General features: G+C 39.9%; 1 protein-coding gene and 1 long non-coding RNA gene across 3 annotated transcripts; one reads left to right on the top strand and one right to left on the bottom strand.

Annotated features, from left to right (window-relative positions):
* The first annotated feature begins 733 nt into the window (after positions 1 to 733).
* On the top strand, positions 734 to 111,903 carry SEC24D (SEC24 homolog D, COPII coat complex component). 2 transcript variants are annotated; one of them, XM_082389617.1, is made up of 24 exons: positions 736 to 946; positions 3,144 to 3,302; positions 11,300 to 11,429; positions 15,970 to 16,118; positions 17,695 to 17,964; positions 18,247 to 18,374; positions 33,750 to 33,861; positions 43,423 to 43,550; positions 66,753 to 66,891; positions 70,611 to 70,726; positions 78,777 to 78,901; positions 83,816 to 84,007; positions 84,964 to 85,057; positions 92,717 to 92,833; positions 93,626 to 93,796; positions 94,827 to 94,923; positions 95,056 to 95,201; positions 96,200 to 96,338; positions 97,131 to 97,249; positions 102,209 to 102,388; positions 105,077 to 105,268; positions 106,250 to 106,339; positions 106,801 to 106,917; positions 111,073 to 111,189. In XM_082389617.1, exons 2-23 carry the CDS (start codon positions 3,185 to 3,187, stop codon positions 106,891 to 106,893), a joined length of 3,045 nt encoding a protein of 1,014 aa, XP_082245743.1. In that variant the 5' UTR covers positions 736 to 946; positions 3,144 to 3,184; the 3' UTR covers positions 106,894 to 106,917; positions 111,073 to 111,189. The 2 variants fall into 2 exon arrangements, with proteins under 2 accessions (XP_082245742.1, XP_082245743.1); XM_082389616.1 differs by lacking the exon at positions 106,801 to 106,917 and having other exon boundaries at positions 734 to 946; positions 111,073 to 111,903.
* Positions 102,396 to 111,066, bottom strand: LOC309627611. Its single transcript, XR_014243849.1, has 3 exons — positions 107,754 to 111,066; positions 106,890 to 106,939; positions 102,396 to 102,675 (listed from the first exon to the last, which is right to left on the bottom strand). It is a non-coding gene; the product is annotated as an uncharacterized lncRNA (long non-coding RNA).
* Positions 111,904 to 121,896: the final 9,993 nt, after the last annotated feature.

Raw genomic sequence — 121,896 nt, 5'->3', positions numbered from 1 at the left:
CCACATAGGTCGCCTTTCTTTCTCAGCTGTTTCTCACAGTACAGTGAGCTAAACGTTGGGTGCTTATACATGTAGCGATCCCTGTTTTGGGGTGGGATCAGTCATCCTACTTTACAGACAACGAATATGTAGACATTCGTTGAAGAAATACACAGAAATCTAGCAATTCTAGCTTCAGTGAAGACACGTCTTCCCATACTTTTCAGGTGGGACATCCTTTCCTCCCTTTTTGCGCCGCGCTGACAGCTGCCTTGGGAGTTCCTTCCTCTCTAGTGCATCGCACGAGTACGTCATCAAGTTGCCCGTGTACACGTGCCAGATTCGCCTTTAGACTGTAATCTCTTCGAGATCCAGGAAGCGTGTACCTTACGGTATCGGCAGTGCAGTACCTGAAATATCCTAGTTACTCAAGTAATATGTAATGAATGAACAGCCGAATCTGCAACCTGTTGAATGAAAGAATGAATGAACCCTCAATACAAACTCCCTCCTTCCTACGGGGCTCCACGGTGAAAATGTTGCTCTGATTCAGCAACAGCATTAAAATCTTTGACCTGTTGGAGGGAAAGGAACAGGCAAACAAGACGGACAGGAAGGGGCGACAGGACAAAAAAAAGGGAGGACGCGCGGCCAATACGCGTGCCGCGCTGGGTGGCGGGCGCCGCCTCAGGCCCCGCCCTGCCGGCGTTTTTGCGCGTGCGCCGGCTGGAGCGCAGCCGCTGGTCAGAGCCCGGGCGCCGGGGGCGCGCAGCCGGGAGAGTGTTTGACGTGGCAGTTCCCAGCCCAGCTGCAACTCCGCGAGCGAGACCAGCCTGTGGGGACACCGGCCCTAGGCGAGGCACGGCGGGAGCAGCGGCCGCCGCGGGAGCTGGGTCACCGGGGAAAACCGGCACTGGAAGCAGAGCGCAGGCTCTCGGAAGCCCGGCGTCGTGCGGGAGCCGACCAGGTAATGCCTCGCCCAGCCTAGCTGCGCTCCAGCGGGACTCCTCCCCAGGCACAGCTGGAGTGGGGTGCGGTGCCCGGACTGGGGTCGGGGGTGGGCAGAGGCTGGATGCTCACCTGTGGCAGGGCAGCGGAGGAGACCTCCTACTTTGCTCCTTTAGCCCCTTCGTGCAGTTTAATAATGGGGGTGGGGTGGGTGGGCGTGGGCATTTTTTACCCGCCCCATCTTTGTGTCTGGGGATATGCTGGAACTAACTCCCTGATTACGGCCCTCAGTAGCCACGGTGTTCCAGTGTCGCTGCCAGCGGTTTTCTTATCTCCGTATCAACTTAATTTCCCCTTCTTTGGAGGAAGGGAATGTTGGAAATTCTCATAGTAATATTAGCAGCTGTATCTTCAAGCTTCGGGACAGCCTGATAGTGAAATTGATTTGTCCAGATCCGAACTTGGCCCAGGGTGAGATTGCATCTTGGCTGGAATGGTCGAGTGACAGCGGACTGGGGGTTGTCCTGGGCTTGAAGCTCCCCAGATTTTGAACCTCGGTCTGCTCGTGCCAAGTGGCTTTCTGCCATGTTGCCTCTTGAAGCTGAGTCAGGTTTCTGTAACTTGGGGCTCCGTGTGAGGAAGTTTGACGTGGCAAACTGGATTGCGTGGGGAAGCAAATTCCTGCCAGGACCAGTTAAGAGGGACCCGACTGCTTCCTGCCCTTTGGAGTGAACATCCCTGCCTTTCTTTTCTGTCACTCAGCAACAGGCTGCTACGTAGGTGTGTTCCTGCTGACTTCCTAAATGCGCTTGGTTGGATGAGCTTGACCAAAGCTCAGGCTGCCACGTCTCTCTCTGCTAAGTGGGAGGAGGGAAAATACATTGTCAGTAACACAGTGGACCAGCAGGCCTATCTCTCCTTTCTTTAGATCTCCCTTTCCAAGGAGAAGAAAGTGATCTTATAATATTTTTACTTCGTTGCTTTAATTTTGGAGTCTTAGAGTTTAATATGAAAACGAAACCAAATGAAGAGTGCAGTTTCCTGAATATAGATTTCGGACCTTAGAAGGTTGCACTGAACTTTTAGCTTAAAAGGTAGCATCATAAAATAACAAAAGGAAGAATATTCCTATGCTGGGTGAAGAAACTGGAGAGAAATCGTAGAATCATTGTTTTATATCTGGAAAGGCTTTTGGAAGCTTTATTTTGTAAGAGGGTACTGATGCCCAGAGAGGTTCTTCAGCTTATTCCATGTCACACAGCTAAGTATTGGCAGCTTTGTAGTGTAAACCCACTTCTCTTGCCAGGATTCAGAGCTTTTTCTATTATAAATTCTTTTTTAAGAATAGTTCTATGAAATGTCTCTTATTTATGAAACTTGGAGAAAATGACAAATTTAAAACAAATTGATGTTTGGGTTCTGAGTAGAATCAAGATGGATCTGTTGTATTTGTGAGTTGTGTGTGTGTGTGTGTGTGTGTGTGTGTGCCTAAACACATATGCAATTGGACTTTTTTCCTTAGTTTCTTAAATATATGTGCATATGTTCTTAGAGGTATGATATTTAAATCAGAAAGAAAGTCTGTCATCTTTGACTGAGAAACCACTGACAACTCTCAAATAGTTGTAGGCTGCCACCTGGCTTCATCGATATATGACTCATAAAGTCAGTCCATTATCAACTTATCTTCTGCTGTATTTGTTGAACTTTTGATTTCTCTTTATCCTAACTGCCTGATTAAAATGACTAATTAGGATAGCACTAAACTGACACAAGTCAAAACATCTGATTGCAGACTACTGGCAGTTCTGCTGGTCAGTCAGTTGAATGACAAGGTGATTATTGCCAGTGACATGCTCTGTGCTGTAACGGGGCTGTGGAAACCAAAGGCACCAAAATAGTAGATAGGTTATGAGAGACTCTGTGAAACAGTTTAGTCTTACAATGAAAAAGTGGTTGGCAGCTGTTATTCAGGATTTCATGCCTGAGAATTTAACTAGGGCTATAGAAGTGAGTTGCTAAGTTCCACAGAGCTATGGTTAGAGCCTTTTTAGGGGGTAATGATATGATATATTGTGTGATATGAAGCTGTCTCATGCACCTGATAATTGTACCTTTCCTCAAACCATCGTAAACATTTATTAACAGTGTTTATATTTTTAATAACATGAAGCGACTCAAACCCTCTTGTTAACAATTTCTTTTATCTGTTGCAGGGTTCTTTTATAGAACTGTTCCTTGGAATGATATTTTTATAATGAGTCAACAAGGCTACGTGGCTACACCTCCTTATTCTCAGTCCCAGCCTGGAATAGGCCTTTCTCCACCGCATTATGGGCACTATGGGGACCCATCTCACACAGGTTCTCCACCAGGTAAAGTGCATTATTTTGACCCATATGTGATTATTGAATCTCAGCCGCAGAGACATAAGATGTTCTGAAAGAGCTTTGAAAGAGTTGAATGGTCATTATAGATGATGCAATGGCTTGAGATTATAGGATTATTTGGAAAAGCCTACCTCATTAGTTTGGTTATTGCATGGACCAGAACGAGTTGGTTTTTTAAATATAGATGAAAACAAAGACACTTGCTGAGTGTTTTGTTTTTACTGTTAGACTTGCTCTTGCTATTAATCAGTGGTGTGAGGTTATAGTAAACACTAAAAAACCCCACAAATTGTAATTTTGTGTGTGTGTGTATATATATATATATATATATATATATATATACACACACACACACACACTATATACTAAATATATGTATATTAAATATATACATATGTTGATATTGGAAAAATATCATTAGATTTGTATGCAAAAGATTACTCAGTGATGATAATAACAAGAAAAACATGGCCTTGCTTTGAAATCATCATTGAATAACATTGGTTGCCTTAAAATATGGTACCCAGCAGGGAATCTTGGCTTTGGAGCAGAGGTGGGAGAAAAAGGAGTAATGGAGTGGGATTGCCGTTGCTCTGATGGCAGGTGACACGATGAAGTCACCTCCTATTATCAAGGGGCTGCTCTGAGGGACCAAGTTTCAGCGTCAGAAGTGAGGCTAGTAACAGCTTGTTTCAGTTCTGATGATCCCAGATTCCCTAAAAATATCTGTGTAAGACAGTTCTTGGGACTTCTTCTGAGGAATTCAGTTCAAATCCCTGGTGGAAATGGGCTGTGTATAACTCAGTGAGTGCCTCTTGGGGCTCACTAGGACTGACTCAGGTATGTAGGATCCCGGCGTGTTGAGTAGCATGTATGGAGTGCAGAGTCAGCCGGGGGTGAGGAAAGCCTCTAGGGAGGCTTGGTGGTAGCAGCCACGCACAGTTTGCTGTAGAAGACGCTGTGAGACTGTGAATTTCCTGCGGGAAGTCACCCTGATGACTTAGTCTGCCCATAATTTTTAAAAACCTCCAGATGAGGCATCCTCCTCTTGTCCAGGACCAGTCCTCCCCATAACATTTCTAGGTCTGGATCCTGTAGGAACCGTTTAACCCATCTTTCTCTGGTTTCTTTCTGTCCGGTGGTTCATTCCCGCTCAGCATTTATATATAATGATAATTATAAGTTTCTCTTTTTTGCATGCTTTCCATGTATCAAAAAACTGGTCCTAAAAGATTTACGTGTATTATCTTCTTTAATCCTCATGCAGTGCTACTCAGGACATTATTAGCCCTATTTTGCAGCTAAGAAAACTGAATGTCTGGTATACAATGATTTATCCAAGGTCCCAGAGCTGGTGGTGTAGCCAAGATTCATGCCCCGGTCCCTCAAGAAAACAAACAACAGACTCCAATACACACCTAAGTATAACATTCAGTATTACTCACTTTTCCTACCTGTCTTCACAGCCGTCTTCTTAAACAAGTACTCACTTCACTCACTCACTCTCCATCCTTGCCTTGCAGCCCCTCCATGGCTCAGCGTGGTCTCCAGTCCACAGCTTGGGCCCCATCCACCCTTCCCCTTCTCCCACCGGGGTCATTGGTGGCCTCCTAGTACCAAATGCAGTAGACGCTCTCCTGTCCTCTTTTGAATTTGACACCGTTTACTGCTCTTGTTTGTACAAAACTCTTTTCTCCTTTGGTTTCAGTGACACTATCCTTTTGTTATTTTTCTTGGTGGGTTTCTGGACATCTTCTAAGGAGTTCCCACCCCTCTACATGACCCTTAAGCAGTGCTGTTTCTCCTTCTTTCTTCTATCTCCACCCCTCTTTTCCTCTCACTCTGTAGATTTTTTTCCCTTAACTGTATCGTTCCATATAAAGTACTAGTCTCTCAGATCTATTTCTCCAGTTCAGATGTCTCTCCTAAACTCCAAATCTGTATTTTCAATTGCCCACCTGTTTACATAGGTATATCAAACTCATCATGTCCAAAATAATTCAGTATTTTTTTTATAAAACCTATTTTTCTTCTGATATTCTGTATCTCACCCGGCAGCTATCATTCATTCAGCTACCCAAATTAGAAAGTTTCACTGTTTAAAAAAAATCTCTTCCTTTTACCTTCTCTAATCCAAATTCTTCTGGGGTAATCATAAATGTCTTTTCTACCTACTTCCTCCTTTCTATCCTGTTGTCACTATTCTTGTTCCAGCCATCCACCTCTCGCCTGGATTACTAACATGGTCTCTTAACCATTATCCCTCTCTCCAGTACTGCCTTTCTCCAAACATTCAGCCCTGTGCTGGAGGGACTCTTATAGCCTGCAGATCTAATTCTGACTTTCTTTTGCTTCAGACCTTTCCAGGACCACCAGAAAGCCAATCCATGCCTCTGTGTTCTTCCTCCCAGCAGGGCGTACCTCACACTCCCCCTTCAGACTCGGTTCACCTGTGGTGCTTGCAGGCATTTCTGACCACTATTTGTCCTCAAGCTTATTTGTAAATCCTCTTCTCCTGTGTTCTGTAACACCTGTGCAGCCTCACTACAATTTACCACACTGTGTATAATAGATGTGCCTGAGCAGAGAAGGTCTTCATTCAATGTATGTTCAATGAATGAGTGAATGACCAGCTGCTGCATTCATCAGCAAAACACTCAGGTGTTTACCAATAATAAAAAAAACTGTCTTTGTTGGATTAAATCCTTCGTGCTTTAATTTAAACCTCTTTCTCCTTATTCAATTCTCAGATGGATACCAGGCCATCAGACTCTGTATACATACCTTTCTGTAAATTATGGTGTCTTTGTTTAATGATTTAAGGCGGTCACTAAATTACCCTAGCCTCTATTTCTCTGTGCCGAATGACCTTAGATCTCTTAGTCTTTGGTCATCACGTGCCTTCTTTTCTAGCCTTTTGGTGATCCTTTTGTTTTGTTTTGTTTTTTTGTGACAGACACAGGCAACTTAGCTGTGGTTCCTTGAAATATCTATTTTACTGTAGATCTGGCCAGTGCTAAGTCTTGGTTTGAATTTCTTACATACCATATTGCCATTTGTGCCTATTGTGTAATGCTAGTGCTATATAATAACAAATATAACAGATTTATTGAGTGAGCAAAATACTTGTGGAGATACAACAGTGAATAAAATGGACCTAATCTCTGTCCTTACAGTACTTACTTGTCTGGCAGGACATGCATTAAGGAAATTGACAATGACAATGCGGGGGAAGCACCACCTTAAGGAGGTAGAGGTGGGCTGGAAGCACACAGTGGGTGCACCTAACCGAGGCTTACAGGTGAAGGGAATCTTCCTGGAAGGAAAGACCTGAAAGATGAGTGAGAGTTGGCCAGGTAGGGAGGCAGCTTGCTGGGGTTGGGGAGGTGCCACTTTGGAGGACCTGCAAGAGGTTTACCATGGCTGAGGGGTAGAGTGTGAGCAGTGAGAGGTGCCTGAAGTGGAAAGTGGGGCCACTAAGACTTTGTTTAGGCTTTATTCTAAGGGCCGTGGGGTGCCGCTGAAGCATTGTAAGCTGGGAAGGGCCACGATCCCGTGTATATTGTTGAGTTACACTCCACATTAGGAGGAGTGTGGAGAAGGAATCGGAGTGGGCACACTGCTTTCTGGAGCAAGGTTCCTTGCCCTCAGCGCTGTTGACATTTGGGGCCCGCTAGTTCTTTGCTGTGGGAGGCTGTGCTGTGCGTTGTAGGGCCCTTCGCAGCGTCTGTGGCTTCTGCCCATTATTAGTAGAGACCAATGCTCCCTCTCCTCCCCCACCCCCCGGCCCCAAGCCCTGCCAACCAGAAGTCCTAGACACTGCCTGTTGTCCCTTCAGGAGCAACGTCGCCCTTGGCTGAGGACCACTGGTCTGGAGGCTGAGGGGCAAGAACTGCTGATGTCCTGGAACTGGGGCTGGCGGCTCTGGGGGTGGTGAGGCTTCTGATAAATAGTGAGCTTATGTAGGTAGGTACAGCACCAGGCACAGTGCCTCAGGAACAATAGTCATTACAGTTCTGCCCATATCATAGGGAGTTTATCTTTGTTTATCTTAGATAAACTTTTTTTTTTTTTTTTTAACAAATGGTTTTTAAATTTGGTTTTAGTTTGTCAGATCCAGGGCCAAATCCAAGATATGCTTTTCTGTGATGTTGTTTTGGTCGGGGTTCTTTTGCCAATAACAGAAGCCAGTCTAGCAGAAAGAGATTTGTAAAAGGGTATCAGGAAGCTAAGAGAATATTAGAGAGTCAGAGAACCAGGCTTGGGACTCTGCGGTCCATAGAGTGCACACCCTGCATGGGGCTGTTCCGTCAGCAGCCACTGCCTGTCTAACCTGGAGCCACCATCTCTGGCCCCTGGCCAGGGTCTCCCGAAGGTGTGTGGCTTTGCTGAATTTAGAGCACATGGCAGCCCAGTTTATAAGGGAGTCTAGGAAATGGAGAGTCCATCTTTCCAGCTCAGGACCATACAGAAAGGCAAGCCAGAAAGGAATTGGAATTGGTATTGAGTAAGCTAGTCTATAAAATCTGTCACTGTATTAAAGACCAGTTTATGATTTTAGATATTTTTCTTTGAGCATAAGCATAGTTAGATCTTTCTCTTGGTATGGTTTTACTTTCCTATTAAAATTCTCATACTGCTCTATAAAGAACCTGATTTCTCTTTTATCTCTGATCACTTATGAAAATGCCAGTGATGTGGCCAGGCAAAGACTGTGACTTTGCAGATAACAGTGATACTGACTTCCCTTTGCCCTGAGTATAGAGTCCAAATGGCACCCAGGACTTTGCAGTCTGACCCCAACCAACCTGGACAACCTCTGCTCCAGCCACTTTCCCCACCATCTGTTCACACCGCACCTTTTGCCAGTCCCTGATCGCACCGTGCTCTCTCAGGTCTTCACTTGAGCTTTGTCTTCTGCCTGGAATCCCCTATCCTGTCTCTGTACTAAGACAACTCCTGCCTGTCCTTCAAGACTCAGCTCAAGTAGTCCTTCCTCTTTGAACTTTTCTTGATTCCCCTAGGAAGAGTTAGGTAGTCCCTCTGCATATTACAACACTCGTCACAGGGCACTGTAATTGTTTACATGGTTATCTCTTCCCTAAGAGCTCTTACTGTCTCAGAGGCACATTGAATGTATGTTGAACAAGAGTGAGTTTGAATCATTGCTATAGAGTTAATTTCCAAAAATAAAAGGGATTGACATGTACACACTACTATATTTAAAATAGATAACCAACAAGGACCTACTGTATAGCACAGGGAACTCTGCTCAGTATTACATAACAACCTAAATGGGAAAAGAATTTGAAAAAGAATAGATTCATGTATACATATAATTGAATCACTTTGCTGTACACCTGAAGCTAACACAACATTGTTAATCAACTGTACTCCAATATAAAATAAAAAGTTAAAAAAATAAAAATAAAAGGGAAAGAACATTTTAGTAAGGTTGGTGTATGACATTTCTGCTTGAGTAAGAACTGTTTTTTGTTTTGTTTTGTTTCGGTTTTGTTTTTAGAAACAATATGTGCATCTCATGTACACATGACATGAGTAACTCCGAGAACAGGTTTTTGATTTTCTAGACGTATATATGAGGGTTGTTGATGAAACTGCTGTTTACCTACTTATTTAAGAAACGAGAATATCTTTAGTTTCTTGTAGTGCATGTGATTATTTACTGCTTTAGTGCTAGTATTGTAGATTTTCTACTTTTGTCCAAAATAATGTTTTAAAAATGAAAATACAAGTGTGCATATAATTATGGTATATATGTCTTGTTAGAATATAAATACTTGAAAAAAAGAAAGCAAGGGATATGGCCAGGGAGAGAAACTAAGCTTTCTTGAGAGATTACCTTTATTTATCGGACATTGTTCTGAATGCTTTTATACCCATTGTCTGATTTAATTCTCAGAACAATCCACAGAGACAGGGGACATTTTTGCCATGGTACAGTGTTAAAAGCTTAGGTTTCGAAAGAACAACATATCTTGTCAGGGTCACAGGTGCTTAATGGTAGGGGAGGAATACAAACTCCAGTCTGTGTGACTGCAAGTCTCATGTTTTTCTAACTTTGCTGGATTTGGGGTTTAAACTTTATGTAAAAATAAGAATAATATTTGTTGTTTTTGTTCTTGGTACATGGACAATGGCTAAATATACTGTGACTGTAAAGTTAATATAAAATTTTTCTTAAGTTTGAGGAATCCTGTTTTAAGAAAAGAAACCTTTGTAATAGTTTCAACAATATTATTCATGAATACTGCCACCTCACTGGTTATATTTCATTCTGCATTACCCAAGCATCTGAGAGCATGCGCTCCAAAGTGTTGGCCAAAAAGTTCGTTCGGTTTTAATAAAAGACACATTTTTCGTTTCACCAAGAACTTTATTGAACAATGTATTCATTAACGTATTCATTAACCGAACGAACTTTTTGGCAAACCCAGTGTGACAATGTAAGAAATTCTTTCTGGGCTACTGCAAGGTCATCCAGTCACTTCCCTTACTATCTGAGTGAATAAACTTTCTAGAAGAAGATAAAAGAAGAAAGGAGATGTTGAGTATGAAATACCATCATGAGGTCAAATGGAGGAGTGCACAGAAGCCAGCCAGGAGGTCATTGGTGATGGTGCCAGACAGGAAAATCGGGTCAAAAGTAAATTGAATGGGAAAAAAAAAAAAAAAAGTAAATTGAATGGTAGAAAACAAACTTATGGTTACCAGGGGTTAAGGGAGGGAGGGATAAATTGGGAGATTGGGATTGACATATATTTGCTACTACATATAAAATAGATAACTAATAAGGACCTACTGTATAGCACAGGGAGCTCTACTCAATACTCTATAATGGCCTATATGGGAAAAGAATGTAAAAAAGAGTGGATATATGTATATATGTAACAGATGCAGTCTGCTGTACAGCAGAAACTAAGACAACATTGTAAACCAACTATACTCCAATAAAAATTAAAAAAAAAAAAAGTAAATCGAATGGCCTGGAGCAAAAACAAGCAGGATGGAAGTAGAGAGAGCAAATAGAAGAAATATACTTTTTCTCTTTTTTTTTTCCTTTTGAAAGACTGAAAGAGGCGTTGCAAGTAATCTAGTCTAAGCCTTTCCTTTTGCAGTGAGGGAAAACTGAGGTCCACAAAGATACACTTCTTGCCCAGAGCCATCCATCTGCTAGTAAGTGGCCGGATGGGGCGTCGAACTGCTCTAACCCAAGCTCAGTGATTTTTCTCCTGTGCCATGATTTCTCTAGAAGAAGGAGAGAAAAATGTCTGAGAACGGTTTTAAAGAGAAACCTTTAAAGATCTCTATTGGAGAAGAGCTGCTTATAAATTAAAACGCCGGCACCGCCAGGGGCATCTCTTCATCACGTGTGATTCTGTATTTTGTATGAGTGACCTGATGACTTGAGAAGTCCCTCAACTCGTTAGAATCCTGGAAAAATTATTAACTCTGAAGGCTGTGCTCTGGATTCGTTGGAGAAACAGATGCTATTCTCCATTCACGTTCCTCATGCTGTAACTCAAATAAAGGTGTTTTCAGAGGTCTTTTTCCCCCCATAATTAGAGTTAGGATGTTTTGTGATGCCTCGTACTGTTTTTTTTTTCCAGATTTGTATTCTGATATCCAATGGACATTTTTCACTGTTTATTCTAGCATTCTTTGTGCGATAGTGTGTTCCATCAAGGTGCCTCTCTACCAAATGCAAAGATTTATTTCTTCTCTTTTAGCTTCTGTTTAGTGTTAAAAGGATTTCTGCTCTCCTATCATTGTGATGGTCAAATAATGATGCCACAGCCTGGCATTGGTAAGTCTGTGATGGTTAAAGCAAGTGTGAAGGAGAACTTGTTCTAACCTGTTTTTCCTTCTCCCCCTCCTATTTTGCATTTTTAACCTAATATCTTTGTGTCCTCTCTCTTTGCACTTTCATACTCTTCTAAACTCATGTCCTTCCCTTGCAGGTATGATGAAGCCAGCAGGGCCTTTGGGGGCTGCTGCCCCCGGGGGGATGTTGCCTCAGGGCCATCTGCCTCCTGGACCCCATCAGTTTGGCCAGAATGGAGCTCATGCCCAAGGTCCTCCTCTTCAAAGGTGAGCGAGATTCCAGCCCTCATTTGTATAATCTACTAAAATTATCTTACAAGTCCCTTCTACTCTTGCATGTTGGTTGATTGAAACTTTGACCTCCTGATACTGCCCACATCCTCGAAAGGATCTACTGGAAAACTGCCAAGAAACAAAGCATTTAAAGAAGTTAGGCCAGTGGTAAAGCCTGTGGATTTGATGTGGAAGGCGCACGGATGCCAGTGAGGGACTCTTGAAAGGCAGGGTGATAGTGACAACACGGGGAATGAATCATCTGTGTTTATAAATTAAGGAAGGGAGAAGTTGGAGGCAGCCCTGGAGAAGCCGAGGTATGAGATGTGGGAGATGCTGGGGCCATGCAACCCCTCAGGACTGTGCCCGCATCACACCTTCCCTGCTGGAATCCCATTGCTGTTTGTCCTGTGAGGTGTTGCTGGTGAGAATCCCAGTGCCAAGCTGTACACAGTGTTTACGTTGGAATTTCTCCAAGGATCACCCAGAGGCTTCATTTCCCAGGTTCCTTTCTCAGGTTGTCAGGCTGCAAGGTTGGGGTTGGTGGAGGAGTAACCCCTCTGGAGGACTCTGGACCTTGCTGATGGTGAGGCCATTTCGTTACCCTTTGAAGGAGCCTGTAGTCCCTGCCAGTGGGAAAACTCCCTCTGGAATGTTTTAAATCATCAAGTTCATTCACTGACAGGGCATCTGTGAGGTTGACATTCCCTGGCTCTTGTCTGTTGTGATAACATTTGCCATTGACGTGGTAGCTCTGAGATGCAGAGTGAAGGTTGATGTAGGAGTCACTGGATGAGTGAGTCTGAGTAATTGGGTTTACATGGGATCGTGGTTTGAACAAGGAGCACGAAGTCAAAGGGCCTGACTCAGGACCTGCCCCTCCTGCCCCTAGCCTCAGTAGCGTGGTGGTGGGGCACGAGGGGAGGGCAGAAAGCCTGAACCAAGACGCTGCCTCTGGTTCAAGCAATTCACTAGCCTTGTGACGCTGGTGACGTTCCTGGGCCTCTAGACCGCATTTTCCTCACTTGTAAAATGAGGAAGTAGAATTCTCAGTGCAGAGTATAGAGGAGAAGATCTGGAGAAGTACATTGTTGTGAACTGCCAAGCAGGTCAGATTTTTTTTTTTTTAAAGAAATGCAAAAATTGAACAGCCACTTTGAAGTTAAGAAAAGATTTGAGTCACTGGTATTAGCCTAGATTGGATTGATCTTTTTGGTTATTTCTACTTGTTTCACTTGAATTAGGTTGCTTAGGAGTAGGTAAATCACAGATGTTGCCATCAGACCGATCTAAGCTGTGTGATTGTGAGCTCAGCACAGCGTCTGGCACAGTGACGAATAGAGGCTCTAGGCTCGGGCACGTTTGATACCCTTGGCTCAGGGAGTTCTGGCTGGATGAGTTACGCTGCCTGTATGTGCCTTGGTTTCCTCATCACAGTTGTAACAATAATGGTGTGGTGGTGAGGATTTTGATCACTAATCCATGCAGAAAACCTTGCACAGTGCACAGCGCCCATGAAAGACAATGCGTGTTAGCAGTTATCAGCACCATTTCCACTGGATATGGAAAGTCTGCGGTCTCTTGCTTGCCCTTCCTACTAGCTCAGTGTTGCTACCCACCACAGCTCAGTTTAGGGATCTGCCTTTATTGTGATTCCCAGGGAAGCACTGACAGATTTTGCCCCATCTCTTCCTCCTCCACTGTTCACTTGCCTCAACTTGAACTTGAATTACAAGCTGGAAATGGGATTTAAAGATGGAAAAGTCTAGTATTCAGGCTAAGCCTCCATAGTGAGGCTACCTAGCCTCATGGGACGTATTTCTGTGTGTACAGTTCAGTGCAAGCACAAAGGGCTCAGTGACTGTGCAGGTGAGTCACACCCGTCTGATAACAGGGGTTGTCAGAGAGCATAGATCCCATATGACCTGGCTATGGTTGTAGTACTTCAGGGAGTCATTTGTACTTAGAGGACCCATCATGGACCCATCATAGAAATCTTTTCATTTTTACCATGTCTAAACTGTCAAATAAAAACGTGATTAATTCAGAGTCATTATGTTGATTTAAATTTAAAAATTATAAGTTTTATTTTTAAATGTTGTTACTTCAAAGGTAATGTTTCCTAAAACTTAAAAATCATACCTAATCACTTGTCTTTTGATGTTGGCTAAGGCAGAATAAATGTCTTAAACTTGTAAGTGGTACTAAAGTTATCTACAAAGTGTTACTGCTGGGTGGGATTAATCTCCTAAATAAATTCTTTAACCTAAAGTTCCATTTTTTAATTATAGGGGGAAAAGTCAATTGTAAGTGTTCTATTTTGACCAAGAAATGGCAAATTGGGTGGGAAGGAAGGTTGGAAGGAGACTCGTCTTCCCAAATCGAAGCTATTATTAGGGTGAATCTAATAAGAAATTGGTTGCAATGGAAAAGGAGAAAACAAGAAAAATAAGAGAAATACATACTTGTTTTCTCTTCCATTTGTGTGTGTATGTGTAAAGCAATGACATGATTGGGCAGAGCTTTTGTTTTTCTCTAGTCTATGGGCTGAGTATTTAAAAATCTAGATTTTGTATCAGTCAAATCTTGAAAAATTTGGTACCTTATCTCCAGATTCTAACAAACTTCAGCATACAGCTCACTTCTTAAGCAATTTGTTGTAAACTTGAAAATGAAAAGTATTTGAGGTTGAGCAGGCCACAGACAACGGAGTCAACTCTCCAGAGGTTTAGGGTTAAACTGAGGCTAACTTTTCATGTTTTATTAATCCTCTGGTTATGATCCTTTATGGTTCTTTTTGGTTCTTTTTGATGGTGAATCTGCCCTCTTCTGACAGTCAATGAAACAGTTAATTAAAATATGTAATTGAATGTTTCTCAGCCCAGAAATATGTTAAATGAAGTAATCAATGAGAAATATTTAAATCTATATGATTTTTAATTCTAACCACATTATATTTACAGCAGGGAAAGGGATTGTTCCATTTTTATGGATTGAAAGCTGAAAGCTACAGGGAATTAAGTGGCTTGTCCATGCTCACACACCAGCTCTCCAGGGTAGGGTCAGGGGCCTGGATTCTCACCTAAGCTCTGACACCCACATGCTGTGTGGTCTTGGATAAACTAATTTAGTAAAGTAATGAAATTGAAAAATATTAAACCACTCTGTATGTTTAATATGTTTTGTTGATCTCTTTTTTCATATGTATGTCAGTTTTTTAAAATACTTTTTATTAAAAAATTATTTAATAAAAGTTACCCTTTAATACTATTTTATTTTTACTTTTAAGTTGATAATATTGCTTTAAAATCCAGATCTGTTTAAGACTTAGTTGATCAGAAAAAAAAATTTGTGAATTTCTGACGCCTAACTCCTAGGATATGTATCATGCAATGAGTGATGAATCGGTTTTTTCGAGTCAAAAAGTAATAGCTAATGGTGTACATTCTTTCATTCTGTATTTTAAATCTTTAACCTTTTGTTAAGTTAAAAAAAAATACTTGAGGGTGCTTGTCATAACTTCCATTTGAAACATTTCATCCTACCTGTACTATCTCTATAAAAAATGATTCACAGAATGTTATATTTTAAAAATATTGTTAACATCTGTGAAATATCTCTGAACATGTTTTGGGGAATTTTTTTCTCAAATGATTAAATAACACTACCTACCCCCTCCTCCCATTAACTGCTGGTTAGCCCAGGCCCTGTAACCATACTGCACACTACAGCCACTAATACATTCTTGTAGAGAATGTACATTCTGCCTGTGTGCAATTGTTTCATATATCTATGAAACCCCATGCATGAGTTTTAAGGAAAAGACAAAAAGCATCATTTCTTGAGAAAAGGAAATGACTTCTTTTTATGAAGCAGTGGATTTACAAAACATATCTTTAAGACAATTCTCAAAATCATTTCTAAGTGATCATAAAGATACAGTCACAAAGCATTTTAGTTTTCTTGACTTCTGGTCTATTGACCAATAGCCCTAGCATAGATTAGGCTGTGATGGACTCAGCTTCCCAAATTGATTTCCAAAACTTGTTCTTTGTTTATGTTCGAATTTTTTTTTTTTTTGGCTAGGTGTCTTGATAGGTGTAGCATGTGAGCATAGATATGGGATGATGCTACATGATTCGTTTTGAGCTCACATTGAGGTTAATTAAAGATTTAGTGTGTAACTGCTATATTTAAAATGGATAACCAGCAAGGACCTACTGTTTAGCACAGAGACCTCTGCTCAATGTTATGTGGCAACCTGGATGGGAGGTGAGTTTGGGGGAGAATAGATACATCTATATGTATGGCTGCGTCCCTTTGCTGTGCACCTGAAACTATCACAACATTATTAATCGGCTATACTCCAATATAAAATAAAGAGTTAAAAAATAAATAAAAGATTTAGTGTATAATATCAGTCATTTTCCTAGTGCCACTAGATGGGCTGATTTAATTTTACAAGTTACTGACATTTGTTGTATGTCATTTGCATATGAGACTGTATGACATTATCACCCCTTTTCTCTCTCAGATTTCCTGGCCCTCCACCTGGCAACAGTGCGGCCCCCTCCTATGCACCATACTCACCCTCTACACAATCGTCTTACCCAAGTCCGGTGTCCACTTCATCCGTCACCCAGCTGGGCACTCAGCTCAGTGCTATGCACGTCAACAGCTATGGTAACAATTTCATTATTCACGCTCATTGACTGTCTTGTCTCATGAGTATTTTTACTAAGAAAGGTTTTCTTCAAATTCAAAATAGACATGCCTCTGGCATACCGTATTGAAGCAGTATTTGGACATTTTCATGTAAATCATCTGTATTATGTATGGCAATAATTACTTTTTTCCAAATCATGCTGCCATTTATTTCAAGATAATTGAAGGACCCTCAGAATACCTTATGTTCAACACCAGATCAATAAAGAACAAAAAATGCTGACTTCACAAATAAACATTAGACCAGTGAAATTATTTTAAGAAATGTGAGGGTAGTTTAACCCTGTGTTTATTATGAGGCCCCCAAATCAAAAATGTAGTACTCTTTGTTTCACAGTGCTTTTTTTTGTTGTTGTTGTTTTTAATATAAATTTATTTATTTATTTATTTTGGCTGCGTTGGGTCTTTGTTGCTGCGCGCGGGCTTTCTCTGGTTGTGGCGAGCGGGGGCTACTCTTCGTTGCAGTGCGTGGGCTTCTCGTTGCAGTGGCTTTTCTTGTTGCAGAGCACGGGCTCTAGGTGCACGGGCTTCAGTAGTTGCAGCACGTGGGCTCAGTAGTTGTGGCTCGCGGGCTCTAGAGCGCAGGCTCAGTAGTTGTGGCACACGGGCTTAGTTGCTCCGTGGCACGTGGGATCTTCCCGGACCAGGGCTCGAACCCATGTCCCCTGCATTGGCAGGCGGATTCTTAACCACTGTGCCACCAGGGAAACGCCACAGTGCATTTTAATTCTGCATTTAGATCATGGGAAGAATGGAAGCTCAGATGCTGTGGGACAGAAAAGAGAACAATAGGAGAGAAAACAGTTACAGTACTGAGATTAACATCAATAGCAATGCTGTATAAGAGCCATAGAAATTTTCACTGGAACAACAGCATAGTCAGCCATTTATCTTGATGACAAATGTTTTCATTACTTAAAGTTAGTTTCTTAAAAGTATCAGTAAAAAACCCCCTCAGAGTATTTCTTTTTACTGGTTTCAAAATGGCTAAGTCTCCAAAGCAGCAGCAGTGCAGTTTCACATAATCAAAGAAAGGAAAAAATAATCTGGTTTTACGATTTCCAGTATGATTGGATAGAATTTTAGTGGCCCATCCCTTCTCCTTGGTTATTTCTACCTACTTCCAAAATCCATTTGATCAAGTCAAGCACAGGATGCAAATAATTTATTGACTTGAGTGAATAATGCTTGTCACGCAAAAAAAGTTTTTTTTCTGTATGATTTTCCTATATTCTGTACCAGATAAAATTCCTTAATTAATGCCATGTGTCATGAAAAGTGAATGCAACTGAGTTAAAATTTATCCTACTAATTTTCTATCATTATAAATGTTGCTCCACTTGTATACAATACTCCAAATAGCATTTGTGTCACTTTCTGAATGATGATTTCATCTTGTGGGGGAAAAAAATGTGACTTGAACGGGTGCCTTCTTGCTTTATTCTGAAAAAGAAGTGTCCCTGTTGTATACGTGGTAGAAGTTAAAGTGTTGAGAAGTGTGGCATTTAGGTGGGCTGGTCTTTTTCTGGCCTAGGTTCGGGCATGGCTCCCCCCAGCCAGGGCCCCCCTGGCCCTCCAGCAGCAGCAGCAGCATTCCAGGGTCCTCCACGGTCTTCGCAGCCATCCATCTTGCAGCCTGGATCTCAGGTTCTCCCACCACCACCCACTGCACTAAACGGCCCCGGTGCCTCACCCTTGCCTCCATCAACACACAGACAAGACGGGCCTGCTCCTCCGAACGCCCAGTACCAGCCCCCGCCTCCTCCAGGACAGACCCTGGGCCCTGGATATCCTCTGCAGCAGGGTAAGGTGGGCAGGGCTCAGAGGGAGGCCTTGGGTCCCCTGGGGGTGCCCTTAATTGGGAATCAGATTTGTTCCTATGTTACTAGGCATCTATCACTTACTGTTTTTGATTGGTGTGGCAAGTGCAAAGTAAAGGGGAACTGTAAATATTCACGTTTAACTCCCTGCCTTATTTAATATGAAAAATGCAAGGTGCTTGACTGAACAGTATAATATTGTCAGTGAGCCCTACGTCTGGGTTTGGGGATTATAATCATTTCTTTTTAAAATTTTTTCCAAGCAGCCAACTATGGCCCCCAGATGGCAGGTGCACAGCTCTCCTACCCAGGAGGCTTCCCCGGAGGTCCTGCACAGATGGCGGGTCCACCGCAGCCCCAGAAGAAGCTGGATCCTGACTCTATCCCCAGCCCAGTAAGTGCTCTTCTCACTCTCACAGTCCACCTAACAAAGAACCATTCTTCACTCATTGTTCTCAGAAACTCTGCAGTTTGTTAGCATTTATCCTGTCCTTTATTGTCAAAGCACAATACCCATCACATGGATAAGGCTTGCTTCCTTCTGTGTATGTATGGGGGTGGTGAGGGTGGGTTATGGCATACCAGAGGTCTCCATGAGAGAAACAGCCTGTGCAGATTTTTTTTTTGGTATCACGTAAACTTGGCAGTATCTATTGATGTTTATATTCACATATATTGGCAGTATGTATTGATATTTAATGAGTAATTAGTAGTAAGAGTATATTCTATATAAAAATGCTATTTTAAGAAACTAAAGGACACTTTTCAGGATACTCATAGGAGTACAAAGTATTTGGCATATTTTAAAAAACTGTTTTAAATAAAATTAGAGCTGTAACTTAATTCTCCTCCACCCAAGTGATTTTCTTTGGAGAATTACTTTTTAGTAACTGTATCAGTCGGCTTTTATTAGGTTAATCTGCATAACAAACACTCCCCAACTTGGCTTACATCCACAAAGATTTATTTATCACTTAGGTTACATGTACGCTGCAGTAGCTGCAGTTTGGTTTTAGATTCTGCTCCATATGCCCTTATCACTCCAGAATCTAAGGTGAAAGGGCACCCCTTATCCGGGACATGTATTCTCATGGCAAAGAGAGAAAAGGAGGAAAACTGGTCAAAAGGTGCAATAGCTGTTAAAGCTTCCAGTCAGATGTGGTACATGTCACAACCACACACATGCCCTTGGCTGAGACAAGTCATATAACAAAGTCTGATGTCAATGGGGGAGGGACGTAAACACTTCCCTCAGAAGAAACTGCAAGTCTTATGGCTTTGAGCAGGGATATAAAGTCCTTTGGAATAAGAATGAAATTGTCTGCAGTTAACTTGCACCTTTGAAGTGGTTCTATAAACATGAGTAGAAAAAGTTAGAAAGAGACTAAGGAGCACTAAGAGGTATTATATTTCATGTATATATATATATATATATATATATATATATGTATATATGTATGGCCTAACTTTTGCATGTAACAAACCATCAGCAAACTTAGTAGCTTACAACCACTATTTATTAATGCTCGTGAGTCAGTAGGTCCTCTGGGCTGGGCTGGACTGATTTTGGCTGGGCTTGCTTTGTGCATCTGGGGTCAGCTAGAGGCTTGGCTGGAGCCCAAATGGTCTAGGATGGTCTATGAGTTTTCTGCGGTTGTATAATCAAGTACCATAACCTGGGTGGCTTAAAGCAACAGAAATTTATTCTCTTACAGTTCTGGAGGTCATAAGTCTGAAATCAATGTGTTGGCATGGCTGTCTTCCCTCCAAAGGCTCTGTGTGAGAATCCATTCCTTGTTTTTTCCAGCGTCTGGTGGCTCCAGGCATTCCTTGGCTTGTGGCCGCATCATTCCAATCTTTGCCTCTGTTGTCACATCACCTCCCCCTCTTCTCTGTGTCTTTTCCTCCGTGTGTTGATCTCAGAACTCCCTGTGCCCCTCTCATAAGTTTCATGTGATTCCAGTTGGGGCCCACCCAGATAATCTAGGATAAGCACTATCTCTCAAGATCCTTAATTTAATCAATTCTTTTGCTATATGCAGTGTTAGTCACAGGTTTCAGGGATTAGGACATGGATGTATCTTTTTGGGGGGCTATATATTCAGCCGACTATAAATGGTATCATTCATGCATTTGGTATTTGTTACCCATCTGTTAGCTGGGGATGATTGAGTCCTGTCACCAAGCAGGATAGCCTAGCTTTGGCGGTGCCAGAGATCCAAGAGGGAAAGTAGGAATATGCAAGGCCTCCTGAGGATGGTCTGCAGTGTTCTCTCATCCAAAGCAAGTCCCAAGACCACCCCAGAGTCAAGGCGCAGAAAAATAGACCCTGCCTCTGGATGGGAGGAGCAGCAAAGTCCTTAAAAACGGCATAGGTGTAGGGAGGGGTGGAGGATTTTGGCTATTTTTTAAAATACACACTTGAAGATTTGTGATAAAGTATCTGATGCTATTTTAGAAATTAAATTTTAATAACTCTTAGTGCCCTTATTGATGATCATATTACCAGCCATTACTTTTCTAGTTTAATATTATTTGATTATTCCAGTTGAAGAAGTATCATGTATTTACATGATTTACATTTTGACTTCCTGTTTCTCTGCTTGTATATAACATCTACAGACCCTCTGGGTCGTTCCACTTCATTCTCTGATGTTTCTAGCTCCTGGTTCATTGTTAGTTAATCTCTCCAGTACTGTTTCTGTTACAGTTATTGGCAATTTTACTATCCATCTGTAGAAACTTCCATTTCTCTGGCCTCTCAATTCTTGATCTTATTTTCTTCCAATGTTCTTTGTATCTACCCCACTTACTCCTATCATTACCAGTGACTGTACACCTTCAAAGTCTCAGTTGAAAGCATCCCATCCTCCAACCACTGCCTTCTATCTTTTCAGCTCATTTCCTCTAGGACTCAAACGTCAATAATAATTCACCCACCAGGATTTACAACCTACCACTTTTTCTTGACTCACGCCACCTTCATCTTCGCACTTCTCCTATGCAGCTTATATTATGTGATCCATGACTATAAATCTGTCCCTTGCATCTTCTACCCTGAACTCCTTTGCCCCCTCCCTCCACTGCATTCACCTAGAAAATTCCCAGTTGTTGTTAAACCAACTCTCCACCTACTCCATGCCTGCACCCCAGATGCTAAGGCAACTTGAGAAAGATGCCCACCACGCTTACTGGTCTCACTTTGAATTCATAACCACTAAACGAAAGTGAACCTTTAGTTGTGTGTTTCTAAAACCTGACTGCACAGAATAATAACTGGCGGAGCATTTAAAATTATTGATGCCTTGCTCCCAGCCCCCCAAATTATGATTTAATTGTACTGGGCATTGGAATTTTTCAAAGTTCCTCTGTTAATTCTAACGTGTAGCAAGTTTGGAGACCATCACCCAACTCCGCTGACCCTCCCATTTTCCTGGATGACTATCATTCCTTCTCTCTTGAAACTCCTAACACTACTTTTTCCTTTTCTGACTCTTTAATGATAACCTGCTCCTTATTACACTGAGAAAATAGAAGAAATCCAAAGAGAACCTCTGCATGTTTCATTTCCACATCTCGCTGCATCTGTGCTCATTTATCCCTCTTCCTCCTGTTAGTGTGGATAAGCTTGTCCATACTCCTGACCAAGGCCATCACCTCCACTTGTGCCCGAGAATCCATCTCTATGGGCTTTCAAGAACCGCCCTCCAGAAAATGTCCTCTGTATTAGAGCTCTCCAAAAAACAGAACCAATAGGATATATGTCTATATATGGAAATAAATTTATTTTAAAGAATTGGTTTACTCAATTGTCGGAGACTGGCAAGGCCAAAATCTGCTGGGCTGGCCGGTGCGCTGGAGACACAGGAAGAGCTGATGTTGCAGCTTGACTCTGAAGGCATCTGAAGCAGAATTCCCTCTTCCTCAGGGAGACCTCGGTATTTTTCTCTTAATCCTTCAACAGGTCAGAAGAGGCCTACCCACACTGTGGAGGGTACTCTGCTTCACTCAAGGTCTACTGATGAAATGTTAATCGCATTTAAAAAAATACCTTCACAGCAAGATCTAGACTGGTATTTGAAACTGGCTACCATGGCCTAGCCAAGTTGACACATAAAATTAACTATCACATCCCCTCTCTGCTGCATTATCTTTACTTATTTGAAGATAAACTTCAGTTTTTCTCTGTCTAGATCATTCTCATCAGAATATAAACCTCCCGAAATACCTCTTATTGTTAATGAAAGAAGCCTCCTTTGTCCCTTCCCCATGTCTATCCAGTTTCCTCCCCATTTTGTGGCTCTCTTTTACAGCAAGAAGTCTCTAGAAGGGTTGCCTTTACCCACTGTCTTGGTTCATCTCCTCCTATTCCCTCCTGAACCTGTTCCAGTTTAGATCTTATCACTACAACCCCACTAATACTATGCTTGTTCAGGTCTCCAGTGACCTCCCATTTCCAAATCTTGTGGCCAATTCTCAGATCTCCTCTGTCTTGACCTGTCAGCAACAGATTTGACACATCTGTTCATTCCATCCTCCTTGAAACACCTTTTCAGTGGGGTTACCGTGTCCCCAGCACATAGTGCCCAGTACATAGTATGCACTCATATTTGTTGAACGAATGAATGTTAACAATAAAAGCAATGAGCAGTATATTGTATCATTCATCCAAGACCCTTAAAATACACACATACAAATCAGTCCAATATTATTTTATCTTAAGAGTAATGGCAACACCACCCACTCGTTTACATCTCTGCTTGTTTCACTGGTGGCTCTTTCCTGTCTCCTTTGTTGGTCTCACCTCGTCTTTGCAACCTCCTCGTGTTAAAAGTGTCCCAAAGTCTTTGGACCCGTCCCTTTCTCCATCGACATTAACTCTAGTCAGCTCTACTCGAAGTGTGCTTCTAGGACGGCACATGAATATTGGCTGGAGCAACCAAAATGTCCATCAGCAGATGACTAGATAAGGAAGATGTGGTACATATATACAGTGGAATACTACTCAGCCATAGAAAGCATAAGATAATGCCATTTGCAGCAATATGGATGGACCTAGAGATTATCATACTAAGTGAAGTAAGTCAGACAAAGACAAATATCATATGATATTACTTATATGTGGAATCTAAAATATGATACAAATGAACTTATTTATGAAACAGAAATAGACTCACGGACATAGAAAACAGGTTTATGGTTACCAAAGGGGAAGGGGGATGGGGGAGATAAATTAGGAGTTTGGGATTAGCAGATACAAACTAATATATATAAAATAGATAAACAACAAGGGCCTACTGTATAGCACAGGGAACTATAGTCAATATCCTGTAATAAACCATAATGGAGAAGAATATAAAAAAGAATATATATATATATGTATAACTGAATCACTTCACTGTACACCAGAAACTAATACAACATTGTAAATCTACTATACGTCAATAAAAAATTAAAAACAAAGCAAAACAAAAAAAACATTGGCTTGGAGCTTAATAGAAATGCATGTTCTCAGGCTCCACCCCAGACCTGAATCAGAATCTCTAGGAATGGGGCCCTGGAATCTGTTTTAACAAGCTCTTCAGATGGTTCTTAGGCACACTAAGGTTTGAGAAGTACCACTTTAGGGAATTCCCTGATGGTCCAGTAGTTAGGACTCCACACTGTCACTGCTGAGGGCCCAGGTTCAATCCCTGGTCAGGGAACTATCATCCCACAAGCCACACAGCACAGCCAAAAAATAAATTAAAAAAAAACAAAAAACAATAACAGAAAAGCCCAAAAACGTGGCCCGAGAAGTACCGCTTTCGATGACTCATTCTCATGGCTTTAAATGAGAACGTAGATACTCCTAGTCAAGACCTTTTCCTTGAAATCCAGATTGCAACCCCATTCTTCCAGGTCCTCTGGCCAAAAAACTTGGAGTCATCCTTGATTCTCTCTTTCTCACATATCTCACGTTTAGTCCTTTAGCTAATTCCATTGCTTCTGCCTTTTGTGCTCATCCTGGTCCAAGCCTCTACCATCTGTACCCACCTGGATTATCATAAGAGCATCCTAACTGGTCTCCCTGCTATTCTAGTCTGCACAGCAGCTGGAGTGATCCTTTCACGTTCTAAGTCAGATGATGTCACGGCTCATAACAAACCCTCCAATACTCCTCTAGTTAGAAACCAAAGTTCTTACAAAGGCCTGCAAGACCCTACCGTATTTGCCACCCCTGACACCGCCCACCCCCTGCCCTGCACCCCCCCTCCCCCACACACAGACACACACACACACACGCACGCCACTCTGACCTGGTCTCTTACCACTCTTCTCCATCACTTTGCTTTGCGTCACACCAGCCTCCTTGTTATTCCTCAGCCACGCCAAGCGTACTCCTGCCTCAAGGCCTTTGCACTTGCAGTTTCCTCTGCCTAGATTCTCCTCCCCTACATACATACGGGGCATGGCTCAATCCTGCATTTCCTTCACGTCCTCATTGCTCATCCCCCATCTCACTGGCACCCCATCCATATCACTTCATATCCACAGCACTTATTACCTGACATAGGATGTATCTTATTTATGCATTTATATATCGCCTATCTTCCATACTAGAATGTCAGCTCCAAGAGGTCAAGGATTTGGTTTTGTTCACTACTGTGCCCCTAACACATAGAACAGGGCCTGGTACAGAGTATGGGCTCACATATTTGTTCAATGAATGAATGTTAACAACAAAAGCAATAAGCAGTATGGGATGTGATTTATTCAAGACCCTTAAAATATACACATATAAGTCAGTCCAATATTATTTTTATCTTAAAAGTAATAAAGTAGCAATACCAGATGGAGCCTGTTTTTATATTCTTATTACCAGAGTAGGATGCTTTTGCTAACTAAATTAATTCTTCCTTCTGGAAAGAAAGATGTGAAATCATGTTTACCGAACTCCTGTTGCATTCCAGTCCTGAGCTAAGTGCTCACTACAACTCTTTTGGGTGGTGGTCTCAGCCATATTTTGGAAGTGAGGACACTGGTTATCACCATCAGACTCTTCCTCACTCTTTGTATCAGCAGGAGGATTATTCAGCAGTTGAGATCTTCCTATTCTCCTCTTTCTCTTACCATGCCCAAGTGCAAATAATTCTGCTTTAAGCAGCCTGCCTTAGATGTGTGCATGCATCTTATTATCTTGTCTGTCCCTTATCCTTTTTGTTCATTTATCTCAAGAGAATCACTTCCTTTTTTTCTCTTTCCTGATTCTATTTTATGAAACTAGAATACTCTGTTCATAGCAGATATGTGTGAAAGTAATTCTAGTGGCGGAAAAAGAAATGTATACATTTTGATGTAGCATTGGCATTATCAGGAGTCACTGTCACCAAATTTGAAACCCTTTAAGAACTGAGACACAGTCACAATCTCTATTGAAATTTCTGTGTTTTGTTTTATCTCTAAGCTGTTTTCCGAGAATATGGATTTGAGGTAAAAAAAAACAAAAACAAAACCAAAAAAAAACCCTGTATTTTTAGAAATTACTAGAACTGTTTGTTATATTTCTTACTCCCTTTGTAGTATTCTAGCCAAGATGTGAATTAATTTAGAAATGTAATTACCACCAATGACATTGTTTCTTTGGAGGCAGTGCTTTGTGAGTTGCAAATGGCTAATTTAAAATAAACTTTTTGGAAGTAGAGTCTATCTGAAGACTGAGAGCTGCCTATGTTCAATATATAGATTATTATGACTTTTACCTCGCTTTCGTATTTGACACTTCATTGGTTGACATGATGACAGTAAATGTAAACTACTCCAGTTTTGAATGAACCAGATGAACCTTGTGGTTGAAATGTAGAGTATAATTACAGTGTTTTGATTTTTCTGTTTGCTTCTTGTCTCTGCCCATGGTAGCTTTTAGTCTCATTTGTATCTTACAGTAGTTGTGTTTGGAGCATATTCTATATCCTTAATTTAACAAGAATTCAAATCCTATGAAATTAAAAAGACAGAAATGCATGGATTTAAAAGCAGGCTAAATCTGTCTCTGATACGCTGTAAAAACCAATGATATCAATGCCAGCTGGGGCCTGGATTGGATGAGATGGGAAGGGAAAATGGAGCAGGTAACATTTCAGAGCTTGGGGGAAGACAATTTTCATATTATTAGTAGTTTCTTTTTTTTAAATTGAAATACAGTTGATTTACAATATTGTGTTAGTTTTAGATGTACAGTAAAGTGATTCAGTTATACATATATATATTTTTTTCAGATTCTTTCCCTTTATAGGTTATTATAAGATATTGAATATAGTTCCCTGTGCTATAAACACAACAGTAAATCCTTGTTTATCTATTTTATATATAGTGGTGTGTATATGTTAACCCCAAACTCCTAGCTTATCTCCTGCTCCTTCCCCTTTGGTAACCATAAATTTGTTTTCTATGTCTGTGAGTCTGTTTTTGTTTTGTAAATAAATTCATTTGTATTATGTTTTAGATTCCACATATAAGTGATATCATGTATTTGTCTTTCTCTGTCTGACTTACTTCGCTTAGTATGATGATCTCTATAAGTCCATGCACCTTGCTGCAAATGGCAATATTTCATTCTTTTTTATGGTTGAGTAATATTCCATTGTGTATATACGTGTGTGTGTGTGTGTGTGTGTGTGTATACACACGCACCACATCTTCTTTATCCACTCATCTGTTGATAGACACTTCGATTGCTTCCAAATCTTAGCTATTGTAAATAGTGCTGCTATGAACGTTGGGGTGCATGTATATTTTTGAATTAGTTTTCATCTTTTCCAGGTATATACTCAGGAGTGGCATCACTGGATCACGCGGTAGCTCTATTTTTGTTTTTCTGAGGAAACTCCATACTGTTTTCCATAGTGGCTGCACCAATTATATTCCCACCAACAGTGTAGGAGGTTTCCTTTTTCTCCACACCCTCTCCAGCATTTATTATTTGTAGACTTTTTGATGATAGTAATTCTGACCAGTGACACCTCACTGTAGTTTTGGTTTGCATTTCCCTAATAATTAGTGACGCTGAGCATCTTTTTGTGTGCCTTTTGGCCATCTGTATGTCTTCTTTGGAGAAATATCGATTTAGGTCTTCTGCCCATTTTTTGATTGGGTTGTTTGTTTCTTTGATATTGAACTGTATGAGCTGTTTGTATATTTTGGAAACTAATCCCTTGTCAGTCACATCGTTGGCAAATATTTTCTCCCAGTCCATAGGTTGTCTTTTTATTTTGTTTATGGTTTCCTTTGTTGTGCAAAAGCTTTTAAGTTTGATTAGGCCCCACTTGTTTATTTTTTATTTTATTTCTTTTGCCTTGGGAGACTGATCTAAGAAAATATTGCTATGATTTATGTCGGAGAATGTTTTGCCTATGTTCTCTTCTAGGAGTTTTATGGTGTCATGTCTTATATTTAAGTCTTTAAACCATTTTGAGTTTATTTTTGTATATGGTGTGAGGGAGTGTTCTAACTTCACTGATTTACATGAGGCTATCCACCTTTCTCAGCACTACTTGCTGAAGAGACTGACTGTTCTCCACTGTATGTTCTTGCCTGCTTTGTTGAAGATTAATTGACCATGGGTGTGTGGGTTTATGTCTGGCCTCTCTACTCTGTTCCGTTGAGCCGTGTTTGGTTTTGTGCCAGTACCATACTGTTTTGATTACAGTAGCTTTGTAGGGTTGGCTGAAGTCTGGGAGGGTTATGCCTCCAGCTTTGTTCTTTTTCCTCAGGATTGCTTTGGTAATTCTGGGTTGTTTGTTGTTCCATATAAATTTTAGGATTATTTGTTCTAGTTCTATGAAAAATGTCATAGGTAATTTGATAGGATCACATTAAATCTGTAGATGCTTTGGGTAATATGGCCATTTTAACAATATTAATTCTTCCAATCCAAGAGATGGGATATCTTTCCATTTTACTTTCTCTTTCTGATATTTCATTATTAATGTAAAGAAATGCAACAGATTTCTGTATATTAATCTTGTATCCTGCTACCTTCCTGAATTCATTTATTAGTTCTCATAGTGTTGGTGTGGAGTGTTTAGGGTTTTCTGTATAGAGTATCATGTCATCTGCATATAATGACAATTTTACCTCATCCTTCTGATTTGGATACCTTTTATTTCTTTTTCCTGTCTGATTGCTGTGGCTAGGGCTTCCAGTACTATTTGAATAGAAGTGATGAGAGAGGGCATCCATGTCTTGTTTCAGAATTTAGCAGGGAGGCTTTCAGCTTTTCACTGTTGAGTATTATGATGGCTATGGGTTTGTCGTAAATGGCTTTTATTATGTTGAGATACGTTCCCTCTGTACCCACTTTGGTGAAAGTTTTTTATCATGAATGGGTGTTGAATTTATCAAATGCTTTTTCTGCATCAGTTGAGATGACCATGTGGTTTTTGTCTTTTGTTGATATGGTCTGTCACATTGATTGATTTGCATATGTTGAACCATCCTTGTGACCCTGGAATGAATCCAACTTGATCATGGTGCATAATCCTTATTATGTGCTGGATTCAGTTTGCTAATATTTTGTTGAGGATTTTCACATCTATATTCATCAAAGATATTGGCCTTTAATTTTCTTTTTTTGTAGTGTCTGTCTGGTTTTGGTATCAGGGTGATGGTGGCTTCATAGAATGACTTTGGGAGTGTTCTTTCCTCTTCAGTCTTTTGGAAGAGTTTGAGAAGGATAGGTATAAGTTCTTTGTATGTTTGGTAGAATTCCCCAGTGAAGCCATCCAGTCCTGGAGTTTTGTTTGCAGGGAGTTTTTTTAAAAGTTACAGATTCTGTTTCACTTCTAGTGATTGGTCTGTTCATATTATCTATTTCTACTTGACTCAGTTTTGGCAGGTGGTATGTTTCTTGATATTTCTCCATTTCTTCTAGCTTGTCCAATTTGTTCACATATAACTTCATAGTATTTTCTTATGATTTTTTGTATTTCTGTGGTATTGGTTGTTATTTTTCCTCTTTCATTTTTATTTTTTTTTAAATTTATTTATTTTCCTTCTTGGTGAGCCTGGCTATAGAGGTTTGTCAATTTTGTTTGTCCTTTCAAAAAGCAAGCTCTGGTTTTATTGATTTTTTTCTTTTTCGGATCTCTAGTTTATTTATTTCCTCTTTGATCTTTATTCTTTCCTTCCTTCTGCTCACTTTGGGTTTTGTTTGTTCTTTTTCTGATTCTTTTAATTGGTAGTTTAAGTTGTTTATTTGAGATTTTTCTTGTTTTTTGAGGAAGGCCTGCATTGCTATGAACTTTCCTCTTAGAACTGCTTTTGCTGCATCCCATAGGTTTTGTATAGTTGTGTTTTCATTGTTGTTTGTCTCGAGGTATTTTCTGATTTCCCCCTTGATTTTATTGTTGACCCATTGGTTCTTTTATTAGCATATTGTTTAGTTTCCATGTAATCATTTTTTTTCTTATTTTTCTTTCTGTGGTTGATTTCTAGTTTCATACCATTGTGGTCAGAAAAAAATGCTTGAAATAATTTCTATCCTCTTAAATTTGTCCTAGTATGTGGTCTGTCCTAGAGAATGTTCCATGCATGCTTGAAAAGAATGTGCATTCTGGGTTTTTTGGATGTGGTGTCCTGTAGATATCAATTAAGTTCAACTACTCTGTTGTGTGATTTAGGATCTCTGTTGCCTTATTGGTTTTCTTTCTAGAAGATCTGTCCATTGATGTCAGTGGAGTGTTAAAGTCTCCTACTGTTATTGTATTCCCCTCAGTTTCTCCCTTTATGTCTGTTAGTATTTGTTTTATGTATTTAGGTGCTCCTATATTGGGTGCATATCTGTTAACCAGTGTAATATCCTCTTCTTGTATTGATCCTTTTATCATTATATAGTGTCCTTCTTTACCTTTCTTTATGGCCTTTGTTTTAAAGTCTATTTTGTCTGATATGAGTATTGCTACCCTTGCTTTCTTGTCATTTCCATTTGCATGAAATATCTTTTTCCATCTCCTCACTTTCAATCTATGTATGTCTTTCACCCTAAAGTGGGTCTCTTGTAGGCAGTATATTATAGGTTCTTGGTTTTTTTTAATCCAATCTTCCACTCTATGTCTTTTGATCAGAGCATTTAGTCCATTGACATTTAAAGTAATTATTGATAAGCATGTATTTATTGCCATTTTAAACCTTGTTTTGCAGTTTATTGTGTAGTTCTTCTTTGTTCCTTTCTTCTTTTTGTTTTTCTTTTGTGACTTGGTGGTTTTCTTTTGTATTATGCTTGAGTTCCTTTCTTTTTGTTTTTTGTGAATCTATTGTATGTTTTTGATTTGTGGTTACCCTGGTTTTCAAGCATGTTAACCCATAACTATTTCTACCTTCTTTAGACTGATAGTCATATAAGTTCAAATACATTCTAAAATATCTACATTTTTATGCCCCTCCCCCACATCTTGTGATTTTGATGTCCTATTTTACATCTTCATGTTTATTTTTTTTTTGCTGTTCATTATAGTTATAACTGCTTTTATAAAAATTTTCTTACTGGCTTATTTAAGTGATCTTCAATCTTTTTATATATTTGCCTCTCCTATTGTGTTTTTCCCTTTCCTATAGATTCTTGCTTCCTTTCTGCTTAGAGAAGACCCTTCAATATTTCTTTTAGGTTAGGTTTAGTATTGCTATATTCTTTTAGTTTTTGCTTGTCTGAGATTCTTAGTTTCTCCTTCTATTCTAAAGGATAATCTTCCTGTGTAGAGCATCCTAGGTTGCAGGTTTTTCCCTTTCAGGACTTTGAATGTATAATGCCACTCCCTTCTGGCCTGCAACATTTCTGCAGAGAAATCAGCTGATAACCTTATGGGGGTTCCCTTTTACTGACTCTTTGTTTTTCTCTTGCTGCCTTTAGAATCCTCTCTTTATCCATTTTAATTATGTTATGTCTCACTGTGGGTCCATTTAAGTTCATCTTGTTTGGGACCCTCTGTACTTCCTGTACCTGGATATCTGTTTCCTTCTTAGGTTTGGGAAGTTTTCAGCCATAAATTCTTCAAATACATTTTTGATCCTCTTTTCTCTCTCTTCTCCTTCTGGAACCCCTATTGTATGTATGTTGGCATGCTTTGTATTATCCAGTAGATCTTGTATGTTCCTTTAGTTTTTTTTTTTTTTTTTTTACATTTGTCTTCCTGTCTGCTGTTCTGATTGGGTGATTTCTATTATTTATCTTCCAGATCACTTATTTGTTCTTCTGCATTATTTGGTCTGCTATTCATTGCCTTTAGCTTGGTGTTTATCTTGGCAATTGAGTTGTCTAATTTTGATTGGTTCCTCTTTATAGTTTCTAGCTCCTTGTTACAGTGACCTGCATTTCTATAGATAAATTTTCTTAATTCCTTCAGCATTTTTATTACCTCATTTTTGAACTTGGGATCTGGTAGACTGGAGTTGTCTTTTTCATTGTTTATTCTTTCAGGGGGTTTCTCCAGTTCTTTTAATTGGGAGTAGTTTCTCTGCTTTTTCATTTTACTTAAGTTTCTCTGGCTCTATGAATTTAGGAGAAAGTTATCTACTGTGGTCTTGAAGGGCTTTTTTTATGTCCGAGTGTCCTTGTGTAGACTGTGTGAGTCCAGTATTTTTGATATAAGGGCTGTTTTTAGTATGGATGTCTGCCACGTCTTTCCTCAGAGTGTGCTGGCTGTTGTCCCTTTGATATGGAGTGTTTGGTGTTGTGGTGACCAGAGCCTGCACTGGATGTTGGGTGGGGCCTCCTCTTTGTTATGTGGTTGTCACAGCCCTGTCATGGGCAGGGTCAGCTCCCCAGCTGTTGTAGTAGAAGCCCCTAGATCTGGTTCTAAGCTGTGATGTGAGATAGGTGGGACTGGAGTGCTCCCGCTGGGAAAGGAGGTGCTGCATATTCCTCCCCAGGGGCTTTCCGCTGCAGACATGCAATTCTGTGAGGATTCTGTGATGCCATCCAACACCTGATGTGCTTGCCCACAAAGTCCACCACTGCTGGTGTGCCCCCTGGACCTTCCCCCACTGTGGGAGCACTGATAATTGGCTGGGATGTCAGCCCCACCTCTGGTGTGTGCCTGCTGCCAAAGCCCACTGCCACCAGAGGCATGACCTGCCATGAGCATGCTGATAATGGGGCTTGTGTGATGGACCTGTGCTCCATCTTGCGCACACCAACAGTGGCGTCCCCGACCACACTCCAGGCCCCTCGGGCTGCCTCTGGGCAGCCAAACTGAGTCCCCTCCCTGGGTCTGTCCACTGAAGCTTATGTTTCAAGACCCAGCCACTGTGCACACCAGCAGGCACATGTCTCGGGCTAGGAAGTGGGACAGCATGGCAGCCCTCAGAGCCGGTCCCTCTCTATGCTGCCTACCAGCAGGCCAGAACCTACACACTCCTCCCGAGCAAAGTCCAGGCCTCTCCAACTCCCTCTCTGTCCCGGCAGACCTCCCAGCAGGGGAAGGAGGTTCCCAGGGTGAGAGAACCTTTCCTCCTTCACAGCTCCCTCCCACGGGCACAGGTCTCATCCCGATGGGATCCTTCTTGCAGCTTTGATCTTGTGCCAGCTTTCAGTTGGTATTCTCTGAGAATTCTTGCACATGTAGATGTATATTTGATGTGTTTGTGGGAGGAGGTGAGCTCCACATCCTTTTGCTCTGCCATCTTGATCTCCCCTCACATTAATAGTTTCATTAGGACCACAAAAACTCCGTATCCTCCAAGGCTACATGTTGCAGTCGGGGCACTCATCTCATTTCTCCCCTTTTTTCCCTCTTTTTACTGCCTTTTTTTTTTTTTTTTTTTTTTTTTTAATCCCCTTATCTCTTGTCACTCTTATCCTATAAAGAAAGAAGTGAGGACAGGGAGAAGATAAAGAGGAAGAGAAAGATCCTTTTATTATTAGAATTCCTTCTTAACTCCACGCAACTAGATTTTGCTCATTATTTTAATCCCTAGACAGTTACAACAGAAAGACAATGTTTTGTCTCTATAGTCTTCATCAATAAATGTTTCAGTAGAGAAATATAAGATGTTTCCAAATTAAAGGACAAAACTTAAGGGGACTTCCCTCGAGGTCCAGTGGTTAAGACTCTGAGCTTCCAATGCAGGGGGCGCGGGTTCAATCCCTGGTTGGTTGAGGAACTAAGATCCCATGTGCCGTGCGGCACAGCCAAAAAAAAAAAAAGAAATTAGGGACTTTTGTTTCTTCTCATGTCTATATGATAGGCAAAAATCATATGGGAACACGATATTGTTTGTTTCTTATGTCTCAAGGAGCAGGGGTGTGGTGGAGGAAACTTGAAAGGCAGATTGAAGATCAAGAGGGATTTGAGGAGAAAAGTTAAGTCTTCTTCAGCTTATATATTTTGAATCATTTCTTCTGAATTTATTTTTAGCCTTTTAGAGTTTTCTTTAACTTCAAAAAGTATTTTCTTTTAAAAAAAAAAGGTATTTTCCATTTCTTATCCTATGAGAATCTTTTCCCAAAAAACTCTTATCTATGGGCCCAAGGAACAAATTGAATAAAAATAGAGTTCCCCAAAAGATCAGGTCAGAGCTCAAGAGCATTACAGAATAGAATTTGGAAGCTACTGGCATAAAGTTGTGAAAGTAAGCAAAAGTGGGACTGAAGACATGGTGGGTTCTCAATGAGAGTTTGATCTGAAATGAGCTGAAAGGATTTAGAAAATGCCTTTGTGTGTGTGAATAGTGTGAGGGGAAGGTTGGGAAGTCTTAACTTACTTTAACTTGCTCTTGATCTCTTATTTATCAGATCCAGGTGATCGAGAATGACAGAGCCACCAGAGGGGGACAGGTTTATACCACCAACACCAGAGGCCAGATCCCTCCCCTGGTCACTACAGATTGTACGATACAAGACCAAGGTATTTCTTTTCAGTTACGGTTTTGACTGAGGTCTTAGTATTTCTCACATTTTTTAAGCAAATACACTGATACTCTTCAATAATGCTGTCACTGATGGGCAACCCCTTTATAGCTGGTTAACAGGAACTAATTTGCCATTAATCAAGTAAAGAGAAGGTACTGTCGTCTGAGTTCTACTGTATTCTCTGCTTGTAAAAATCTAGGGAGTTTCTGGTGAGATACAGTGCAATGTATCAATTTAAGAAAATTTTAAATTTTAATTTATGTGTTTAAAATTGTTCATGCCCTACTTTGGTTTAATTTATTTACTACAGTGGAAACCTGGCAGGATGACATGAGCAGAGCAGTAGGGGATTGAATACTTGAGTCAGCAGACCTGGTTCTAGTCCCAATGACATTTTTTTCAGCAGGTCCTTTAACATTTGGGGTTCTGGTTTCCTACTTTTAAACTGGGATGATGAGAGGCTGAGCTCTGTCTCTACTGACTCTGTCCCACGTCTGCTATCAGTTTCATATATCTGTCAAGCCTCGTGCACGTTTGATATTTCTGGGAATATATTATTCTGTTATTTATTAAAATATAGCCTGATGAGATGTGGTGTCTCAGGTTCTGAATAAACCCTTTTAACGGGTCATATACTCAATCCTGGAAATATAACATTGGTATACAGGCAATCGTGTTGTCTCATCTCAAAGTTGTCAAGCCACCAGTTTCCAGACGGGGCTGCCCTGTCTTCAGTCCATCCTCTGTGCTGCCTTTGGCACTGTCCTTATAGGGCAGGCAGCACAGTGAGGCAGAAAGAGCTCTGACTGGGAGCTTCACACGCCTGCACGCAAATCCAGGGTCTCTTCCTTAGTGTCCTGAGCTCTGCTTATCCCACCTCTCGGAACCTCAGTGCCGCCCTCTGTAAGATGTTAGGACTAAGACCTGCCCTGCAGGGGCAATGTACGGGTTAGAGATGACTCGTGTGTGCACGTGCGTGTGTGCACGTGTGCGTGCATGTACTTATATATGTTTATATGTATATGGGGGCTTGACACATAGAAGGGGTTGATGTAAATCACAGATGATGTTACTGTTATAGGTATTAATATTAAAACACACTTCAGATTACTTCATTTCCTATTCTAAAAATAATTTGTTCCTGATCACTTACAGAATCCATCCAAACTTGTCAAATGAATTCACATTTGTTAAGCGCTTAGGACCTGGTATATAATAGGTTGAGCTATATGAAATTACTGATTTTTTTTCTATTATTGTTGACCTACAAAAATGGCAATTTCATTTCAACCTAATAGTAAGTGTTACGTTCATGTTTTTAATATTTATTTATTTATTTATTTAATATTTTAGTTTGAGGCACTTTAAAGACCTAAAGAATATTCCTTACCAGCCTCGTCTCTCACCTGTTTCTTCCTCTGCATCTGCCTCAGCCATTACCAAACTCATCCCCTTCCCCTCCTGTCTCTGATTCTCACTTTGTACTCTTTTCTCTGCAACAGACTGGGGACTGTTTTTTGTTCGCTGTTGTACCCCTAGAAATTCACCTGGTATCTAGAATATAATGGTTGCCCAACAAATATCTATTGAATAAATGTATTCGGTATATATAACTTTCACCCTTCTAGTTGGGAAATTCTTAGTTCTTCTAAACTCAATTTAATTTTTTCTTCGAAATCTCCTACCGTTTCTTCCCCCACAGTGCTTTGTATTCATTTCTTTGATAGCTCTTGTTCCGTTAAATTTTACTGTGCTTTGGGTCTGTCTTTCCCACGAGACTATGAGCTACGTAGGAGCAGGATCGTACTTGTTCATTCATTCATTCACTCATTCAGCAAATATTTATTCAGTACCTTTTACCAATGTGGTTAATATTTATTAAGTGCTTGCTGTGCGTTAAGATGGTCTTCTAAACACTTTATGTGGGTTAATTCACTTAATCCCCCCTGTAACTTAATGAGATAAGCATTAATATCATTCTCATTTTACAGAACGTGAAACGGAGGCACAGAATGCTTAGGTAACTTACGCAAGATACGCAGCTAATGGGAAACAAAGCTAGAATTTGAACCCCAGCATTCTGATGCTAGAGCCCGTGCTCTTAACCACTCACCTACTGCCTCTATTCAGAAATAAAAGCCACAGTTCTATCCTTAAATGGGTGTACCATCTGGCAGGGAAAAAGAGATAACTTAGTATTAATTAAACTGTTGTAATAGCAGGATAAAAGCAGTATTGCTGTGGGAACTTAAATGTCAGGTAACAAACCCAGCCTGTCCTGCTAGAGTGGGGACAACTAAGCTGAGTCTCAAGTGGGCAGGTGTAAACCGGAACAGAAGTGGAGACGTTGGGAGAGGAAAAGGTTTCCAGGCAGTGGAGTGGACATGCTGAGGTTTGGCAGTGGGAGAGAGTGTACGTGTTAAGGAGCAGCATGTGCAGAGTTTTTTGTTTTATTTTTGAACGTAGAGGTGATTTTAGTATTGTGGTTAAATACACATACAATAAAATTTGCTGTGTTAATAATTTTTAAGTGTACAATTCAGTGACATTAATTACATTCACAGTGTTGTGCACCATCGTGATTATCCATTTCCAGAACGTTTTCATCAACCTGCACTGAAAGTCAGTACCCAATAAACAATCACTCCGCCAGCCCCTGGTGTCTCGTATTCTACTTTCTGTCTCTATGAATTTGCCTGGTCTAGGTGCCTCACATAAGTGGATTCATACAATATTTGTCCTTCTGTGTCTGGCTCATTTCACTTAGCATAATATTTTCGAAGTTCGTCCATGTTGTAGCATGTATCAGAATTTCATTCCTGTTTAGGGCTGAATGATATTCACTTTTATGTATATGCTGCATTTTGTTTACCCATTTATGTTTTGAAGGACATTTGGGTTGTTTCCATCTTTTGACTACAGTGAATAGCCATAGCTATGAACATTGGTGTACAGGTATCTCTTTGAGTTCCTGCTTTCAGTTCTCTTGGGTGTATACCTAGGAGTGGAACTGCTGGGTCATATGGTACATGTAGGGAAAGAGTATGAGGAAGAAGCAGAAAGAGAAGGAAAGACTAGGATGGCAGCGTCCAGATCATTATCATCTCTCCATAGCCTGCAGCCCAGCCCTTGGCAAAAAGAAAGAGCTGCCTGGCGTGGAGGGAGCCCTGAAGTCGGCCCAGTCACATCCCATTTGCTGTAAAGCCTCTTCCTCTAACCTGGGTTATTTGCTGATACTTATTAGTAGGCTTTTTTTTAATTTATTTTTTTTAATTGAAGTATAGTTGATTTACAATATCATGTTAGTTTCAAGTGTCCAGCAGAATGATTCAGTTTTATATAGATTCTTTTTCAGATTCTTTTCCTTTATAGGTTATCACAAAATATTGAGCGGAGTTCCCTGTGCTATGCAGTAGGTCCTTGCTGATTATCTATTTTATACACAGTAGTGTGTATATGTTAATCCCAACCTCCTAATTTATCCCTCCCCCACCCTCCCTTCCCCTTTGGTAACCGTAAGTTTCTTTTCTATGTCTGTGTGAGTCTCTTTCTGTTTTGGAAATAAGTTCATTCCTGTCTTTTTTTTTTTTTTTTAGATTCCACATGTAAGCGATATCATATATCCCATGATATTTGTCTTTGGCTTACTTCACTTAGTATGATAATCTCTAGGTCCATCCGTGTTGCTGCAAATGGCATTATTTCATTCTTTTTTATGGCTGAGTAATATTCCATTGTATAAATATACCACATCTTTACCCATTCATCTGTCAATGGACATTTAGGTTGCTTCCATGTCTTGGCTATTGTAAATAGTGCTGCAGTGAACACTGGGGTGCACATATCTTTTCAAATTATGGTTTTCTCCAGATATATCCCCAGGAGTGTAATTGCAGGATCATATAGTAGCTCTATTTTTAGTTTTTTGAGGAACCTCCATACTGTTCTCCATAGTGGCTGCACCAATTTACATTCCCACCAACAGTGTAGGAGGGTTTCCTTCTCTCCACACCCTCTCCAACATTTATTATTTGTAGACTTTTTGATGATGGCCATTCTGACTGGTGTGAGATGATACCTCATTGTAGTTTTGATTTGCATTTCTCTAATAACTAGGGATGTTAAGCATCTTTTCATGTACCTTTTGGCTATCTGTATGTCTTTGGAGAAATCTCCATTGAGATCTTCTGCCCATTTTTTTGATTGGGTTGTTTGTTTGTTTGTTTGTTTTTGATATTGAGCTATTTGTATATTTTGGAGATTAATCCCTTGTTGGTCACATCATTTGCAAATATATTTTCTCCCATTCTGTAGGTTGTCTTTTCATCTTGTTGATGGTTTCCTTTGCTGTGCAAAAACTTTTAAGTTTAATTAGCTCCCATTTGTTTATTTTTGTTTTTATTTCCATTACTCTAGGAGACGGATTGAAAAAGATATGGCTGCAATTTATGTCAAAGAGTGTTCTGCCTCTGTTCTCCTCTAGGAGATTTATAGTATTCGGTCTTACATTTAGGTCTTTAACCCATTTTGAGTTTATTTTTGTGTATGGTGTTAGAGAATGTTCTAATTTCATTCTTTTACATGTAGCTGTCCAGTTTTCCCAGCACCACTTATTGAAGAGACTGTCTTTTCTCCAGTGCATATTCTTGCCTCCTTTGTCGTAGATTAATTGACCATAGGTATGTGGGTTTATTTCTGGGCATTAGTAGACTTTTTAGGATGTAGCCCAAGGATCTCAGACACACACAGAAATTCACAGATATAAATAAAGTATAGAAACAGAAGGAACCTTGGACTTCGTTTGGTGTGCTCTCTCACTTTACAGACGTGAGGGCACTAAGGCCCAGAGAGGTTAAGTGATTCGCCCAGGGCCACACAGCTGATTAGTGGCAAAGCCAGTGAAGAGAAACACCTACTTCAAGAATATTACTCCTTTGCCTTTGGCTGCAGGATCTAATTTAAGACTCAACTTGTCCTTTGCTTCTGTGCTTCTGCCCATCCTACAAGACCCTGTTCAAGCACTGCATCCTTTGTGTAGTCACCTCTTATCCACGTGGCAGACTCATTGCCTCCCTTGGGCCACTTCATAATCGATTTGCTCTTCTGTGATACTTACCAGCCATGTTGCAATTATCTGTTTTATTATTATTCTCTTCTACCAGACCTTGAAGCCAGAAGCTTCATTCTGTCCTGTCGCTAAGTTTCTAGCATGGGGATTGGCTTCATAAATATTTGTTGAAAGAATAACTTATTGAATGTTTTTAGTCAGATTATCCCATAAGTTTCTTTATTAAGCATATTAGGAGTTCTGGCTCTTAATTACCAAGGTTGCTAAATTATCTGCTATAACCTTACCTTTCATGCCCCACTTCTGTATACTGGCTTAAAAAACAAATTCTTCATTGCTTTTTTAAAATTTTATTCTTTGTGTGCATTATCTTCTTGTAACAAGTTTGTTTAGTCACCTTCACGAGCTCAGTCATTTGCATATTTCACTGTAAAAAATAAGTTTTTTAAAGATAACATACTCAATTTCAATATATTATTGGAAATGTTGCATAGTGAAAATTGAGTACAATGAAAAAATATACTTTAAAATATTCAAAAATTCTTATTTCCCACTATGTGTAACTTTGTGTGATGATGATAATGAGGAAGATTTTATCTAAGTTGTATGAAATATACAATAAAGGGGTTCAAGCATATTTACATTTACTACCTAATATTGGATTGGCCAAAAAGTTCCTTCGGGTTTTTCTGTCACGTCTTATGGAAAAACCCGAACGAACTTTTTGGCCAACCCAATATTTCTTCTTCTATTCCAGTGCTAAAACTCTTCTTTTACCCTGTGTTAGTATTCACCTGGATTCTACAGCAATGGACCCATCTACCTGTCTCTGATCTTTTTTCCTGCTCCCAGAAGCTATCCAGTACATTTTAAATAGATTAATTTTCTTCAGGTATTTATTTGATCATATTGCTAAAAAATGTCCCATCATTGCCCCTGGGCAAACAGGATTGGTCTTAACTCCTCATCCAGAATTCAAGACCTGGACCCAACTTATCTGAGATGTTGTAGAGAATTGTGATAGGTTCTAATACCACTTTTGCCATTTACTAACCCTTTGATTAAGGTAAGTCCCTTAACCTCGCAGTGTCTCAGTTTTCTCCTCTGTAAAATCAGGTCATAGGGTATCAATCTCATAGGGGACTGTGAGATGAAAGTGAATTTACATATAACAGTCTTAGAATAATGCCTAACCCATTGGCAGTTATCGTTATTATTATTATCCTTTTTGTTAGTACCACGTTTCTCCCTTTTCTCAGACCCTCTGCAGCAGAGCCCCCGAACTGGGTTCAGCCTACAGTCATGTTAATTAATCATACAGAATAATTTGTTTCTATTTGAATTAGTTGCCATTGTATAAAAATCAGAATATTTTATATTAAGATCCATATTTCTAGCTGGTCCCCCCAAAATGTAAAATGTGGCAGTAATAGATTGAAGATGAAAAGAAACTCAGCTTTCTTAGGTCCAGCCTTCCCCTCATTCTGGACCCACCTGTGCAGTGAAACATGGCCAGAGAAAGGCTCACAGCCACACTGCAGGGTCTCTTTAAACTCAGGACCATGAACTTCCCAGCACATTGTCCTTCCCAAGTCCTTTCGCTTTTCCACTCTCCTTAGTAACTGTTTCACAATCCCTTCTGAAACCGGTAACCTCCCATCCTTTCTTTCAGCTGCTCTTACTTCCTCCTTTCTGAGAAAAGTGCACAATCAGAAGAGAATTCTTACCATCACATCAACCCCCTGTTGTAATGTGTCCTCAGGCTCTGCCTTCCTGATTTGGCCATAAATGTGCTCCAGTTGTAAGCCAGCCTCTCCTGCTGTGCACTACTCAAGTGTATTGCTACCATAAGTTTCCCTTCTTTATTCTTATGTCATCAATATTTCCCCTTTTACACAAGTATTCCCATCTTTTAAAAACCCTTCTCCTATCTTAAAAAAATAAAAATGTTCTCTTGATCCACTTCTTTTACCAGCTACCCCTCTTTTCTTTGCTCCCCTCCACAATAAAACTTGAAAGGACTGTTGCCAATTCCTCGCCTGCCTTTCTCTCTTAAACTCACTCTAGGCAGCCCCCCTGCCGCACCCCCACTCCTCACTCCCCCATTCCACCAAAATTCTCTCTTCCGGGTCTCCACCACCCTCCACGTTGATAAATCCAGCGGTCATGTTGATCTGGAGGCACCACCTGGCACAGATGCTCCTGCCTTTTCCTTGATGTGCTTTCTTCACTTCACCTCCAGCACACCCAGACTCCCTTGTTTTTTCCCTTCTCAGTCCTTTAGCTGATTTCTCCTTTTCCTCTGGCTTCTTTATGTTAAGAGGACCCAGGGCTCAGTCCTCGGTCGTCTTCTCTTCTCTGGCCACCGTGATTCCCTGGGTGGTTTTAATCTAGTTTGTGGTTTCAAATACCATCTATATGCTAAGAACTCTCAAATGTGTATCTCCAGCTCAGCTTTCAGCCCAACACCAAGACTCATGTATCTAATTGCTTACTCAGCATCACTGTTTGATTGCTTAATAGATCTCCCAAATGGACATGTCCAAACCCAGATTCCTGATCTCCACCCACACATCTGTTTAAAAAAAAAAAAAAAAAAACCCGTTCCCTTCCTGCAGCCTTTCTCTTTTCTGTTGGTGGCAGCTTCATGCTTCTGATTCCTCAGGCCAAAAACTTTGGAGTCATCCCTAACCCTGTCCTTTTGTCATACCCCCCATCTTCACACCTCATACATCATGCCCATCAACAAGTAAGCCACTGTACCTTCAAAATACATCCAGAATGTGCTGCTCTCAGGCTGGTTCCTGCCGCCACCCTGTTTCTCACCTTGTTGCTGCACAGCCTCCAAACTGGTCTTCCTGGTTCTCCTACCTATTACATTCCATCCTGAAAACCACAGGTAGAGTCAGCCGAAGTCCGATCACAACACTTTTCTGCTCAAAGCTTGGCAGTGTCTCCCCATTTCATTCAGAGTACAAGCCAGAGGGTTTAAAAATGGTATCAAGCATCTAGCTAATCTGGCTTCTGTGACTTCTTTGAACTCCTCAACAGCTGCTGTGCCCCACTTGCCCCACTGTCAGGCTCCTGACATGCCTCTACCAGGCCAGGCACACCCTTCCCCCAGATACCTGCCAGATAAATCCCTTGCCACCTTGGAGTCTTTGCTCAAATGTTGCCTTGTGATGAAGACCAACTCTGTAACTATTTAAAATTGCGGTCTGCTTTCCACTATGGCACCCCTTAACCAGAAATGCTTTTTTCATAGCATTTATCATCTTCTAAGGTCCTATATAATTTACTCATTTATTGAGTTTAATACTTATTGTCTGTGTCCTCTGCGAGAACATAAGCTCTGCAAGGAAGCACCTAGTCTAAAACTTAGTAGACACTCAGTAAATATCTGATGTTCTTTTGCCAAAATATATTATAATTTAATTCAAAATTTATTTTAGATAAGTTATTCTGGTGATTTAAAAATATTCTTCATGCCATGGATATAATTTTAATTCTCATGTATGCCTTGAAAAAAATATTTGGTCAGGAAACCTAATGTGTTTTTAAAATAGATTAAGGTGTTTAAAAAAACAGTATTTCTATTATTTAGAATTTTCATTTCTAAATTGAATTTCAAGTTTAGAAAAAAAACTTATAGTCAAATGGAATCATATTTGACAAAGTATAACTTGCTGATGTGAAATGGCATACAAATACTTACCTTTCCCATAGCAGATGTATTGATAGAAGAGGATGAAGAAGAAATTTTATTCTTATGTTTTGTACCTTTGCTTTATTTCTCCCATTGAATCTAAACACCTCTCAAGTCTCTGAGTGGCTATATTAACACCGTGCTTCTGGAAAATAATAATAATTTTAAAATCTCTTTTATATTTTTGCAGTAGAATGCAGAGTGTTTTATTTTACAAGAAACTACAGTGTGCTTAGACTATAGATTGTAAAGTTAGACAATACTACCTTTTTTGTAGAAATCATGAAGAAGTTTTACAAAGAAGACAATGCGTTGTCTAGAAGTACCTTTTTTTTTTAATAAATTTTATTTATTTATTTTTGGCTGCGTTGGGTCTTCATTGCTGCACACAGGCTTTCTCTAGTTGCAACGAGTGGGGGCTACTCTTCATTGCAGTGCGCATTTCTCATTGTGGTGGCTTCTCTTGTCATGGAGCACAGGCTCTAGGTGCGCGGGCTTCAGTAGTTGTGGCACACGGGCTCAGTAGTTGTGGCTCACGGGCTCAGTAGTTGTGGCTCGCAGGCTATAGAGCGCAGGCTCAGTAGTTGTGGCACACAGGTGTAGTCGCTCTGCGGCATGTGGGATCTTCCCAGACCAGGGCTCGAACCTGTGTCCCCTGCATTGGCATTCTTTACCACTGTGCCACCAGGGAAGTCCTAGAAGTACCTTTATAAATATTTAAATATTATAGGGCAGATTTTTTTTCTAAGCAGATTTTAAGTATGCATCCTTGAATATTTCAGGCAATGCGAGTCCTCGATACATCCGTTGCACAACATACTGTTTCCCATGCACGTCAGATATGGCCAAGCAAGCTCAGATTCCATTAGCTGCCATCATCAAACCCTTTGCCATGATTCCCTCAAATGAGGTAAGTGATAAAAAAAATAATTCAGTAATTTATGAATTCCAGAATTCATCTTTCATCATTATTTCCATATGCATTATTCTGTATTGTAAACAGAAAGCTGGAGTATATATAATGTGAAAAACATGTAGTCATTCAATTCATTAAGAAAACAAAAATCTGGCAAACTATGTTTTTTGGCATCCTGTATTCCAAACACTGATGGGCTAGGTCACTTTTTGGCTTAGTGTAACAATGCACATATACGGGAAATATGGACTGTCACACAGTGACAAATACCCAAACCTCTTGTGAGGCCCTTATGCCCTAGTTCAGGGCCCCAATATCTAGGTGCTCAGGTAAAGGAAGATAATAGAGCCTAAGGTCCTTGGTCTTACTGCTATATCTGCTTTAATAATCACTGGGCCAGGATGCTCATAAAGTCCTATTTAAAGTCAGCATGATTAGAAAGCATGAGGTAGATAAATCTGTATCTTTCAACTGGGGAAGATGTACCCAATTTATAGTTAATGGGGAAAAAAGACAAGAAGTGGTGTACATTTAAGATTTCTGGTATTAGGATGCTGTTAGTGGATATTATGATCAGGGCATCTCCTCTATGCAGCTGCCATTCCTCCTTTTGATGCCCCTGAGTGGTGGATACCCACATGCACACGGAGACAGACACAAGGTACTATAGTAGAGCTGGTCATATGGGAGGTGAAGCAAAGCCTTTCTTCTGGCTGGAATTTCCTTACAGTGGTCCAGTAAGCTAGGCTAAACTGAATTCTTGATTCCTTTCGCTCACTAAAAGGCCGAAACCTCAGATTCTCTTCCCAATTTAAACCTCAGCTTGGCTTTAGTGATCCTTTGAGGTCGCTGATCTAACGCACACCTAGAAGCACCTGAGCAAGAGGTAGAGCATCTCTAAGAGAGAACAGATTTGTACCATTTCTTGGGCCAGTCACGCCAGCCGGGATGGGGAGTAAAGTGGCCTGGGATGGGGAGGGGGCCTGCTTTGTGTCCCCTCAGGGAGGGAAGAAAGAGTAGAGAGACAGTGTCCACATGGCAGTGGCGTTCATCCCCTTTGGGATGTCCACGTACTCGTGTTATGAGTGTAGCAGAATGCTGCCATCTCTTCTTTTTGAGAGTATAGTGAACTGGGTTAGAGCTGGGCATAGGAGACAGACTGGGCTATTCCTAAAATCCAGTCTTACGTGCAGTGTGGTCTCATAGTTGTAAATCAAGAAGTACATTCAGTATTTACTTATTTTAGGCATGGTGTCTTCTATGATGGTCCCAGAAATTTAATGTGATGCTCATAAACTTCTCTTTAAAATCTCTATACTTAATAAAGTGGACCAGTATATAATGACAAAGAGATCCATGCTAAATAAGATATATGTGTTTTGAATACTAACTAGCTATTTTAACCAGATATTTTTCAACATTTTATTATGAAAATGTTTGAACATACAGAAAATTTAAAAGAATTTTACAGTGAACACCTATATACCTGCCACCTAGATTCTACCATTAACATTTAACTACAGTTGTTTTATCACACATTTGACCCATCTGTCCATCAATCCATCTTTTTTATGCATTTCAAAATGAATTGCAGTTATAAGTATACTTCCCCCTAAATACTGCAGCATGCGTATCATTAGCCAGGGTTAATATTTGGTTATATATTATTTTTCCTTTTGCGACAAAATTCATTTACAATAAAATGCACATACCTTAAACATTTTACTGACTGAATTTTGACAAATGCGTACACCTGTGTAATCCAAACCCCTATCAAGATATGGCACATTACTGTCACCCTAGAAAGTTATCTCATGCCCCTTCCTCAGTCAACCTCCCAGCCCTTCTCATAACCTCCCTTCTCTGACAACCATTGTTCTGATTTTTTTTTTCCCCACCATAGATTTGTTTTGCCTGTTCTAGGTCTTCATATAAATAGACTTATAGAGTACACATTCTTTTGTGTAAGCTTCTCTCACCCAGCATCATGTTTTAAGGAGCCATCACGTTGTTGCCTGTTTCAGTGGTTTGTTCCTTTTTTATTGCTGAACAGTATTTCATTGTGTGGATATACCAGTTTGCTTATCTACTCTTTTACTGATGAACAGCTGGGCTATTTCTACTTTTTGGCTTTTGTGAATAAAGCAGCTTCTATAAATATTCTAGTACAAGTCTTTCTGTGGATATGTATTCATTTCTCCTGGATTAATACCTGTGAGTAGATTGCTGGCTAATGGGGTACATGTTTATTTAGTTTTATAAGAAACTGCCAGACCATTTTCCAAAGTGGTTATATGATTTTACTGGCCTTTCAACATGGTATCTGAGTTCCAGTTGCTCTACATCCTCTCCAACCTTTGGTATTGTCTTTTTAATTTTGGCAGTTCTGATGGCTGTGTAGTAGTATCCATGAGAGATTTTTTTTTTTTTAATCTTGATCCTGTGAACAAAATTTAAAGTACTACTGAATAATATCACACCCATGTACATACCACCATCATTAACAAATGTTAATATTTTGTCGTATTTGCTTAAGATAATTTTCTGAGAATTAAAACTTCATAGCTACATAGGATGTCTCCTCTAATCAGGCCATTCTTCTCTTCCCTCCCACTCCAGACACAAACACTAATGAATTTGATGTGTAATCCTTCCTACACGTGGATTTTATATATTGACTTTATATGCATGTATCCATAACACTATGTAGTATTTTTTGCTTTTTAATGAATCGGTTACTTTTAAATAAGTAAAATATAAACATTCAAAAGATGAAAAGGGTATACAATGAAAAAGGTCCATTCCTACCCCTCTACTCCACTCCCCACCCTTACAGACAATTTTTACCCATTCTTTGTGATTCCTTCTAGAAATAAATATGCATATACCAGCATATCAATATCCATCCTTAAAAAAAATAAATATATAAATGATAGTATAGCATACACACTGTTCGGCCCTGTTCTTTTTTCAGTTAATATGTCTGGCACTTCATTCATGTTGCCACCTACAGAGCGGCCTTATCCTTTGTAACGGCTGTGTAGTATGATACATTAGTAAGACAAACACTGTTGTAACTGTAGGTGTCAATTTTAAGTTACCTACAGATTTCAGAAATGTGAAAATTTGAGAACATGAATCCTAAAATTGAAGGAAATATATGAACATAAACGTGCATGGGATTGCAGCAGATGTGCACGCTGTCTCACTCATTCCCGTACTGTCTGAATCTTTCTGCAGTGATCTTCTGTTATTTTCATAATCAGGAGAAGATGACAGTTCTACCCTGAAAGAAATCTAGGCAGCAACTTTATTGTGTATCAGTATGGGATGTACGCTCCCCAGCAGGGTTAGCTTGAGTGCATCTTGTTCGTGGCAATGAGTTTGCAGTTTTCAGCTACATGCTAGCAGAAACCTCTCCTGCCTGCCCCCTCCCCACGAGACAGCTGACCTGGGTCATGCATGCAAGGAACAGAACAAAATTCAACGTTCTCCAGACCCCAAACCAGAATGTGTAACCACCCTCTTGTTATCACCATTTCATATTAACAATGAAATTATTCAGTAACGTTTCCTGAAAATGAAACCTTGTATTTAGTTTTTTGGTTGAAAAAAGGTTTCAAACATTAGTCCAAGCCTCCCCCTAAACGTATATACACATTCCATACACACACTGAATGTGTGTGCTTTCTATTTTCTGAAGTTGTTTGATCTAACCAAATAGTACCTTCTCACCAGCATAAGGTTTTCCCTTAGTGAAACTTATGCTGTATTTTAGTTTCTGTGCTCTCCAAAGTAATAAGCAGATGAGTTTAGAGTGATGGCTTATTTTCGGAATCTGACTTAGGGTGAAGCTCTGCTTAAGCAAATAACACACTCTAGTTTTTTCATGTTGCTATAGACCCGGTGTGCTGACCAGGTAAACGTATTTTCTCTATTCACGCTCTCTCTACAGAAGCCTTTCCTTTTTTCTTAGACCTTCAAGAACAGGATTACTCAAAGATATATTTATGTATTATACATATGAATAATTATATATATATAATTAATTTATATATATTATATATATCATTGGGGTAAAATCAGTGAACAAAATTGTAAGCTATTTAATGGATATACTGTATTTGAGAAGGATTACTATTTCTTATATAGCAGTGTGTCCTGGGTTGAATGAAGACATTCTCTATTTTAAAGAATACTTTACTTTTATTTGTTGAAATAGACTTAAAGGTGAAAAAAAAAGAAATGTAAAAGGGATGCTAAAACACCAGGAAGAAGTTCCTAAAGGTTGTGCCCTCAAGAAAGTTGTCTCCCTCTTTGGGCGCTTAACTGGACCTGAACGTGGAGAACCGCTAGCATTAGGGAACCATCACTGCTCCACTCTACCGCTGCCTGGATGAAAGTCTAGGTCGCCAAGGATCTGGGCCTTCTTGACAGCTTCCCCTCTTGTGGTTTCCATGACACCTTTCTGGTGTATTTTTTCCTGCTTCACAAGCGGGGAACATTTTAGTTCCCTTTGTTGCCTTCCTGACATCTAATATTGGGGTTCATTAAGGCTTGGGCTTGGGGGTCTCCTCTCTTCTCTCGCATACTCCCTGTCCCCCCAAGGACTAAGTATCATCTATAACAGCTACTAGAGTAGCTAGAGAGAATAATAATAGTCAAAACTTATAGAGTACTCATTGAGCACAATTATCAGTTTTTAAATGTATGTTTATTTATTTCATCCTCACATAAACCTTTTTTTTTTTTTTTAAACCCAATCAAGATTTGCCCATTGCATTCAATTGTTATATCTTTTACCCCACTCTTTTTTTTTTTTATTTATTTTTTATTTATTTATGGCTGTGTTGGGTCTTCGTTTCTGGGCGAGGGCTTTCTCTAGTTGCGGCAAGCAGGGGCCACTCTTTATCGCGGTGCGCGGGCCTCTCACTATCGCGGCCTCTCTTGTTGTGGAGCACAGGCTCCAGGCGCGCAGGCTCAGTAGCTGTGGCTCACGGGCCTAGTTGCTCCGCGGCATGTGGGCTCTTCCCAGACCAGGGCTCGAACCCGTGTCCCCTGCATTGGCAGGCAGATTCTCAACCACTGCGCCACCAGGGAAGCCCAGCAGGCAGATTCTTAACCACTGCGCCACCAGGGAAGCCCATAAACCTATTTGTTGTTCCATTTTAGATGTAAGGACACAGGCACAGAGTTAGATAACTCATTAAGGCCAACGGCTGCTAAGTAGCAGAGCTAGGATTCCAAGCCAGGCAGTCAGAACCCGAGTCCCTGACTCTGAATCACTACGCTGCTGCTCCCTTACTCGTTCATCCCTGTATCTGTAACCCCGCATTCACATATCCAAATGCCTTTCTGAAATCTCTCCTTGGGTAACTCATAGACCCCTCAAACTTAACACGCTCAAAAGTGAATTTCTGCTCTCTACACCCTAAGCCTGTTCATGCGTCCACATATCCATAAATGGCATTGTCATTTATTTAATTGTTCAAGCCCGAAGCTGAACAATTAGAGCTAATAATAGAAAAGAAGGGGCATGCTGATTTTTGATATTTATAACCTATAATCAAGGAAATAAGTTTTAAAGTATGTTTCTTGAAGGTAAATGAATTACATGAATACTGCTATTCTCCCTGTGAGTAGCATTTTAATTTATTTTCCTCTAGAATAAATGGCTTGCTTATTTTTAGGTATAGTAAAACTTTCCTATAAGGAAAATCCAGATAAGGATTTTATTCCTTATCTGACTAATACTGCCATCATTACTGCAATTTAAAAAAAGATATCCTTCAAGATATCCTGATATGGCATTGATCAAAAGGATTTATTTAGTACAGTTTTGTGGTTTGTTTTTTTTAAAGTCAGTTCTGTTGTTTGACAGAACCTTTAAAGCATGTCATGGTGTTAGCAACGGACTATAAAAATAAACCTGACCCAGGCAGTTACCATCAGAGAATGTTCCCTGTGAGCGTTTGCTTTGGAGATGTATGCTATTTCCAAGGGCATATCTGTGTCATCTTTGTTTAATATTTCATATTCCTTACCATAAATTTTAACTTTTTTTGGTATGTGTTTTATGTGAAACCCATTGCTATATTTAATATAGTTAACTATGAGGTACTTATTCAGCAAAAGTAATCAGTTACCTTGTAAGCTCTTTTGCTTAGTAACCTGTGATTTTATTTTTGATGTCGTATTTTAAGACTGAGGTAGAAATGGTATAGATTTCCAGCACAAAGGATTGAAGATTATACTTAATTTTGCATTTTCTTTAAAATAGGAAATCTTTAGATTTTGGGCAAGTGCATACATCATCTAATTATACATGAAATTAAATAATTTCACCTATAAACCAGATGGCAGAAGCTTTTACTCCATCTGTGAATAGATTCAGGAATATCTGTGTATTTTTTTTTAGATTATAAACGGATATAACAGTCAAAGTAATTTCCTTTCTTATTGAATTAGTTTAATCAGATAAATTTTTATCCAAGACTTTAAAGTTCACTTGATTTATAATCCCCTACTTACTTTATAAGAACTGAGCTGGACTTTAGGAACACGGGGAAAAACAAGACCAGTTATTCTTGTCTAGAACGTATAGAAAATCTGCTGGGACAGAGCTAATTTTTGTACAGTGTGAAAAAGGCTGTAATGGAAATAATCTCATTCTTTGGAGTTTAGGTTCAGGGAAGTTTTACGTTAGTTATGACTTAATGAATAAAGAAGTTTGTACTGTTATTAAATACTGTTTAAATTATTTTTCTTCATGATTATTCATATTCTGATAGATTCGGTAGGTATGAAGAAGATGCCATTGGAAAGAAAAAGGGATGGATGTCAATGAACTGACAAATGAGGTTAACAAAAAGGGAAAAGACTGTAAGAGAATAAACTAAACACCAACACATTACGTCCACATCCATCACCAGCAGAAAGCGTTGCTTTGTCATGCACTTGACTTAGCCAATCTTGCTGGCATGAGTTGGCAGAGTTTAGGCAGAGTTTCCACTGCTGTTTAATGCATCAAAGGAAAAAAATTCTGCCTCACTGTAGTATTTTGTTTGTGTGTCAACTTTTTTAAAGGAAGGTAGCTTGTGAAATGGGTGTTATGCGAGTTTTATAGATATAGAAGTTCTACAGGTTCTGGGGCAATGAAAGTCACACAGCTAATAAGTAATGCTGCTGGAACTCGAGTTTCCAAATTCCAAGTTCTTTCAGCAACATCTGTCTTGTTGAGGTTTTATTTGGTTAAACACATAAAATAGCATTCCTTTTTCTTGCTGGTAATTGTTTTAGCAATGGGCCTCCTGTTTCTGCAAGCTTGTGAGTTATCTTGACATGTCCATCTTAGACCTCTTTTCTTGAAGTCTTTTGACTTCAAGCTGCTGCTTAGTACTCCTTGAAGGCAAAGACCATTCAGAATCTGGCAGTGGGCTGGGCATACAGTAGAGGGCCTAGGTGAGTGAATGCACTCTTCTGAGGATTGGGTAGACATGACATTTAAAAGACAAAGACAAATCAAACTACAGAACAGTGGTTGATTTCTAGGTATTTTAGGCTTCTGACAAACTCTGTGGATAAAGAAAAAAATCATTTGAGAGATCATAGATACATTCTATCACATTAATGACAGAGGTTATATTTCATTATAGAGCAGAACAACCAAACAAGTAGGAAGAATTGTTGATCATATAAAGATATTTCAGAAACCAATAAAAATTGACTACTTTCTCCAAAGCACCATAGATGGTAACCGATAGGTGGAACACCTACTGGGTCAGGAGCCAGTAAATTACTGTAGGTCTCCGCTGTGCCTTGTACTGTGACCTTGGGCTGCCATTCCCAAGAGGGAGAAGCCTGGCTCCGATGTTCTATAAATCTAGAAGGCTGCTAGTGTCTACTTTACTTTTCCACTCTTTATTGGACTTTCAGCGTGGATTACAATGTATTGGTCACACATCCTATGTGTTGTTAGAAGTATATGTGAATGTGTTGTGCAACCCAACCCAAAGGGGTTTCATTTATATTATGCTTTTAGTATAAGAAATCTGTAGTATATTATTCACTTTAAAAAGCACATGAAGATTGTGAGACTATGCATTTTTATATATAGCCCCAATTTAGCTAGCTTTAGTGATAAATCTGCTCTGAAATGAAACTGATTACTGCATAATATTGTGTCCTTTGAAGAACTTAAAGAAGACTTGTATCTTAAATTATTTTAAAATGAAAGCTTCAAAAACCTGAATCTGTTTTTTAATATGTGCATTGTAGTCTTAAATTGTTTGCTTTAATGCAATATTTTAAAAGTATTAATATAAAAACTTGGAAAAATAAAATCTATGTACTCGTGTAGAAATAGAATTACGAATATAACACTTAAAATACTTAATGTATAAAGTTACTTTAGAAACTAAATCTTATCCCTTAAGGATTTTGGCCACTCTTTGTACAGTGCTATGAAAAAGTGCTATGAAAAAGCTAGGCAGCTGAAGAACAGGACGTAATCCCTTTTTAGAGTGGTGTTATAGCAGGCATACAGGGAGAGTCACATTTGTCAGGGCAAAGGTTGTTAGAATTCTATTTTAAGTTACAATTTAGAAGTTTAAATATACCAAACTTATGTTTTTAATCACAGAATTATTCACGTAACTCTTTATTTATTTTTTTAATTAAATGGAGAGTAATGTCAGGAGAAACGAGAATGAAAAAGAAAGCATTCTTCCTTGGTTTAACTTTCAGTGAATCCAGGTGTGGGTTTTATGACCTTCAATGCCTGGCAATTGAGTATACAGCATCCATCACATGGGAGCCGAGAAGACCAAGCTCCCTGGATGTAGAATTCCGGGCATCTGTGAGGAGTCACCACAGGAGAGGAAGCATTTTAGAGCCTCCCACTATCATTTTCATCAATTCTAAGGCCCACATTTTCTCACATTTTCTTCACATTTTCACATTTCTAAAAGAGAACTATATCTTCCTAACAATGACTTCTTAGCATTGTGTCATGTTGAGTTGGAAGCTTTGATGAGATTTTAGAATCAGTGAAATACACTACTTCTACACTGCTTCGTTATTACTAACTTCAGTCACATTTTATGGATATTTAGGTAATACAAGAACTTAAAATTTCTGCAGTTGATGTGTCTCCTCAGTGCTCAAGTATACGAAAGTCAAAATTTTAAAGATTTTTATTTGAAAGTTTCCTAAGCCACAAGTTCTCACTGAATGAAAGGCTAAAAAAAAAATAAAGTCATATTTTTAAGGATGAAAGGAAGAGAAAGCCCTATGCAAACCTGTAATTTGAAATTGTTTCATGAAACGTTTGAAAATAGCACCCAAGTTTGTCTGATGCACAAGTGATTTGGGGACCAATTCTTTGTCAGGAATTGAACGTCGTGTGGGTAAGGTGGTGCAGGCAGGAATTTGAGCGTCGATTGAAGTTGGGTACACAGATTGACTCTACCACTTCTAGCAATGTGACCTTGAAAATTTTTACTTAACTTTTTTGAACCTCATTTCTCTCATAAAATTATAGCACCACTTAACTCTTAGTTGTTTAAAAATAAAATAAACTGGTATGAGAAATGATATCTTTATCATTAGTTATGATTATTTGCTGTACCATATAAATTCCTCTTTGGAAAATTTAATTTAATCCAACAATCACTGATTTGGGGTTTCTACTATGTGCAAGGAAGAGAAGTATGAAAACTACAGTAATTTAAATTTACCTGAAGTGTATACATCTAAGAGGGATATTATCATACCCTTTCAATGATTCTAGCTACATATCTTACATAAGAAGGAGGGAACTGATGTGGATGCCACAATTTATATTCATATAAAAGGGAAAGAGCTACTCATTTACGTTTTTTAAAAAATGTTGCATGGTCTCTGTCATCTGATATTACATCACTATTTTCTGTTTTTACTATTCAAATGATAAACACCCACCATTATATAAACATTTCTATAGCTTTTGTTTTTTCATAATGTGCTTCATGGGCATTTGCTGGAATAATTTTCTCTCCATCTCCCACACACTATCCTGTCCTTTTAGCCTAGTTAATTACTATTCACCTTTTAGATTTCAGTTCAAGGTCACCTCCTCCCCATAGCTTTCCAGGATACCCCACATTATACTCCCTGGAGCTCTCCTAATACTGTTTATCACCGTTTGCAATTTTGTATTTGTGTATTTGATTCCTGTCTTTCTCCCACTAGGTTCTATGAGGGTAAGGACCACCTGTAATTTTTCCTTACTATTTTATTCCCAAGACCTGAAGCAGTTCCTGGAAAACCTTTGTGCTAAATAAATATTTAACATGATAGTTTCATTCCACAATATCATTTGTATTTGGAAGTAAATTAGACTTTTGAGGCCAAGTAATTTGATGAGATTTTCACATAGAGATCTATGCTGAAACACTTACTGAGCATGTACTTTATGTAAAAATGCTGCATTTGCTACTGAACAAGTTCCAAGGTAACTTAAAAAGGAACTGACAATCCAGGAGCCAAGTTGTGCTGACTAGGATAATAGTTGCTTAAAGAATTTCCTGGACAGTAAAATTCTTCATACGTTTAGCTTAGGTTTCACTTTATTCTCCCGTCCAGTATTTGTTTCTTTCCATATCATCTCACTATAAAGTGAAGATATACTCTGTGTGTGTATGTGTGTGTATTTATGAGAGAGAGGGGGAGGATATATGGACATACATGTTTAAAAAAAAGGATTAAAATCTTTAAAATGTTATTATTTGGGAAAATAAGAGCATCTTTGACTTTCTTGAACAATATGTCTGCAAAATACAGGTAAAACAGAAGAGCCATAATGATAAACTCTAGTGTATGTAGATATCATGGAACTCATCCACCACAAAGTTCACTCTTTTTTAAAAAATAATTAATTGATTAATTTTTGGCTGCGTTGGGCCTTCGTTGCTGCGCGCGGGCTTTCTCTAGTTGTGGCGAACGGGGGCTACTCTTCGTTGAAGTGCATGGGCTTCTCATTGCAGTGGCTTCTCGTTGCGGAGCACGGGCTCTCGGCACGTGGGCTTCAGTAGTTGTGGCATGTGGTCTTCAGTAGTTGCGGCTCGCAGGCTCTAGAGCACAGGCTCAGTAGTTGTGCACGGGCTTAGTCTCTCCGTGGCATGTGGGATCTTCCCGGACCAGGGCTCAAACCCGTGTCCCCTGCATTGGCAGGCAGATTCTTAACCACTGCGCCACCAGGGAAGTCCCAAGTTCACTCTTCTTAATCCAGAACTGAACTACCAAGGTAAATTGATGTATATCATAGTCTTTAACATGAGAATGAGATTTAAGTTTCTTTTTGTTTACTATATTCCATACTCTCTTCTCCTCCACAGTTTAAAAAGTTTTGAAAAACTCTTTTATCTAAGTACTTCAAACATCAGTTTTGTCTGCATTTCTCCTTTTCCTATAGAAAAAGGATAGAAAATTTATTAGCTCATATTTATCAATTTTTATTATTTATTTGATAAATTAAAAAGTCATCTTTCCTCTCCTTCCAGCTCATTATTGATATATAATAAATATATAAATGTGTTTATTTCTCTAGATGCTTTCAAATTGGTCACACACATTTTTTAAATTAAAAATTTCTTCTCAACTTTTTTTAAAACCCTATTTTCAAGTCTTACCTCCAAATGGCTTTTGTCTATTTGCCTAGATCAAATAAACTCACAAAAGGTGATTTGCTGCATTACTTGGAAGTGGCCTGGCCAGTGCATAGGGCTGCCCACCAGGGATGGTGGCATTGATAGCACATCGGACTGCATGAATCTTAGAGTCCTGTATTTTTTCCCACTCTAAAAGCAATGCATATAAAAAGCTTGGATATGCTTGGATAAATGTGTAGCTTCTGTAGGTGTCAACTCTGAAAAGGGAAATAGTAATTTGACTTTTCTGATATCCTTATTTACAGAATCAGTTTTATAATTGTATAATCACATGAATTTTTAGGAATTTTTCAATTGTTTTGTACAACATAATCTGGGCAATAATACATTGTTTTGTGATATGATGAGCAGTGTCCATTTTTATGAAGGATTGCTAATTTACTTATTCTATTTCAACAAGAATTTTTTTTTCCTTTTTTATTGAAGTATAGTTGATTTACAATGTAGTGTTAATTTGAGGTGTACAGCAAAGTGATTCAGTTATACATACACACACACATATATATATATATATATTTTTTTCAGATTCCTTTCCCTTACAGGTTATTACAAAATATTGAGTATAGTTCCTTGTGCTAAACAGTAGGTCCTTATTGGTTATCTGTTTTATATATAGTAGTGTATGTGTGTTAGTCCCAAACTCCTAATTTATCCCTCCCACCCTTTCCCTCTTGGTAAACATAAGTTTCTTTTCTATGTCTATGGCTCTATTTCTGTTTTGTATATAAGCTCATCGTGTCATTTTTTTCCTAGATTACACATATAAGTGGTATCATATGATATTTGTCTTTCTGTGTCTGGCTTACTTCACTTAGTATGACAATCCATGAAATAATGGAAAAGGATAGAAAATTTATTAGCTCATATTTATAATGCAAATGGCATTATTTCATTCTTTTTTTATGGCTAATATTCCATTGTATAAATATACCACATCTTCTTTATCCATTCATCTGTTGATGGACATTTAGGTTGCTTCCATGTCTTGGCTATTGTAAATAGTGCTGCTGTGAACATTGGGGTGCAAGTATTTTTTCGAAATAGAGTTTTGTCCAGGTATGTGCCCAGGAGTGGGAATGCAGGATCATATGGTAGCCCAATTTTTAGTTTTTTAAGGAACCTTCATACTGTTCTCCACAGTCGCTGTACCAACTTATATTCCCACCAACAGTGTAGGAGGGTTCCCTTCTCTCCACACCCTCTCCAGCATTTATTATTTGTAGACTTTTTGATGATGGCCATTCTGACTGGTGTGAGGTGATATTACATTGTAGTTTTGATTTGCATTTCTCTAATAATTAGTGATGTTGAGCATCTTTTCATGTGCCTCTTGGCCATCTGTGTGTCTTCTTTGGAGAAATCTCTATTTAGATCTTCTGCCCATTTTTTGATTGGGTTGTTTGGGTTTTTTGATATTGAGCTGTATGAGCTGTTTATATATTTTGGAGATTAATCCCTTGTCGGTCATACCATTTGCAAATGTTTTCTCCCATTCTGTATGTTGTCTTTTTGTTTTCTTTATGGTTTCCTTCGCTGTGCAAAACGTTTTAAGTTTAATTAGGTCCCATTTGTTTATTTTTGTTTTTATTTCCATTACTCTAGGAGACGGATCCAAAAAGATACTGCTGTGATTTATGTCAAAGAGTGTTCTGCCTGTGTTTTCCTCTAGGAGTTTTATAGTATCAGGTCTTACATTTAAGTTTCTCATCCATTTTTAGTTTATTTTTGTATATGGTGTTAGAGAATGTTCTAATTTCATTCTTCTCCATGTACCTGTGCAGTTTTCCCTGCACCACTTATTGAAGAGACTGTCTTTTCTCCAGTGTATATTCTTGCCTCCTTTGTCATAGATTAATTGACCGTAGGTGCATGGGTTTATTTCTTTCTATGCTATTCAATAGGTATTTAATTCTACAAACATTTACTCTTTACCCATTATGTGCCATGTACTCTTCTTGGTCCTGGGATATGTCAGTGAACAAAACAGACAAAGATCTCTGCCCTCATCAAGCTCACATTTTAACAGAAAGAGGCAAGACAATGAACCTGACAATAAGAAAATTATTGAACAAATGGAGGAAGGAAAAAGAAGAGCAGATTGGGGGATGAGAACTGCCCGTGGGAGGGGCTAGAGTGCAGGTTTCTGATTGAATAGGTTAGACAGGTATGCCTGATTGAGAGGGTGTCATTTAAATAATAGACTTGGCTCATGCATAGGGGGGAACATTTTGAAGGTGTTTTCATGGCCATAAAGAAGTGAGATAAATGGAGGGAAGACGTTGGCTGACTTGTAATTCTGTCAGAGAGACAAAGGAAGTTTGCCTCTAGGCTTATTATTTTTAACACTTTCATCTTTAAAGTGGAGTATTTTACAACTTTCCTTTGAGGAACAAAAAATTGCCAATCATTTTCTTGTTTCTTCATGGAAGAAACAAACTTGATTCATAGGGTTTTTAAGTCTACAATATATTTTCATCATCTGTGGAACATTGTGCGTTCTTATAGCAATTGAAGCAATTAAACATGGCTTCTGCAAGTGGCCTATAATTAGACAACAAAATGTAATTCTTCCTTAGGGACCAAAGATAAACTATAATAGGTCAAAGTTTAAAAGAAATGTGGGAAAATGTCTCTCAGCTATAGAATTCCTGAATATCATAGCTCCTTGAGAGGGAATGTCTTACTCAAATTGCCAACATGTGTTCCAGGAAGAAAAATGATGCTGATCTTTGCAAATATACCCGTAACTTGAAAGACTGCATCAGCATAACCCAATCCAAACAGAGCAGTTTTTGGTTAAGTATCATTTCTCACGGTTTATAATTTAGTCACGAACTATGACTTCCATTCAGGAAAACTGATATTATGGTGCTCTCCAAACTGCACTATTTATTTTCCCTTTCGAAACTCTGGATGCCCCGTCACCAGGAGCAGCCCTTTCATAGACTTCAGCATATAGTCCAATTTGACCTTCCCCCTAAAAAGTCCCCCTGGCATTAGAGGGCCTGGGGAGAAAGGTCACAGCTGTGTTTGCTTTAAGACGCTATTGGCCATTACAAGAGAAGAGTCTCCCAGTGTAGTTATTTGTGCATATATTGGGATGAACTTAACATATTAAGGTTTTTCACACCCACACCTAATCTTCTGTGATAAAAGAACTGGCAAATATCCTCATGTCCAAATGTGACTTCTGTATTTTCCTTCTTCCTTCATTTTTTTTTTTCATTCAGACTTCAGTTTTTCCTTTTCCCCTCCCTCCCTCCCTCCTTTTCTTATCATCTATTCAATAAATATTTATTGAGCATATACTGTGAAACACAGGCCCTGGGGATCAGTGGTGAACCTGAGGCTTACCTAAGCTGTTAAGGAGTGAATTTTTTTATAGTTAGAAATTTACCTTAAAAATTAGATCTAATATTCAAACATCTTTTGAGTTTATTTTTAAAAGAGTTTTTAGGAATTGAATAACATACAGGGGATGATGAAACAAACAGAAATTCTAAAGACCCCTCATGGTAATTGTAAAACATATGATAGAATTTACTAATTGATAGGCAGGTTTCAAAACCTATACCAACCATTCTTCCAAAGACATGGTTTTTGTTCCGTGAATGGTGAAATCTCTTAACTATGTTCTGTCAGAATTGTTACTATGCAGCAACAACTGATTTGAGATGAGAGAGAGAGAGAGAGAGAGAGAGGGAGGGAGAAACCTGGCCAGTGAGGACATACTGCTCTACCCGGTTTTGACAACTCTCCATAAAATCCCTCCATCCTTCCTCTTTATCTCCCTTCTTCTCAGCTGGACTAGGCTGCTTGCATGCTGACCACCAACAGACGCCAAGCTCAGGCTTTTCTTCCTGAGTTGTGCTGTTCTCACTATTCCCTCCCTGTCAGTCCGTGGAAATGTATCTCCGCGTAACTACCCACCTTGAAAGAATGCTTTATTGACCACTCCCCCATGCCCAGCACCCCCCACCCCCCCGCCACAAGTGATTTCTTCTTTTGTCTGTGCCTTTTGCTTAGCACCTATCATGAACTGCCGCAGGTAGTCATGGTAGTATATTCGTGGGTAGCTGGTGGATATTTTGTTTGTTCATTCAAAAACTATCACTGCCCCCTCTCTCAGGTATTGTGCTATAGGAGACACGCGATAAAACAAATGTTAGACATGTGAGGCATGGGTCTGAGAATTTAGCAGTGATGCTGAAAAGTAAAGCATTGTGATGAGTGCTGCTGGGCACAAGGTCATATGGCAACGCACAGCTGAGATGCCTAAGCCAGTCCTGAGGGGCCAGATTGAGACTTGGTCCCAGTTTAGACAAGGTCACTGACAGCAAGTCAGGAGGAGGGAGGGATACCCCTTCTGTTGTAACAGGAGGGAGAAAGGAAGACCTTAGGTAGGTGCTGGTAAATCCGTGGGGAAAAGTCAAGGCAGTTCCTCTCTGAGGTTTTCTGTTTTTCTTTGTGAGCAAGGCGGCAAAGTTACCTGCTGAGGGAGGTGGGAGGAGAGCTTATTTGAAGGATAAAATGGAGTTTAAAAGATATAAAATAGCTCCTGTAGAGAAAGAGAGAGAGAAATGGCAGGAGACACTTCATGGGTACCAGGGACCACCAAGGGCTTGGTTCAAGACACAGACGGTGTGTGATGGCAGCTTTCTCTGAAACTATGTGCTTTTTCTACAGAAGCGAGCTGCAAGCAGTTTCTGAATGTTTCGCACAGAAAATGAATGGGGATTCAAGCTATAGCCCTGCAGTTTATTGGACAAGTCACTGCCCCTCACATGTCCATTCCCTTCTGAACAGCATGGGTGATAATTCCCACTGCCAGGGTTGTGAGCGTCTCAACATCACGATTAGCTTTTATATACATGAAAGCATTTTAAACTATTGAATATAAATCGTACAGGTGATAGTTATGATCTTACGTATATTATAACTTTGAATCAGTAACATTTTCCAGGATTTTTCAATGCTGGATAGACCAAAACAAAAAAATAAAAACACCCCCCCCAAACCAAAAAAGACCAATTTCCAAATAAAAGACATGTTCAAATCCAATATAAGCTCTAGATATAGTTATAACAAGAATAAATAGACTTAACAGGGATTTCCTTGGCAGTCCAGTGGTTAGGACTTCACCTTCCAATGCAGGGGGTATGGGTTTGATTCCTGGTCAGGGAGCTAAGATCCCACATGCCTCACAGCCAAAAAACCAAAACTTAAAAACAGAAGCAGTACTGTAACAAATTCAATAAAGACTTTAAAAAAATAAAAATAAATAGACTTAACAGTATTGTTGAAGAGGAAAAAATTGAAAATAATCTCTCAAGTGCCACAAATACCGAAACTAGCAAGAGGTTAATTTTCTGGAAACATGAAAATGCCAAGTTTTAGGGCCAACTGAAAACATTTTTTAAAAGTCTGAATAATTCTCATAATTATTACAGTACATTGAGTATTTTATTATCAGGCTTGGTTTCTTTTTAAAGGTTGCATAACATGATTTTTAAAAGGCATTCAGAAAATATTATTCTTTCATGCCATACCTGTTATTTTAAAGAGTCCAACAAAATAGAACTGCTGTTGAGAAAACGTGTGTACGGTAAGCAGCTACTGCCCTGTACTTTTTCTGCCCACGTAGGCTGACTGAATGTCATATATGGTGAAGCCAAAAACAGAAAACACACACAAGCTGCTTCTCATTTCTCTTTCCTATGGAAATATCTTTAATAAGTGCAGTTGATACAGACTCTCTTTTCATTTTAGCTACTGGGCATAATCCTCTGGGAATCCGGCTCTGCTTGTCTTCCAGCATGCCTAACAGTCTGAATGTTTAACATTTTTAAAGGGTAGTTGTTCATCACAGGTTCTGGATTATCTTTTCACATACCATTTTCATGCTTCTACTTATACCCCCTGATTAATCCAAATTACCAACTGACCTCTCTTGAGACAGATCCAAAAAATAAGCAGCACTCCAATCCCAAAGAAGTAGCTGTGTGCCAGAATCACATTTGACAACACAAAACCTTTGCTGCTAGAGATATATATATTTACCATTGTAAAGATCAAATTTACTGGGGAATATAATCTGATGTTGAATATGATCCTTGATCAAGCTGGAGGAGCGTGTCACATTTTGGCAGGTCTTCTTGCTATAAATCTTCTGATCTGATTTAGGAACCACTGTAGGCACAAATGTCTCTCCCATTACTAGTAATTATTTAGCTGAGATATTTCCTTCAGGCACTTAGTAGAGTATTGGTCATGTGGGGACAACTATATAGTTCCAGGACACTGATTACTTTCCTGGAGACTTCTAATGAAGGAAATAGAAGGAGAGGGAAAAAAAGGAAGAGAAGTATACATTGAAAATGGGAAATGTGTATTTTTTCAAAATCAGTAAACAAGTGTTAGAAGACAGGGGAAAGTAGGTGGTTAAAGAGTGAGCGTGTGTGTGTGTGCATTAGAACTTAAGTGAACTATCATCCTGAAAAAATGAGGTGAACAGTGGAGCAATGGAAGAAGAAAGAGGAGAGGGGGACGGTTTTCACCGAGGAATATCCTGGAGATGGGCAGGAATACCTTCTTCCCAAGCCAGGGTGTTCCTGAAATCTCCGATCTGGCCACTCTGTCTTCTCTCTCCCCTCAGCCACACTGTTGCCCGTGATTTGATGTTCCAGCAGGAAGAAAACCATTTCTCCATCACAGTGCACTGCTGAGCACCATGATGCAAGCCTCCTCGTCTTTGCTTTGTTATCTTGCACCTCGAGTGCGAACGCAGAGAGCAGGGGGTGGGCGCTGGCAGCAGGAGCGCTGGCTTCCTCGCCTCCCAGGCTGCCGTCAGCGGCCTACTGTGCCTGCTGTGCTTGGGGCTGCCTGTCCCATCACTGTGTCCGTTTTCCTACGTGCAGACAAGGAAAAGTTGGAAGAGGATTAGAAACTTTTAAAATAAGTTTTTCTTGGCTATTATCTTCAGTTAATTTGGCACAGTCTGTAATTTCTATGTAATTCATGCTTAAAATAGCCTGTATTTCATGTTTAATCACGTTTTGTTTCACCCAGAATATTTTTTAACCATTATCAGAGGATTTTTCAAGAAAAGTATAGGTTTCTTCATTTTGTGATGGTAATAACTGATGTAAGTTCAGGTCAATGTTATTATAGTTACATAAAATGAAGGTAGCATAATTATCTTGAGTATTTTATTACCTACTGAGGAAATTATATAGTTTTGTTTTAATTTTTAGTTGTACAGTGCCACCTAGTGGATCTGTGCTATAAGAACACCTTCATATTTTCTTCAGCTTTCCAGATTTGGTATAATCAGCTTGTAATATTTAGCTGCCTTCTGTTATTCATCACTTTGCTAAGACAAAGACTATATAGCAAGACTTGGGTATTCAGACATTTCTTAGTTATAGAGATGCCAAAACAAAAATACAGAGGCTATAAACTTTACCAGAATTCTTCATGTTGGATCTTTCTAGGTTGTGCTTCATTTCTGTTTTTGTTTTGGATTACAATCTGTGAATGGTTTAGTGGTACTTTTTATTAATGATGATTTCCCAAGTATGCTTTCTACTCCTGCCTTGCTCTTTTAATCGCATGTTTGCCTGCTTGTTTGTTTAATGTCTTTCTATCCCACTGGACTGTATGCCCCACCAAGGCACACAGGACACCCAGCACCGAATGCACAGATGTTAAAGAGAATGGCAGTAATACTTAGAAAACTGGTAATATGTAAACACATGAAAACTTTTAAAATTGTATTAGTAGTGCCGAGGAGTTGTTGATTGATACATTTTGTTATCTACTCCTTTTACGTGGAATAATAACCAAAAGTTTTACCACTGTACCTAATTTCTCAATGAATTATATTCTTTCTTGTTCTCCAGAATCGACCACGGTGTTACATATGCACAAAAAAGAGATACATTTTATTCAATTAAAGCATCTTAATTAAATTAGTACCAATAAAGTATTTGGCAAAACCCTGGTAGTCCAAAAATACAAGCCAAAGATTCAAATATTATTTTCCTCCCTCTTCTTTCCCCAGCATCCCCATCACTTACATGTTATATAAACTCATGCCACACAGGACCAGAGCCAAGAATAGCCAGATGAAGGTTTTACAGCAAGGCTCTCCATCCTTTTACTTTTTCCATTTAAGAGAAGAACAGAAAAGAAAGAGCAGGCAGGAATATACCAGAGGCCAAAAGATTAAAACACACTTATAAACAAAATTGCAAAGTCTGAAAATAGCTCTGAGGTGAGTATAACATAATGCCCTTGGTAAGAAGAGAAAAAAACTTAGGCAACTTTTTGGAAAGTAATGTGATTTTTTTTTTTTTAAAGCTGTATACACTGAAGTTGAACTCAGAAGAAAAGTGAGATTAGCTATTTATGAGCTCATGCACGCTACTGTAGAGCAGATAAGCAGACATCTGGAGAGAGCAAAGAAAAATCTCTGATGGTCTTCAACATAGCCTAAGAGAGATGAAACAAGACAGTGTAATTTGGAAACCCTTGTCCTGTTGCCCAAAAAGAAAATGCAAACAGTTAAAAAGCTTTTAACATTCTTTACTGTCACCTCAATTGTCTGAGGACCTTCCTTACCTATCCATCATCCAGTTTCCAGAAGAGTGAAAATAGAAAAAATGCAAGCGTATTTTACAGCCTCGATACAGTCATTACTCGACTCCAGTTTGTTACTAGACATTCATTTTCAGTTCTGCAAGTTTGAATCTGCCAGGACTGGAATGCTTAGGTGGTAGCTGCCGACAATTTCACAGTAATTTTAGGCTGGGCCTGTCTTTCAGTAAATCATATCAGTAAAAATAAGGTTAATTTTCCTTCCATTACCTCTGCTTTGTCTAGCAAATAATTGCATCAGATTTTGTTTCTAAAGTGTCTCAGGGAATTAATTATAGCCTTTGAACTCTGAAAATAAAAGGATGAGAGAAGTAAACTTGGCTGGAGTTTATGCACATTGAAGGCTTTAACCCTAGTTTAACTCTCTTGAAATCACCTCCTCAGCTCCAAGGTTGAAGCTGTAGAACAGAGCAGCAACCAAAGTCATGACTGATGACTGGATTTTTGACCCAGAAAAAGCTACCTTATCGTTACATTTTTTGTTGTCTTTCACTTCTTATTCTGATTCTCCATTCACTGTCCTAAGAATCTCTTGTTGGTACCTATATCTTTCTGTTTGCTTCCCTTTTGCCCCCTCATATTATTTCTTGTTATTACCAGTTGAAGAAGATACACATTCATCACTTTATGCTTTTCAAACAAAAAATTTATATAAAAAAAAGTATTGTGTATGTCAGTATTTGAATATATATGTATTTATTTTATTATTTATTTATTTATTTATTTATGGCTGTGTTGGGTCTTCGTTTCTGTGCGAGGGCTTTCTCTAGTTGCGGCGAGCGGGGGCCACTCTTCATCGCGGTGCGCGGGCCTCTTCACTGTCGCGGCCTCTTGTTGCGGAGCACAGGCTCCAGACGCGCAGGCTCAGTAATTGTGGCTCACGGGCCTAGTCGCTCCGCAGCATGTGGGATCCTCCCAGACCAGGGCTCGAACCCGTGTCCCCTGCATTGGCAGGCAGATTCTCAACCACTGCGCCACCAGGGAAGCCCATATGTGTATTTAAATCAAACTCCTAGAATGGTTTTAAAATCTACTGTACCTGTCAACTTTTGTAACCATCAGATACTATCAAAAGCTCCAGCAAGGTAGATTCCCTGTCTTTTAGATCATTTTTTACAGTAACATTTTACAGTCACAAGGTAGCTAATTTGAAAGTTTATATAAATAAATGCCTTTAGAAACTCAAGCCTATCTCACACTTATCAGACTATAACTGTCCTATTAAATATACACTCTCTCCTGAGCTGAGTGGTTTGGAGGAAAGGCCGCTCAGCACAGATGTGATAACAACAGTTAGTTATGCCAGGCTTAGTAGTCTGTCCTGCACGTGGCTTCCTCATTTAATCCTGTCACAACCGTGTGCGTGGGACACCAGAGCTACGCCCGTGCCTACAGATCAGAAGAGACCAGAAATAAGAAAGTCCAGTCCACCTTCTGGCTTCCTTGAGGCAGGAGATGAGGGAGAGGGCAGTGCAGAGGGAGTGATTCTGAATGTTTTTTTTTTTTTTTATCCTTTTCCTGATTCTTTTATGTATTCTATTATCTGTGTTTTCCTACTCTGAGATCTCACAACTCATTTCTGAAACCTCAGCAGTGGATTAGTTTTCACATTGAACGTCTGGGCAGGGACAGACAGTAGATCTCTCTCTCTTTTTTCTTTTTTTTCCCCCCCGCAAGAAAATGGCAGAAAATGGCCTTATGACCCCACTTCATCGCCACCCTCCTCCTGCTCCTCAAGTCTCCATGAAACAGCAGTCTGCTTTATTTACGTCTTTGTCTTTAAAGAAAAACTTGGTTGATGTGCCAAACCCTGTAATTGTCAAGCTTTTCTAGAAATGTTATCTTTAAGGAGATTTATACAAGCAAAAAGAATCTATGTGGTTTTATTCTGAAAGCTGGAAGTGTTGAGAAACAAGGCAGACTTCTAGTGCTGAGTTTTTTCACTTTCAGGCTGTAAAAGATGTGTAATGGTTTCTATGCATGTTTGTGAGGAAGAAGCAATTGAAATATTTATTTTTTTGTTCTGGCAAAGCATGACCAGCCACATTGAAAGTACTTCGTGAGACGTTTTGTCATGGGATTAAAGACACAGAAAAGGCAGAATCAGCCTCCTTGCCTAAATAAGTGAACATTATTGCATATTTCTTCAGAGAGTTGCATTTTTGAAGAAACATTTTATATACTGTGTTGGAATTAGCTAAGTGGCATACCACTATGCAAACTAGAGCTTTTATTTGTTTGTTTGTTTATTTATTTATAAATATTTTGGGTGCTCTGTGCGACATGTGGGATCTTAGTTCCCTGACCAGAGTTCAAACCCACGCCCCCTGCAGTGGAAGCACAGAGTTTTAACTGCTGGACCACCAAGGAAGTCCTGCTCTGTTTTTTTTTTTCTTTCAAACCAGAGCTTTTAAAATCAGACCCAGTTCCGCCTTCTTTATTTATAGTTAATGAACAAACTTAGCGAAATATGTGATACACGGTGCCCAGGACGTTTCCAACATAAGCTTTATTAAGTATTACTACCATCATGATATTTCTTCTCTGTCTTCGCACACGTGGGTAAATACACATATACATAAATGTACACATATGCTTATTAATTACATGTACATTTAGATTAATTTTCGTTTGGGTAGTGCCTTGAATTCCACAAGGTACCAAGAGGTGTCCTTACTCCCCTGGTGAACACTAGGAGTTGAGTTCCTTAATGAGTCCAGAGTTTTCAAATTACAATTAATACGTAAGACTTCGGAAATAACCTTGGTTATTTAGAATAACCTAGAAATCCTATACCCACATGTCTCTTACTTGTGCTTGCTTCCTGTAGACGCCCCTCTACTTGGTAAATCATGGGGAGACTGGACCAGTCAGATGCAACAGGTGCAAAGCCTACATGTGCCCGTTCATGCAGTTCATTGAAGGAGGAAGGAGGTACCAGTGTGGATTTTGCAACTGCGTGAATGACGGTAAGTGGCGCCAGCACGTGCCCTCAGGGAAAGTTCTGTAGTAAACGGAACATATTATACTTCTTAGCTTAGGAAAAAAATGTATGTCTGTTAAGGCTCTTAGTTAGACCTGAGCTTTTCCTAAACACCCTCAAGAATAACTCAAAGGAATGATGAGACAGGGAACAATCTCTGAGGTTTATCTTCTGTAAACATAAGAGGTAAAATTTCATTTTGCCTCCAACTGAGGCTTTGTGAAAAGGAATTGAGAAATTAAATGACTTCCCTATTTTTTTTTAATTAATTAATTAATTAATTTATGGCTGTGTTGGGTCCTCGTTTCTGTGTGAGGGCTTTCTCTAGTTGCAGCAAGCGGGGGCCACTCTTCATCGCGGTGCGCGGGCCTCTCACTATCGCGGCCTCTCTTGTTGCGGAGCACAGGCTCCAGACACGCAGGCTCAGTAGTTGTGGCTCACGGGCCCAGTTGCTCCGCGGCATGTGGGATCTTCCCAGACCAGGGCTCGAACCCGTGTCCCCTGCATTGGCAGGCGGATTCTCAACCACTGCGCCACCAGGGATGACTTCCCTATTTTTGAGTTTTATAAGAAACATAGCAACTTCCCTGTGGGACTCGCGCATTTCTATGCGAGTAGGAGGGGCTTGGATGTCCTAAACTTAGGGTGTTCTGGTTGGCTTCCCTTCAGGGAAATTACACAGAAGAACTGTCTTTTATCTGCGTTTAGAGATGATAAACTTGAGAGATTGTTCCCTCTTTCACCATTCCTCCGAATTATTCTTGAATGTGAGTTCATCAGTATTTAGGAAAAGCTCAGGTATAGCTCAGGGCTTTAACACGTATATAGATTTTTTCCTCCAATATGAATGTCAGATTGTTTAAAAAAGAAAAAAAAAAAACGTTATTATGAAGGGCTTTCCCAGATTCACTGTATTTTCAATTTCATCCTGGTATGAATTCACAGATGTTGAAAAAAACTGCAAGCTTGCCAAAAGTGTTTACATTCGTTATATTTATAACACGTCTCTCTTTTTAATTCTTTGGTGTCAAATGAAGCACATTCTCAGGCTGAGAACATTCCCATATTCATTTACATTTATAGAGTTTTTCTAGAACCACGCAATGATTATGAGAGCGTGAGTCTTTTATGTGTTTTCCTCTGTTCCTTATCTTCGTAGATATCCTTCCCTCCAGGACACTAGGTCTGAGGAATGTACAGAACTCTGCCCAGGAGCCTGTGGCTGCTGGCTGCTCCTCGATGACAAGGGAGCTCAGGCAGTTTTCTGCCTGTGTCACGGCGCTCTCGGCCCCCTGGCTCCTGTGTGTGCTCTGGTGGGAGAGCAATGCTGGTCTCCTTGTTTACCTGCCCCCTTATCACAGCCCATGGCTTTGCCCAGCTCCCAGGGCCGGAGACTGACATGGTGAGGCTTACTCACAGAGACCTTTAAAAATGCCTTGCTGTGGAGTGGATTCATTGGTTTCCAGCCTCACCTCGAAGACCGGGCCGTGGTCCTCTTGGGAGGTCTCTTTCCTTGCTCCACCTGTGGCACCTACTCAGTACGAATTGGATACACTAGTGAGACCAGATCTTGTTCATCCTCCACCCTTACTTTTCTTTCTAAGGAAGATCTTATTCCATCTCTCATCCTGGATGAAATCTGCAACCAAATCCTTGGCTGTCACACAATCCTGGGACCTGGATTTCAGGAACTCTGTGACCGTGCACTTCCCAGGGCTTTAGTTTTGGAGGAAAAAAGTCACGAGACGGCAGAGGCCTCTCCTGAAGCATTTTGATAAATGCCTCCACCAAGGTCACCAGATTTCCATTGTCTCCGCTCAAGCCTACAACCTTCTTAGCAAGGTGATCAGAAATCTGTCCAGCATCTGTCCACTTAGAGCATCTAGGATCTTCAATTTGGTGTGACCCTCTGGCTTTACGCCCAACGTGTCAGCTCAGAGCCTTAAAAGGCCCCGCCACTTCCTAGTAGAGGAAAACCACACAGAGTTCCTGTATTTCTACACAGTAAATTCCCCTCCCTTGATATCCACGCCTAGGAAGCTGCCATGTTCATTTTCTATTCATATTAGACTCCAATATTAGTTCCTGCAAGGAAACCAGACTCCCTTAGATTGACATAGGTGCCTGCATTCTTCATTTAGGTTTAAAGAAGACAGAGGTTTGTTGGAGTTAGAAAGAACCCACCGGGCTTGGTCACATGGCTCCACTCTGTTTCCCTTCAGAGTGTCCAGAGATTACACAGTGGGAAGCACGTGAGGCCAAAAGACACGCCGGAAGACGAATGTCATGTGGCCGTGCATGATTTACGGGGGGACTTGAATTCAGGTTTATAAAACATGGCAGATAATATTAAATGCTAAAATTAAATTGATTTGATTTGATTCCCCCTAAAATTAATTGATTTTAAGGGGAAATTTTTTCACATCTTACATGCAGATGTGTGAAAATAAATTACAGGAACTGTAGAAAGTACCACCCGTGCATCCTAGAACAGCCAGTGCAGCGTCCTCTATCTCATCTAAATGTAATAAAGTAGCAGTTTAAGGCCCCTATAGCTTTCTCAGCTCAGCCAAGACTATCAGTTTCCCACTTCCATAATCTTTTCAAGACATTGAATTTTCCGAATTCAGAGATCCATATGTACATGTGAATCTTATAAAACTTGTTTAAAAAGAAATGGCCATGATATGGTAAGAAAATAGAAAAAAATCAAGCCTTAGTGATTATTTTCTTAAGGCGAAACTAAGAAAACAGTCCTGTTATAACCCTTGTGTTAGTTCACAACTGAAAATAAAGAGTACTGAGTTATTGGTTTTAAAACAGGTCATTACTTCTGTGGTTTTACAAATGAAAATGTTGTTCTTTACGAAACGCTTAAAACCAGAGCATTACTGCTTATTCTAAATACTTCTATTGTCAGTGGTTTAATAGCCAGCCGTATTAATCTCAAGGCAACAGGCATTCGTTTTCACAGAGATACCAGGCCATATTTGTCCAAGTGTTTGGTGTGTGACTCATAAGTGTTCCTATGCTATTGGATGACTTCCAGGGCTTTGCCAGATCTAACCTTCTTAGACATTTGAATCAAATTAAGAGTTCCTCAGCTGAGATCTTAGTGGTGTAGTCTTTCCCAAATACAGTAATCCTTTTCCACTCTGAAGCCCAAACATTAAAGATTACCATGCAAACTACCCATGGCTGAAGACATCTCTTAATTAAAGGATAATAAACATTATTGTTAATAATATGGTCCAAATAAGAAGATAGTAAACCAGTCTTTCTTTTCTCTGTGTGTGTAGACTTCTGTTTCTAATATTCTGAGGAAAATTCTGGGCCAATTACCTGCTTATTGTTAAATAGTTAGAAAAGGTCAAAATTCCTTTTAAAAGAGGTAATTAAATAGGGACAATTAAATTTTGGTTGTGACAATTTTAAAACGCCAGTACTTTTATCCGCTATTTCTCTGTAAAGATCCAAGTCATTAATGATTCTTTGTCATCAATAACTTGCAGAAGGGTCAAGAAGATATTTTAGAAAACCCTTATTCTTTCTAAGACATGCTTTTTAATAGTTGATGTTTAGAATATACTAAAATATTTTTTTTCTCATACTAACTCCTTTCTTCCCATAATAAATTTTGAGAACTTACTAAATTGTCTGTGTTGTAAAAATAAAAGATTTCCTTTCCTATTTTGTTTTTATTAGTTCCACCATTCTATTTCCAACATCTGGACCACATCGGAAGAAGACTGGACCACTATGAGAAGCCAGAGCTATCTCTAGGATCATATGAATATGTTGCTACTTTGGATTACTGCAGAGTAAGTGTTCCCAGGACTTCAAGTGTTTATATATGGATGTCAGATACAAGCGAATTACTTTTATATGTCATGAGCTGACCTTTGATTCACAAACAAACATTCGGGTGGTGCCATGGGGATGTAGAAATGCCTAAGACACAGATCAATCCTCCTAGGCTGTTAACATGATTAAATAGCTAGACCATCCACTGCAGTGATCATCTTTAAAAACTAAAAAGTGGTGGCAGAAAGAAAAAAATAGGGACTTCCCTGGTGGTGCAGTGGTTGGGAGTACACCTGCCAACTCAAGGGACCTGGGTTTGAGCCCTGGTCCAGGAAGATCCAACATGCCGTGGAGCAGCTGAGCTCGTGCGCCACAACTACTGAGCCTACACTCTAGAGCCTGTGAGCTGCAGCTACTGAAGCCCGTGTGCTCTAGGGCCCATGTGCTGCAACTACTGAGCCCACGTGCCACAACTACTGAAGCCTGCACACCTAGAGCCCGTGTTCCGCAACAAGAGAAGCCACCGCAATGAGAAACCCGTGCACCGCCACGAAGAGTAGCCCCTGCTCACCGCAGCTAGAGAAAGTCCATGCACAGCAACGAAGACCCAACACAGCCAAAAAATATATATGTAAAACTAATAATTTCATTTGTATGTCCCTTTCAGATAGAATATGATGCTAGGTTCTTTTCCTTTCTTTTTTTTTTTTTAAGTTTTTTTTGATGTGGACCATTTTTTAATAAAATAAATTTATTTATTTATTCATTCCTTTATTTTTGGTTGCGTTGGGTCTTCGTTCCTGTGAACGGGCTTTCTCAAGTTGCAGTGAGCAGGGGCTACTCTTCGTTGCAGTGTGCGGGCTTCTCATTGCAGTGGCTCCTCTTGTTGTGGAACACGGGCTCTAGGAGCGCGGGCTTCAGTAGTTGTGGCCCACGGGCCCTAGAGCGCAGGCTCAGTAGTTGTGGCCCACGGGCCCTAGAGCGCAGGCTCAGTAGTTGTGGCCCACAGGCCCTAGAGCGCAGGCTCAGTAGTTGTGGCTCGTGGGCTCTAGAGCGCAGGCTCAGTAGTTGTGGCGCACGGGCTTAGTTGCTCCACGGCATGTGGGATCTTCCTGGACCAGGGCTTGAACCCGTTTCCCCTGCATTGGCAGGCAGATTCCCAGCCACTGTGCCACCAGGGAAGTCCCTTGATGTGGACCATTTTTAAAGTCTTTATTGAATTTGTTACAGTATTGCTTCTGTTTTATGTTTTTTGGTTTTTTTGGCTGCGAGGCACATGGGATAGTAACTCCCCGGCCAGGGATCGAACCCACACCCCCTGCATCGGAAGGCGAAGTCTTAACCACTGGATTGCCAGGGAAGTCCCTCCGCTAGGTTCTTAACGCAGCAGTTTCATATAGTGCCCCTGCCTTATTTGTTTTGTCAATCATCTCAGAAAAATTTCCCTTCCAAGGCAGAAGCTCAACTGATATGGTCAGTAAGACTATTGACGTGTTTCTGTAGCTCCTCCTCCACTCCAGCTGTCATCGCAGTGATTTAGGCTCTGAGAGTCTCCCTGAGACTATTTCAGCAGCCTGGGATCCTGGCCTCCGGTTTCCTTGCTTTAAAATGTAACCATGAGACTCCCCCCACTACCTTAATCTAAAAAATTAAATTCAAAAATTTAAGTTTCTTTATAAGACCATTAGCTACCACCTTAGCTACATCTTCAGTTGTAGAAAATTCTGGCTCATGTACTCTGAACACATCACTCCCCTGTACAACTCCATGCTTTTATCTAAGATGCTTTTTTGACCCAGCTACCTTTCCATCCTCCTGTTACATCTATACATACCCCACCTAGCAAACTCCTACTTATTCTCTAATCCCTGGCTGAAATTTTATTTTATGTGAGTGTGTGTCAGTGTGCACACAACTTTCTCTGACTTCATCATGGTTGTTATTTACTAAATCTTCTGAATTTTTTTCCCATATAATTTGGTCCATATGTCTGTTTTAGCAGTTATCCCCATAGAATTTAAATCTTCCTCTATTTTCCCTCTTCCTAGATTCTGATATCCTTGGGGACAAGAATCTTGTCCTGGCTGTCTTTACAGCATCTATCATAGTGCCTGCCACAGCGTAGGCAGTTGATCAATGCATGTGGATGAATGAATGAATGAGCGAGTGAATGAGTGAATGAACTTGCAGGTGGGTCTTTATTCCCAGGGCTGGCTGTTTCCCTTCTCCAGCGTCACAGTGATAGTGACATCATTATGGATATCTTGAATATCTTTCAAATTCTTCAGGGATTTGAAAATATCTTCGTGAGTATTAGTTCAGATTTCGGCTTGTATCTGAAGTACCGCGTGTAGACTTGAAGAAACAGAATCATTCTGACTTACTTCCTTTTCCAAAAATGAATGCCTCCTAGTGCCCAGTCCTCAGAAAGCAGCCTCTGACCCACAGTCTTTCCTATATATTTGCTAGGGGACCAGTCCATGTTGTGTTGAATATAAATTACAAAGAACATTATTCCTAACTAGAAGTTTTTTCAACTGAGTGGATTTAAAAATGTTTTCCAATTAACATACCTTTTGCATTTATTTTAGTGTTTTGTATGAGTTTTTCAACTAGTTATTAAAGAAGAGTTAACACTTTATTAGTTTTAACTGTAACATTTGAACATATTTTGGGAAACATAAGAACATTTTTGGTACAAATGATTTATTTCAGGCAAAAACAAACAAAAAAACCAAAACAACAGAAAAAATGTCCTAAAATACCAGTTACTTTTGGACAGTTTATTTGTCCTTTACTGTTGTTGACTGAAGGAGAATGACCAGGCAGAACATAAACATTTGAAGTTCTAATTAAATGTAATAAAGCCATTGTATCTAGTGATGGAAAATTTATTCACTCATCTTTGCAACTGTAGTATAAATCTAACTATGCTCTGAGTTTCCAGTTCTCTGCCAAAAAGGCTATATTATCTTGATTTTATGCTTTTTTAGCAGGAACTTAGGCAGGGAGTCAAAAATCTATTTCTGGGAACAAAAGTCTCAGTATCTTCAAACTCTTTTATCTGGAAATGTTCCAGATGTCTAATTGATGGGAAAGCTCACACAGCAGGCAAGGAACCAAATAAAAACTGTACATTTTGAAGAGTTTTTTGTAAGGTTAATCTTCCTTTTATTATTCCAAATAAGGTTCATAATAAAAGAACTCTTAATATCTTCAAATTTAATTATACCTTAAAATATAAATGAAGAATAATAATGAATTGCCTTAGGGGTTTGGGTGATGAATAAGAGCTTATTTAATTTAAAATTAACATTCATTGAACATTCACTATGTGTGAGGCTCTGTGCTAAGTGCTTTCTATGTATTGTATCGTTTAGTTCTCACAGTGACCTCATGTGGTGAGTTATCACCATGATGTGGGGAAACTGAGGCTTAGAGAGGTTAAGTACCAACCTCAGGCCATACATATAGAAAATGATGAAGCCAGACTGAAAACCATGTCTGTATGACCACAGAACCCCTATTCTCTATCAGTATACTGTGGATATGTAGGCATGTATTTACAAAATCACCATGGAGTTCCCCTGGAAAAGAAGACCCAGCTCTGTCTAATAACTGATAGTTTTTCACTTAGAAGTTTACAGAATATATCTATCTACATATAAAGTGTACCTGAAAGGTAAAATCTCATTCCAAGCCAGCCTGTTTTTTTTTCCTAAATAAAAATGTAGTTTCTCCACTTAATTTTAGTTCACTTTGACATTTATTATATACCTAGCATGTCCAAGGCACTTTGGCTGTGTTTGTGAGTGATACCAAGATTAGCAAGAATATGAACCTGATCTCAAAGTCCTTACCATGCATAGACCTGATAATTAAAGTATATAATTATGATATAAATAATAGGATAAATGCTGTAAGAATAGAATAGTCAGAGTGCCATAAGAAAACAGATGAGCAAGAATTTATGATTTGGTGGATCAAGGAAGGATTCTAAGAGTAAGTGACATTTGAGCTGGTTAAACCACGAGCAGAGAAGGGGAAACGAAATGTTGAGCAGAAGCAGTTTCTCAGAGGTATTTGCAACTTACTCCAGTTTCTTCAGGGGCTGTGCGGGGCTTTGTAGATGAGTGATGGGGACCTAGTATAGAGACTAGGATGGTTGGAGAGTATATTCCCTCTTCCCCCAAAACACATTCAAATTCAAATATTTTTTAAAACACTATGCCAAACGAAATACTTTTCCAGCCAAGGAAATACTTTTCTTGGCCCACGCCCACTAGATTGTGACTTCTGGATAGAAAATGTTTTGAAAATGGCAAACACTTAAATTAGTTGGAGGAATGTGTATTGGGGCATAATAGGAAGTAAAGCTGGGCAATTGTTTTGAGACACAGACTATCCTTTTATTTTCCACTAGGCTTGGCATCAGAGCTTTGATCTCTTAGGCTTTTATACATGTTTGCTAAATGAGTATTATGGGGACTCTCAAATGCCAGGCCACTGAAGGATTGTACTAATTCAGTAGGCCATGAGGACAATTAAAGGCAAAGAGGGAGTTGTTTCCATTAATCCATCCACCCATCTACACATTCATTCACTCATCTAACAGTATTGAGCGCTCTCTTGAGCCATGCTCTGTGCTTGGCTCTGGGGACTCAGTAAACTTCCTGTCCTCAGAGGCAGTAGCCTTGGGATCTTTCTTGTGCCTTGGATAGTTTATTCTGACAGCAGTCTGTATAATGAGAGGAGGGAGATTGGAGGTAGGGAGGTAGGTATTAGAAGTTAATGTAGTAGTCAAAACAAGAGAAAATGAGGGTAATATAACAATTCCTCAAAAAATTAAAAACTGAATTACCAAATGATCCAGCAACTCTCCTTCTGGGTATATACCCAAAATAATTGAAAGGAGAGTCTCAAAGAGATATTTTCACACCCATGTTCATAATAGCATTAGTCACAATAGCCAAAAGGTAGAAGCAATCCAAGTATCCACAGGTGGATGAATGGATAAACAAAATGTGGTCTATACATACCATGCAATATTATTAGGCCTTAAAAAGGAAGGAAATTCTGACATATGCTACAACACGGATGAATGTTCAGGACGTTATGCTAAGAGAAATAAGCCAATCACATAAACAACAAATACTGTATGATTTTACTTTTATGAAGTACCTAGAGTAGTCCAATTCATAGAGACAGAAAGTAGAAATGTAGAATGATGGTTCCCAGGGCTGGAGAGAGGGGGGGAAATGGTAAATGACTGTTTAAAGGGTACAAAGTTTCCGTTTCCGCAGGATAGAAAGAGTTCTAGAAATGGATGGTGGTGATGGTTGCACAACAACGTAAATGAACTTGAAACCACTGAACTGCACACTTAAAAATGGTTAAGATGGTAAATTATATTCTGTGTATTTTACCACAGTTAAAAATAATTTTTAAAAAGGATGAAAATGAGGGTCTGAATTTGGGTACTGGAGCTAGAAGGAGCTGCTGAGGGCTTCACGGTTAACCAGGTGTGGATATTAAGGGAGGTGAACAATTCCACAGAGGAAAGGAGGCGTCAAGCCCAGATCATTCTGGAGGATCATGTTTTCTGTAAGTTCCTTGTAGAAAAGGCCAGCATCGTGGGAGAAATGTTGTCTTCACTTCTGAGATTTTGAGTGTAAGGGGCTGGCGGGACCTTGCTGTGGAGGGGCGCTGTGGTTGATTGGAATGCTGGTCGGGAGCTCAGAAGACAGACCATGAGGAGAGAATCTGAGGGGTCGCCTACAGAGAGGTGCTGGTTAAAAATGAGCAAATGAGATTCTGTGATGGAGCATGTGATAAGGAAAGAGAAGAGGGTATCCTTCAGAGAAAGATAACAAAACGAAAAACAGAAGCAGCAGTCAGAAAAGTGGGAGAGGAAATGACACCACGGTGCCTCGGCAGCTGAAAAAGGGAAAGCGGTCTGCCAGGCCGAAAATTGCAGAGATAAGAGAGACTGAGGATGAGAGCTGGGTTTTATTTCAAATCACTGTAGTTTGCAGCCAGGAGATGTGTGAGCTTCAAGATGTCACGGTAAACCAGGTTGTAGAGTTCATACATGCTAAGGTTGGCCGGACAAAGCCAGCTGGGTTGAATGGGTAGAGTGATCGAGTAAGACAGCCACGGATGAAGCCAGTACAGTTGTCTAGGTGCAGGATGACAAACTTCCGGGTGGTTAAGGGTGGGGCTGGGGTACAACATGTGAAAGAAGCATTTTGAAAGAATAAATCAATGGGACTTGGTGATGGAAAGAAAAGGGATAGTCAAATCTAATTTCATGTTTTCAAGCCTTTGGGTTGACGTGTAGTGATGTTATTGATAGAGATATTGGAAGAGAACGTTATTTATAGAGGAGTGATGTATTAGTTTTGCATATGTAGAAAACAAGTTACGGTGAAGCATTCTGTAGAAATGTGTAGGTTGGAGATATCAAAAATATTCAGTGGGGAACTGGTGATGCTGAACTTAGGAGAGAATATAAGAATGGTAAGGCACATTTGGATTGGTCACAGGTTTTGGTTTAATTAGTGGAAACGATTGTTATTTTCATTCTATGTAAATCAGCATAAGTTTCTGTTATGAATTAGATTAGGTGGGAATCAGGAATGATTTGCAATAAAAATCATTGCTCACGGGACTTCCTTGATGGTGCAGTGGTTAAGAATCCACCTGCCAGTGCAGGGGACACAGGTTTGAGTCCTGGTCCGGGAAGATCCCACATGTCACGGAACAACTAAGCCCCTGCGCCACAACTACTGAGCCTGCGCTCTAGAGCCCGCGAGCCACGACTACTGAACCCGCGCATCTAGGGCCCGTCCTCCTCAACAAGAGAAGCCACCGCAATGAGAAGCCTGCGCACCACAACGACGAGTAGCCCCCGCTCGCGGCAACTAGAGAAAGCCCGCGCGCAGCAACAAAGACCCAACACAGCCAAAAATAAATTAATTAATTAATTAATTTTTAAAAATCATTGCTCATGTGGACAGCAACAGAGTTCTTACATTTCTTTGCTGGTCTGATTTTGGATGTGGCAAAGCAATGAAGTTTTCAGGTTGATAATTTTCAAGTCCTGCAATTTTTTTCCTTTTTTCAAATGAAAGACTTTTATTAGAGGAATGTTACATCTAGCCCTATAGTGGACATAGGATGAATTAGTAACTTAATTTGGAGATAGTGTCATCTAATTTTATAACTGTAACAATTAAAATTTAATCTAGAACATTTTTTTCATTTATCACAAAATTAAGATTAAATTAACCTTAATTCTTTACTCTAGTGTGAGTCACTAAAGTTGTTTGCCTGTGGTTCTATTTTCTAAATACTCTGTAAGATCCAACTGAAGAATTGCTTCCTAAGAGCTGTTTGAACACCAGCCAGTAAAGGGACCAAAAGCTACAAAACATTTATGTAGCAGCTGCTTTATGTTATAGTGATTGTTTTAAACAGAGAAAAGACCCAGTATTCATTTTTTTTACCATAAATATGTAAGGAACAGGTACATATTTAATAATACAGCACAATTTTTTAAGTATACAATTATATTTTAGTATTTAATTTCATATCTTTGAAGAGCTTATAAAGGAAGAGAGTTGAAAATGGTGATAACAAGTTAATGAAGTTTTACTTCAGTTTCAAAAACAAACACTAATTATAGTTTTGTATACTATTTTGGGCCACAGTTTGCCAGGGTTCCAGACATATCGCTTCCCCTAAGGCAGAGTGTTCTAAGCAAGGTCGTCACAAGACTGTACTCACCTTTGGGGAATTGTGGTAATAAGGTCTTCTGAGCCTTTCTCTGCTAACTCTCGTAATCCTGTCTAATTCAATAGTGGGACCCAGGTCATAGCCTGGAAAATAAACAGCTTTTATCTTTTTTATAGCATCAGAGACTGTTCCAGAAAATGATTTAATTCCACACATGTTATATTAAATGAGCTGTCTGATGACCTTAAAGAGTTTCTGGGTGTTTTAATTTGATTATGAAATGTATGTACATTATAATTATATGTGTGTGATTTGTTTGCTTTCTTGTAGAAGAATAAGCCTCCCAACCCACCAGCCTTTATCTTCATGATTGATGTTTCATATAGTAACATTAAGAATGGACTTGTGAAGCTCATATGTGAAGAACTGAAGACTGTGCTGGAAAAACTTCCGAAGTAAGGGAACTGCCATTCTTTTTGTAACTTATACAATATTGCTGAATTAGTATATTGGCCAGAAAACAAGTGCCGAATGGCCCATTGGTCTCTTTTGCTAATGGGGACATCGGATAATTGTTTATAATTTATAAACAATTACAAACAGCATCAAAAATCCTTAAAAAGTCAGAGTAATCTTTTGTACAAAGCAAAAGAAACACAACTGATAAGAAATAATGCCATGGTAAACAACATTCAAAAATCCATTCTAAATTATAAGGAGAATCCCAGCAGTGTGGTGGAAAAGACCTTGGAAGTCTGTTATTTACTTTTCAAAAACGCTGATTTTCCAGCAGAAACGGGTAGTTGCTGGGTATGGTAGAGAGTTCTAAGGGATGCCAGGAAACTGAACTGTTGTCTCATGGCAGGCTCCGGGGCTTGTTGGCCAAATTCCCTTTTGCCCTTATAGTACCCTGTCTAACCCCTCTGCAGCTTTCCTGCCTCTATGTCCTGTAACTTAAGGGCACAGGGTACATCATTTGTCCTGCTGTTGCAGGGGCCAGTGCATAAAAGGAAAGGTGGAAAGGTACATTAGCAAACATGACTATGTTTTATCATGTACAAACTAGTTGTTTAGGATGGGAACTAGCATCTAGTAAGAAGACTTGTGAGCAGGGAGAAAGCTTTCCTTTATGAGAAGATGACATGCTTAAGAAAATAAAAGAGGCTAGAAAAGATTGTCTGAAACCTAGTGTCTGCTCCGGTCTTAACATCTTCCACCCCTCCCTGTGTTCTGAACATAAGCAACCTCTGTTCTGAAAGGGGATGCTTTGAGGGGCGAGTTGTCCGCAGCCCCTAGGTCTCCCCAGGTCCCCGGGTGCCCACTCCTCTGTATTTGTTCCACACGTGGCGGGTGCTTTGGTGCCTGTGAGGCTCAGTTGAGCGAACTCTGGACCTCCCAGGAGTAGTTTTGTTTGTATCCATGAAGCTGAAGTCATAATATTCTCAAGGATGGTTTGGAAAAGCAGTGGGGATGTTTAAAAAACATTGAGGTGATTTCAAACTGAATCCTACAGTGAAGAATGAACTGGGAGCAAGTTGAAGATGGGGCAAAAGAAAGGCCTCTGACGCCTGCCGACTGTTGTGACTATAGTTTCTGTGACCTCATTCTCAGGGACACTTGACAAGTATGGACTTTCTGCCTAAAACGGCATATTTGATCACAGACCTCCCCCAGGGCTGCTTTAACACTACATCTGAATTTTGAACTTGAGTTGTATGAAAGCAAACTACTCTAATTTCTGGAAGTGGCCTCTCTCTCTCTCTCTCTCTCTTTTTTCAAACTGGTTCAAATTAGTTCCTCATAACCTATTTTCATAGTCACTTCACCAACCCCTTGTTTCTTTTCAACACACTGGTGATATGAAGCTTGTAACCTGTTGATGCAAGTTATGAAATCACACTGTTAGGTGTCATCATGACCTTTATATCCCATTGGAGCAGAAGTGTGGCTTTGGCAAGAGATGCGGAGCGGGGGGAGAATACTGCTGGCTATTCCCCGCCACTTTTCAAGTAACTCTCTTGAAAGCTTTTATTCAAGCCAAAATACCTTCTCTTTCTTTATCTTTTAAAACAAATCTGTTTTTTCTTTTCTCCCCTGAAATTTATTTTGGGCTGCGTGTATGTATAACTTTATATTTTCGATGGTAAGATTGCCATCAATTTGATTTACCTCTGTGAACTAAAGCAGTCTTTTTAAAGCATAGTATATAAGTCTTGATTAATATCTAAGGTATGTTCATCTCTCAGCTAATCTTTTGAAAAGGGAAAGCCCATTCCTACTCTTTAACTTTGAGTTTGCATCTTTGATATTGCCAGGTTGCCAGACTTTTCTGTCTGACTTCTCTGGAACAGGAAAGAAAAGATTTGAAGTGCTTCACTCGTTCCTCAGATCAAACTCTCGGACTTTTTTCTGGTTGTTTGTTTTTAATGCTGCTGTAGCTAAGATGTTCAAAATGCTTGATTTTGGAATATTCTGGTTCTTCCAGTTACTAATATCTTCAGTGTTGCTCTGTCAGATTCATTCCATTATAATAATAGGGGCAACTGTTGCGGGAAGGGGTCATTGAAAAATGGAACAAAACATGTTCTTTATTAAGATATCCCTTGTATAACTTTACAAAATTTGTGTAGAATCAAATGAAGGAGAGACTGAGGTTTTGTTTCTCCTGGATATGATTTAACAGGGCAGCTATACTGTTGAAAAAGACAATTTTAGGATAGTTCTTTGTTTCTCAAATTTAAAAAGAGTTGTTCCAATGGAAACACTACTACTATTTTGTAATAATGTGAGATGTCCTGATTAGATGTTTACAAAAAATGTTAATTAGATTTTAAGTGAACCCTATGAATCCCAGGATACTCTTTTCCCATCACTAAAAATGTCCAAAGCCAATGGGGAATAGCAATCCAGATTCTTCTCTGTAATTTTTCTTTTGGGTCTTTTGCCTTGGTTGACTCCAAATTAACTATTAAAAGGAATAAATCCCCTTCATGATTTGCTGGACATTTTTCACCCTTTGTAATAAAAGGTTTACTGGGAAACAGGAGCTTAACCAGTGGTGTGCTGGAAAACTGGCTCTCAAATAAATAAAGCCTTGATTTGTAGTGTTTGCTCATTGCTGTGGTATAAATACTTCCAGCTGGGCTGATTTTAAACTACAAAGGCGACATCACTCCACTGGAGCTGAGAAAGGGATACAGACAAGTAGTTTATCAGTTTGGGTTCTAACTTGCCATCCCAGACAGTGTCCCACATCATGGCAGTCATCCTCAACGAGACCTGTATTCTCCACGTTGTACTAGACCCTCCAGGAGCAGAGAGTGTAAGCCTTGAGCCCTGCCCTTTATTGGTTTATTGTCAGGGATTCCTGAAATGTTAACTAAAAGGCACTTTCTACCAAGAGCCAAATGTGAACGAGTTGTAGAAATTTAGGAAGAGGAAGTAACTTCCGGTTGGTAGCATCAGGGGAGGCTTCACAGAAGGAGGATTTGTGCTTGGCCTTGAAGAGTAAAATTCTAGTAAATAGGGAGCGGGACGGGGAACACGGATACAGTATAGTATGGTCGTTGGTTGCGTAAAGTCATACAGTTTTGATTGTGGAGGGGATGTGTGTGTGTGTGTGTGTATGTGTGTCAAGTCTGTGTATGTGTAGTTACAAAGGATAAGGATTCCCATTTCTAAAAATGTTGCAAGAGTCCAAAATGTAAACATTTACCAAGTGCTTTTGGGATTATGAGGATCTATTTAAACTGCCCAGCCATTTATCAAGGCCACAGTGGAGAGCAAATGTCCTCAGTTAGCAACGTAAGTAGAGAAGAAATAGAACAGAGTTTAAAGTGAATAGTTTGTCGGCCTGTACTCTGCTGAAACATCAAGGAAATTGGGAAGTCTTCGGTGGGAACTTCAGACACTTCCACTGTCCTTTCTCTTGTACTCAAGTAACTCTTTTTTTTTTTTAAACATGGTTTTCTGCTTGAAGTATTTAATTGTTTTTTTTTTTAATTAATTAATTTATTTTTATGGCTGTGTTGGGTCTTCGTTTCTGTGCGAGGACTTTCTCTAGTTGCGGCGAGCGGGGGCCACTCTTCATCGCGGTGCACGGGCCTCTCACTGTCGCGGCTTCTCCTGTTGCGGAGCACAGGCTCCAGACGCGCAGGCTCAGTAGTTGTGGCTCACGGGCCTAGTTGCTCCGCGGCATGTGGGATCTTCCCAGACCAGGGCTCGAACCCGTGTCCCCTGCATTGGCAGGCAGACTCCCAACCACTGCGCCACCAGGGAAGCCCTCAAGTAACTCTTTAGGCCATGTGCAAAATGTAGAAACTGAGCAGACTAGGTTCTTTTTCACAGAAGTTGTCCCCGAAGCAAAATAAGTTTTACTGATATCTAAGGGTCAAAGAAAATGGCTTTCATGTAGCCACTCAGCGCTATGTTATATCCGCTGCTGAAAATGCGTAAGAGCATCATTAGTGTCTAGGTGTGTTTTTTTAGGAGGGCGTGTGGAAGGAGGAAGGGGGAAGGAGAGACAGTGAGAATAAAAACTAGAGTCTAGACCACTCAACTCTGAATATACTTAATATAAACTTGAACAGCAATATTCATGCCTTTATACTCCTTTCAGGAACATTAAGGCCTTGTCCTGGAATTCCTCAAAAAAGTTTTTACTAAAAAAAATTTTTTTTACTTTTTGTTACAGTTTTGGAGATTTTATTGCTTTTATTCTCTAGCCATGACCATCACAAATGGTTACCTAATAAGAATTACATTGTCAATTCGTATATGTGATTTATTTTAGTATTTACACTATATGTTTATATGGTATATAGCTTTCAAAATCTAGCCCATTTCCTATTGAGAGTCTTAAGAATGTGTAAAAAAAGAATCACACAGGAGGAGCAAGTCCTTTCTTGATAAAAATAGCTGTCCTGTTTGTAATCTGAATATGCCTTTCTCTTGCTTCAGATATGCTATTTGTTACTCTGACCTTCTGGTGACTTCTGAGAGCTTTGTTTCTAAAGACTGTAATAAACCTAGCTTGTTTTTGGGGGGGGGGGGAAAGCACCTTGTAATTGCTATGGTTAGAATAAATATAGTAGAAAAATATGAGCAAATGTTTCATAATATCTATTCGGTTTGTTACCTAGATTTTTGAGAATTTTTTTAAAAATCAATTTAAGTTAGTTTTGTAGTATCTCCCATCCCCTACCACTGTGACTCAGTAATATCTATATCCTGTAAACGATAATTAAGACCAAACCTTTAAACATGTCTTCTGTATATTTTATAGAATGTATTCTTACTGAATTTCTCATAGAAGCCGCTCTCTCAGGACTTTATGGAAGAACGTCAAACCCTTTCTTTGTCTCTCACAGGGAAGGTCAGGAAGAGACTTCCTCACTTCGAGTTGGTTTCATCACGTACAACAAAGTCCTCCATTTCTTTAACGTAAAGAGCACTTTGGCACGGCCCCAGATGATGGTGGTGACGGACGTCAGCGAGGTCTTTGTCCCTCTGTTGGATGGTTTCCTCGTCAGCTATCAAGAATCCCAGTCTGTGATTCACAAGTAAATATCAAGTGCTTTATAATTTAGATCCTAATCAGTTGTCTGTTTTTTGAAAATTAATCTTTATTGGAGTAGAGTTGGTTTACAATGGTGTGTTAGTTTCTGCCGTACAGCAGAGGGAATCAGTTATACATATACCTGTATCCATTCTTTTTTAGATTCTGTTCCCATGTAGGTCATTACAGAGCACTGAGTAGAGGTCCCTGTGCTATGCAGTAGGTCCTTATTAGCTGTCTATTTTATACATAGTAGTGTGTATATGTCCATCCCAATCTCCCAGTTACCCCTCCCCACCTCTTTCCCCCCTTGGTAACCATAAGTTTGTTTTCTACATCTGTGACTACTTTTGTTTTGTAAATAGGTTCATTTGTACCATTTTTTTAGATTCCACATGCAAGTGATATCATATGATATTTGTCTTTCTCTTTTTTAATGTTTTGATTCAATCACACATATTTTGTCTTGTCATTAGCAAGGGGGTTTTAACACATGGATTATAAAAGTCTATTATTTATGTTAGTTCTGTCTCTTTTCATTGCAGACTGGTATCTAAAAGGAGGAATTTTTTTTAGTACACATACTCAACCCTACCAGTCCCTTCTCTTTGCTGGAAGGCAACGCAAGGGAGTTATTTCCTGAGTGTGCATGAGAGTATTTGGTGATGATATAGCCACTGTTCCATAATTTATAGTCTAAGAGATCAGAAATGTAGTAAATAGGAAAAAAATCTGTAAAGAGTGTGATTCTGTAAATGTTCCAACCAAATCATAAATTTTGGTGCCAAATCATGCCAGGATATCATTCCTTGAGGAATGACCTCTGAAATTCACCCACAGGTGTTCAGTGTAAAAAAAACACCATATGTATTTAGGCCTGAAGTGTTCATGATTTATTTCCTGATGTTTATTACAAATATGCTAAATATTTAAAACCTTTTGCTCCTTCATTTCTTGCAGTTTATTGGACCAGATTCCAGAGATGTTTGCAGACTCTAATGAAAATGAGACCGTCTTTGCTCCTGTCATCCGGGCTGGCATGGAAGCACTAAAGGTGAGAAGAAGGCCCTTTTAGTTGCTAGTAAATAAATTCTAAAAACACACACACACACACACACACACACACACACAGAGGAAGTTTCATCCATGAAAGAAGATACAGCCTTCATTAAAACATGCAGCTCGGTGCTTTGTGACCACCTAGAGGGGTGGGATAGGGAGGGTGGGAGGGAGGGAGACGCAAGAGGGAAGAGATATGGGAACATATGTATATGTATAACTGATTCACTTTGTTATAAAGCAGAAACTAACACACCATTGTAAAGCAATTATACTCCAATAAAGATGTTTAAAAAAAAAAACCAAAAAAAACATGCAGGTTGCTAGAGGCTGTTCAAACTTCCCTACAAATCTCAGGAGGAAACGGCCCAAACCACGGCTTGCTCCCAGCGTTTACATTCCAGCGCTGTTAGCATCTGAGCAACTGATTTTGTCGGGGTTTCCAGTTTAGCTCCTCCTTTTGGCTTTTATGTGAACTTTATATGATCTATTTTTAAATTATTTCAACAATATCTGAACTACCAGATACGAAAAGAAAAATCTCCATCTCTCTCCTTCCTTGGGGTTTTCAAACATGCAAGGGCAAGGTCGTGACAGTCAGTGACAGAAGGGAATGCTGCCTGGGGCCTTGCTGAATGCCAGAAGCAGAGTGGGGTTGGCCGACTCTCTGGTTGGGAAGCTGAGCCCAAGTGGCTCTGGTCGTTTGCATAGTAATAAAGACATTAATCTGAGGATGGCAGAATGGTTGGAAAGTGCTTACTCTTAATCATTATTACCTTAGCACAAGAGTCAAACCACTTTGGCCCAGACAGCTAGTTCCTAAAATTGATTTTTAAATTTTATTATTAAAGTTACATTTAAATTATCTTTTAAGATAAAATGGCTAGCAGTAATAACAAACAGCAACAACAACCCTACAGAATTAAGTTTATGAGATACTTCCACATAAATTTTATGACCAAACATTATAGTCTGGTTCCAGTATAGTGATTCTTGCCTGGGTTCTTTGGTCTTCAGAGTATTCACTCATGGGATCAAAGACTTGTAGATATCCCTCAAAAAGCCTCAATACAAGTTAATTTAACATGAAACTAAAGATAAATTTTACATCAGAAAGCGATTTGGAGATGTTAAGTTTCATCCCATGGAAGCCAGCAGTGATCATTGTTTGGGCTACAGAAAGACTTGGGAATTCCTATTTTATTCCACATTGCTAAGGACAAATATCTTCTGTTTCAATTTGAAAGAGTTTTACAATTGTTGTTGTTCTCTCCTCCAATAAGGTGTCTAGAAATTCATATGTAAGTTTCCTGATACGTGATAAGTTATATATGACGCTACAAGCCTTTCTACTCTGAGAAGTTAGTACTGGGAGTAACACTGTATTCACGTGCTCATGCCTGAAAGATGAGTGGATATTCATAAGCCAATAAATCATTAGTTAAGACAGTAGAGTGGAAAGAAGAGCGCGGCATGGGTCTTCTTTAGTTGCTAGTAAGTAAATTTTAAAGAAGACAGGTAGGCACATGCACGCGCACACACACACACAGGAAGTTTCATCCATGAAAGAATATACAGGCTTCATTAAAACATGCATCCAGAATCCCAGCTCAAACCAATATATCTTTTCTAAAAGGGAGCAATACTGTCTTGTCACAATGGGTTCCACACTGGCAGTCCACAAGAGGTCTAGAGGCTGCTTAGCAGCTGTGAAAGAAAAAAATATATAAAGCAACTTGTGTACCTGCATTCCACATATCTAAAATGTGATATTATGATACATGACTGAAAACCACCGTGTTCTTATTAAGCATGATGTTCTTCGAGGTTGCTCAGCACCCTGATAACTGTGCTGTCAGTGTTCTCAGCTGCCTGTCATTTGCCAGAGGCCAGTGCATTTCAGCCAATCTACTTTCATGTCTTTTGCATGTTATTTTTTGTTATACTTGCAATTTTAATGTTAGAGTAGCATGTACTTTTACACTGAAGTTTAAAGATGAGAAGAAACTAATATCTAAATATAACTAATCAGAATAACTTTACAAATATCAAAGTAAATAAGTAGCATTATTCTTACAAAGTAGAATGAACTCCCTTTAGAGAAGGTAAAGGACTTCTTTTATAGCTTTTTTTCTTTTATAAATTTATTTTATTTATTTATTTTTGGCTGGGTTGGGTCTTTGTTGCCGCGCGCGGGCTTTCTCTAGTTGCGGATAGAGGGGGCTACTCTTCATTGTGGTGTGCAGGCTTCTCATTGTGGTGGCTTCTCTTGTTGCAGAGCACGGGCTCTAGGCACGCAGGCTTCAGTAGTTGTGGTACACGTGTTCAGTAGTTATGGCTCGCGGGCTCTAGAGCGCAGGCTCAGTAGTTGTGGCGCACGGGCTTAGTTGCTCCGCGGCATGTGGGATCTTCCCAGATCAGGGCTCAAACCCATGTCCCCTGCATTGGCAGGTGGATTCTTAACCACTGCGCCGCCAGGGAAGCCCCAAGAACTGTCTTTATATGAAGATAAGGAGCTACCTTTATAAAATGACACTGTTGGACATAATGTTAGTGGTGCTTACTGCCCTGTGCCTGCTGGCAGATTGCTCTCCCAGCCCGTCTTCACACAGACTCCAGGGCTGCAGAAGACCGGGAAGGCAGGCATGCCCCAAGTCGTGGAGTCACGTATTAAAGGGCGGGAACTTTTTTAAAATGCAGATCTCTGGCCCCACTTCCAGAGATCCTGATTCATTAGCTCCCCAGTTTGCTCTGCTGATTATCCATATTTGGGAACCACCAGCATAAAGAATTGTTATTCATTCTGCAATCTCTTGGAATAGCCTTACATTAAGTTAACTCACGAGAAAATTGCATACCTGACCCGTACAACTTCACATTACACTTGCACTAAGAACGCTTTTGTTTAACTATGATTTAATGTCTTGCCCTAAGCTGTTAATTAATGGTTAAATTAAGAAAGAACACTATGAAGAAAGTTCTTTCTTGTGTAGAACATTAACTGGAGACATTATTGCATGATTCAATCTCTTACATGGAGAAAGATTCACTAGCTGGTTTCCTAGAGTCGGTTGCTATAAGCAGTCTAACTCATAATGTTTCTTTTAGCTTTAACTACTAAGATACTACTTAGGGTAGATATTCTAATATAACGACTTCTTTTCCCTGACCTTCTTACTGATTTCCAGTTCTTTACAATTTGCCTTAGTATTTCTATTGTATATGTGCCTTTAATCATCTGTTTTCCTCAAAACTTTTTTTTATAAATAGACCGTTGCCATAAATAACCTTAATGAAAAAGGTTTCTTCTGCATCTTCCAAGAAGATTCTGGGTGATTATAATTCATTGTATAAGAGCAGAAGCTGCTGTAGTACAATTCGATACTTTCTGCCTCATAGCAACTTTTTCAGGTTTGGATGAAGGAAAAAAAATTCCAAATAAGATAAAAGTGTGTGTGTGTGTGTGTGTGTGTGTAAATGTCTGATGTGTGTATGATAGCTTAGCTGCCTCTGACCGTCACATCATTTCATCATCTTTTCAGGTCCCATGTAGCTAAAAATCAGTAAGACTTAAATTTGTGTAATATATACAAGGGTACTAAAATTCTTGCCTGAGGTCATTATTAGGCTAAGAGCTAACATTTTTGAGAATTTGCAGGGTAATATCTAAATATTGAAGAGACCACATCATTCATTCACTTTTCTTTCAATCAACAAAGATGGATTAAATGCCTGTGTTTTGTAAGACAACGTGAGGACTACTGTCCCCTGCTTCTAAGCTCATAGTATGTAGAAGAGATGTAACTCCGTAATACCATGTGTGATGTTCATTGCTTGTGTTCCCAAAAATAAAGGGGGTGGGGGAGGCAAGCAAAGAGTAACTTTGGGAAGTCCGGGACCGCAGCAGGTCAGCCGAGTAGCTCAGGGTGTTCTGCACGAGAGGCCAGAGCTGAGAGAGTCTCATTCTCTGTGGAGGGGAGGAGAAACTGAAAGAGCATCAGAGTGCAATGTTTCTTATTTGTGTCCAAGTGGAGACATTTTAGAACTGGACTCCCCCATTTGAATTATAGCTTTACTTTCTATCAGCTAGATGCCAAGTAAAATCTATATATAATTAGTTGTAATAAACTTTTTGAAGCAAAGAGAGTAGACAAAAACTAACATAAAACATGTGCTAATTTGTCACAAAGATAAAGAGGGACTGTTTGGTAACTTCTGATGCATACTTTCTCAAAAGCCCTTGAACTATCCAACTAAAGGTTTCCATTCCCTATTTTCTGTTGTACATGCTTCCGTGTCCACAGCCTCTTGTACTCTTAGTGTCTTTTTTTCCACATAGTCTTCCAAATCTGCATCTCTTTCAAAATCTGACACTCATAACTCAACTATATGTGAATTTCTGGCATTGTCTTTTAAGTTGGCCTCAGAACAGTTTTCTGAGTTAGCTCTTACTTCCTCCATAAAACTAGATAAATAGAGTTTGGCAAAATGTTGGAGGGAAATGGCCTTTAGTGGTTATGCTTCAAATACATCATTAGGTGGGGGGAATTTGTCTTTCAGTTGTCTTAATATATGCTTAAATTTGGTTTCAAGGTGATGCATTACCACATTCCTTCCACATAAATTTATGGAGCATCTATAGAGTGAAAGGCACCAGACCCTGGGCAGGGGACTTGGAGAAACACATTGTAGAAAAATCAAGGTCCTTCCTTTTTCATGGAGCCTGTGATCCATGGAAGACAGTAGAATACCTAAAGTTGTAACACAGTGTCATTAATTCTAGAAAAGTCTTATCTACAAAGCAGAGTAGGGACATAGAGATAGAGGCAACCAGCTCTACCGAGGGGGATAATAACACATCTCTCAGAGGAAAGGACATTGGAGCTAAATTTAGAACAATGGGTTCTCCAGGCCAGCCTTTCTCAACCTGTTTCCACCATAATGAGAATGACATGTCATTCATCTAATCCTACATGATGCACTCATGTGGGCACAGTCAGATTTTGGTAAAAAGATAAATTTTGTAGGGATTATAAAGCATATAATGCCATAGGAGCTCTTTCTTTTATTGCTACTCATAAAAGATTTTATAAGGATGTGATTAATGAAATAATAAATCTGAAATTAATAGCCATTATATTAGGAAAAAAGATAAATATGGCTTCTTTATTTTTTTCAATATTGTACTTTATTTTTTTTTTCCTTCAGAATTTTACTCCATAGGTAATATTAACTAGGCAATCATGTATGTGTAATTATGATTAACACCATGTCCTGGGTCATTGAATTCTCTCAACAGTATTTTGTAGTTACTATTTTTCCTGTGTCATATAATTAGGTAGCTGAGGCTCAGAGAAGTTAAACATTTTGCCCAGTGTCACTTAGCTGATAAAATGGCTGGGCTTCTAACCCATGCAGTTAGGAACTAGGACCCATGCTCTTAACTACTGTGGTGTAAAGTTGCAATGCGTCTGTGAGTAGAGAAGATCTAGATGGATAGAAGAATTTTTGACAATGAATTCTTTAGGGGAATTGGGCAGGCGAGGCACGAAAAGTCAGGGAAAAGATAGACTTTTAAGAAACGTTTTATACCTTTTCTGCTACTTGGATTAAAATAAAAAGTACTTTTATAATAGTAAAAGTGATAGAAATGAAAAACATTTAGTCATAGAATTGCAAAAAATTTAACGTGTTATTATCAATATTACTGGAAATTTTACTTGGGTTTGGTCATTGGAACTGCTGCCTTTGTTGGCCAGAGTGTTGAAAACATCTTTCTCCTATGTGGTGTGTATACACATATACACACAGTCACTGCCCATGCTCTTCATTCAGCCTTGCCTTCCTTTTTATTAATGCTGTTATGTATCAGTAGTTTTTAGTAAAAGACTCGGGCAACAATAAAGTCACTGCTCACTACTGGCCACACAGCAAAGACAAGATGGGGCATGGGTTACACACCCTTCCCAGGGTGTCAGCTGGGACCCACTCCACAAAGCATATCACAGTGTCACTCGGTGAGACGCATTAACACAGGGCTAGCCTTGAATTCTCTTCATTTGTTTTTTGTTTTTTGTTTTTCTGTTTTAAAAAATTTTTTACTAGCACAATCTGGTTGTCAAAGCTTCATTATACATTTTACTGTACAAATGCTTTTCAGATGATTTTTTTTTTAAACACCTTCATTTGTTTTTTAAGGAACTTATTCACAAACCCAAGTACCTTATTATTAGTGGCAAATGACTTCACATCTTGCAGCTGACCCAGGCACACAAGTGTGTGCCGCTAAACCGCATCTTTGCAAACAACAGCTCCAGGCCAAGGAAAGGGAAAGATGGATTCCAGGCAGAGGGAACAAATACGGAGGTGTGTAAAGCATGTGGTGTATTCCAGGAAAGCAAGAAGGTTGTGTGGCTGCAACTTCCAGCGCAGGGGATGGTCAGGGGCGAGAAGATTAGACTGGAAAGACAGATTCAGACTAAACTCCAAAGGGCCTCAAAACTGTTGTTCATGGGCTGTGTGACCTCGCCAAATTGGATGAGCCTCAGTTTTCCTATCCTTAACATGCAGACGATACTACCTTCGTCACCAGGTTGTGAGTATTAAATAAGAAATGTGCGCGAAGGGTCTGGTGCAGGGCTGCACACAGCGAACGTTGGTAGCAACACATCTCACTGTCTCCCGGCCTTCCTGCTCCCACCCAAATAAAGAAATGTGGACTTTATCCTGTAATGGAAAGCCTTCAGGAGTCTTAAGGAGAAAAGCCACCTATGTGATCAGAACAGTTGCCTTGAAATTATTTCAAGGCAACAGTGTGCCTGGGTGGTTTGGAGAGAGGCAAGATGGGAGAGGGGCAATATATTGAATCATTTAATTTCAGTAAATTTTGCTTGTAGGTTACTTATTAGCTCCTTAAATAAGATTTTAAATATTTTTAATGCTGATTTGACTTTCATGGAGCCTCCCTGGGCTTTTTGTTGCTTCCCAGGGACTACAGATAGTGTGATGTTGATCCCGCATTTTTTCCTTTTGTCATCTTGCCTGGTAGCTGGTTCCTTGTGTCTGCAGTTGCCACAGCACCGATGCATTCTTGTGCATTCTTCCTTGACGTACCCCTTCAGGTTTAATCTGTGTTTACTAATGATTTCAAAGAAGAGCTTGTATTGCATCATGATCCTGGGAATCCTGTCATCAGGGGATTTACCTGGTCCTGAAAGACTACTGTTGGCTAAATGAGAAAGTATTTTTACTTGGACACATCATTTTAATAGGTGTTTAAAGCATCATGGTATAGAGACCTACATTTATATATTGGTTCTTTGGGGAATTCCCTGGCGGTCCAGTCGTTAGGACCTGGTGCTTTCACTGCTGTGGGCCCAGGTGCGATCCCTGGTAAGGGAACTAAGATCCTGCAAGCCGCACAGTGTGGCCAAAAAAAAAAATATTGGCTCCTTCGTTTACAACTTGTGTGACTTTAGGCAAATCACTTAGCCTCCCTGAGCCTCAGTTTCCCAATCTATAGAAGGCACAAGGTTATTGTGAGGATTAATGAGATGTATACAGTGCTTGGCTCATAGAAAGTACTTATATTTTACTTTTCTGAGTCCCTTAAAATAAAACTTCCCACCCAAGACTCTTTTTTTTTTCCCCCCAGGCAGCTGACTGTCCCGGGAAACTGTTCATCTTCCATTCCTCCTTGCCAACTGCGGAAGCACCAGGGAAGCTCAAAAACAGAGATGACAAAAAACTGATTAATACGGACAAAGAGAAGGTATTTGTAAACAGTTGCCCTTTGAAGTCCATATGTCAGTTCTTAAAATGGAATAAAGGGAGAGGGAGTGTGTGCTTCGTATAGGAAAGGGGGAGAAGCTACATGTAATGTATAAATCCAGGACATTGTATTTTGTAGGAAGATTTTGAACTGTAAATAATTTAGGAAATTGTATATTCCTGGAAAAACTGATGTCTGAAATAAGATAAGGTCTCAAACTTTTTTCATGTATAATCTGTGTAAGAGACTGAGTGATAAGACTATTAGGGGAATGGAAGAAATGGGGGGAAACGCAGAAAGAAGATCAAGGCAGAGGGCGACTGTAGGGGACGGTCCCGTGTGACAGCACTCCTGAGGCATGAAGTAGACGTGCCCAGGGCTCAAAATATGCTTTGCTCAGACCCCCTCTGGCAGTGTAGCCGAGGGGACAAGTCGGGGGAAAGGATAAACCGCGAGGTGAGCATCCAGCCGCGGCCATGTGACACCGACCAAGTTGCCTCTTCTCGGTCTGTGAAAGGGAGGACTAAACGCCAGCTCCCTTAGAGCTGTCGGAGGATCAGAGAACATAGCGCACATACGTGTATCAAACAGGGCACACGCCTGGCGCACGGGGTGCTCGACACATGGCCTCCTCTGCGCTGATGATTATCACGGCTCACTTCTTCTTCTGCACTTAACTGGGGAAAAAAAATTCATTTAACAAACTTCAGTGAGAATTCAATAGAAATTAAAAACAGAAACCAGAAACATTATGTGGTTTTCTTTTTTCCCTTTGTGTATCTTTTTCTTCAGATCCTTTTCCAGCCCCAGACAAATGTCTACGACCCTCTGGCCAAGGACTGCGTGGCTCACGGCTGCTGCGTGACGCTCTTCCTCTTCCCCAGTCAGTACGTGGACGTAGCCTCCTTGGGTCTCGTGCCTCAGCTCACGGGAGGAACCCTCTACAAGTACAACAATTTCCAGGTAAAGGCCAGCAATTTGTTCGCCTCGGTTTTCCACTGCTGGTTTACTTTTGGTGCTTAGATCTGAGGGTGAGAAAGCTGTGCCCCCTTGTGGGCAGCCGACAAATGTAAATTCTAGGTCCGATGGAAAAGGATGGACAGATGGTTAAGAATTGCTTGCCTGCTCCCTAAGGTATGGCCACAGACTGACTCATTCAGCCTCAGAGTTGAATGTCAATGTTAAGCTTCCATGTTGGGGGGAAATATATTTAATATAAAATCTTGATATTTTATATTAAATATATTTAAGGTATTGTTTATAAAAGTGACTATATATTTGTTTTAAAGTGTTATGATATGGGGGGGGGGTCAGTTCATGATACTCCCCCCGCCCCCTCCAAGCCTGAACTGAGAGACAGAGTCGAGAGACGATCAAAATGCCAGCCCTGGAACGGACCTAGGTCTGTGGGCAAGTGGGCTTGCTAGCGCTTTCCCCTCAGTGAGACAAACTTTACACCGAGGCACGAGGCGGCACAGACAAAAGCGTCCCCTGCGGACTCCTGCCCCTGCTACTGTATTGAGGGCCAGGAAACGTGGGCTTCCTGCAGGCAGGCTGCTTCCCCAGAAAGAAGATGTGGAAGAGGCCGAGCTACGCCCGCCCAGTTCCTTTTCCCAAGCTTAGAAATTGGATATGTCACCTGCCCTCCCCTGAGGAGAAGAGGTTGGGGGGCGCCTCTAAGTTATGTACCTCCAGAGGGAAACGTGGAGGGGGAACGAGTGTTCCCCCAACATAAATGACAGTGTTCATCATCTAGTTGTATTTTGATGAAAGCAGTTATTTTTCATTGCCTAGCTACATATTTATATTAGGAACTAGATGAGGGATTTGATAAGACCAAAGATTATAAATGAAATGACACTGAAAAAGCTTTCAGAACCCTTTCTGAGATTTCTGGATAAAGTAGGTTTTAATCAAGATTTTTTTAAAAAAGAATTGTTATTTTAAGTACTTTGCTGCCACCTGGTGGGCATGATCATACTTTATTTTTTAGGTGCACTTGGACAGCCAACAATTTTTGAATGACCTCAGAAATGATATTGAGAAGAAAATAGGATTTGATGCTATTATGAGGGTTCGTACCAGCACAGGTACTTTTCGTTTTTATTATTTTTCAGGTCTCTGTTGTATAATTGTTTCCTCTTCAAACTCATTAACAGGCCAACAAAGAAAATAACAGTAAGATAAGGAGAAGCAAAATTTCCCTTTTCCCTCATCCTTAGGTTTCAGAGCCACTGACTTCTTTGGTGGCATCTATATGAACAACACCACCGATGTGGAGATGGCAGCCATTGACTGTGACAAGGCAGTGACTGTGGAGTTCAAGCATGATGACAAACTCAGTGAAGACAGTGGAGCCTTAATCCAGGTGATCTAAAATGTATTCCCATCTTTTGCTTTGTAGTTTGTTACTGACATTGATCAGTGGGGGAGACTCCAGGGCCATCAACTGTGTTAGTCTCTCCATAAAGAAATTCAACTCTATTTTGCCAAAGGCAAAAGTCACTAGATTAGAGCACTCTATGGTATATTCTCCATACTGATTCATATATGCTATTTATGTGAAGTAACGATTATGTATGTCTTTGCATGAGAGCCCCGCAGACTTGAGGTCAGAATGACAGGCATCAGTACCCACTCACTCACTGGTTTGCTGCATTCCTGATGGCCGTGTGCCAGACACCATTGCTGAGACGTGTTATCATATCAGAAGCAAGTAACAATAGGATTTGGCTTTGTAGCAAGTAAGATTAACTAGAAGCCATGGAGACTTTGAATTAAAACAGGAGAATTTCTAATGGTCATAGTTTTCAGACACGAGCATCACCCTCAAAGAAAGGAGAGAGATTGGCATCAAGTTGAGGAAAAACTCTAATGTTTATTTTAAAATCACACCTATTTGGGGAAATGGTTACTTGTTTGCATTTTTGAAATGTATGCATACATTATTAGTACAAAACCTAAGTACGTCACCAAAGCTAGTTGTCCGTTTTTAATCGACGTGAGCCTCGAGGAGGACTATGAGAACATGCAGGTATTATTCCTGCACCTGAATCCCTGGTCATAACATCTGAGCTAGGAAATGTAGACTAGTTGTGGAAAGGCACACAGATATCTGCATGTGAAGAGCCCCATCAAAGCTTACATTTAAACCAGTGAAATGCTACATCAGAACCCAGTGTATGACTGGTCATTATTCCTCCCTTATGTGTTGTTGTTCAGTCTTTAGCAATAATAGAAAAAATTGTAGGAAAGTTTAGAGGTCTTTTGGCTGTACACACTGTTCTGTAAATGTAAATAAGATCAGGCTAGCTCGGGTGAATATGTTAACCAGAAAAACACGTGCCCTCGATGTTGCCTCTGCAGTGTGCCGTGCTTTACACGACCGTCAGTGGGCAGAGAAGACTTCGGATTCACAATCTGGGCTTGAACTGCAGCTCCCAGCTGGGTGATCTCTATAAGAGCTGCGAGACTGATGCCCTTGTCAACTTCTTTGCCAAGTCAGGTAACACTTTGCTGATTCTGGGGTGCAGTATACCTTGCCTAGCAATGCAGGCAGGCCTCGTTGGTTAATCGAGTTAGCAGCTGACAGGTCCTGCGGTGGTGCAGCCTTTCGGGGGGTAAAGTCAGAATTTGTAAAAGCAAAGGGTGAAGGAGAATAATCAGCATTTCTAACTCTAGACTAATAAGGAGAGCAGTGAGTCGGGCCTGTGCTATCCAGTTTTGTTTAAAGTTTCTTTCCCAGGGGGACTGAGTTGAAATTGAGGAAGGTGATACTTAGACTCATTATGGTATATGAGTGTGCCCTCTGGGACACAAGGATAATAGAAGATGGTCCCTCACGTGAGACTGAATTTGCTTATCCATACCAAGATAATTAGGAAATGGTAGGGGCCTGAGGTGGAGTTTTCTGGCTTCTTCTCCCCTCCCTGCTCCAAACCCCAATTGAAATGCTACACTAAGGTTTAGAAGAAAGAGCAATCCAGCCCATAAGAATTCAGAACACCAGAAGATAGTAAACTGGTCTTTCTTTTCTGTGTGTGTGCAGAGTTCTGTTTCTAATATTCTGAGGAAAATTCTGGACCAATTACCTGCCTATTGTTATAGGTAGGCTATTGTTCTTCATTTGCTAAGTTATAATTAGTCAAGAGGAGAGCATTAACAAATGGCGTGAACATTTTTAAATGCTGTTATCCCTTGCTGAGTGGTCTGAAGAGCAATTTATTTTATTATTATTTGAAGGGGTCAATTTCTGAGCTAAACCTTTGATGCCCTTTTCATTGTTTTGTGCAAGTAGCTTTTAAAGCAGTTCTGCACCAGCCCTTGAAGGTCATCAGGGAAATTCTGGTCAATCAGACCGCCCACATGTTGGCCTGTTACCGGAAGAATTGTGCTAGTCCGTCCGCAGCCAGCCAGGTAAGTTACCTGCTGTCCTCAGGTGCTGAAGTGTTACAAACACCTACTTGTTCATTCAGCGTTCTGCTAGTAAAGGCTTACGATGTTCCAGGCACTTAGATGCTGTATAGTAAACCATACAACCAAGATTGACAATGCCATTTTGGGGGACTGTGGTATATTTATAGCCAACATTAAAATGCTTAGTGGCTTTACAAGATGCATGAACCCAAAAATGTGTGTGTATATTGGGTTGAGGGTCACTACATCATGTATAAACAAAAGAATGTTATATGTAAGAAATGTCAGTATACATGGGGTTATCTTTTGCATGGATGAAGATGGATATAGAGTTATGAAATGTGGGTGCTTAAATACTTTTTGGACATTTATTAACAATCAAAGTTGACAGGAACTAATGGCAGTAATGATTCTTTTATATTTTATAAACAAATATAATTTATAAAATTTGGAGTTCTTTATATTTAAAAGTTAATAATAGGTATGAAGAGTTTTGAAAAAATTGTCTCTCTCATCTAGTAATTTGAAATTTTAGAAGATCCTTTAAATAAACCTGACTCTCTCTTGTAAAAACAAAACACAAAAAAAAGCAAAAAAAAAAAGGTAGAACCTCATGTCCACATTTATTTTTGCATCTGTTTTCTTTCTCATATTCTTCCCCATCAAAGCTAGATGCCATTTTTCATAGTTATGTATTGAATATCTGAGTATAGAATTTGGATTAAAGAGAAGACAGTAAGCAACAGATGGGAAAACTTTCTGGTTAATTCCTTGTCGACAGTGACATCTGAAACCCCACCCAAAGCAACCCTTCAGCAGTAGCAATAGTGCAGATACATCTGGGGGCCAAATTCATAATCTGGGTAAAGAAGGAAATTAAAACAAACATAGTTATTAGCTTGGACTTTTCACAAAAATTCCTTTCTGTGCTGTCCAGAGAGATTAAAGTAGTCATCCATTCTTTCATCTCCTGTTGATAATCACAAAAGCAACTCTTAAATCTGTATTAGTCAGTTCTCTTTATTATTCAGAGGACTTGCCACTGCAGTAAATTCCAGTATCAGTCCTGTTTCAGAGCACACGTGTTTACTTTATACAAAGCCCCCCAGGTGCACCTGGATATAGTCCAACCGAGACCACTTTACTCCCCAGTTTTACTACTTGTTTTGGAGCTCTGGAAACATGGAGTGTTTCCATACTTTGTCTCTGGAGTGTCTCATACTTTGGAAGGATTGTTGAAGAAGAACAGGTACAGTTAGTGTCCTCTCAGGAAGTTTATTTGCTAATGTTAAAACAACTGGATTCAGAGACCTTAAGTCAAAGATCTGTTGCCTATTAAGGGAAGAAATGAAACTGGTCGGTTGCTGCTGGTTTAAAGTCAAAAGCTTTTTGACTCTACTACTAGATCATCTGTTTGCAGTTGAATTGTTTCTGGAGTAACAGAAACAATGATGCCAATTTTTTTTCTGAAAAGATTGATAAAGATTGTTCCTGTTCTTTTGGAGATTTTTCTTTCTCCAGTAGCACATTTCAAGTGTACCTTTAACCTAGGATTACCCATCATGGAGTGGGGAAAATGTAGAGATTATAAAACTGTTAATAACGATAATATATTAAAATATACCATTATTTAAAAACAGAATGGCTGGACTTGAGGTTCTCCTCAGAGAATGTAACTTCAAATTTGGTGGCTTTCCATAGTTCACTTGCAAGAAATAATTTCCATGGAGAAATTCGTAAAGGAATTCCACTGTTTTACTATAGAGCCCAGTTTCCTTCATCCAAGCAAGACTGTTAAGGACCTATATACTTGGATTATATGATACTGGACCTCAGGAGATATGCTTTTACTGAATTGCCAGGGCCAGGACTAGGTTGATGCAAAAGAGGTGCTTAAGGTCTAAAATTTAAGGAGACACACACTTTGGGGGGGTCACAGGATAGATGCTGGGTTAAGACATATAATTAAAAACAACATTAAAACAAAATTTTAAGTTTACATAAGCAATGTAGATTCTTTTTTATTAAATCTAACAACTCACTGTTCTGAACTTAAATATATTACATCCTATAGGAGTACACTGACTTTAAAAGGCAAGTCACATGACCTTAATTGCAAAGTAATAGTTTTTTTTCATTACCACATCTGTTACTTCAAAACCCAAAGCAGAGAATTCTCCAAATTCAATTAAACTGTGGATTCATGAATTTCCACTCCCTCCTCACTCACACTTTTTCTCCCTGAGAATAATTTCATTATTTATGGAGAGGATCAAGGAGGTGGGGAAAGGTTTTAATTGCCGATCTGTTGCCACATTTTCTTCCCCTCCTCAAAAACATAGACTAAGACTGTCTCTCTGTTTTCTTTCACTCTAACTCCATTTTTCTTCACCATAAAATTTCCTTCTTACCTCCTCTGTTCTCTTCCCCCTGCCCTCTATAATCCAGTCTCCTCTAATCAGATTTTTCAGTCCTGACAGTGTCATCATGGGCCAAGCTCACCTCTTTGTGGTTTTCAGGAGAACACATTTCTAAACTGTCTTAATATGACCTGATTAATGAGCAGCAACCAGTGAATGGCAAGACGATATTAAAAAACTGTACATATATGCTTCTCTATGGGAATCTAAGAACATTCTTAATCCATAACATCTAAGATGCCTAACTGGTAATTAGCCCAGAAATAGTATTGGAGCCACATGGCTCTGGAATATGACCATGATCTGTGTCCTATACCTCTGGATAATCATTTTCTTTTTTTTTTTTCCTGATTTTCCTTGGCTGAAAACATATTCCAGTTCCATATGTTGTCAAATAAAAATACTTTACGCTAAGTAAGTGAAAGAAGTCAGACAAAGAAAGACAAATACCATATGATCTCATTTGTATGTAGAATCTAAAGAACAAACAAACAGAAACCAAGCTCATAGATACTGCGAACAGACTGGTGATTGCCAGAGGCCTGGGGGGTGGAGGGTGGGCAAAATGGGTGAAGGGGCTCAAAAGGTACAGACTTCCAGTTATAAAATAAATAAGTCCTGGGGAAGTAATGTACAGCATGGGGACTGTAGTTAATAACACTGAACTGCATATTTGATAGTTGCTAAGAGAGGAGGTGTTAACAGTTCTCATTACAAGAAAAGAAGATTCTGTAACTTTGTACGGTGATGATATTAACTAGATTTATTGTGGTCACCATTTCACAGTATATACAAACATGAATTATCATGATATATACCTGAAACTGATATGATGTTGAACACTGATTATTCCTCAACTTAAGAAAAAAATTTTATGCTAGAGAGAAAATTACAAGAAGAAAAGAGCTTTTCCTCATATGAGGAAACATGCATTTATTTAACTGTCTTTGGTTCTTCTAAAGGAGATAAAAGTTGAGAGGGAAAACTAACTACAAAGTAGGATTGTTCTGAAATATGTTTTCCTGAACCAGTGAAGTAAGTTCTGTTTACACATTCCTTACTTAATAGATCATGAGAAGAGACCTGTGATAAAGGGATTTAAGTTGAGGAATAAATCCTTACAGAGCCCTGAGGGAAATTTCCTTTTTGGTGTGGATTCTGATAAGTATATATTCTTTTTCATCATTAAGATAGAAAGCTAAAAAGAAATCATGAATTTATAGACCAGATATTTCTATTTACAGATTATCATTATCTCCCATATATACTTTTTTTGTGGATATTTCGTTGTCCATTGACCTACTGTTAAATGGAAGGAAGTGACATTCAGATCAGTCGATCTTGATTCTTAGCCATATTTATAAAATTGAGTTGGGGAGAAGGTTAAACACACAGGCAAATTACTTGTAATTTTACAAATTACAAATTATTTGTAGTTTTTTTACCCATCAAGTTGTGTTTCTAGAACTGTTTCATTGTGTTATTATTTGGGGTGTCACTTTATGGTATGTACTTTGAGGCAGTTAGAATGAAGTCAGAATGAGGTCACATGAGCCAAAGAGAGGATGGAGAGGAAGGTACAGGTGGATTATAAAGGTAGAATAGAAAGAATTCATGTACTAATTGAAGGTAAAGAAAAAATGAAATTAGGGTTCATCTGGTAGTTCTAGTATCTAAAATAGGAAACGTAACAGGAAGAACATGTTTGTGGAATTGTAGGAGTTTGAGTTTTCGTTAGCATTCAGTAGTGACACAGCTTATAAATTCATGAAGCACTTCCTGTTTTATTTTCTACATATGGTATTGCAATTTCCTTATTATGGTTTATCTGTTATATGTATATCATCCCCAGTGGACATTAGACATCTTGCATGTGGACTATGCCTCATTCCTCTGTAGACCTTGATACTTTGATAGAACCTGTGACGTGGTGGCACTCATTCATTGTCTGATGAGTCTATGACTAACAGATGCACGAAGAGCATAGAGGAAGAGATATCTCGTGGGCAGTTGGAAATGCTGTTCTTGACCTCAAGAGGTAGAAGCTGGTAATACAGATTAGGAAATAACTTATTTATTTCATTTTATTTAATAAACATGTATATGATACTATCTGTTCGGCACTATTGTAAGTGCTTCACAAATTAGAAATAATTTAATCCTCGTAACAACCCCATGATCATGAAGTAGAGGGGCTATTATTCCTTTTTTAGAAGAGAAAACCGAGGGAACGAGGGTAAGGAATTTGCTCAGTGTCACACACCGGGTGAGAGGCAGCGCTGGGATGGCATCCCCGGCCGTGAGTTGTGCTGATAAGCGCTACACTAAGCTGCTAGAGTACTAGAGAAAATAAAACCACCTGCCGCTCTCTCAATACCTACTCTGTGCCAGTTTCTGTGCTCTAGGTGCTTTACGTGGGTTACCATTTAATCCTCTCCATGATCTCAACAGCAAACCTTTCTATTTTACAGGTAAAGTGCTGCAGGTCTTGATTTTCGGTAAAGACCAAGCATCTGAAACCAATGTCTCTCTCTTCCAGCTTATTTTACCAGATTCCATGAAAGTATTGCCAGTGTACATGAACTGTTTGTTAAAAAACTGCGTGCTGCTCAGCAAACCAGAGATCTCAACGGATGAGCGGGCCTACCAGAGGCAGCTGGTCATGACCATGGGTGTGGCCGACTCTCAGCTTTTCTTCTACCCACAGCTTCGGCCGATAGTAAGCACACTGCGCTGGCGCGTTTCCTAGAGGAGTCTGAAAGGGAAGCATATTTTGCCTTTTCCCATGTGTTATGTCTGAAACATTTCGTTCTTAACAAGAAACTTACGAGTCACGCATGGCTTCACAAGGCGTACTGAGGGCCTGAGAGCCGCGGCTCTGGGCAACCTGCGCATGCGCTTCAACCTGCGCTCGGGGTGGCCATGTGGGTGGTGGGCGGATCTGAGGAGTTCGTCACGGAATCCTTCAGATGACTGCTTTTCCTTCCTCATTCCCAAATTGGTAATCTTCAATTGAATAGGCAGAGTGAAAAGTGAGTCGACAAGTTGTTGAAGAAATCCAGCCTTACGGCATGAAAGGCAACTGATACGTGTGTATATGGGATTTCACGTGCACACATGTTATCTGTTTTTAGACAGTATATGAATGTCTAAGAGTCACCACATTTAATCAGAATGGCTATGATTAGCCTTGAGCAAATGCTATCAGGGGTTTACAAATCAGCATGTATTTGAGGCTACCTACACTGTACGCGGAAGGAACTGTCCTTGTCCTCAGAGAATTTACTTGGCAATGTATTCTACTTATTGAAAGGTAATCCTTGATGTCGTGAAGGCCCCTGTACTCTCTGACTAGACTCCTTCCCCTGAGACCTAACAAGTTATAATTGAGGGATAAGAGGGGGTAAGGCTGATGGCTTATTTCTAACTCCTGTATCCAAACTCATACCCAGGCTCTCAGTGCAGTTAGAGAGTTAAATTAGGTTGGAAGTAAAAAGCTGTTGATCCTTTCACTTCATATGAATGTTAGATGTAAATTGTTAACAACTGATTTTCCTATAGAATTGGATTATTATCAACTGTGCGCCGGAGAAACTAGAACTCTTAGGGGCACGAGCATCACCGCTCCACCAAAATCGCCTTGCTGAGTCCAGTGGGCAGTCCTCCTCCTTTCTGACCTGTCCACAGCATCTGACACAGTCTTCTCCCTCTGGAAACACCCTCTTTACTTGGCTTGTCCCAGTTTCTCTCCTGCTTCCTTTGCTAGTTTACCCTGTTTTCCCTGTTCAAGTACCCCGGAGCTCAGTCCACGGAAGCTTCTGCTGTCTATCTACACTTAATCCCTTGGGGGTCTTACCTATGCCCTCAGCAACATTTCTGTACCGATGATTCCCAGGTTCCTGTCTCCAGCAGTACCGCTGCCCTGAACTGTGGCTGTGTCTGTGCCTTCTGTCGCCTCCCGAGCGTCTCTCCGTGAGCGTGTTAACGGGCATCCTAAACTGAGTCCTGATTGGACCTCCCACGCCTGCTTCTCCTGCAGTCTTCCCCATCTCCATTTATCACCCCTCCCTCCTTCCAGTTCTTCAGGACCAACGTCCTGCAGTCACCCATGGCTGCTTTCTTCCTCATCCACCCCATCTCATCCATCAGCAAACATGTCAGCTCTCCTTTCCAAGATTATCCAGAGGCTGACCACTTTTCACCCCCATATGTCACCACCCAGACTCAAGCATAATCACCTCTCCTGTGGACCACCGCAATCCCTTCTAACAAGTCTCCTTGCTTGCCCCTCCAGTCTGTTTTTGGCACAGAAGTTAGAGTGATCCTGTTAAAATAATTGTCAGTTCACATCCCTCCGCTACTCAGAACACTCCAGGATTTCTCATTTCAGTAAAAGCCAAAGTTCTTTTTTTTTTTAATAACTTTTTTTTTCTTTGATCCATGGCTATGTAGAGGTGTGTTTCTTTTTCTTTTTTTAAAAATTTTTTATTTATTATTTATTTATTATTTATTTTTGGCTGTGTTGGGTCTTCGTTGCTGTGCGAGGGCTTTCTCCAGTTGCGGCGAGCGGGGGCCACTCTTCATCGCGGTGCGCGGGCCTCTCACTATCGCGGCCTCTCCCGTTGCAGAGCACAGGCTCCAGACGCGCAGGCTCAGCAGTTGTGGCTCACGGGCCCAGTTGCTGCTCCGCGGCATGTGGGATCTTCCCAGACCAGGGCTCGAACCTATGTCCCCTGCATTGGCAGGCAGATTCTCAACCACTGCGCCACCAGGGAAGCCCAAGCCAAAGTTCTTACTGCCCTGGCCCAGTGCTGCCTGTGCTACCCTGCCCTCCTTTCTGTCTGACTCATCTTATTACTCTCCCCCTTCTCACTCCACTCCAGCCACACTGGCCTCCTTGCTGATCCTAGAACATCTCAGATAAGCTCCTGCCTCAGGACCTCAGCACCAGTTGTTCCCTCCATCTGGAATGCTCTTCCCCAGATATCCCCATGGCCCTCCACTCATGCCCTCAGGTCTTTACTCAAAAGTTATCTTTTCAACAAGCCTTCCTGGGCTTCCCTATTTAAAACTGTAACACTACCACCACGGACATGCCCTATCCCACTTTCCTGCTTCTTTTCTTCTTAACCCTTAACACCATCTAAATTTCTATATATTTAACTTAGATTATTTGTTGTCTCTTCTTCCCTCCAGAAAATTGTTAGCTGTACAAGGCAGGGATTACTGTCTAATAACTAGTAGGATAGTAGTAGATAGGACTAGTAGATAGTAGGAACTCATTAAATATGTACTGGAAGGAAGGGAAGAAAGGAGGAAGGGAGGGAGGGGAAAAGAAAAGAAGAGAGAGGAAAGAAGGAAGGGAAGAAAGAGGGAGTTTCTAACTCTCTTGCCTTTGCCTGCATAGCACACATTAGATGTCAAGAGTACAACATTACCTGCTGCTATTCGTTGCTCTGAGACCCGTCTTTCAGAAGAAGGAATATTCCTATTGGCTAATGGTCTGAACATGTTCTTATGGTTGGGAGTAAGTAGCCCACCAGAACTCATCCAAGGAATATTTAACGTGCCATCTTTTGCACATGTCAACACAGATATGGTAAGTATATTTTTTCTGTGTTTTGTAGTAATATACAAATTCTTAAATGTTGCTTTCTTTTTAGAGGCAGTTGGTACTTTGAGACATATATATGAAGTATACTTATGTGTTTTTTTTTAATAAAAAGATCTTAATCTTAATGTCAAAGAACACACAGAGGGAGTGGAATGTGAATATAAGTAATGAATTTCCTGCTTTTTTTTTTTAACAACTCCTGTGAAAAATATTGGCCATGATCTTTTCCTGAAACTTGTGACTTTGTGGTAGAATGTTCTAATTCACTTTTTCAATGGCTAACTCAAAGATGATGTATTAGCTCTTGGTGTCTTCTTGCTTAGAAGTAAGCATTAGCATTTTACTGTCTTAATGGAGGAAATCTAAGTCCAGATCTTTCACATCCCCCAGGGGCCACATGCAGCTGGGTAGTTATCTTTTGTTCACCATGAACCAGATTTCAGGGAAATCTAAGAGGCCACATTCCCTTTGAGAAATCAGCATTTGGTGGTTAATTTTAATGTTGGAACAGTGGTATTTGGATAGCATTTTCCAAATGGGGTAATGCCTCAGGGTCCTGCAACTGATCCGCTGAAGGACTAAAGTGTGTCCTTTTCTCACACAGCATAGCCTTGAAATATCCATCTTGCAAAGGGATGAAAATCATGGTGAATGGGCCAAAGACATCCTTTGTAAAAAACATAACACCCTTTGTGTCACTTCAGTGATATACATGTGTCAAGTTCCAGGGAAGGATTTTTATTTTCAAAAGAGAGTTCATTGGTGGAAATGCATGCTGTTAAGTATGAATAATTTTTAGTACATTTTTTCATATTTTTGGTTTTTAGGTAAATGAACTAAGCCAGTAGTTCAGTATATGGTTTAGAAGGATGTTTTTTAACTTTAACATTCTAGTAATCTCATTCTGCTTCTATCTAAATGTCAGAAATTGTACTGAAACTTAAACTCTGATTTTCCTAAATTTAGACATTATTGCCTGAGCTGGGAAACCCGTACTCACAAACGCTCAGAATGATAATGGGTATTATCCAACAGAAGCGGCCATATTCAATGAAGGTAAGAATGAGATTTTATTTTTTTCTTTTTTCAAGTCTTTTTTTAAAAATTTCCTTACAAACTTTTAAAATGCATGTCCTATATTTTTATAACATGATTTTTTGATAGAAAATTCACATTAACCTCTAAGTATATCTACCTCCTTGTCAATCACAAACATATAAAAATAAACAGCTATCACCATGGGTTAACCATGGGTCATCTTACTAAGTATTAACTTAGAAACAATTGATATTATTAACAGGCTTTGAAATGATTTTTCTGTCAGTGCTTAAAATTACTTAGAACATTTGTTATGTTTGGATTTTACAATTTTTATTATCTCTGAAAAATTTTGCTATTCTAGTCCTTCTAAGGACTCCTTTTTGAGTTTGAGGAAAAGAGTTTAAAATGTCTGTATCTCAGGAAAATTATGCCTTGTCGCTAAGTCCCACGTACTCACCTCTGTCTTCCTTCTCAAGCTCAATATTAGAATCTCCTGGAATTTGGAATGTACAGATGACAGTGGTCTATTACTGTACTACTTCCTGCAGAGGTACAGGACACTCACCTGAAGGCAGGTCTCTACAGGAGCCAGGGTATTATGGGGCTATTTTTCTCCTGAAACATAAATGTGGTATCAGTTTACATCAGCATTCTTTACCATTGATACTCACGCATGCAAACATCAACTTTAGGTAGAACTTAGGAAATTTGAACTAATAAAGAGCTTTATAATCTCTAGGACATCTGGGTGAACATAAAACCTTTCCAGAACTGTTTTTACATCACTACTTGGGTTCAGTTTTAGGACAGGACCTAGAGATGGCAGAGAAGGTTCAAAATAAACATGTTCTTCACTCTCTGAACACCCTGGAGACATGTAATGAAATCTTAGGGTCTTATGAAACACAAATTGAAGACCGCTGGTGCTCAGAATGCACAGCAAGGATGATCCACCTCTGTCCCAGCAGCAGCAACTGCGTCTCCACAACTGAGCCCATTTGCAGAGAAGAGGCCAGACTAAACCTGGGGATCACCCTTGTGCTCAGCAGCCCCTCCTTCCTCTGCTTTCTCCCACCCGCTCCAGTAACCCCTTATCAATCAAGGTCATGTCAGCTTTGGTTATTAAAATATCTGGGGTAAGCTCCAAATATGATATGTAAATAAAATATAAGCAATTGTGTAATACAATAATTTTAGCTTGAATACTTAATCAGATTTTTTTATGTACCAGTGGCAAACTTATCTGTTGTTTGTAAAATCCTTGCCATTTTCAGGGTATCATCTGTATAAAGAATTTGAAAATCTAAAATCCAGAGATGTGAGAGCTAAGGGAATCTAGGAGACAGACACCTGGTCCACCCCTAGCCTTTCAGCTCCCCCCATTGCCATTTAGCAGATATGAAAGTGAGGCTCAAAGGAGTTCACTTACTTGGTCAGGGTTGCACAGCTAGGTCACGACAGACACAGGCCTGACCCTGGCTGTTTAGTCCAATGCACTCGGTTTTGCATGCTTTTCTCCAACATTTGAAAATGGACCACACAAAGGAAATGAAAACACATTTAAGGAGTCTTTAAATCTCTTTGAAAGAGTCAAGATTGACTAAGATTGGGAAAGCTGAAATGGAAGGGTCAAAGATAGCAAAATCAAACCCAGAAGGCACTGCTACCTTCTAGATTATGCTAATTAGTTTTGCAGAAAATCAGCCCTCTTAGACCTCACTGTCTGCACAGTCTTACATTTGTGGGGGAACAAAAAAAAGATTCCTATCACAGTGTGTTCCCAGATTACCTAAATCAAATGCAAGAGTCCTATCACAGTGTGTTCCCAGATTATCTACATCAAATGCCTTACTGACAAATTCTCCCCCTGCCCTGCTCGTGGTCCTCCAGGCTTCAAGTTATCTCTTCTTCCTCTTGTGTTTTCTGGATTACTCCCTCCCCATCGGCTCCTTTCCAGTTTACAAGCTGTTCAAATCTACCTTCTTTGAAGCTGCTGCTTCTCCAAGATTCTGCTTCCTTTTCCTTTCATTTTATCCCACAAATTTGTACTGAACACTAGCAACACAGCAGGCATTTTACTGCCATGCTTCCTGAAAAGTCATCTATGTAAACTGCTTATAGTTCCTTATTCCCGTCTCTCGTTTTCTATGAACTGCCACATTGCTGAAGACATTTTATTCTCAATCCCTTTACAGAATTTACAAGATCAAATACTACTTCTTTCCTCAATTTTTCTCTTCTGTTAGCTTTCAAAACATCATACTCTCCTGATTCTTCTCCTTTCTCACTGACCTTTTTCCTCTGGCTTCTCTTCAGTCATCTGCCCCTTAAAAAGAGTTGCTGTTCTCTTAAGTTATATCCATGGCTCTCTTCTCCTTTCATTCAACATACTCCTTCTGGGCCATCCTGATCACTGCTACCTTTTATCTGTTCCCTGTGAAATAGGCAATGAGAGACGAAAATGGCTTATGAAGTACAATAATTCTGTAAGGCCACTGGTAACATGGCCCAGAGAATATCAGATTTAGACCTCTTGAATTAGCCAGTCATTCCTTGGAGAGGACACACAGGAAGCTGGGAAGGAGACTAACAGTGACCATTTTGCTGTTCTTCCCCCACTCTACAGAGCTATGTCCCTCCCTATAGAAATGTTAAGGAGGGTAATAAAATATGGATTCCCAATCCATCCCAGTGTTTTCTCCTCTGATTTGTGTGGTGTACCCCTTGAGGAAAAAAGACCACTAGCGTGTCAAGACAGCATATCCCCCACTTCTATAAATGCAATTCCCTGAGACCTTCCACCAACAAGTGCTGGGTGGTCCAACTTTGTAGAGACTCAAATGGTAGAGCAGGATATTAATTACTTTACCTTATAGTTGAGTTTCCCCCAAGGCCGAAATTCATTCTATTTCCCACTTCACATCACGGCCAGATGCATTCATCAGAGAAGGTTTTAGTGAGTACCACATGAAAACCAAAAAAATAAATAAATGAATGGCAGCATTAGAAAATACCCCACAGATGAGCAATATGAACTTCCATTAATTTCCATAGAGAAATTAAATTCTAAGGAAATCAAGGTCTCAAATCCTTCCCTCCACCATGTTTTTATTCTGCCCAGTCTCAGCCTGAGTTGTGTCACTGAGGCTGGACCCACGTTGCTGTTGCCGATAATGCACAATGGCAGAGGTCCTAGTGGCACCTGGGGAAAGGTGGAGAAAACACAAGAGAAAATCGCCTTGGTTTCAGGCTCACCAGGATGCACATCTTAAACTCCTTTGGAGATGTTTCCATGAAGGGGTTAGTTTCTTTCCCCATGTCAGAGTGGAATATGACTGCCCACACAGCTGTTCCAGTGTCAGCTCCCAGGGCTTGGCACTGACAAGCCAAGACATCACACGTGTCCATATCCACATGGAATTAGCTGGCTTGTAATGGTAGCAGCAGTTGTTATAATATTATTATTAGTTCAGGGTTGGTTCAGAGTTTATCAGCCTAAGGCCCCGGCCAAAATAACATAAAGGAAAAAAAGCAAGCCATGTTGACAACATTATTCTACTTGATTAAAAAAAAAAAAAAAAAAAAGCCTATATAAAGCAGCAGTAGGGAGGGCTGGGCCCTCCCAGCCGATATGTAACAAACCTTCCTCACTGCAGCTGGCGTCAAGCTAGTAGCTGCAGGCCCTTTGGGTGGTTCCGCACGTGAAAGGAAGTAAGATGATGCCCTGGCGCTTCTGAATCATACAGGAGGCAGGTGGAGACAATGATTTGCATGTGCGGCTCCATTAACCACGCTCATGGCTCAACAGATATCAAATTCTGATCGTTCTGATCATCTGCTCTGAATTCCTGACACAGGAGTGAGTAAGGGGGCGGTCAGTAAGTAGAAGGGCTCAGAGTATTCATGACGGACTACCCTCTTCTGGGTTTCTTCTCCATGTGCCTCTCCCTCTAGAGCAGCACTGTCCAATAATGCAAGCTGCACATGCAGTTCTATACTTGGTAGTAGCCACAATTCAAATGTAAAAAATCCATTTTGATAATGGATTTTATTAACCTAGTGTATCCGAAATATTATCATCTCCACATGTAATCAGTGTAAAAATTGTTTTGAATATTTGAAGAATTAATTAATTTTAGTGGTTTAAGAACTTTACATTTTCTTTTTCGTCCACTTCCTTCGCACCTACACTGCCTAATTCAGATCCTGATCATCTCCCACCTAGATGCTTCCAACTGCTTCCTGTCTGGTTTCCCTCATCCCCTTGGTGCATTCTAGGCACCATAACCAGTTGTTCTTAAACACCTTCACTGGATCACATTCCCTATAAAAACCCAAAGGCATTACCTCCCATTGCCTTTCAGAAGTGTGGGCTCCTTTACATGCCAGGCAGGACTGTGTCTTTTGTATGTGGTCCCCGCATGGAATGCTAGCTCGGCCCCCACCTCCTTAAGGAAATCCCACCCTGTCCTTTAAGGTTCAGTACAGCCACTACATTGTGATGCCTTCCCCGTAGCACTCGGCTTATGTTTCCTTGTTGCCACTTATAATTAATTGTATGTCTTGGTTTTTGTGGTTTTGGGGTCATTGCCTCTCTCCACTCTGGATAATAGGCACTTTCCTATCATCCTGCAAGGCCTCACAGACAGTGGACATTATGTAATTTTGGTGAAATTGAAAGATACAAAATTTAGCCACATTCATAAAATGTTTATAACCAGCTACCTTGTTGTTTTTTTTTTTCCTAGCTTACCATAGTAAAGCAGCGAGAACAGCCAGAAATGGTTTTCCGACAGTTCCTGGTAGAAGACAAAGGACTTTATGGAGGATCATCCTATGTGGATTTCCTTTGCTGTGTTCACAAGGAGATCTGTCAGCTGCTTAATTAATTGAACCTTCTCTATTGTTAATACTGCATTTCTAAGGAGATAATCTCCTTCTTGGTGCCTAACTCTCCAGATAATAACAGGCTAGTTTTGATTTCTTGCTCATTTTCAGAATAGCTTTCCAAGACGGCATTTAGAACTACAGCTTTGGTGCTCAGGTATAAAGCCAATGAAGGTACAATTGTACCTTAAAGGGAACAGTCTATTTCTGATTGCACAATTTTTAACTGTTAAAACTGATGCAGTTTGCATTTCATGAAAGGCATAGTTTACAGAACTGTAAACATTCTCAATTTTCTTTCTTTGTGCTAGACATATAAATTATTTTTCAAAATGTATAGATTTGGAGTAAAAAGTTTTGGTTCCTCTCCCATTTGCAGTGAGGAAAAAAACTTAATTTTTACATTATACTTAATTTTTTTAAACCATGTAACCCCATTGAACACATTTTTCAACTTAAAGTTTGCATAGCAGACTTTTAAATAACCTTGGAATCTATTTGGTAGAACAATTTGTGTTCTATATTTTTTTCATAATTATATGTTGTGTATGTTAAAACTATTTTCCAGTTGTTGTTTTGTCTGTAAAACTGTCTTTATCAATATTCTTAATGGTTCCCTGTACAATTTTGATGGTTTCTACCTGTATATAATGGATCTTAACCAGTTCAATAAATCACTTCATATGCTCTTACTCAGCAGACAAAATTCATTATTTAGGTATTTTGAGATTTTAAAAAGAAACGAGGGTAGTAGTTAAAGCATCTTGGAAAACGTTGTTTGGATGGATCACTAAAAACTGAATATTTTGGGGGGGGAGTTGAGGAGAATTAGGTAAATAAATATAAGCAGTGTCAGAGACAGTGTACTTGAGAAAGGCAATTTAAAAGTTCTCCAATATGTGGGGCTTCCCTGGTGGCCCAGTGGTTAAGAACCCATCTGCCAATGCAGGGGACACAGGTTTGAGCCTTGGTCTGGGAAGATCCCACATGCCGCGGAGCAATTAAGCCCGTGCACCACAACTACTGAGCCTACATTCTACAGCCCACGTGCCACAAGTACTGAGCCTGTGAGCCACAACTACTGAAGCCCGTATGCCTAGAGCCCGTGCTCTGCAACAAGAGAAGCCACCGCAATGAGAAGCCCATGCACCGCAATGAAGAGTAGCCCCCACTCGCCACAACTAGAGAAAAACCCACACGCAGCAACGAAGACCCAATGCAGCCAAAAATAAAAATAAATTTATTTTAAAAAAAGAAATGTAGGTTTGTCAATATGAACATGCAGTGGGATGAGAGCATATATGATCCCCAGCTACTTTTTTACAAGGATTGCCTGTCAAGTAAGTATGGCGATGATCCCACTCCACTCTGAGGTGAGTGTTCAGTTCTAGGCACCACACACTGTGTGAAACAGAAGCCCAGACCACATTCCTTAATTCACTTGAAGATAGTCTAATGAATCAGATCAGCCAAGATGGCAGAGTAGAAAGATCCTGAACTCACCACCTCTCACATACACAACAAAATCACTATTTGCAGAACCACTGATTGATGCAAAAAAACAGAACCTACCAGAAAAGATATACAACTAAAGATAAAAAGGAACCACAGGGAGATGGGTAGGAGGGGCAGAGTCATGATACAAACAAGTCTCATAACTCCAGGTGGGCGACCCACAAATGGGAGAATAATTACAATTGCAGAGTTTCTCCCAAAGGAGTGAGAGGTCTGAGCCCCATGTTGGGCTCCCCAGCCCAGGAGTCCAGCACTGGGAAGATGAGCCCCCAGAGCATTTGACTTTGAAGGCCAGTGGGGCTTACTTTCAGGAGTCCCAGAGGGCTGAGGGAAATAGTAACTCCACTCTCTAAGAGTGCACACAAAACCTCACCTGCTCTGGGACCCAGGGCAGAAGCAGTAATTTGATAGGAGCCTGGGTTAGGCCTACTTGCTGATCTTGAAAAGTCTCCCAGAGAGGCAGGAGGCATCTGCAGCTCCCCTGGGGACACAGACACTGGTGGAAGTCATTTTGGGAGCTTGTTCTACCAGGTGGACACTGGTGCTGACAAGCGCCATTTTGGAACCATCCCTCTAGCTTATCAGCCTCTGGACCCAGCCCTGCCCCACTCAACAGCCTGTGCGTGCCAGTGCTGGGATGCCTCAGGCCAAGCAACTAACTGCATGGGAACACAGGCCCACCCACAGGGAGACAGGCTGATTTAAGACCCTCTGTGCAAAGCCCTGCCTCCAGAGGGCTCAGGGCCCGGCCCTACACAGCAGACCACAGGCAATAGCCCTGGGACCCCCCAGGGCTCTCCAGCCAGAGACCCCAGGACCCAGCCCTACCCACCAGAGGGCAGACACCAGCCAAAAGAAAACCGCAGCTCTACATACCTGGCCCACCCACTACCAAGCTAACAGAAGCTTCAGGATCCCCCAGACCCCACACCCAACTGTGTCAGGAACCAGCCCCAACCACCAGCCATCTGACACCAGCTCTGGGACACCTGGGCCCTGCATCCAGACTCCAGGACCTGTTTCTGCCTGCCAGTAGGCCAGCACTAGCCCCAGGACCTGGCTTTACCCACCAGTGGGTGGGCAAATGCACAGGGTCTCCTGGACCCTGACTCCACCCACCAGTGAGCCAGCATTAGCCACGGGGCCCCTGGGGTTCTGCAGTCAGTCACCTTGTGACCCAGACCTGAGCTAGGACAAGGTAAAAAAATTGAAATATCTTTCTCAGACTCATCAAGAAAAAAGAGGGCCCAAATCAATAAAATCAGAAACAAAAAATTAGTTACAACCAACACCACAAAAATACATAGGATCATAAGAGATTACTAAGGACGACTATATGCCAATACAATGGACAACTTAGAAAAAATGGACAAATTCCTAAAAAAGTACAGTCTCCCAAGGCTGAACTAGGAAGAAACAGAAAACATGAACAGACCAATTACCAGTAATGAAATTGAATCAGTAATATTAAAAAAAAAAAAAAAAAACTAACAAAGAAAAGTCCAGGACCAAATGACTTCTCAGGTGAATTCTACCAAACGTTCAGATAAGAGTTAACACCTATCCTTCTAAAACTATTCCAAAAAATTGCAGAGGAAGGAACACTTCCAAACTCACTCTATGAGGCCAACATCACCCTGATACCAAAACCAGATAAAAATATCAAAAAAGAAAATTACAGGCCAATATCACTGATGAACATAGATGCAAAAATCCTCAACAAAATATTGGCGAACCAAATCCAACAATAAATTAAAAGGATAATATACCATGGTCAAGTGAGATTTATTCCAAGGATACAAAGATTTTTCAATATCCACAAATCACTCAGTGTGATACTCCACATTAACAAATTGAAGAATAAAAACCACGTGATCATCTCAACAGATGCAGAAAAAGCTTTAGACAAAATTCAACATCCATTTATGATAAAAACTCTCCAGAAAGTGGGCAAGGAGGGAACATACCTCAACAAAATAAAGGCCATATATGACAAGCCCGCAGCTAACATCATACTCAACGATGAAAAGCTGAAAGCATTTCCTCTAAGATCAGGAACTCTTGGATGCCCACTCTCACCACTTCCATTCAACAGTGTTGGAAGTCATAACCACATCAATCAGACAAGAAAAAGAAATAAAAGAAATCCAAATTGGAAAGGAAGCAGTAAAATTGTCACTGTTTGCAGATATCACACTATACGAAAAAAATCCTAAAGATGTCACCAAAAAACTACTAGAGCTCATCAATGAATTCAGTAAAGTTGGAGGGTACAAAATTAATATAGAGAAATCTGTTGCATTTCTATATACTAACAACAAACAGAAAGAGAAATTAAGGAAATAATACCATTTACAATCGCATCAAAAAGAATAAAATACCTAGGAATAAACCTACCTAAGACATGTACTTGGAAATCTGTAAGACACTGATGAAAGAAATTAAGGACAACACAAACAGATGGAAAGATATACTGTGTTCATGGATTGGAAGAATTAATATTGTTAAAATGACTATATTACCTGGGGCAATCTACAGGTTCAGTGCAATCCCTATCAAAATACCAAGGGCATTTTTCACAGAAGTAGAGCAAATAATTTTAAAATTTGTATGGAAACACAAAAGGCTCCAAAGAGCCCAAACAATCTTGAGAAAGAAGAAAAGACCTGGAGGAATTATGCTCCCTGACTTCAGACTATACTACAAAGCTACAGTAGTCAAAACAGTACAGTACTGGCACAAAAACAGACACATAGCAATGGAACAAAGTAGCCCAGAAATAAACCCACACACTTATGCAATTAATCTATGACAAAGTAGGCAAAAATATACAATGGGGAAAAGACGATCTCTTCAATAAATGGTGCTGGGAAAACAGGACAGCTACATGTAAAAGAATGAAATGAGAACATTCTTTAACACCATATACAAAAATAAACTCAAAATGTATTAAACAGCTAAATGTAAGACCAGAAACCATAAATCTCCTAGAAGAAAACATAGGCAGAATGCTTTTTGACATAAATTGTAGCAATACATTTTTGTATCTGTCTCCTGAAGTAAAGGAAACAAAAGCAAAAAAACAAATGAGACCTAATTAAATTTAAAAGCTTTTGCACAGCAAAGGAAACCATAAACAAAATGACAAGACAACTACTGAACGGCAGAAAATATTTGCAAATGATATAACCGATAAGGGATTAACATACAAAATGTATAAACAGCTCATACAACATCAAAAAAACAAACAACCCAGGACTTCCCTGGTGGCACAGTGGTTACGAATCCGCCTGCCAATGCAGGAGACACGGGTTCAACCCCTGGTCTGGGAAGATCCCACATGCCGCGGAGCAACTAAGCCCATGCGCCACAACTACTGAGCCTGCACTCTAGAGCCCGCGAGCCACAACTACTGAGCCCAAGTGTCACAACTACTGAAGCCCATATGCCTAGAGCCTGTGCTCCACAACAAGAGAAGCCACCACGATGAGAAGCCTGCACACCGCAACGAAGAGTAGCCCCCGCTCACCACAACTAGAGAAAGCCTGTGCGCAGCAACAAAGACCCAACGCAACCAAAAATAAATAAATAAATAAAAATAAATAAATTAAAAAAAAAAACAACTAAAAGAATGGGCAGAAGACCTGAATAGACATTTTTCCAAGACATACAGATGGCCAACAGGTACATGAAAAGATGCTCAACATCGTTAATCATCAGAGAAATGCAAATCAAGACCACAATGAGATATCACACCTGTTAGAATGGCTAGCCTCATAAACAAGACAAAAAGACAACCCTCAGAATGGGAGAAAATATTTGCAAATGAAACAACAGACAAAGGATTAATCTCCAAAATATATAAACAGCTTGTGCAGCTCAATATCAATAAAACAAACAATCCAGTTAAAAAATGGGCGGAAGACCTAAATAGACATTTCACCAAGGAAGACATACAGATGGCCAAAGGCACATGAAAAGGTGCTCAACATCACTATTAGAGAAATGCAAATCAAAACTACAATGAGGTATCACCTCACACCAGTCAGAATGGCCATTATCAAAAAATCTACAAATAGTAAATGCTGGAGAGAGGGTGTGGAGAAAAGGGAACCCTCTTGCACTGTTGGTGGGAATGTAAATTGATACAGCCACTATGGAGAACAGTATGGAGGTTCCTTAAAAAAATAAAAATAGAGCTCCATATGACCCAGCAATCCCACTACCGGGCATATACCCTGAGAAAACCATAATTCAAAAAGAGTCATGTACCACAATGTTCATTGCAGCACTATTTACAATAGCCAGGACATGGAAGCAACCTAAGTGTCCATCAACAGATGAATGCATAAAGAAGATGTGGCACATATATACAATGGAATATTAGCCAAAAAAGGAACGAAACTGAGTTATTTGTAGTGAGGTGGATGGACCTAGAGTCTGTCATACAGAGTGAAGTAAGTCAGAAAGAGGAAAACAAATACCGTGTGCTAACATATGGAATCTAAAAAAAAAAAAAAAAAATGGTACTGATGAGCCTAGTTGCCGGGCAGGAATAAAGAGGCAGACATAGAGAATGGACTTGAGGACATGGGGTGGGAGGGGGAAGCTTGGGCAAAGTGAGAGTAGCATCGACATATATACACTACCAAATGTAAAATAGATAGCTAATGGGAAGCAGCAGCATAGCACAGGGAGATCAGCTCGGTGCTTTGCGATGACCTAGAGGGGTGGAATAGGGACGATGGGAGGGAGGCTCAAGAGGGAGGGGATATGGGGACATATGTATGCATATGGCTGATTTGCTTTGTTGTGCAACAGAAAATAGCACAGTACTGTGAAGCAATTATACTCCAATAAAGATTAAAAAAAAAAAATGGCTAGCATCGAAAAGAGCACAACAAATGTTGGCGAGGATGTGAAGAAAAGGGAACCCTTGTACACTGCTGGTGGGAATGTAAATTGGTGCAGCCAATGTGGAAAACTAAAACTAAAAATAGAACTACCATCTGACCCAGCAATTCCACTCCTGGGTACATATCTGGAAAAAACAAAAACACTTAAGTTGAAAAGATACATGCACCCCAACGTACACAGCAGCATTATTTACAATAGCCAAGATAAGGAAACAACCTAAGTGTCCATCAACAGATGAATAGGTAAAGATGTGAAATATATATATGATGAAATACTACTCAGCAATAAAAAGAAAATGAAATTTTGCCATTTGCAACAACATAGATGGACTTGGAAGGTATTATGCTTAGTGAAATAAGTCAGAGAAGATAAACACTGTATGTTATCACTTACATGTAGAATCTAAAAATTAAAACAAATTAGTGAATATAACAAAAAAGAAACAGACTCACAGATATTGAGAACAAACTAGTGGTTACCAGTGGGTAAAGGGAACAGGGGGAGAGCAAGGTAGGGGTAGGGCATTAAGAGGTACAAACTACTACATATAAAATAAACTACAAGGATATACTGTACAACACAGGGAATATAGCCAATATTTCATAATAACTATAAGTGGGGTACAACTTTTAAAAAAATAAAAAGATAGTGTAATGATTGTCCTGTGTGTTCCCAAGGGTACAGAAATAGAACCAATAAATAGAAGTGACAAGGTGCTGCTCAACTGAAAGAAGAACCTCCTAAGTAATTAGGTGCTCAAAGAATGTGCTGTTCAAAGAGGCAGTATGTTCTCACTTAACAAATATTTATTTCACACCTGCTATGTGCCAGGCACTATGCCCTCTACTGCGAAGACAGACAACAGTAAGCAGCACAAACCAAATCCCTGCCATCTCTACAATTAAAGTTTCATAAATGCCATGACATGCTATATATATATTGTATGTATATGTATTCCTGATATGCAAATATATATATAGCATATATACTAGGGATATCTGACCTAGTCTAGCTAGGGGGGCAGGGTGTAGTCAGTAAAGATTTCACAGTAGTTACACTGAAGCTGGGACCTGGAAAATTTAGTAGACATTAACCAGGTCATCGGGAGTATTGGTAAATATTCCAGAAGAGGGAAAAATATGCATGAAGGCCCAGAGTGAGAGAGGGCATATATTACCCTTTCAATAAACTTAAAGAATTTTAAGTTTCAAGTTGACTGGAACTTACTAAGGAGAAAAAAGTGGCAAAAGATAAAACTGAGTGAGTCCTAGTCAAGGGGGAGTTTGGACTTAAGCCTAAAGGCAAACTGTAGACATTCAGTGACTTCAGCAAGAGTGACAAGATCACGCTCTAGGAAGATCACTTTGGGGGTGTAAGGTGGCAGAACTAGAAGCAGAGAGACCATTTAGGCGGCTCTCAGAGTAGCCCACTGAGGATACATGTGGTGGCCTGAACTAAAATAAGGGTACTTGACAGAGGGGGACAGGGAGGAATTGGAGTTAGTGAGGGAAAAGGAAGTGTCTGAAAATGATTTCTGCTTTGGGCAGCTGGGTAGACAGTGAGACCATTCCCTAAGAAAGGAAACAGAGGAGTTGAAGCAGACTGCGCATATGTGTGTGTGTCTCTCTGTGTGTAAGGGGTAAGGGGCAGTAGTTCACATCTGTACATGCTGAGGTCCCTTGTAAGCTATGCAAGTGAGATCAACTATAGCACCTAAATATATGGGGTCTGAGGCTCAGGAGAGAACTCTGGGCTAGAAATTTGCAAGCCACCTACATATAGAGGGGAAAAAAAGCTACACAAATGGATGAAAAAAACAGGGCAATCCTATAGTGAGAGCACAGCAAATCCTTGACAGAGTAAAATAAAAACCTGAAGAGACTGGGGAGGAAGGGCCAGAGAAGAAAGAAGGAAAACGTGGCGAGAGGATGTCACAAAGCCAAGGGAAAAGAGGGGTGCAGGGAGAGTGGGCAGCCAAGTTGCAGGCTTCCCAAAGGCAAGTTAAGAAGACTAAAACATGTTGAAATTAGTAAAAAGGTCATGGGGAACTGGTGAGAGCAGTTTTACTGGGTCAACGAGCTTAAATGCTAGATTGGAATAGCTTGAGAAATGGGGGGCAGAATGGAGGCAACTCAAGAAGGGGATGAGAGAGGGTCACAGACAGAAGGGAGGATTTTGTTGTTTAGGACAGGCAGGGATGATTTGACATTTAAATGCTGGTGGAGAGTCCAGTATTATGCTGGAAAAAAAAATAGTGGCAGTACTATTTCATTCTTCAACTCTAAAGAATGTTGAAGATTGAAAACAGAAAAAAACAAAAAAACCAAAACCAGTCAAACAAACAAAACCCTTAGAAGAGCAAGACTTGGAGGACAGAAGGGAATATAATACAGAGTACAAATGGAGAGATTCGATTTCAATGGTAGAAGAACCCAATATACAACGGAACTGCTCCAGTGAATCCTGAATGACCACTTGCCAAAAACGGTGTGAGTGCTGACCCACGGTGTTCTGAAATCGTCACCCCTCCCCCAAACCTTGAGAGGCAGTAGAGCATAATGGCTGAGAGCATGGGCTCCAGAACCAACCACACAGATTTCTATACCAGCTCTACCCCACAGCTGTGTGATACAGGTGAATTAGAAACCTTTCTGTGCCTCGGTTTCCTACTCGGTCGTTTCAAGGATTAGGTTAATAAGTGTAAAACGTTTAGAATAGTCCCTGGCACAGTGTGGCACCCAGGCATTACAGTTCATTGTCATTATTATTTTATTAGGTTTTTAAATTAAACTTGCTAAGGATCATGAAAAGTGGGACTAATCGGACTCCTACATGCCATGAGAATCTTAATTTATATCCTTAAAACCAAGCATCTTTAAATGCTATAGAAGGGTCCAGTTAAAAGATGGTTTCAGAGATTTCACTTCCTAGAAATCTAACCTAATGACAGTAGGTTGAGAATTAGGAACAGCATATTAGTCTTTTTTGTAATGTTGTCAGATGGAAACATGGTTCTCTATTAATAATGAAGAGTAAGGATCAAAATTTAGATCATGTTCAAAGATAATCTGAAATTGAACTTCAGCTCCTCTAGGAGGCATTACACACTATAGTGTCTGAAAGCTTCCAAAAAGGTTAGTCAGTAATCTTCCAGAGAAGACAATTCTTTGGGGAGAATTAACTATGCGATTTACAATTGCTGAAAACATAAGATGTAATACTGAATAACCTGGATAAAAAGGAAAAAAAATCTTAATTGAAAAGGCAAGAGAAATCCCCTAGTCATCATCTCTAACAGATGTTTTCTGGCCTCTGCTTGAAAAAAAAGTGATGAGAAGCTACTCCTTCCCAAGCAGCCATTTATGAACAGTTCTGTTAGAAAATCATATTTAGCAGACTGTTTTACTGAAATTTCCCCTTTTTGTGCAAACTGTCTTTTGAGGGCACAGGTGAATTCTTCTTCCACTTGATGGCAGTTTTCAGATAGTTCAAAGGCTATCACGTATCCCTATCATGTCCCTTGTCCAGGCCAAACTCTCCCATTCCAAAGTATGTCCTCATGAACATAATTTCCAGAGCCACTGTCATCCCAACTTAATACAAGAAAATCCAGTTTTAAATCACATAAAGAACAAAGTCAATTTGGGAAGCAAAATGGCTAGTGTCTAGTTTAGGAAACTATCATTATAATAGTGACTGCAGATCCAATCCCACTAGTATGAGTAGTGCAAGAATTTCTAGGGTGTACTTTTTATTTTCATGAAATTTTAAAAAATTGTTACCAGTTATAAACACACAGCTCTTTTACGATAAGAATTTTCAATTTTAAGACCTTTTACAGAATAAGACTTTGAAGTCAGTATTTTTCAAACTGAGGTATCCTTTGGGTCCATGAAAAACTGTTTCTTTGAAAACATATTAATATTTGAAAAATAGTTTTAGGATACCCCATGGGATTTAGAGTAATGTTACCCAATCAGTGTTTTAGGGACTTAATATGCCTATTTGGCAAAAAGGCTATTACATTTATAAATTCGGGGAAATCAGATTCAGCATACTGATATAAATTTGCAGCAGTAAACTTTAGTGTACAAAAAAAAAATCATGTTTTAAAAATCAACCTAATTGGGGCTTCCCTGGTGGCGTAGTTGATAAGAATCTGCCTGCCAATGCAGGGGACACAGGTTTGATCCCTGGTCAGGGAAGATCCCACATGCCGTGGAGCAACTAAGTCCGTGCACCACAACTACCGA

This window comes from Balaenoptera borealis, assembly GCF_965194805.1.
Source record: "Balaenoptera borealis genome assembly, chromosome: 4".
NCBI lineage: Eukaryota > Metazoa > Chordata > Mammalia > Artiodactyla > Balaenopteridae > Balaenoptera > Balaenoptera borealis.
This window is presented reverse-complemented; position numbering and strand designations above follow the sequence as displayed.

What these genes read in the sequence shown, in the direction of transcription:
- SEC24D (XM_082389616.1), top strand. Translation starts at nt 3,185, where the DNA reads ATGAGTCAACAAGGCTACGTGGCTACACCTCCTTATTCTCAGTCCCAG. An exon ending in CTACTTTGGATTACTGCAGA is followed by an intron (nt 70,727 to 78,776) that starts GTAAGTGTTCCC and finishes GCTTTCTTGTAG; the next exon opens with AAGAATAAGCCTCCCAACCC. An exon ending in TTAATACGGACAAAGAGAAG is followed by an intron (nt 92,834 to 93,625) that starts GTATTTGTAAAC and finishes CTTTTTCTTCAG; the next exon opens with ATCCTTTTCCAGCCCCAGAC.